Source organism: Pleurodeles waltl, chromosome 7 (genome assembly GCF_031143425.1).
Source record: "Pleurodeles waltl isolate 20211129_DDA chromosome 7, aPleWal1.hap1.20221129, whole genome shotgun sequence".
Taxonomy (NCBI): Eukaryota; Metazoa; Chordata; class Amphibia; order Caudata; family Salamandridae; genus Pleurodeles; species Pleurodeles waltl.
In genome coordinates, this window is record NC_090446.1 from 842,524,878 (window position 1) to 842,669,056 (window position 144,179).

General features: G+C 47.7%; 1 long non-coding RNA gene across 1 annotated transcript; it reads right to left on the reverse strand.

The window, feature by feature from the left end:
* Positions 1-13,045: 13,045 nt before the first annotated feature.
* On the reverse strand, positions 13,046-65,634 carry LOC138245626 (uncharacterized). Its single transcript, XR_011194154.1, has 2 exons — positions 65,226-65,634; positions 13,046-13,336 (listed from the first exon to the last, which is right to left on the reverse strand). It is a non-coding gene; the product is annotated as an uncharacterized lncRNA (long non-coding RNA).
* Positions 65,635-144,179: the final 78,545 nt, after the last annotated feature.

Genomic DNA, 144,179 nt, shown 5'->3' on the forward strand with positions numbered 1-144,179 from the left:
GCCCTGATTCTAAGCTTGGCGGGCGGCGGGAGCCGCCCGCCAAGCGGGAACCGCCAGAAGACCGTACCGCGGTCAAAAGACCACGGCGGTCATTCTGGGTTTCCCACTGGGCTGGCGGGCGACCGCCAAAAGGCTGCCCGCCAGCCCAGCGGGAAACACCCTTCCCACGAGGAAGCCGGCTCAGAATGGAGCCGGCGGAGTGGGAAGGTGCGACGGGTGCAGTTGCACCCTTCGCGAATTTCAGTGTCTGCAAAGCAGACACTGAAATTCTTTGTGGGGCCCTCTTACGGGGGCCCCTGCAGTGCCCATGCCATTGGCATGGGCACTGCAGGGGCCCCTCAACACCCCATACCGCCATCCTGTTCCTGGCGGGCGAACCGCCAGGATGGCGGTCTGGGGTGCCAGAATCCCCATGGCGGTTGGCGGATTCCCATGGGCAGCGGAAAGTCGGCGGTACACCGCCGGCTTTCCGCTTCTGGCCGCGGCTGTACCGCCGCGGTCAGAATGCCCGGCGGAGCACCGCCAGCCTGTTGGCGGTGCTACCGCCGACCCCGGCCGCCATCTTTGAGCCCAGCAAGCTCTGTCCATCTACCAAGAATATTTGCAGTAGACGTGGCTCAGAGAAATTAACTGAAGTTAAGATGATAAAAATCAGTGGGAAAGAGAAAGAAAAGCTTCAGAAGAAAATAAATCTGGGCCTGTTCAGGGCTAATAATCGGCAAAGTAAAATGTGTGGTAATGTAAGTTGGGCCAGGAGGTCAGATTGATATATGTGCAGTACTCAATAGTATGCAAAGTTGGACAAAAGGGAAGAGAAAAGAGAAGGATGTAATGAAAGGGGAAATGTCGAAAATATAGAGCAGGAAGAATCTGATGGTGAATATGATAAGTTTGGTCTCCAGAAGAAAAGGCAAGCCTGTTACCACCAAAGTGGCTATAAAGCCCAAAGAAAAAGAATCTGATTGGGGAGATGATGATGAAAAAGAAGAAGATAATGATGATGATCTCTCCAAATGTAAACTGGATGAAAAGGAGGGAAATAAGCATGAAGATGATACTGATCTCTTAAAGGATAAATCTGATGCCTTTTAAGGGGAAGATGAAAATAAGAGTAAAAATATCGCCCAGCACAACCAGTAGATCTAATTCCCAATCTTTTCATTCTCAGTCTTCATCACACTTATCCTCATGCTCAAGGTATAGGTCAAGATCCAGCCCCAAATTTCCAAAGTAAAGATCTTACTCAAGTTCTTGTTCATCGTCTCCTAATGGAGAAGCTGTAAATTGAGTAGATCTGCATTTGCTTCTTCTGGGGATCATAAAAAATCAGATCAAAGCACAGTCAACAAAAAGGGACCATAGATCACGTGGATCTTCCCACTCAAGTTACAAAATGAAAAGGTTCATACTAAATACAATTTCAATACACGGTATGGCATTCTAAGGTGTGTTTATTTGGGTCAAATGTGGTAAATTTTGTATTTGAGGTGCACATCTTCTGCTTCCTTGGAAACTGCATTTTTGTTATGTTATTTATTTAAAATTGCATTTTAAGCTACGAGATACTTCAAAACTATGCATTCTTTTCAATGATTGGTCAATAATGTTTGTCATCCGAGGATAGAAGCCTGAGTTTCTTCTACTATCTTACACATTCTTATGGGATCCTTCAATTACTCCTCCCTTAAATCGCCATCAAGTTGATGTTTACATAAGGAAATATTTTAAAGAACAAATCAGCTTCAACATTTCACTTGAGGCAGTCATTCAAAACATTGGTTCCCCAAAGGCCGACTCATTTTATGGCTTAACATGCTCGATGTGGCATATTGTATGTGGAAGAGCATAATAAGTTAGGTTTGTGTTCACTTTTTTAAATCTCCATTTGGCTACATTTTGATGTAGAAATAGCAAATGTATCATAACTATTTTAATGCTCTTTAAATAACAAATGATGCATATTATAATTTCTTTACCAGTTTTGAGAGCTTATAAATTATTTTAGAGATTGGTTGATGGTGGCACAAGGGATAAAGGAAATACAAGTTAAAAGAAAAGATAAAAGAAAGTAAAGACCATTCTCACTAAGGGGCAGATGTATCAAACATTTTTGCGATGGCAAACACCCAACGGGCCATTTGCGATCGCAAAAATGCATTTTGGTATGCATCAAGTCCAATTTGTGACCACATACCGATTCAGTATTAGGAAGGGGCATGTCAAGGGTGTCCCTTCCTAATTCCGAATCGCAGACGTATGTATGACTGTTTTGTAACCGTGAATGCGGTCGTTAAAAAATTGCAGTTACCACCAATTTCAAATTGGTGGTAACCCATTCGCGAAAGGGAAAAGGAGTGTATGAACAGCTTACATCCAACGAGGAACAACTGGACAAGTCTTGTTGTTACAAATGAATTTGTCTCATGTCGGCTGACAAGCTACTTTTTTCTGTGTTCCTTAGACACGTAAAAATATTACCTGAAATCTTCACACTATATATATATATATATATATATATATAATAATAATATAATAATATATATATATATATATATATATATATATATATATATATATATATATATATATATAAAAAATATAATAATATATATAAATATATATAATAATATATATATATAATATAAATATATATATATATATATATATATATATAATATAATTACACATATATATATATATATATATATATATATATATAAAAAAAACAAAGTTGTCCCCGGACAGAAAGCGCACTCCCAACAGGCTGCAGTTTGCATTTTATTTCAGAAAGCAGCAAAACCAGTCACCTTCAAATAATTCTTTAAATTTCCCAGGCCTTATGTGTTTCAGACATCTCGTCCTTGATCAAAGGCCACATGCTTGGACTGAGCAAATAATTGCAGGCACCTGAGTCCTTCATTAAATACTCTGGTGAGTTGCACATTGCATTTTGGTAAATGAAGCCCTGCACGTTTATATTGTATCTTTAGTAGATATACATCTTTGCCTTAGTAGGTTGCTCTTGCCAAACACACATTAAAACACATTTTGAAAACCTTAGTAGGCAAATTCAAAGCACAGTTACCAAGTTTGCAGAAATTGTTCCATTCTGTTGTTCCAGAGTATGACAATATAGTAAAGTCACACAGACCTGCTTTCTATCTGCAGTGGTGCTGCTTTCATGGCTGGACAGGCCGTAAGTCATGTACAAAAAAAAGTTGTCCCCAGACCGAAAGCGCACGCCCAACAGGTTGCAGTTTGCATTTTATTTCGGATAGCAGCAAAACCAGTCACCTTCAAATAATTTTTTACATTTCCCAGGCCTTACGCGTTTCAGACATCTCGTCCTTGATCACAGTATAAATAACCTGAGCATTTAATCAAGTAATCAGGTGCCTGCAATCATTTGCTCAACCCAAGCATTTGGCCTGTGACCAAGGACGAGATATCTGGAACGTGTAAGGCCTGGAAAATGTGTAAAGAATTATTTGAATGTTGCAGGCCTTGCTGCTTTCCAAAATAAACTGCAACCTGTTGGGAGTGCGCTTTTGTCCAGAGGACAACTTTGTTTTGCACATAATTAACGGCCTGTCCAGCCCTGAAAGCAGCACCACTGCAGATAGAAAGCAGGTCTGTGTGACTTTACTACATCATCATAGAAAGAGCAACAGGATGGAATAATTCCAGCAAAACTCTGTAACTGTACTTTGAATTTGCCTACTAAGGTTTTTAAATGTGCTTTAATGTGTGTTTGGCTGCAGCAACCTACAAAGGCAGAAATGATTGTCTACTAAAGATGTAATATAAATGTACATAACTACCACTACCAGGATGCATTGTGTAAATCACCTGAGCATTTAATCAAGTAATCAGGTGCCTGAAATCATTTGCTCAACCCAAGCATTTGGCCTGGGACCAAGGACGAGATGTCTGAAACGCGTAAGGCCTGGAAAATGTGTAAACAATTCTTTGAGTGTTACTGGCTTTGCTGCTTTCCAAAATAAACTGCAACCTGTTGGGTGTGCGCTTTTGTCCAGAGGACAACTTTGTTTTGCACATAATTAATGAACTGTCCAGCCGTGAAAGCAGCACCACTGCAGATAGAAAGCAGGTCTGTGTGACTTTACTACATCGTGATAGAAAAAGCAACAGGATGGAATAATTTCAGCAAACCTCGGTAACTGTGCTTTGAATTCGCCTAATAAGGTTTTAAATGTGCTTTAATGTGTGTTTGGCTGCAGCAACCTACAAAGGCAGAAATGATTGTCTACTAAAGATGTAATATAAATGTACATAACTACCTGGATGCATTGTGTAAATCACCTGAGCATTTAATCAAGCAATCAGGTGCCTGCAATCATTTGCTCAACCCAAGCATTTGGCCTGTGACCAAGGACAATATATCTGGAACGTGTAAGGCCTGGAAAATGTGTAAAGAATTATTTGAATGTTGCAGGCTTTGCTGCTTTCCAAAATAAACTGCAACCTGTTGGGAGTGCGCTTTTGTCCAGAGGACAACTTTGTTTTGCACATAATTAACGGCCTGTCCAGCTCTGAAAGCAGCACCACTGCAGATAGAAAGCAGGTCTGTGTGACTTTACTACATCGTCATAGAAAGAGCAACAGGATGGAATAATTTCAGCAAAACTCGGTAACCGTGCTTTGAATTCACCTACTAAGGTTTTTAAATGTGCTTTAATGTGTGTTTGGCTGCAGCAACCTACAAAGGCAGAAATGATTGTCTACTAAAGATGTAATATAAATGTACATAACTACCACTACCAGGATGCATTGTGTAAATCACCTGAGCATTTAATTAAGTAATCAGGTGCCTGCAATCATTTGCTCAACCCAAGCATTTGGCCTGAGACCAAGGGCAAGATGTCTGAAACAAGTTAGGCCTGGTAAATGTGTAAAGAATTCTTTGAATGTTACTGGCTTTGCTGCTTTCCAAAATAAACTGCAACCTGTTGGGAGTGCGCTTTTGTCCAGAGAACAACTTTGTTTTGCACATAATTAACGGCCTGTCCAGCCCTGAAAACAGCACCACTGCAGATAGAAAACAGGGCTGTGTGACTTTACTACATCATCATAGAAAGAGCAACAGGATGGAAATCACCTGAGCATTTAATCAAGTAATCAGGTGGCTGCAATCATTTGCTCAACCCAAGCATTTGGCCTGTTACCAAGGACGAGATGTCTGAAATGCGTAAGGCCTGGAAAATGTGTAAAGAATTCTTTGAATCTTACTGGCTTTGCTGCTTTCCAAAATAAACTGCAACCTGTTGGGTGTGCGCTTTTGTCCGGAGGACAACTTTGTTTTGCGCATATTATATATATATATAAAACTGCCTGCAACTAAACAGTGACAAGACTGAAGTGCTGATCTTCGACAAGAGCAACAAGAGATGGAACAACTCCTTGTGGCCCTTCAGAACTAGGATCCACACCGACTCGCTCTGAGCATGCCAGAACATGCTAGAACAGGCTCACCATGGAATCACAGATTGACACTGTCTCCTCCCCCTGCTTCTTCACTCTGCGCATGCTATGTAAGATCTTCAAGTGGCTACTCCCGCACACGAGACGTACCATGACTTAGGCCCTCATCACAAGTAGACTAGACTATGGCAACACCCTCTATGTAGGCATCGCCTTGCAACTCCTACAGAGACTTCAGACAATACAGAATGCCACAGCCAGACTCATCTTCGACCTTCCCCGATGATTCCACATCACACCACACCTCAGGTAATTCCACTGGCTCCCTGGACAGAATAGGTGGTTAATCTAGCTGCTGACCCATGATCACAAAGCTCTACACAACCCGGGACCGGCCTACATTAACCACCGCCTAAATTTCTAGCAACCGTTAAGACTGCGCTCCGCTTCTGTATCGCTTGCCCACACTCCACACATCTACCAAAGCAGAAGTGAAGGACGTGCCGTCTCCCAAACAGCAGCAAAAACCTGGAACAGCCTCCCCACACATCTCAGGACCATCACATCTCATCTGGAATTCTGTACAGCCCTCAATACCTGGCTATTCAGATGAGCCACTGAGACCTGCAAGCGCCTGGATGCCCTCGAAGGTGATTAGCGTGCTTTTCAAATCCTGTTTGCTTGATTGATCTCAACTTGCTCCACGTCAGAGCGAGTAGCCCTGTTTCATCCTTTCATTTTTTTTTTTTTCCCAATTTGAAATGCAGAACTAGTAGCATCAGAATTAAAATTCAAAAATATGTTTTTGTTTTGAGATGATAGTTACAGGCATATTTATGCCTATTTAGTAAAGGTAAACATGATGATATGATAGAACTGAGAGATATGTTAATACAGGCAAGGAAGAATCAACTTACAGTAAAAATATAAAACTTAATCTATCGTGTTGTTTTAAAAAAATACAAAAATCTGTGTAAATTGTCTTAGTCATGCTCTGTGCTATAAAATATCTTCTTTCTTCATCCCATAGAATCGTGCCTTAGATTGCAAACTTAAAGTGAGCAGTTAACACTATGTAATGCTTTGTTCAATAAAGAAAAGTAGGTTGCAGTCCTGAGCATGAATACAGAAAACTCATACCCTCAGTCTGAAAATTGTCGTGGCTTTCCAGAGCGTGGGTATTTTCCAAATGACGCTTGTCTTTCCAGTGACGCAGTAAGAGACAGTAGTATAACGTGGACAGATCTGCAGCTGGTAATATAAAACATGACAGCCACCACCCAAAAAATTGTGTCTTGGAAGATATGGTTCAAAATAATCTTGTCCTTTTACCTTCTAAAGTGACAAAGTATTGTGATTTTTTGTGTGGAGGCTCTAGCTAATGAAAGAATTACTTATCATGTGGTCTCTCTAGTAGGTGAGTCAGGCACCTGCCGCTATGCGATAAACATCGATTGCAATAAGCCTGTAATTGCCTGACTTTTTCCCCCTTGGCCTCACACTGTATTGTTTTACTTCCTGTTGTGTAAAGTGGTCATGTAATAGTCCACTTGCACTTTGCCAAGAGAATATCTGGATGAGCATAGGTGAGGTGTGGAATTTTGGATTACTGGGAAAGTGACAGAAATGCTGGGAGATCTGACGCCCTTTACGCACTAAGAAGTCTGTTCATCCTTGGGAGCTTTCTCTTTTTTGACGTCTGTTCTCTGATGAATTGTCCAGTATAGTGACACCTGGAAAGGTTATGTCCACCATCCCATAAGTATCAAACCAACAATATTTGCTGCAATGGGGACAAGGTATCGGCTGTGCCTGGGTATGAAGCAGATGAGCAAGTTACTTACCTCCAATTCTGGTGGATACTCTAACCCCAGATTCCTTACCTAAATAGTTTTCCTCAGATGCTATACAGGATCCAGGCATCTTCATAGCAGTGCTCCCACATGCCACTAGGAGGTGCCGTGGGGCTTTGCATTGACTCTATTCTGCCTTAAGTAGTGGAGCCGCACACAAGCCCACCCCTGTTCAATTACATAATTTTCTTGCTCGACTATTTCCAGATGTGAAGCATAATAGAATGAGGTGTACCAGTGTGCATATCTTTAAACTGGGGCCTTTTTCGATGTTAAAAAGAGTCAACTCCACAGAACATACAAGTAAGAGGGTGATGAGGAATATGTGGCTAGATAGAGTATCCACCAGAAAGTATGTTGCCAAAGGTAAGCAACTTGTTCTGCTGATGAATAATTTCAACTGCGGATTCCTCACCTGTAAAACAGACACAAAAACAGTACCTCCTGAAGTTGGAGGGTCCGTGGCATGGGCTCAGACCAATAAAAGTCCTGCAGGCAAAATGCCTTCCCATCAGACCTGGCTGTCAAGGCATTACTGCATGATGGAGATGCGCACCGATGCACATGTCACAGCCGGATGTCCAAAATGGCACTCCATAAGTCAACACAGTGGTAGCAGACTTGGTACAAGTGGAATCAACCCTCAATTCTTCTGGAGGTTGCTTCTTGACCAGTATTCAACATATTTTAATGCCGAGGATGATCCATGATAGAGTCCTTTTCTGCATCGCCTTAACTTTCTTTGACCCCAGAAAACCCCAAAAAGAGCTTATTGTCCACCTGGTGCTCTTTGGTGCAATACATGAAGAAGCTTAGTGCTCTTTTGGGGATCAACCAATGAAGAGCTTCTCGTCTTTCAAAGGGAGAGGCAGGGCAAAGAATGTTAGGAGGGTGATGGATTGCCCAATGTGAACTGGCATCATGACTTTTGGCAAAAGGACTGCCCTCGCCCTCAATACCAGCTTGTCTGGATAAAGGGTGGTGTAGGATGACTGCTCTGAGAGAGCATGGAGCTCCTTCATACAAAGAGCTGAAGTGATTACAGTGAGAAAGAAAATTATGAGAGCCAAAAGGCACAGCACACAACTGCTTGGCCTCGAAAGATGTGTGCTTGAGGACAGTGAGAACATAATTAAGGTCCCACTGTAGCATCAAAAATGTTTTGGGTGAAATATGTGTCAAATCTTTAATGAAAAGTATCACAACAGATGACTTAACAAGGATGGTTGGTCTGATAAATGCAAAAAATCCAAAGGGGCTGACAACACTTTATGGTGCAGACTGCAAGGCCTTGTAGGGCTAGAGACAGAACAAACTTTGCCAAATCTGACAGTTTGGCTTGTAAGGGGTCTGTGTTGGACTCCAAACCACACTACAAACTTGTCCCAGAGCAAGGCATAGATGGTCTCTGTAGAGTGATGCCTGGATGCCAGTATGACATCCAAATCTTCAGATGAAATGCAGTCCAATGCCACCGCTCAATCTCCAACCATGGAGTTATAAATTGTGCAGGTTCAAGTGCAGAACCCTGCCCTGCTATAGCGACTAAAGACCCTTCCTCAGTGGTAGCTTGATGAGAGGATAAATGCACATGCCCAGAAGTTCTGAATACCACATTGTCTTGGCCCAATACGAATCAACTAGCATGACTTAGGCTTGGTCATTCATAATATTCATGACTTTGGGCAGGAGAGGCAGTGGCAGAAATGTGTGCAGGAGGCCATGCTTGATTGTGATCATACCTCCACACAGCAGCATACAGCTCCAGTACCTCGGGACCCTCATTGGTGATTTGCAGCGTTCTATAAATGTTTGATTGATTGATTGATGCTTCACGCTATAGAGAGCATTATTGTGAAACTGTGAGTTTGACAGTGATAAACATATCTATCCAGTGTAATTCTCACTGTTGGAAGATGCCCTGTGCCAACTCAGGACATAGCTGCTATTTGTGATCTGCCAACTGAGCTCATCTGCTCTGGCATTTAAATATCCCACGAGGTGGCTCACAATCAGGGAAATGCTGTGACACAAGCCAGCTCCAGAGACGTAACTCCTCCTGGCACAGGAATACACTCTGGCTTGCTTGTTGCAAGTCGGCATGCAGATGGTGTTCTCCATGAAAACCTACACTAGTCTTCCTTTGATGGATGGCAGGAAGGCCTTTAACGCCAAGCGGATGTCCCATACATCCAACAGATTTTTAGGGATCCAATTCTCCACCAGACACTTACGATCTCCTCCTCACTCAGGAGACTGGCCAAAACCAACAGGGACACATCCATCACCACAGTGATCTCTGAGTGGGGAAGAAAGAGGGGTCTGCTGCTGTTCAGACTGTGGTCAAGCAGCCACCAATGCAGATCTTGCACAGTCTCCTCCAAAACCTGCATAACATTCAACAGGTTTCTTTGGTGCTGGGCCTCCGAGACTTCAGTTCCCACTGCAAAGCCTGCAGATGCAACTTGGAGGAGACCAGCAAAATGCATGAGTCCAAAAGTCCAAGAAGCCTCAGAGCCGCTCTAATATAGACCCAGGACAGAAGTTGAAACGTGATCACAGCTAGAAAGTCCTGGGCTCATTACGATGGAGGAAATGCCCTATATAGCGCTGTATCCAGACTGGCCCCAATAAATGGCCTCTTCGAAAAAGTCTAGTGCAGTTTTGGTTCGTTGATCGAGAACCCCAGCTATGGAGGTGGTCCATAACTGACTGTGGCAAGCCTGTCATCAGTAGCCAGTCACCAAGGTAGGGGAAAACTGGTATCACCAACATAGAAAGATGAACTATGAACATCGGTATCACTTTTGTGAGCACACGTGGGGTGCTGGTAAGACTGAAGGGCAGCACGGCTAACTGCAAATGCTCCTGCTGACCTTGAACTCCAGGTAGCATCTTTGGACTATAGAACAGGCACATGAGAGTATGCATCTTCCAGGTCCAACGACCATGGCCAGACAGAACTAGACCAGATAGAACTTGGGCCAAAGTGAGCATTTTGAATTTGTACTTCTGGAGAAAAGCATGAAAAGTGTGAAAATCTGAAACAGAACAGAGATCTTTCTCTTCCTCCTGCATAAGGAAGTAGCAACCTGCCCCTACTTCCGATGTCAACTCCTGCTCAAAGACGCCCATTAGTTAGCAAAGAGCGTTTAGCTCTTGCTGCAAGATAGAAAGGCGCTCCTCCAAAAGTTACTTTAATGTGGGAGAAAGTGGAGGTTGGTCGGAAAGCAATGGTAGTGCATAGCTCTTTTGGACAATACGGAGGACACATGTATTGGATGTGACGGCTGCCACCTTGGAAGAAAATGTCTGATCCTTCCTCCACCTGAGTGTCACTGTGTGCTGATAAGGGTAAGCTAAAGAAGGTGATGCCACAAGGAAAGTGGGCTGAGTGGAGCATTGTCCATGGTGACCTGCGCAATGGCTGCTGGATCCCCTGCCTTGGCCACAAAAGGGCTGGAGTTACTACTGTACTTGTGGTGGGACATGGTAGTGCCTGTAAACCAGCTCACTGGAGTAGCCTCAAAAAGGTTGAAGCAGCTGAGGAAGTTGACAGGTAGGAGTTGAGAGGCCCAAGCAACACGTGGTGGCTCTGTTTTCCTTAAAGTATTTTAGGGCAGAATCAAACTTTTCTCCAAAACGGCAGGCCCCATCAAAAGGCACACCTATTAGGGATGCTTGCTAGTCCTCAGAAAATACTGAAAAAGGGGTATTCAGTTCCTAGAATAATTATGGTAAAGACAGATTTTTGTCACCCCTGGTATAACAGGTCAGAGGGATATAGATACATTTAGGAACAAAAGCCCTCACCCACCCAGTTGGGTGGCATGGTTCATCATTCAGCAGCTCCACATTAGCTCCTCATTTCTCGTTAGCCTACTCAGATAATGGGCCAGGATTACCGATGTGGGTAGGTTGCCGGCACCATTCCTCTTCTTCACTTATTGATCTTTTTAACACCAATATGCAGGGACATATGTAATACCTAAAGGGCACAATTCCGGCTTCGGTAAGGTCCGATGTTCCCTGCCTGATTTTGAGTATTTATTTAACTGCACCAATTTGGTGGGTTCTTAGTTTGGGCACTATTATCCACGTGTATGCTGTCCCATTTTCTCACTAGATTAGGATTTTTTTTATCTTGGCCCTGACAAATTGCCACTGCTCATTATGAAATTTAGGCAAGAAAAATATTGACCTCGCTCTAGCCTAAGCATGAAGTAACATCAATTTCCTTCACTGTTTGTCTCTGCTTTTAATCATGACAAGGCCCACCTTGAGAATAAACATAGCTTAGGTGTCCCCCCCTTATTCACTTTTAACTTTCGTTTTTTTCTCCCCATCTACACACCAGACAGTTCTCTTTTCTTTTGACACAGCACTTCTCATACAAGATCTCCAGCAAAGAACCTCCTTATGGGTGCCCGTTAGGCTCTGCAGCACCAGCCTAACGAGGAGTTGCCCCATGATGAACCATGCCACCCAACTGTGTGAACGAGGGCTTCTCCTCCTAAATTTATCTATATCCTTCTGACCGGTTATATATCAGGAGTGGCAAATTGGGTCTTTATCCCGATTATTTTAGGAACTGCATACCCCTTTGTCTGGCATCTTATGTCAAGGAGCTCCCAGTTCCCCTTCTTTTGGATAGGCCTCAGAAAAGCCACTGGATCTCACCCACAGGGTGTGGTGGACCACCATACTAGCAGCCACAGCATGCCCTAAGCAGTCTTTAGTGTCTACGCCAGCCCAGATGAACTATTTGGCCTAGTCCTGACTGTGCTGAATGGTTTGGGCCAGGAAGACCTGGAACTCCTCTGGAACCAAAGCAAGATCTCGCTAGCCATATCCTAAACAGCATGTATATAACTGCCTAATAGGCAAAATGCACTGCCTGAATGCAATGTCAAAGTGGGAGAGAACACCAGTTTCCCCAAACACCTCAATTGTTTCCCACTCCGTCTGGAGGGGCCATAGGAAATACATTAGGGTTACCCTTACTGATGGAAGTTTGAACCACCAAACTATCAGGAGAGGTGTGCTGTGTGAAAGATTCCATATTGCCTGGTTCTAGCCTATTGCATCTTGCCACCTGTAAGTGTACTGGCGGGTAAGGACAGGGTTTTTTTCCAAGTACCTACTACATTGCCAGTCACGACTTGGTTAAATGGGAGCAACAGCTCCAATGAAGACAGCCCCAGGTGCAAAACATCATTCAGTACATTAAATCCGACTTCCACTAAAGGGAGCTGTAGATGCAGGATGTCAGCTGCATGTCTAATCTAATCACCACAGAAAAAGAAGCAATCGTTTCAAGGTATCTAGCCTATGCACCTCTAGTAAATGCCATCATAGTGAGGGGGTAATTCATACCCCACCATCTTAATCATGGTCAGGTTGATCAAACTCAGATACAAAAAGATAATCAAGCCTGAGGAAAGTTTAGTGAAAGAAGAATAGTCTTTTAAGAGTCAGATCATACTGAGACAGATATGCTGGAGTGGAGTGTAATTGAATTCATGTAACGTTGGTGGAAAGACTCCGAATACTGGCATATGTTTCCTTACAAAGTGCAGACTTCCTATGGGTCTTTTATAGCCAGAAAGCAGACTTTGCAAACTATGTGGCATTTTGCTATTTTTATCAAGTGCTTACCTGCAATCCAGCTGTCCAAGGTACAGGCAGTCTGCCTCATGTAACCCAAAGACTGATAAACAGACAAGAAGCAAGACTCAAAATCAAAGTACTGCTGGCGGGAAATGACTTTATTGGTGATAGTAACTGTATACTTAGTGTCTTTGTGACATTAGTTTCAGGATTTTGGAGATGTTTCAGTTGTCCTGATTGGTTCAGGCTCAACTAGGTCACTGCTTGGGTCTTTCCTAGATCTTAGAGGCATTCCATCTTTGGTATGATGACCAGTTGTCAGAGGAAAAGAGAGATGGGACGGAATCCAAAGCGGAAGTCTCAAGGACGCTCTTGGTTGAGTGCTGCCAGAGCATGTATCTCTATTTCTGTTGAAGACGGTCTACCTGAGGCTCAATAAAGAAAAGCAAACAATCAGCTGCTAGTCATTTCTTACTCAGTCCCCAAACCTAAGCAACTTATAAAAACTCAGGCACATTCCCTCCTAGAGGCTAAAGCACTTTAGGAAGATACACATTCTAGTAACAAGAAGACATGTTCATCATATACGTTAGGTACAAGTGGCAAACCTGTGGGTAGTGCCTTAAGACTTTGGCTCAACAGTCAATAGGTAACGATGTGGCAATGAAAGTGGAACTAGACCTTAAAGGCCACCGTCGCCACCTTGTTCCTAGTGTTTAATCTCTCAAAACTATCGAACACCACAAGAACAAACTTTGCACTTACACTTGTATAGCGCACTACTCACCAGTTAGGGTCTCAAGTCGCTGTACGCATACCGCTGTGGAACCCCTCCTGGCTCTGGACAGCCCCAGGGTGAAGCCAGGCATCCAAGCACTGTGAGGGACATTGTGGAGATTAAGCAAGCTATTGCCCAGAGTTACAGAGTGGGACACATTAATTAGATTAGGCACCAAGGCGAGAATTATCTGGTCCAAGGGAATTGAGCCCAAGACCCGCCGAGGTGGGAATTGAACCCTTTTGTCCCAGGCCAGATCTCTTCATCAGGGTCTGCCACTCTAACCATTGTGCCACACTTCTCTACAAGAACAAGGAGAGAGGACAACAGTCGATAAAAAAATAGGCCGTTTCTAGCACCAAAGCCCTCAGTCACAGTAAGATCATTCAGTAATTGTGAGGACTAAATATGGTACAAAGAAAATAACTAGGATGGACAACCTAGCTAATACAGATGTTTTTAGCTTTCTATGCAGACGGTGGATGTTGGACAAACTTATTCTCAACCCACTTATAGCAAACGGGTCACTTTAATTTTTAGAAGTAAGGATCCTAATCTCTGTCAGACAAATACACCCTCATTATGAGTGGCTTAGTATTAGGTGTGATATTTATTGCATCTGATAAGAATACTGTGTGATATGTTATTTATTGGGTGCGATACATAGAAGCTATTGCACTTTCCCCCCTAAAATGGCTCAAACGTGCTGATGTTAGTACTTACCACACCAAAATCCTCATGTCCTTTTACTCTATTTTTAAAATAGCAGCTTTGACCACGTGAAATTTAATGGGGGTTGTTTTTACTGCATTCAGTATATATCAGGTTCAATAAAAACAGCAAAACATATAATAATTTTTTGAGTCACTGGCAATATGGGCCATAGACTAATGTCTGCTAAATACAGAGGTCAGCTACGTTTACAAAGTTCTACGCAATCTCGTACTCAGTGTTATCTACACTTGTCTCAACAGAACAACATGGCTTCATCATTAGTTGTAACACTACTCACCACTCAACTTACGCTATCACTAGTCTTAATTATACTTAAACCAAGGAAATATCCCTTACAAAATCTCTTTAGATACAGAAAACATCCTTGATGGGGGCAAATGGTAAATTTTTCAGTCGGTTACTGGGAAATCGATCCCTATTTTGTTACAGTACCAATAGCTTTCATCAAAAACTTCCGTCTATTGTAACTCAAAGCTACTCTATGTTTCTTTGCTATCTGTCTTGAGCACTGAAACATCCAAATGAATGGCTGTTTGTGTATTCTGTCCTTCAATAAGGCCACTTTGGCCCTCATTATGTACATGGCAGTCGAGACCGCCATGCCGGCAGCGGCGGAAAAGACCAGCACGACATGGCGGTCTCAACCACCATATAAATAACAAGGCAAGACCGCCGACAGGCAGCCTGACGATGGCGGATTACATTATCTGACAGGCAGCGCTGCCCTCTGGATAATGTACCCTGTTTCCCACAGCCAAAGGCTGGCGGAAGGGGTGCTCTGTGCCCCCCTGGGGTCCCTGCACTGCCCATGCACTTGGCATGGGCAGTGCAGAGGCCCCGTGCAGTGCCCCGTCGTGCAGGTCACTGCCCAATTTACGGTGCTGCACCCGCTGCACACCAACATTGGCGGCGGCTCCAAATGGAGCCGCCATCAATATTAAGGCCCAGCAGGAAAAACATTCTACGGCTGGCGGGGGGGCCGTAGCGCTGGCAGTCATCTGTTGACCGCTATCACTGATCTCAGTGGTTTTTACCGCCGAGATCACAATGAGGGCCTTTGTCTTTAAGAGATCAGCATTTACACACAGACCTGAACTGACGGTAGAATAACCAACAACCACCACTAGATTGAGGACTAAATTTGGTTAAGGTGTAGCGTGCTACCCACAGTAAAGTACTTCCTCATCGGAGTGATAAGTGGTATATAAAAATAATTACAGTACAATACGCTATCAAAGAATCCTTTTGCCTCCTTTCAGGCTACATGCTCAATGTGGACATGGTTGAGATTTTAACTATTGAAGTAAGACCTTCAAGCGAGCCTGGAGATTTTAAGGGGTGAAATACTTATGGACAGAATTAAGCACCAACCCTTCTTTGGTGATTCAGTCACTGGCCGATAGATGAATTAACCATTGTTTTTTTTCCCGACAATTAACCCATACAGTGTGGGCGTCGGCCACTGTCTGACGCCCACACTACCTCTCTGGTGCTGGTCACGACCAGCGGCAAACACCAGGGAGGGGGTTACCCCAGGATTTATTTTCTTCTAAAAATATCCTGGGAGACACGGATGATCTTCCATGTCTCCCCCCGCCACCTGCCCCTTTGTGACATCAGCGCACCGCTGACATTACTGTTATGTTTTCGCAGTCGGAGCAGGAAACAGCCACAAGCCGCTTCCTGCTCCGATGGGGAAAACAGCCTCAAACGGCCTTCCCGACGGTCTCTCGAGACTCTCCCCTTTCAAACAAGGCCTTCCTGAACCGGTTTCCTGGCCCTCGAAACCCCACTAGGCACCAGGGATTTCACTAGGGGGGATCGGCCGCCCTCGGCAAACGCCCTCCCCCTCCCCGGGGGGCATATTTAAAAAAAAGGTAGGTGTTCCTTGGGGGGGCGCAATCGCACCCGATCGCGCCGCCCAGGGGCAAAATCTTTAAAAAAAGGAAATTGACAGGGAGTCACCCGTGAGCAGGGTGACCCCCTATGGGGACAATATTTTTTTTTAGTAGTTGTATGGTTTCCCGGGGGGCCACTACGGCCCCCAAGGAAACCATACAACTACTAAAAATATATATATATATATCTAGGTCTATACATATATCACTTTTGTCAATGTGTGTGTGGTTTCCCTGGGGGCTGCGATCGGCCACCAGGAAAACCGGACCCACATGTAAAAGTGATATATATACTAATATATATTCACCACCAGTTGTCTTGCAGTTGCAGCTTGCGTCTTAAAAGCAATGCACATACTTCAACTGACGCGTTTCAACTGTAGCTTTTAGGCAGCAATAAAAAAGTCAAGTAAGTCTTGTGATTATGTTTCTGCTACAAAAGGATCAGACTTTTGTCTAGTGACAGTTTTGATGCCATAACAGAAGGTTTATATGCCTACTGCAAAGATCAAATATGTATTTTATGTAAATAGCTGAGTACATTAGTAAAGTCAGCCATTACCTGTGCTATAATACAAATGAAATGTATGTGCAGGGGGGCTATGGAGAGATGAAGGGCACTTTTTCTGGGTGGTAGTAAGGGATTCCGAGGAGGAGGTCATGGGAGTGGAAGCACCAATAATGATTGTTGGACTGGGCGCTAGAGGTGCTAAAGACTGTGACGATTGGTATGTGACAAGATGTGTTTGAGTGTCTTGAAAGAACATGCTGATTGAGGGAAAAAGCGAAGGTAAGGTGACCTCTACTGTTGCACGTATCACACACACACACCAGCAATTTTGTGACTGTCTATGTAGGCTAGTGTTTCAGAGCAACAGTTTAGCCAGTAGCAGAGATGGCATCTCGTCAGATGACTGCTGCTAAAGCTCTCACTCGGGTTATAGAGGACAACTCTGACGTAGGATCAGAGATACTGAGAGAGCATCTGAGGGATAGGACAATGGCGCAGACTCTGGAAGTGATTTTTCTGTCAGAGGAGTCCCATTCGATAACTCCTCTTCCAGTGATTATGAGGGAGGTAATGAGGACAGTCCTGCAGTCCCTTCGCAAGCACAGTCTGTGCAACGGGACAATAGCGGGTTAGCCCAACCCAGAGAGCAGGTGCATGCAGTGGCAAGCACAGAGAGAGAGTGCTCTCTTGGGAGCTCACAAATTTAGTTCAGCCCCAAATTCCACCGCCCAAATCGTATTGTGGAGACATCAACATTATCTATCACAAAACAAACTGGTTTTGTAAGGCAGGCACCTGTGTTTTTGGTCTTGGGCTTGGCGGCAATATAGGGAAACATACCAAACCCTGACATTTCTGGAAACTAGACATCCGGTGGAGTCCACAGAGGAGTGACTTGTGTGAATTCCCCATAGTTTTCTTACCCAGAATACCCTACAAGTCTGAAGTGTTGAATAAAAACTCTATTTTTTATTGCATTTCTGTCACACAAACTACAGGAATATGCTGGGATCCACAAAATTCCTACCACCCAGTGTTTAATCACCTGTCCTGATAAAAACACTACCCTACTTGAGTGCCTGTACCTAGTCCCTGCATCAGGAATGGATCACCCCAGGGTCAACAGTTGCCCTCATGTAAGGACCTACATTGACCGTTGTGTGATCTATTCCTGCCACAGGCACTAGGCCTACCAACACAAGTGAGGTACCATTTTTATCGGGAGACTTGGGGGAATACTGGGTGGAAGGAAATTTGTGGCTCCTCTCAGAATCCAGAACTTTCTATCACGAAATGTGAGGAAAAAATGTTTTTTGCCAAATATTGAAGTTTACAAAGGATTTTTGGTAACAGAACCTGGTGAGAGCCCCACAAATTACCCCATCTTGGATTCCCATAGGTGTCTATTTTTAAAAAAATGCACAGGTTTGGTAGGTTTCCCTAGGTGCCGGCTGAGCTAGAGGCCAATATCCACAGCTAGGCACTTTCCAATGTAAAAATGTGGTGTGTCCACAGGCATTAGGCCTACCCACGCAAGTGAGGTACCATTTTTATCAGGAGACTTGGGGGAACACAGAATAGCAGAAAAAGTGTTATTGCCCCTTGTCTTTCTCTACATTTTTTCCTTCCAAATGTAATGTACAAGCATTATATATCCCCACAGCCAGAGGAGTCCAGCAGACGTAACGGTATATTGCTTTAAAAAATCTGATATTGCAGGAAAAGGTTACAGAGTAAAACATGGAGAAAAATGACTGGGGTTTTTTCAGCTCAATTTCAATATTTTCTTATTTCAGCTGTTATTTTCTGTAGGAAAATCTTGTAGGATCCACACAAATGACCCCTTGCTGAATTCAGAAAGTTGTCTACTTTTCAGAAATGTTTAGCTTTTCAGGATCCATTGGTTTCACACCCATTCCTGTCACTAACTGGAAGGAGGCTGAAAGCACAAAATAGTAAAAAGGTCCCAGTAAAATGTCAAAATTGGGTTGAAAAATGTGGTTTTGTGTTTCAAGTCTGCCTGTTCCTGAAAGCTGGGAAGATGGTGATTTTAGCAACGCAAGCCCTTTGTTGAGGCCATTTTCAGGAGAAAAAAAAACACAAGCCTTCTTCGGCTAAGGGGTTAAAACATTCAACTATCTTTTGGTGAATTTGAGGCAGGATAAACACGATCAAAATGACCATTCAAACAAGTTACCTCCCTTCAGTAAGGCTATTTCTGGCAGACACGATCTAATCATAGATTTAATCACTTTTATGATATCCCCAGGTGGTAGACTGGGTCCAGAATGTTTTTCAGCATGTCCCTTGCATGCCATAAGGGGTGGTGTATGACTACATCAATACTGTTTTGCCATGGGTGTGACTGCTGCAAGCTCATTGAAAACCCTAGCTGATCATTTTAACATCAGTTTCTTTCTTGATACTGTCACTGCCCTCTGACACAGAGCCCAACCCAATCACTATACCAATGTGCAGAATTATAATGTGGGACTTTAAATGGAAAAGAGGGCATGGCACAGAATGGAGAGGCAGTGAAGAATCTGTGGTTAGAGTATCCGCCGGATGAACAAGTTACTTACTTGGCTAATGCCTTATCTGGTAGAGACTATCTAGCTGCGGATACCTTACCTTAGAATTATCCCCTGGTGTCAGACCGAATTAGTAAGATTTTTCATGAGCAGTACCCCTGCGTGATGGTATGTGGCATTGTTTCGGCTTTCTGTGATGTCTGGAAGTGACGTTCGTGTTGCCTATATAGGTGCCACTCAGGAGCGCTAACTTCAGTTTCTTTTTTAGATGTTCCTTGCCAGGAGCTGTGGAAAAAAATAGGGACCTGAAAGGGAATAAGGACTGTTCCTAGAAATCCATTCGCAGAGCGGGGAGGAGTGGTGGGTAGGTAAGGAATCTGTGGCTAGATATAGGCCCTCATTTCAACTTTGGCGGGCGGCAACGCGGGAGTACAACCAATGCAGCTGTACTCCCGCAGGGTCTATTTGGCGATCCCCGCTGGGCCGGCGGGTGGAAACCTGATTTCCGCCCACCGGCCCAGCAGGGATCTCGGCCGCAACACGGGAGCTGGCTTCAAATGGAGCCGGCGGTGCAACGGGTGCAGTTGTATCCGTCGCGCTTTTCTCTGTCTGTTATGCAGACAGTGAAAAGCTCCATGGGGCCGTGGCAGGGGGCCCCTGCACTGCCCTTGCCAGTGGCATGGCCAGTGCAGGGGCCCGCGACTCCCCTTTCCGCCAGCCTTTTCATGGCGGTTCATGCCACCATGAAAAGGCTGGCGGAGGGGGACTCGTAATCCCCTGGGCAGCGCTGCTTGCCGGGACCAATGTGGAGGGAAACCGCTGGTCCCAGCGGTGCGACCGTGGCGCTTCTGCCGCAGTCGTAATGCCTGAGTTTGTACCGCCAGCCTGTTGGCAGTACAAACTCCAAAACAGCCCTGGCGGTCTTTGACCGCCAGGGTTGTAATGAGGGCCATAGTCTCTACCAGATAAGGCGTTACTGAAGTTAAGAAACGTGTTCATCTGATAGACTTCTATCCGTGGATTTCTTACCTTAGAATAGATATACAAGCAATACCATCCCCAGACGTGGGTCTGCGGACCAATTTCAGATTAGGAAATCCTTCAGGACTGAATGGGCAAAGTGACCATCCCTATGGACCAGACTGTCTAGGCAGTAGTGCTTTGTGAATGTATGCAATGAGGCCCATGTTGCTGCCAGGCAGATGTTCAGGAAAGGAACTCCGTATGCTGACACAGTGGTCGTGGCTTTACTTCTGATGGAATAGGCTTGCAAGCCTTCAGAGGGATGATTTTTGGCAAGTGCATAGCAGATTTTAATGCAGAGTATGATCCATATGAAGATGGACTGCTTCTGCACTGCACAGCCTTTCTTCTTCCATCATACCCTACGAAGAGTTGGTAATCCACCCGGAACTCTCTTGTTCGATCAATGTAGAATGACAATGCTATTTTCGTGTCCAGACGATGGAGTCACTCTTCTTCCGTGGAGGAATGTGCAGAAGCATAAATAGTAGGCAGGGTGATGGATCATTTCTCTACATGAAATGGAGTGACCACTTTCAGAAGGGGACCCTCGTGCAAAGCACCAGTTTGTCAGCATAGGTGTAGCGAAGTGGAGGCTTGGATGATGAACCCTGAGGCTCGCTGACTCTTTCGGCAGACGTTATCACCACGAGGAAGGCTGCCTTAATCATAAGGAGTCTGAGGGGAAAATTATGAAGTGGCTTAAAGGGAGCACACATCCAAAAAGTTAAAACAAGATTAATGTTACATTGAGGCAAGACGAATGGAGAAGGAGGAAAGAGATGAACAAGACCTTTTAGAAACCTAGAAGAGGACTTGAAGAGGGATGGCTGGCCACAAAACCGCCAAAAAAGCAGACATAGTAGAGAGATACCCTTTAAGAGTGTCCAGAGCAGAGCCCTGCTGGGCAAGGGAAAGAATGGATAGCAGAACTTGAGAAAGAGGGACAGAGAGAGGTTCTACACGTTTGATTGAGCACCCTGCCACAAATGTTATCCAATGGCAGGCGTATACAGTCTTGGTGAAGGGACACCTAGCTGCCAAGATGACATCATAGACTTTGAGAAGAAGGTCAAAAGCTGTAAACTGTTGCTGCTTCAGAACTCTGGGCAGGAGTGGTACTGGCAGAAAGACGTATCTCCGAGCGAGCCACCTCAAACTCCAGCACACAAAACTTCTGACATTGTGGTGGTCATTAAAACCCTGGCGGACGGTGTTAGAGGTGCGGTAATACCCCAAACAGGCCGGCGGACAAAAAAAGGGAATTATGACCGTGGGTGAAACCGCCAACATAGACAGCCACTTTAACACTCCGACCGCCACGGCGGTACAGACAAGCAGCTCGGCGGTCACCGCCAACAGACAGGCGGGAGACAATATACCGCCCACAGTATCACAACCCGCCAATCCGCCACCTTTTACGGGGCGGATTCACCGTGGATAAAAACACGGCGGAAACAGCTTTTGCAATGGGAAAACACTCACCTCTACACATCCCACGAGGAAGGAGGACACCATGGAGCCGGAATTACAAATCCTCCCTGCCCTTGTCTTCCTGCTCATCTACGAACACCAGCAACGGCGGCAGCGAAGACAACAGTGAGTACTGCACCTACGACATAGGGTAGGGGGGAGGCAAAAGTCAGGGGGACACACACGCAACACCCCCCACCCCAACCCTCACCCTCACACATTACAACACACACACCAATGCATTTTCAAACATCACAGTAACAACCCACAACCCCCCCGGAAGAATGCAAAGACAAAAGGAAATCAGTTCAAAAATTGTAATGTATCAAAATACAGTTACCAAATATATACAGATATATATACAGATTCAAAAGTATATACATTACGAGAAGTTTTGCAGGTATGCACATATCAATGTTCGTGCACCACTGGACCAAAAATGCATGGGCGAAGCCCACACTAGATAGCTGTCCACAAACGGAGAGAACACTGCAGGGGCATCAGATAGAAATACAACAGGCACCTCAGGGGGAAGGGAGGGGGGGCACCTCAGCCGGATTACAGCACCACGCCAGATCCACGACTGGGCTCCATGCCCATTGATGTGTCCTGGGGAGTGCAAAGCCACAGTCTCTCAAGTCTCTGCAGTGGGTGGGTTGCCCACTGTTCCATCCTGGGGAGTGCAAAGCCACAGTCTCTCTAGTCTCTACAGTGGTTGGTTTGCCCACTGTACCATCCTGGGGAGTGCAAAGCCACAGTCTCTCAAGTCTCTACAGTAGTTGGTTTGCCCACTGTACCATCCTGGGGAGTGCAAAGCCACAGTCTCTCAAGTCTCTAGTGGTTGGTTTGCCCACTGTACCATCCTGGGGAGTGCAAAGCCACAGTCTCTCAAGTGGATAACAGTCTCCTCTGGTTCTGGAGGGGGAATGATGCCCAGACTGCATTAGGCTCCCCATGACGGTTCCTGTTCCGTCACTGTCCCAGTTGTACATGGGATGACGATGCTTGATGTGGCGGTGTTTTCCTTCTTCAGCGGTGCTTTGCCCTGTTCAGCGGTGCTCTGCCCTGTTCAGCGGTGTCTTGCCCTGTTCAGCGGTCTTCACCATGGCGGTGAATTCCTTGTTCAGCGGTGCTTTGCCATGGCGGTCTCTGACCTGTTCAGCGGTGCTCTGCCCTGTGCAGCGGTGTCTTGCCCTGTTCAGCGGTCTTCACCATGGCGGTGAATTCCTTGTTCAGCGGTGCTTTGCCATGGCGGTCTCTGACCTGTTCAGCAGTGCTTTGCCCTGTGCAGCGGTGCTCTGCCCTGTTCAGCGGTGCTCTGCCCTGTTCAGCGGTGCTTTGCCCTGTTCAGTGTTCTTCACCATGGCGGTGAATTCCTTGTTCAGCGGTGCTTTGCCATGGCGGTCTCTGACCTGTGCATTGGTGTGTGGCATGACGGTCCCTCATTGCTCAGCGGGGCTGTGGCAGCCGGGGCCCTCCTGGGCACTGACTCCGGTGGTGGTCCCCTGACCAGTGACGATACTCCTGCCCTCCTGGGCACTGACTCCGGCGGTGGTCTCCTGACCAGTGACGATACTCCTGCCCTCCTGGGCACTGACTCCGGCGGTGGTCTCCTGACCAGTGACGATACTCCTGCCCTCCTGGGCAATGACTCCGGCGGTGGTCCCCTGACCAGTGACGATACTCCTGCCCTCTTGGGTACTGACTCCGGCGGTGGTCTCCTGACCAGTGACGACGGTGCTGGCGGTGGCGTCCCGGCTGCTGGGGAGGATGGCGCCCTTCTCCGCCGTGCTGCTCTTACCAGACTGTGCAGACTTCTTCTGGCACTTCACCGCCTTTGGAGGAGTCACAGCTGATTCTGCAATCCCCCTGGGACCCTTGGGAGCACTTTTGCCGCCAGGAGTCTTCACCCTGTCCCGTCGGCCACTTTCCAACTTGAGATGCTTTACAGGGGGTGGACTGGCAGTGCTTTGGCTCCGTGTCACACTGCCTGCCATGGTGGGCGGTGCACTCCACACACCTGTAACACGCACCACTGGTACTGGAGTCTTTTTGGCTGAGACGCTACTACGGGACTTATGAATTGGAGGGGTGGTGGTGGGGGCAAAGAGGTCAACGTTGCTGAGGGAGAGTTTCTGACAAACACTGGGATAGGTAGCTGGAGTGGGTCTGGGAGTGGAGGAAGAGGAGGTGGTTGTAGGAGGTGTCACTTTAGGTGTTTTGGGTGCAGGTGCAGGTACTGGAGGCTGTCGAGAGGTGGATGGATGTTGGGTGTGTGGGTGCCCGCGTTTGTGTACTTTGGGAGGGGGCGTCACAGACACACTGGGAGAGGACACAGAGGACGTGTAAATGGTAGTGGGGGTGGTGAGTGCAGGTGAGCGGGGTGTGGTGCTGGGTGTTCTGGTGCGAGTCCTAGTGGCTGTAGATGTAGTGCATGCAGTTGAGAGTGTAGACGACACTGGGAGGGAGGAGGGAGACGACGAGGAGGGGGACACAGTGGAGGCAGTGGATGTTGCTGTGTCTGTATGTGGGTGATGCTTGTGTGAGTGCCTGTGGGTTGTGTGGTGCCTATGTTTGCCTGAGCTACTTTTGTGTGTTGAGGTGTATGCATGCTTGTCTGATGGCGTGCTTGGGATAGGCTGGGGTACAGGGGATTGGGTCTGGGTGGAGGAAGTTGGAGGGGGGAGGCTAGACACAAGGACAATGGCTGCCATCAGTGCTGAGGCCAGAGATTGCAGGGTTCGATGATGGGCAGCCAGACCAGAATGAATGCCCTCCAGGAATGCATTAGTGTGTTGCAACTCCCTTTCTACACCCTGGATGGCATTCACAATGGTAGACTGCCCAACAGTGAGTGACCTGAGGAGGTCAATGGCCTCCTCACTGAGGGCAGCAGGGGTGACAGGGGCAGGGGCTGAGGTGCCTGGGGCGAAGGTGATGCCCACCCTCCTGGGTGAGCGGGCACGGGGCGAACGCTGAGGGGCTGCTGGCAGGGCGGTGCTGGTAGGGGAGGTGCCGGCTGTACCTGTAGAAGTGAGGGGCACAGATGGTGCCGCCACCACAAGGGAGCTCCCATCGGCGGACGAGTCTGTGTCGCTGGTTGGTGATCCAGTGACCGGCATGTAGCTCCCCTCGCCCTCCGTCCCACTGGTGCATTCTGAGTCCGTGGTGTGGCCCTCCATGGCCATGTGGGAAGCAGCTCCCTCGTGCTCCGGTGCCACTGTACCTCCGCCTGATGATGCTGATGCACAAAAGAACAGGGAGACCACAAAAAGGGGGGGGGGGACAGAAGAAAGACAGGTTGAGTACATGGCTTACCGCTACCGTTGGCGGACAATACAGACACAACAGCCCCCTGCACTACGCCGTGCTCTTGGCCTCTACAGATGCAATTCCTGGGATATGGCCTGCATGGCTATGGTGGACATCTGCACACATGGATGCCACAGGGGCATGTATACCTGTACTTGGCCCTCTACTGAGGTGGGGTGGAGTGGCACATGGCCTGCATTACGGAGGGGCCTAGCCTACGTAAGTCGCCCTGGCCTAGGGAAGCCCACAGCCCTCCTCCCACACCTAGACCCCTCAGCTGCGTGCAAAGTCCCCAGAATGAGGGTGTACTCACCCCCTTGTGTCTGCTGTGATGCCCTCAAGCGCCCATCCAACTCCGGGTAGGCCACCGCCAGGATCCGGAACATCAGGGGGGTCATGGGGCGACAGGCACCCCTCCCACGTTGGGAGGCCATCCCCAGCTGAGCCTCCGCCGTCTTCTTGCTCCAGCGGCGAATGTCCTCCCATCTTTTCCGGCAGTGTGTGCCCCGTCTCTGGTGGACCCCCAGGGTCCGAACATCCTTGGCGATGGCATGCCAAATGTCCTTCTTCTGGTGGGCGCTGACCTACATGACATGCACAGGGTAAGAAGAGAAGTCACCGTCAATGTGAGTGGCCCCCATCCCTACCTTTGCCATGTGGCACATGCATTCACAGACCTTCATGTTCCCTGAACTCTGCCCCCTTCCCTCTTACAACCAGCCCTCTCCACCCAGGCATAGCCCATACAACGTGCTCCCTGTGTACTTACCTGTTGGTCTGGAGGACCGTAGAGTAGCGTATACTGGGGGAGGACCCCGTCTACTAGCTTCTCCAACTCCTGAGCAGTGAAGGCAGGGGCCCTTTCCCCAGACGCAGCAGCCATTGTCTCTTCCAGACCGAGGTCACAGCAGCACTTGCAGTGTAGGTCCTCTCCTGTCGAAGATCAGATATCGAGTGATTGAACAGATAGAAAATGGCGGTGAAGTCCGCAGCGGTGCGTATCATCACCGCCGGCGCACTTCATCATTGGCTCCTGGGACCCATAGGGTCCAATGTTAACCAATGCAGCATTGCGCCATGGTCTACGACCGCCTACCGCGACGGTGTACAACGCCAGCGCAGATACCTCACATCCCATTGTCCCAGTTTAGAGGTCAGGCAGCCGCCATTTCAGGGGCCCACATGGCTTCTTTAACTACTGCGTCACACATACCTAGGCCTACACTCGACACACATACAGGAAGAGTTTTGTCTTTGGTGTTGTGTACTGTGTATCTGTGGGTACATACCTGGGATTTTGTTGACTCTGTGGTCGCTGTTGTCCTTCCTAGGCACCGTCAGCTGGGACATTTGAGAAGATGGTGGAATCCTCCGGTGTACCGACCGCTGGTGGACCTGTTGACAATGTAGGAGCGACATTTAATCATCACCTACAGGTTTGACTGTGCCACTATCCAGGAACTATGTACCCAGTTGGAGCCAGACCTGATGTCACCAATCCGCCATCCCACTAGAATCTCCCCTGACGTGCAGGTGCTGTCAGTGCTCCATTTCCTTGCAAGTGGGTCTTTTCAGACAACAGTGGCCATGGCATGAGGGATGTCCCAGCCTATGTTTTCCAACGTGTTGTCCAGAGTGTTGGCTGCCCTGCTGAAACACGTAAGGAGCTACATCGTTTTCCCTCAGGTGGAGGATTTGGCTACAGTGAAAGGTGACTTCTATGCCCTTGGACATATCCCCAACATCATAGGTGCTATTGATGGGACCCATGTAGCTCTGGTCCCCCCCCAGAGGAGTGAACAGGTGTACAGGAACCGGAAGAGTTATCATTCCATGAATGTACAGATGGTATGTTTGGCAGACCAGTACATCTTGCAGGTAAATGCTATGTTCCCTGGCTTAGTGCATGACGCCTACATCCTGCGGAATAGCAGCATCCCTTATATGATGGGTCAACTCCAGAGGCACCGTGTGTGGCTATTAGGGGACTCTGGTTACCCCAACCTGTCCTGGCTATTGACCCCAGTAAAGAATCCCAGGACCAGGGCAGAGGAACGCTACAATGAGGCCCATGGGCGGACTAGGAGGGTGATCGAACGCACCTTCGGCCTCCTGAAGGCCAGGTTCAGGTGCCTCCATATGACAGGTGGTTCCCTATTCTACTCACCGAAGAAGGTGTGCCAGATCATCATCGCCTGCTCGATCCTTCACAATCTTGCTTTGCGACGCCAGGTGCCTTTTCTGCAGAAGGATGGTCCAGATGACGGTGTTGTGGCAGCTGTGGAGCCTGTGGAGCCTGTGGACAGTGATGAGGAGTAAGCTGAGGAAGAAGACATCGACAACAGGGAGTCAGTCATACAGCAATATTTCCAGTGACACACAGGTGAGAAATTTTTTTTTTACCATTACATTCACTTTCACACTTCTACCTCTATCCTGTCTGTCATTTCATAGCAGTATTTGGTCACTGAGTTGTACCTTCCCATTACGGTTTCACAGGTGTGGTTACCAACGTGTGTCATCTGCTTGCATCCTTCAAGGACTTGTGATGTGTGACATAGGTATGTAGGCTTTACTACTGGAAACGCATTTTGATACTGTCATTGATAATACATATTTACCAAATCACAGACTGACTCCAGATTGTTTTGTGGTTCAAGGGTGTTTATTTAAGTGCTAAAAATTGGAGGGGGGTTGTAATATGGTGATGGGGGACGGCGGAGGAATGTCCATGGCAGAGTCCAGTCCATTGGTCACACAGGTGCACTGCCCATATGGGCATAGGAAGTGGAGCTGGGGCAGTTTAAGTATGGACAGGGTAACAAAGTGGGACAGTGGGAGGACAATCAGGGTGGTCTCATTTCCTGGCGGGGGTCTTGCCATCTTGCTCTGTCCTGTTCCTGGATCTCAGGGACCGTTTGCGTGGTGGTTGTCCGTCTGCAGGGGGTGGGGTGCTGGTGTGGTGGTCCTGTGGTGGGGCGTCCTGTCCACTAGCGCCGGCGGAGGTGGTGGGCAGTTCATCGTCCAGGCTAGTGTCAGGGGCCCCTTGGAGTGCCACGGTGTCCCTCATGGTCTGCTGTATGTCCTTCAGCACCCCTACGGTGGTGCCCAGGGTGGAGCTGATGGTTCTGAGCTCCTCCCTGAACCCCAAATACTGCTCCTCCTGCAGGCGCTGGGTCTCCTGAAACTTGGCCAGGACCGTCGCCATCGTCTCCTGGGAGCGGTTGTATGCTCCCATGATGGAGGATAGGGCCTCGTGGAGAGTGGGTTCCCTTGGCCTGTCCGCCCCCTGTCGCACAGCAGCCCTCCCAGTTCCCCTGTGTTCCTGTGCCTCCGTCCCCTGGACCGTGTGCCCACTACCACTGCCCCCAGGTCCCTGTTGTTGTTGGGGTGGTGGGTTATCCTGGGTTCCCTGTAGTGGTGGACACACCGCTGATTGACGTGTCCTGGGTACGGAGGTATGGGCCCGCTGGGTGGGTGCTGTGCTGGTGTTACCAGAGGGTGGAAGGTCAGTGTTGGGCTGTGCAAGGGGAACCGACTGTCCTGAGGCCCACAATGGTCCGGGCTGGTCATCAGGATCCAGTAGGGTAGAGCTGCTGTCGTCACTGTGGGCCTCTTCTGTGGGTGGAGTGGAGTTGTCTGGACGCTCCGGTGTGGTGACGTTCCTTAGTGGTCCTGCAGGGATATAAGAGTATGATTATTGCATCTGTGTGTGTAATGGTGCGCAATGGGTGGGTGTTTGTGTACCCCAGTGCAAGCATTCCTGTCTGTGGGTTTGTATGATGATGGTTAAGGGGTTGTTATGGGTATGTGCAGTGAGCATGCTTTGGTGAGGGGTGACCATGCTTAGTTGTGTCATGCAGGGCTTGGTGTTGGGATGAGTGGTTTGTGTTATTAGTACATTAGTGAGGAGTTGGAGTGATAGGGGAGGGGTGAGGGTGGGGGTGTGTGATAGCATGCAGGTAGGGTGGGGGATATGATAATTAAGATTTGACTTACCAGTGTCCATTCCTCCACCGACTCCTCCGAGGCCATCTGGATGCATGATGGTCAAGACTTGCTCCTCCCATGTTGTTAGTTGTGGGGTGGGGGAGGAGGTGGGGGTCCGCCGCCAGTCCGCTGTACCGCAATGTTGTGCCTGGAGACCACTGAACGCACCTTCCCCCGTAGGTCGTTCCACCTCTTCCTGATGTCCTCCTGATTTCTTGGATGCTGTCCCACAGCATTGACCCTGTCCACTATTCTGCGTCATAGCTCCATCTTCCTGGCTATGGATGTGTGCTGCACCTGTGAGCCAAATAGCTGTGGCTCTACCCGTAGCATTTCCTCCACCATGACCCTGAGCTCCTCCTTGGAAAACCGGGGGTGTCTTTGGCGTGACATGGGGTGGTGTGGGTGATGTGTGAGGTGGTGTAAGTGGTGATGTGTGTGGTGATGTGTAGTGGTATGTGGTGTATTGTGCGTGTAATGCTTTATGGGTAATGGTGTTGTGTGCCTCTGTGTGGTGGGGTTCTCAGTTGCTGTGCTCTCTGTCTCTCTGGCCTTCGTCCGTGAATTGTGGTCGTAGGGGTTTGTGGGTGATGTGGGTGTGTGTTTTATATTGAATTGGGTGTGTGGGAGTGGTGTTTGTATGTGTATCAGGTGTGTGTATTTGGAATTGTCCAATGTGGCGGTGTTTTGGAAATGTATGTGTATTTTGAGCGCGTCGGTGTGTACCGCCAATGGAATACCGCGGTTGAAAGACCGCCGCGTGGATTCGTGGGTCGTGATAGCATGGGCGTATTCCTGTTGGCGTGACGGTGGAGGAATTGTTTTCGCCAGTTTATCACTGACCTTTGGTGTGGCGGACTTGTGTGGGTGTCTGAATTTCGTCGGATTCCGAGATGTGGGTCATAATAGATGTGGTGGAATTCTGCGGCCGCGGCGGTGTATTGGCGATCTTCTGCACGGCGGTAAGCGGCTTTTACCGCCAATGTTGTAATGACCCCCTGTATGTTCTCAGTGGAGGTGAACAGATCAAATCAAGGCTCTCCCCACTGCTGAAAGAGAACTTGCGCCACCTCTGGATGGAGATGCAATTCATGATCCGCAAGGCATCTTCTGCTGAGTTTGTCCACCCTGGCGTTCAGTGAACCTGCCAAGTGTTGAACCATCAGGGACATGTCCAGAGGTGAAGGGCCTCTTGACAAAGGGTCCACGACCTCACCCCACCCTGTTTGTTGCAGTACCACATGGCAGTGGTCTTGTCCACGAACACATGCACAATCCTTCCCTTCATGGAGGGGAGAAAGGTTTTGAATGCCATTTGGATCACTTGGAGCTCCAACAGATTGATGTGGCGTAAAGGTTTCACCAGAGACCACAGCACTCTGATTTCCACCTCTCCCAGATGGTTGCCCCATCCCAGGAGTGATTCATCTGTCACTAATGTGAGGTCTGGCTGGGGAAGGGAGAGGGGTCTGCCATTGACACAAATGCAATTAATTAGCCACCACTGCAGATCTTGTGCAGTTACCAGCAAGATCTGGACCATGTCGGAGAGATTTCTCTGATGCTGCGCACACTGGAAATTCAGGTCCCACTGCAATGTTCGCATATGTCAGTGTGCAACTGTTACCAGAAGGATACAAAAGGCCAAGAGTCCCAGCAGTCTCAAAGTCTGCCTCACTGAAACCTAGGAAAGAGGCTGAAACATTGGTATCATAGCCTGAATATCCTGGACTTGCCATTTGGGAGGTTAGGCCAGAACAGCTTTGATGAAACGGAGCGGCTGAGAGCCAGTCAGGTTTGGCATTGGCACCTTTATAGTGAACCCCAGCAAATGCAAGAGGTCCATCAGTCTGATAACAGCCTAGGGTGAGCCCGCCTTCAACAGCTAGTTGTCAAGATAGGGGGATCTCCGCAGGCGAGCTGCAACCACCTCCATCACCTTGATGAACAACCGAGGGGCACTGATAAGGCCAAAAGGAGAATGGTGAACTGAAAATGCTCTTGGCCTACCATGAACTGCAGTTAAAGCCTGTATGTAGGCAGAACGGGAATGTGTAAGTAGGCGTTCTGCAAGTTCAACACTAGGATCCAGTCTCCTGGGTCCAGGGCAGACAAGACCTGAGCTAACATGAGCATTTTTAACTTTTTGTTGAGGAAGTAATTGATGGGGGTGTAAGTCTAGGATAGGATGAAGGCCTGCACCAGAAGGTAGCGGGAACAACAACCATGACCGACTTCTGGCATCGGCACCCTGTCAATGGCTCCCTTGGGCAGAGGGGTAGTCACAAAGGGGAGGGAGTAGCTCCTTTGGACAATTTGCAAAACCCACCTATCCAATGTTATGGACTGCCAGTGTGGCAGGTGATGGCAAATCCTGCTGCCAACTGGATGCCCATGATGATACGAGGGCAGGTTAGGAGGGTTTGGAGGCTGCGGCTCCCAGGGGAGGGGGAGCCTTGGTGGCGGACTGACATGACCACTGGCAGCCAGACCCATAAGGTCTGTGGGTACCATGCCCTCAGCCACGCAGAGGCTGGGGAGCATGTGCAGCACAGTGGCTGGGAGAGTAAAAGTGTGGCTGGAAGCCCCTCCTGTGCCCACAAAAGGAGCAAATGGTGGTTTAAGGCTGACAAGGGGCCATAGAAAGGCCCAAGAACTGGCCATAACCCTGCTGTCCTTGAGGTGCTCCAGCGCCGAATGCGCCTTGTCTCTGAAGAGACAGGAGCCATAAAAGGCATGTCCATAAGAGAAGATTGGACATCCCCAGAAAAAAACAGTTGTCTGAAACCAGGAGTTGCTCCTCAAGGCCCCTGTTGATGAAATTGCTCTGCCCAGTGAGTCAGTTGTGTCAAGTCCACAACGTATGGTGAACTTTGCTGCATCTCTCACGTCAGCAACAGTCAAAGAGTACGACTAAGGTCTCTTCCAGGATGGATAGCAGCACCTGCGCAACCATGTCCCACAGAGAGTGGAAGTAGCAGCCCAAAACGCATGCAGCGTTCATGGACCACAATGCCAGGCTGGTGGAAGAAAACGTCTTCATCAAAGTGTCCAGCGTCTTGGATTCTCTGTCTTGGTATGTAGTAGGGAATGAAGCAGGTTTTAAATGGGACATCAAGGCTTGGACCACCAAGCTGTCTGGGGTAGGGTGTTGGATGAGGAAGTTTGGGTCCCCTGGAGTGGGGCAGAGATGGTGCGCAATCAACCTATTCACAGGGGCCCCTGTGCCGGGCTTGGACCATGTACCCAGTAGGATGTCAGTGAGGGCTTCACTAAACAGGAGTAGCTGTTCTGAGGGGGCACTCTTGATTGTAGCACCTCCGTCAAGAGGTCAGCCACTGAGGGTGGGCTGAGGTGCAGGACCTCACCACCATTTCAAAGGACTCTCCTTTCTCCGTAGCTGCGGTTGGGGAGGTAGAAAGCATACCAGTATCTGTAGAAGTATCCAGTCCATTGGCTTCACCCAGGTCCTTACACCAGTCCATGTAAGGGTCTATGTAGTACTGGTAATCTTCACGGTCCAGACACCCCTCCCAATCCTCCCTGAGTCCCAGCTCATAGGACTAGAGCTGAGGCTCTGTCCTAAAGGGTATAGCTCCACTCTAATCTGCAGGCAGCGTCGGTCGACACCTTTTCGCCTCCGTGAAAAAGTGGGGAATGAGGTCTTGAGCGGCACCACTGAGGGTGCCGGGAGCATCTGCAGCAGGAGGGGCACCAGGGAAGGTCAGTATGGTATGACCGGCGTCAGTCTGGATCAGGAATTGATCCTAGGAGCTCTACTGGCGTTGAGGCTGAATCAGTCAGCACTGAACCAGAAGAGGCCCCTTCCAAACACTCGGGGCCCAAAGGTGCACCGGAGGAAATGCCACCTGCCCCAAATGTCTCAGAATTCTTTTAACTGGACGGGGGTCACTCTAGCTCCCAGAAAATCAATGAAGCAGAGGGACGGCCCAGGCGCAGGTTCAACTGCGGAACCAGGCTTCAATGCACAACCCTCTCTTGTCTCGTTGGCCAGTGGATGAGGCAAAGATCTCCTCAACTTCTTTTTCTTGTGATGGTGGCGGTACTTACCAGAGTGGCCTCATGACTTAGAGTGCGACAAAGATCGGGGACTCAGGAACTGTTCCCGGGACCTTCCTCTCAACTGGGTTATGGATCTAAGTGGCATCACACGCTGAACCGCCAGGAGCTTGAGGGGTCACTCCCTCAAGGCTTTCAGGTTCATTTTGCAGCAGTCGGCAACGGCCTTTGAGTGTGGTCTCGCTTGAGGAACTGGAAGCATACAAGCTGCGGGACTGCCACCAATCAGTGACAGGCACAGCAGCACTTGAAGTAGGCATTTCTGGAGGACATAATTACTACACCAGGAGGAAAACACCTCAAAAAGTTGACAAGACGTTGAAAAAAGTTAATCAAAAAATTACTAGGGGTAGCGCTTCTCCAGATCTGTGCTGACTGGCATGGAAAGAAAAGAACCAATGCTAGCACACCAGGGTGGTGCCTATATAGGCACTGCTAACGTCACTTCTGGCGTGAATAACGCAGACTAGATCACGCGGAGCCAAGTGATGCCATCTACCGCCATGCAGGGATACTGCTCACAAAAAATCTTCTGGATCTAACCCTGGGGATAATTATAAAGTAAGGAATCTGCGGTTAGAAGTGTATAAACTAAGGGAGTAACTTGTTGTTTTTCTGATGGATAGTTCTAACCACAGGTCCCTCACTTTGCAAAGAGACACCACAGTAGCACCTCCCAAGGCAGTGGGGTTGTGGAATAGTTCAGATCACAAAGTCCTGCATGACCAAGAGGTCAAAATGCAGTTCCCATCGGATCTGTCTGTCAAGGCATTAGTGCTTTGTGAATGTGTGCACTGATACCCATGTTGCACCCTGAGAGAAGTCATGGATAGCTACTCTGCGTGGCCAATGCAATAGTAGCTGGTGGAATGGGCCTTAGTCCTTCTGGAAGCTGCTTCTTAGACCCGTATGGTGCCAAAGTTTTGGAGTTAATGTCATTTTTTACTTGTGGGAAACTACCTTGTGTCAATGAGATGCGAGGTAGGCGTTCCTGTGCAAAAAATAACGATATGGCCTTAGCTCCGTATATATCTCTCTGTGCTAAAATCACACAAGGGGGCCTTAAATAATTGCAATAAGCTTGCTTAGTGCCATTATTTAACGCCTGGATCAGGGCAGGTGTTAGGGGACCTGTGGGCCTATTTCCATGGTCAGAGAACATGGATTGGGCCCACAGGTGCCCTTCCCTAGCCCCAGAGACACCCCCATCCACTACAGAGTGACACCAGAGGATGGGGGGACCCCATCCCAGGCAAGTAAGGTAAGTGCAGGTATGTATTGTCAATGTTTTTTTCAAGTGCCATGGGGGGCCTAACTTGTGCACTGGGCACTGGGCCCAATGGTCATGCCCAGGGGACATATGTCCCCTGGGCATGGCCACTGGGGTGGTGGGCATGGCTCCTGTCTTTCCTAAGACAGGAGTCATGTCCATGGGGTTGTACGTCAAAAAATTATGCTAGTCTGGTTAGAGTCATTTTTATGCCTCTGACCAGACTAGCCTCATCCTTTGACGCACAACCTCCTGTTCCCCCACCCGGCTGGCCTCCTTTTTCATGACGCTATCCGGGCCTTACCGCCGGCTACCATCATTCCATAAATATGATGCCCGGCCGGTGTCTTGGAATGGCGCTAGCTGGCGGTAAACTTTTTCACGCAAAACTCCATTAGCGCAGTTTTGCGTGAAAAAGTAGAAATCTGGGCCTATGTATCAGATCTTACTACAGAGGACTATCCATTGATATATGATCCGCTTCTGCAATGCCTTATCTTTCTTTGCTCCAACAACACAACAAGTTGATTGTCCATCTGATGGTCTTTGACAGGATCTATGTAAAAGCTCAGCTCTCATTTGGAGTACAAGGGGTGGAGTCTCTCGTCCTCTTGAGGGATAAGGTGGAGCATAAAATGTTGGAAGATTTATAGTTTATCAGACATGAAATGGCGTCACTACCTTTGGCAGGAGCACAGCTTGAGTTCTTATACCAGTATGTCTGGAAAACGTGGTATAAAGTGGCTGGACCAAGGGGGTGTGAAGTTCACTCATGTGACTCACTGGTCTTATTGCAACCAGAAAGACTGTTGTTTTCAACACCACCAGGCGTAATGGACAACTGTGCACTGGCTCAAAAGGGATACACATTAGGAGAGTGAAAACCAAATTAAATCAGACTGTGGCATCACAAACGTTTTTGATGGAAACATGTGTCATAAACCTTTAACAAATAGCATAACAGCAAGAGATGTTGACAAGGGATGCTGTATAGCAAATAAAAAAGGGCTAGAGGGCCAACAGAACATGTTACTTACCTTCAGTAATGCTCTTTCTGGTAGATACTCTGTCTAACAGCAGATTCCTCACCTTTTGAATATTTCTTATGTGTTAGACTTGACCGAGAAACTTGTACCCCTGTGCGCTGTTAGATGGTGTTGTGCAGCTAGGGGCAGATATTGTTCCACTCCCTAGCTGGGCTAGGGACAACAGAAAAAGCAATAGTTCGGATAAACTAGGTTGAAGTGGGTCAATCTGCCAAATACTGCACTAAACCACAAACCTCACCAAATAATAATAATAAACTCACTTGTAGGCGCATGGCTACTTCACACCAAAGTGCCCCAGCGCTAAGTAATATGACATAAAGCCCAACAGAATCATCAATAGAAGATACTTCGCCCATTATGTTGACCTAAACAACCATTGACCTTAACTTTTTACAGAACAGTAATTTTGAAGATTCCTGTCTGATTAGAAGAGGCAGAGCGTTCTAGTGTTTGACTGCCAGAGAGCTGAAGGAGCATCCTCCACACAGCGCCTTTAATATTGTTAATTAAATAATAAGCATACACTGATTTTGTAGAGGTATGCCAGACTGCCAAGATGACATCTTCAACTCTGGGAGGGAGATCAAGGACAGTCAGCTGTTGCAGCTCAGTCTCCAAGCACGGACAGAAAATCCTCCTGAATCAGCAACCTGGGTGGAGGCAGATGCTCATGCCCAGGAGTTTTGGGTACCACACTTTTCATGCCCTATTCGATGCCACTAGGATGACTTGGCCCCAGGCGTTCCTTTTCTTCTTCAGAACCCTAGGCAGGAGAGGTACTGGTGGAAAGGTATACAGGAGTCCCAAGTTCCACTTTAGGCAGAACACGTTCCAGACAGAGAGGGATGCCTTTAGCAGCCACTCATGAAGATAGGGGGAGACTGGATCCCTTAACTCATGAAGATGAGCTGGAACCACCACTTTTGTCAACACCCGAGGGGCACTTGTGTGACCAAAGGGGACTTATGGTGAACCGCAGATAGCATATGTGAGGGTGCAGGATGAGGAATTGGAAAAAAGCACCCTGCAGGTACAATGCTACCATCAAGTCTCCAGGGTCAAGGGTAGGCAAGATCTGGGCAGAGGGAACACTGAGCATCTTGAATATTCTTCCACAGGAAGGTGTTGAGAGGGTGAAGGCCTAAAATAGGACAAAGGTCTCTGCCCTTGTAACAGACCAGAAAGAAGTAACAGGATTAACAACCAAATCTTAAATGATACCATCATCCTCTCTATGTCATTTGGCAAAAATGGCTTGCACTTCCTGCTGCAAGAGGGACATATGGTTCCCTGCCAACCTTTCTAACGCTGGAGGAAAGTGCGGTAGTGTGAACCAAAATGTAATAGCGTAACCCCACTGGACAATCTCTAAGACACACTTATCTTCCACTCAGGCAGGAAGTGTTAGATCCTGCCTACAACAAGATGGTTGCGTACTTCAAAGGATACGCTAAAGAGGTTTTGATGCAGCACCAGTGGGAGGGGCAGAAAACTGTACGGAACTCTGCCCATGTTGTCTAAGTGGTCTGTGGGTATAGTGGCCTTGGGTACAAAAAGGATGAAGGGTTTGCTAGGCAGGCTTCACTTGCTGGCATTATTGGAAACCCCTACCACAGGCACAGAAGGGGTGAAACTGATGGTGTGGCTGACATGGCAGCATGGACAGGCCCAAGGAGCATGCTATGGTCCTCCTATCCTTAAAGTGCTCAAGGGCCCAGTTGCCTTCTTACAAAAAGGCAAAAGACATTGAAAGGCATGTCAATTAACAAAGACTAGACTTTGCAGGAGAAGCACATGGATGTCATCCAGACATGCCTCCTAAGAGCCACACTGGTGCCAACTAACTTGCCTCTGCAATCTGATGTCCAAGTTACAATGGATGGTAAACTTTGCAGCATCACATCCCTTCTGAATAACCTGTGTAAAGGCAAGTCATAAATTGTCAGACACCAGACCTGTGCGACTCTGTCCCAAAGGGCATAGGTGCAGTGGCTCTAAGAAATTGGATTATTAGTTGGGATTGTTGCCTACCTACCTCAAGGAATAATCAACATTCTTGTAAAGGTCTTTTGCAGTCTTTTCCGAAACCTGGATTCTGGACCCACTCAGACTTCTGAACCCACTGCAGGACTTGTATGTGAGATCTGCCATGGTCAGCAAGTAAGATGCAGGAGGCCCGTAGGACAAAACGTCTCACAGCCATTCTCACTGAAACCAACCACAGAGGCTCAAACATCTGGATCATAGCCCAAATGTAATGGGCTCTTTGGTTTAGAGAGGTCCAAAAGTGTACCATATTCAGGATTGCTACAATGAAAAGAAGCCTCTGCGAAGGAGTCAGGTGTGACTTTGGCAGCCTGATTGAAAAGCCCAGCAATGTCAGTTGGTTTGCCGTCATCTGGAAGTGGTATGTGACAGACTATGGCGAGCCCGCCTTCAACAGCTAGTGATCAAGGTATGTGAAGACTGGTACCCATGACCTCTACAGATGGGCAGTGACCACCACCATAAATGTTGTGAACACTCATGGGGCAGTGGAAAGGCCTAAATGGAGCAGTAAATGGAGCAGAGTAAATTGAACTTTTTGTGTCAGATCTTCAACTGCAGATAGGTTCTGTGGGCCAGCAGGACGAGGATATGAAAAGAGGCATGCTGTAGGTCCAACGCCACCATAGCGTTTCCTGGATCTAGGGTACATGGAACCTGGGCCTGTGAGAGAATCTTCAATTTGTCCTTTAGTAGGAAGGCATTGAGAGGGCAAAGATCCAAAATAGGATGAACACATCTGGCATTCGGCACAAGCAAGTAGGACTAAAATCCAGTCCCCACTTCTGAGGTTGGAACTAGCTGTATGGCTCCTTTGGTCCAAACAGCTTACACCCCCTGAAGCAAAACAGACAAATGGTCCTCTGAAAAATGTAGGTGGAAGACTGAAAAGGAGTGGTAGGGCATAGACCCACTGGATAATTTGAAGGGCCCACCTGTCAGGCATGATGCTGTACCACCCCTTGAGGCAGCGGCAGGCACTGTCTCCTTCAGGCTGGTTTGTGCCACTAAGGGCACACTGAAAAGATTTTGAAGTTTTTACCAGCAGGGCTGGGGACTATCATGCGTCATCGCCGATGGCCTGGTCATTGTCTTATGGGCCCATGAACTCTACCTTGAAAGGTCAGGGAGGCCTGTTGAGCGGGCGACTGAGCCTGGTGCTGCTGATTCACCAAGCACCTGGCATACCAAAACTGTTGGGGAAATGGCTGAACTGCTGCAGAGTGAGCGCTCGGAGGCTCAGCTCTCTTTAAAATGCTTCAGGTCGTTTGCTTTTTTGCATAACAGAAGGGATCCGTCTAAAGATATGTCAAAGCCTGGACGTCCCCATAGAAGCCTGTGGAGCTCACCCATGCATGACATGAAAGCACCACACTTGACTCAGTACCTGTCCTAGAAAACCAGTGGTGTCTAGACCTGATCGGATGACAAATTCAGCAGTATCCTGCCATCCTGAATGGTTTGAGTTAAGGAGGCTTGTACGTCTTCTGGGACGGCCAGTAAGATCTTACCAACCCTGTCCCAGCGTGCATAGGTGGGGAACCCCAGAAGGCAGCTTGAACTGACTGACATCAAGGCAAGGCTGGCTGATGAAAACATTCTATTGACAAAAGTTTTCATATGTTTGGCTGTCTGAAGTAGTGGGGAAGGTGCAATGGTTCACTCTGCTGGAGGATTGCTGCACCACCAATTCTCAGAATATTGATGCTGGATTACAAAATCATGGTGGCCTGGAGCTGGTCTATGGCGATGTGCACCTTGACAACTGACCCAAGGGCCAGAACATGCTTTTATCCAAGTGCCCAAAAGTGTGTCAGTGAAAGGCTCATTGAAGAGCAGAAGAGGTTCAGTCACTTCCTGGCCAGACTGAAGGGTCTCAGTGAGAACATATATTTTAACTCCATAGAAGGGAGTCAGAGGCCCAAGACTACAGCAGCTCTCCTGATGACTTTAGCAAGTGATGCACTCTCCCCATTCACCAGTCTGGAAGGTGAAACCACCCCAGTTTTGGGGCCACTTCATTGACATGTTGCAGGTCCACATAACAGTTATCCTTATCATATGGTGGAGGAAACTAGTACCCATCAACCCATCATCATCTCCATGTGACTGTTTTGAGTTGGAGCCAAAAATGTTATACAGTGTGTGCAAGACTGAGCAGTAATTGTATCATGTCTGGGTCAAAGGCATTGAGTACTGGCTGTGCCATATCAGGATCGGGATGAGGCCTCACTCAAAATAACTTTGTCTCATTCGAACACCACAATAAGGTTCGAGAATCCTCATCTGGTGTCATTGGTTCCAGCATCAACGTCCAATGGACCAGATCAGATTTGAGCCAGAGTCGAAAGCCAGAATTGTGCCAAAGATGTGAACCATTGCCTCTCTAAAGGCTTTGATCTAAAGCAGTGGTTCCCAACCTTTTGACTTCTGTGGACCCCCACTTTATCATTACTGGAACCCAGGGACCCCCAATGAATAGTTTTTGGAATGTAGGGACCCCCCCCACTGAGTCATTACTGAAAGTGACCTAATCTGTTAATATTATTTAATTTTATAAGCAGTTGCGGACCCACTGAGGAGGCTTCGAGGACCACAGGTTGGGAACCAATGATCTAAAGTGACATCTCATAAAAGACCCGGAAATTCAGTGTGCATTAGGACCAGGGTTGGAATTTGCTCCTCATGGAAGGAGAGAGAGACCTAGAAGCATGTTGAAGCCCTTGTGCTTCCTCTGGAGATAAGACTGGAGGGAAGGGCCAAGTCCTGTTTTGACTTATGTTTCTTTTTTGACTTACCCGCAGACTTCCACAGCATTTAATGAATGCCTGTGTTAGTTTTATACAACAATGTTTATTTCCAGAAGAATGAGAGGATAAAGGAGTCAGCGGAGACATTCTTGAAAATTAGTAAAGGTAGAGCAGAATTCAAAAGAATAAAGCTGGTAGCCAGACAATGCTGGTCACAGAGAGGTAAAGTAATTTGCCCTGGATCACAGAATTTGTCACTTAAGGGAGATGGTGTTAGAACTAGGCCACAATGGTTCCACAGGAGATATCTTAGCCAGTATCCACACATATTGGCAAACACAGTTGAATATTTTATGTGGCACAAACATCCATGACTGAAAGCACTATGGGACATTGTAAACATGTTGAAATTCAAAAGCCAGTAGCAGGATTCAGAAAATATGTCCCCAGCTCCTGCAGCATCTAGAACCTCTGGCTCGCCACTTTTTCCACACACTTAAATTAAATCCGTAACAACTCAACTTTGTGTTGCCTTTTGTAAAACCACAGCTTTGTGTCGACAAATGGAGGTTTTAAAAGTCAGGATTTAAAGATTTGCCAGAGTTTGGTACTACTGACACTAGCTTTCAAATCAAATAATGGAATTTTTCCAGGCTACATTGCTAATGCTCCGACTTATTACACCTCCATCAAGAACCTCTTATTCACCAATCCAAACCTATTAAATGCACTCAGGCCACTACCTGCAGGTTCTGGATACCATTCCTTCCACCTCCCAAGCCCCTTTCCCTGGAACTACCTGCATTCAGACATCTGGGAGTGCCATTCATCAACAAGTTTAAAAGCACCCTGGAGAAAAGAATAATAATTGCTATCTTCTAGAATAGTAAATACGTTCTATGTTTATATATCTATATATATATCTATATAATATATATATATATATATATATACATACATTTCAACTAATATTGTGGACTTTCTGCCTCTGACACATAGGGGGTCATTCTGACCCTGGCGGTAATTACCGCCATGGCGGAGGTTGGCGGTAGCACCGCCAACAGGCTGGCGGTGCTCCGCCGGGCATTCTGACCGCGGCGGTACAGCCGCGGCCAGAAGCGGAAAGCCGGCGGTGTACCGCCGACTTTCCGCTGCCCATGGGAATCCGCCATGGCGGCGCAGCTTGCTGCACCGCCATGGGGATTCTGACAGCCCATACCGCCATCCTGTTCCTGGCGGTTCACCCGCCATGAACAGGATGGCGGTATGGGGTGTCGTGGGGCCCCTGGGGGCCCCTGCAGTGCCCATGCCAATGGCATGGGCACTGCAGGGGCCCCCGTAACAGGGCCCCTCAAAGAATTTCAGTGTCTGCTTTGCAGACACTGAAATTCGCGACGGGTGCAACTGCACCCGTCGCACCTTCCCACTCCGCCGGCTCCATTCTGAGCCGGCTTCCTCGTGGGAAGGGTGTTTCCCGCTGGGCTGGCGGGCGGACTTTCGGCGGTCGCCCGCCAGCCCAGTGGGAAAGCCAGAATGACCGCCGCGGTCTTTTGACCGCGGAGCGGTCTTTCGGCGGGAACCGCTTGGCGGGCGGCAACCGCCGTCCGCCGCGGTCAGAATCACCCCCATAGTTTCTTCCTTCAACATGTATTATATTGTACATACCATACCATTCATGTAGCGCTTAATGCCTCGCTGTGGGGTGCCAAGGTGCATTAGTTGACAAGTGGAATGCTACACCCTTTGAGACTGCGTGATTGGCATTTATTGTGCTCTTATATATACAGTTTTTTGTGTCTGTCATGACACCCAGAGAGGTGCTGTTGTTGAGGAGGCCAGTGTGAGGGAGGTGTATTATGACCACTTCAGTGTAAACCATTTTTTTATGTCTCGCATAAATAAATGAATCTAGTAACTGAGAATACAATGTAACGCCATATTAATGTATTCCTTTTGCAGTTCATTAACCTGGCGGAAGTAGCATGCCCCATGCCGCAGCTTACGAAGTGGTGCCGGTTCTGGCCTCCGGCTACTGCTGCGTAGAAAAGCTGGGACACCGCAGACAACAGGCCTTTGTCTTCTACTCGGGTGTACTTTACGATCACTACTGGGTTTCAGACAGTCTAACGTTTTCAAAAGTTGCTTCACAGTAATCAACAAGCCACAAAACTCGACATGCGTCATATGCACAGTCGCGTTTACAGCTTCCACGACAACTGCACTTTGCCCCGCGTCCAGCAACACTGGAATCAGACTGGGGGTGCGATCTTCAGATTTTCCAACAATCAGGTTGGTATTTAGGTGGTCATTACAACCCTGGCTGTCGGTGTTAAAGCGGCGGTAAAACCGCCAACATGCCGGCGAAAAAAAAATGGAATTACGACTGTGGCGGAAACCGCCAAACATAGACAGCCACTTTAACACTCCGACCGCCGCCGCGGTACAAACAAACACCGCGGCGGTAACCGCCAACAGACAGGCGGAGGACAAAGTACCGCCCACATTATTACAAGAAACCAATCCGCCACCTTTTCCGGGGCGGAGTCACCGCGAACAAAAACACAGCAGAAACAGGACTTGGAAGGGAAAACGCTCACCTCTACACATCCCATGAGGAACCAGGACGCCATGGAACCGGAACTTCAGATTCTTCCAGCCCTTATCTTCCTGCTCCTCTACCGGGAGCACGAACGCCTGCGGCGAAGACCACGGTGAGTACTGCACCTACGACACAGGGGAGGGAAATAACAGTGACACACACATGCAACATGCAAACCCCCCACCCCCACCCTCACCCACGACAAAACACACACCAATACATCATGATACATCACAGTTACCCCCCCAAAGTCCCCCCTGGAAGAATGCAAGGACAAAAGGACATGAGTTGAATGATTGTAATATATACAAAGACAGTAAAAAAATATATATATATACATATATTAAGATATTCACACTATAAACAAATATATACACCGATAATCCAAGTCCAAGGTATTCCACTATCATAGTCCGTGGACCACTGGGCCCAAAAGGCATGGGCGAGGCCCACACTCGATACCCGAACAAGATGGAGAGAACACTGCTGGGGCTTCAGATAGAAATAAAACAGGCACCTCAGGGGGAAAGGAAGGGGGGGCACCTCAGCCGGATGAGTGCACGACGCGAGATCCACGAGGGGGTTCCATGCCCATTGATGTATCCTGGGGAGTGCAAAGCCACAGTCTCTCAAGTCTCTACATTGGGTGGGTTGCCCACTGCTATATCCTGGGGAGTGCAAAGCAACAGTTTCTCAAGTCCCTCCAGTGGGTGGGTTGCCCACTGCTATATCCTGGGGAGTACAAAGCCACAGTCTCTCAAGTCTCTCAAGTCTCTCAAGTCTCTCCAGTGGGTGGGTTGCCCACTACTATATCCTGGGGAATACAAAGCCACAGTCTCTCAAGTCTCTCCAGTGGGTGGGTTGCCCACTGCTATATCCTGGGTAATGCAAAGCCACCGTCTCTCAAGTGGATAACATTCTCCACTGGTTTCTGGCGGGGGCTTTGTGCCCAGGGTGCTTCATCCTGCCAAGGACAGAGGTAGTGGATGCCTTTCTCCACTGGTTCTGGAGGGGGCTTTGTGCCCAGAGTGCTTCATCCTTCCAAGGACAGAAGTAGTGGATGTGATACTCCACTGGTTCTGGAGGGGGCTTTGTGCCCAGAGTGCTTCATCCTACCAAGGACAGAGGTAGTGGATGTGATACTCCACTGGTTCTGGAGGGGGCTTTGTGCCCAGAGTGCTTCATCCTGCCAAGGACAGAGGTAGTGGATGCCTTTCTCCACTGGTTCTGGAGGGGGCTTTGTGCCCAGAGTGCTTCATCATGCCAAGGACAGAGGTAGTGGATGTGATACTCCACTGGTTCTGGAGGGGGCTTTGTGCCCAGAGTGCTTCATCCTGCCCGTGGTGGCCTCAGTAGCGTCGGAATCATAGGTGCTCACTGGCCTGCGGTGCTGCTGGCAGCGGTGTCCTGGGCAGCAGTGCTGTTGGCGGCGGTGTCCTAGGCAGAAGTGCTGCTGGCGGTGGTGTCTTGGGCAGCGGGGCTGGTGGCGGCAGTGTCTTGGGCAGCGGGATGGTGGCTGCGGTGTCCTGGGCAGCGGGATGGTGGCGGCGGTGTCCTGGGCAGCAGGGATGGTGACGGCGGTGTCCTGGGCAGCAGGGATGGTGACGGCGGTGTCCTGGGCAGCGGTGCTGCTGGCAGCGGTGTCCTAGGCAGCGGGGATGGTGGCGGCGGTGTCCTGGGCAGCGGGGATGGTGGCGGCGGTGTCCTGGGCAGCGGGGTTGGTGGCGGCGGTGTCCTGGGCAGCTGGGTTGGTGGCGGTCTTGTCCGACGTGCAGATCTTCCCAGACTTGCCGGTTTTACTGTGCCCCTTCCCCACCTTGGATGGTGGCGCAGCTGTCTCCACACCCCCAACTGTACCCCTGGGAGCGGATTTGGTGGCTGATTTCTTTCCCCTCTCCTGCCGGGCACTGGCCAACTTTTTATGCTTTACAGGTGGTGGACTATCCGTGCTGGGAGATCTGAACTACCATCTGGAAAATGCCAACGACGTCAACACCGCGTCACTGACCTCCAACCTCCTCAACCTCGGTCTCCGCCAGCTAGTCAACACACCTACCCACATCGCCGGACACACCCTTGACCCCCTCTTCACCTCTAGCAACCACATTTCCTTCAGCCACACCTCCGAACTCCACTGGACTGACCATCACTGTGTCCATTTCACCTATAAGAAAACCACAGAGCAACACCGCATCCAGCTACCTCCCCACCGCCGCTGGGGCAAAATCACCCAAGAACAACTGACCAACACCCTCGTCAACAACCTTCCACCCGACGCAATCGACCCGAGCACAGCCGCCATCAACCTCCATCAATGGATCCTCGACTGCGCCAACACCCTTGCCCCTCTCAAGAAACCCACCACCACCCAAGGAAAGAGAAAACCAGCCTGGTTCACAGACGATCTCACCACCTCCAAAAGCAACTGCCAGAAACTCAAAAAGAAATGGATCCAAGATCGCACACCCGACAACCTCGCCGCCCTCAAAAACGCCAACCGCGAACACCACCAACGGATCCGCACCGCCAAGCGCGCCCACTTCACCGAACGCATCAACAACAACGCCCACGATTGCAAAGAACTATTCGGCATCGTGAAGGAACTCTCCAATCCGAAAGCCAACTCCAACGACATCCCGCCCTCCCAGAAACTCTGCGACGACCTCTCCACCTTCTTCCACCAGAAAATCACCACCATCCACGACAGCTTCATCACCGGTCCACCGCCAGACCCCACCCCCGACGTCTCCTCCCGCGACTGCCGCCTCACCGCCTGGACCCACGTGGACGAGGCAGTAACCATAGCAACCATGAACACCATCCACTCAGGCTCCCCCACGGACCCCTGCCCCCACCATGTTTTCAACTCAGCAAACGCCACCATCGCCCCCAAACTCCGCAAGATCATCAACCTCTCCTTCACTTCTGCCACCTTCCCGGACAGCTGGAAACACGCAGAAATCCAACCCCTCCTCAAAAAACCCAAGGCTGACCCCAACGACCTCAAAAACTTCCGTCCGATCTCTCTCCTCCCTTTTCCAGCGAAAGTCATCGAGAAGATCGTCAACACTCAGCTCACCCACTTCCTCGAAGACAATTCCATCCTGGACCCCTCACAATCCGGATTCAGACGAAACCACAGCACTGAGACCGCCCTCCTCGCCGCCACAGATGACATCAAATGGACAACGGCGAAACCTCAGCCCTCATCCTCCTCGACCTATCAGCCGCTTTTGACACCGTCTGCCACCGCACCCTACTGACCCGCCTCCAGGAAGCCGGCATCCAAGATAAAGCCCTCCACTGGATCTCATCCTTCCTCTCCGACAGAACGCAGAGAGTCCGTCTCTCCCCTTTCCGCTCCAAAGCCACCAACCTCATCTGCGGCGTCCCCCAAGGATCCTCCCTCAGCCCCACGTTGTTCAACGTCTACATGGCCCCCCTCGCTCAACTGGCCCGGCAACATCATCTCAGCATCATCTCCTACGCCGACGATACCCAGCTCGTCCTCTCCCTGACCAAAGACCCGCTCACCGCCAAAACAAACCTCCACGAGGGACTAAAATCTATCGCCGATTGGATGAACAACAGTCGCCTGAAACTCAACTCCGACAAGACGGAAGTCCTCATCCTCGGACGCACCCCCTCGGCCTGGAACGACTCATGGTGGCCCTCCGTCCTCGGACCCCCACCCACCCCTGCCAGCCACGCAAGAAACCTCGGCTTCATCCTGGACTCCGCCCTCACCATGTCCAAACAGGTCAGCGCCGTCTCCTCCTCCTGTTTCAACACCCTCCGAATGCTCTGCAGAATTTTCAAGTGGATTCCAACAGAAACCAGAAAGACGGTGACCCAGGCCCTCGTCAGCAGCAGACTTGACTACGGCAACGCACTCTACACAGGCATCCCAACCAAAGACATCAAACACCTCCAACGTATCCAAAATGCCTCCGCCCGACTGATCCTCAACATACCCCGCCGAAGTCACATCTCCCCTCACCTAAAGGAACTCCACTGGCTCCCGGTAGACAAGAGGATCACCTTCAAACTCCTGACCCACGCTCACAAGGCACTTCACAACACCAGACTTCACTTCTACACCCCAACACGTCAACTCCGATCCGCCAACCTCGCCCTCGCCATCGTACCCCGAATCCAGCGCAAGACATCCGGCGGCAGATCCTTCTCCTTCCTCGCCGCCAAGACCTGGAACTCTCTCCCCACATCCCTTCGCCAGACCCAGGACCTCCTCGCATTCAGAAGGCTCCTCAAGACCTGGCTCTTCGACCGATAAACCAGCAGCGCTCCCCTCCCCCCCCCCCCCCCCCCCCCTCAGCGCCTCGAAACCCTGACGGGTACATAGCGCGCTTTATAAATACTATGATTGATTGATTGATTGATTGCTCTGGCTCCTTGCCACACTGGCTGCCCTGCTGCCTGGCGAACTCCAGAAGCCGGTCACTAATGGCACCACTGGTCCCGCAGATGTTGTGGCTGAGGTGCTGGGTTGGGACATTGAACAGTCGGGCCCTAGGAGACTGAAGGGGCGGGGGAGGTGAGGGAAAGAGGTCACGGTTGAACAGGAAAAGTTTCTTAGGAACACTGGGACAGGTAGATGGAGGGGGTTTGGGAGTGGAGGAAGAGGTAGTAGTTGTAGGAGATGTACGTTTGGTGACTTTGGGTGAAGGTGCATGGGCTGGAGGCTGTCGTGAGGTGGATGGCTGTTGGGTGGGTGTGTGGCTGCGTTTGTGTACCTTGGGAGGTGGCCTCACAGACACACTGGGAGAGGACACAGGGGACGTGTGAATGGTAGTGGGGGTGGTGACTGCATGTGAGCGGTGTGTAGTGATGGGCGTGCTGGTTATGGAGGTAGTGGCTGAGGATGTAGTGCATGCAGGTGTGAGTGGAGATGAGACAGGGAGGGAGGAGGGAGACGAGTAGGAGGGGGACACAGTGAAGGCAGTGGATGTTGGTGTGTCGGCATGTGTGTGATGCTTGCGTGAGTGCCTGTGGGATGTGTGGTGCTTATGTTTGCCAGAGCTTCCCTTGTGTGATGAGGTGTGTGCATGCTGGTCTGATGGTGTGCTTGGGATAGGCTGAGGTACAGGGGTTTGGGTCTGGGTGGAGGAAGTTGGAGGGGGGAGGCTAGAGACAGGGACAATGGCTGCCATCAGTGCTGAGGCCAGAGTCTGAAAAGCTCGCTGGTGGGCTGCCTGACCAGAGTGAATGCCCTCCAGGTATGCATTGGTTTGTTGCAACTGCCTCTCTACACCATGGATGGCATTCAAAATGGTAGTCTGACCAACACTGAAGGACCTGAGGAGGTCAATGGCCTACTGAGAGCAGTAGGGGTGGCAGGGGCTGAGGTGCCTGGGGCGAAAGAGATGCCCACCCTCCTGGATGAGCGGGTACGGGGCAAACGCTGAGGGGCTGAGGGAGGGTGGTGCTGGTAGGGGGGTGGCGGCTGTACCTGTAGATGCAGGGGGCACAGATGGGCCCACCACTGCAAGGGAGCTCCCATCAGAGGAGGAGTCCGTACCGCTGGTGTCAGCTCCTGTCCCCGCCGTGGAGCTCTCCTCGCCCTCCGCCCCACTGGTAAATTCCGACTCTGTAGTGTCGCCTTCCAGGGCCAAGTGGGATGCAGCTCCCTCCTGCTCCGATGCCACTGCTCCTCTGCCTGATGATGCTAATGCACACAAGAGCAGGGGGACCACAAAAAGGGGGGGGGAGACAGAAGAAAGACAAGTTGAGTGCATGCAATACCGCTACCGTTGGCGGACACTACAGACACAGAGGCCCCATGCACTACGTCGCGCACTTGGAGTTCCCTATTCAATGCCAGGGACATAGGTTACCAATTAATTAACCAATGCAGGATTGGCCCGCGGTCTTCGACCGCCTACCACGACGGTGTACAATGCCAGCGCAGTTACCTCATATCCCATTGTCCCACTTTACAGGTCAGGCAGCCGCCATTTCATGGGCCCACATGTCATTATTTTGGACTGCGTCACACATATCTAGGCCTTGCCTAAACACTCATACAGGCATATGTCGATTTGCTAATATTTCTGAGTATGCTGTTTTTATGTACCTCAGAGTTGGTTGACTCTCTGCTCGCTGTTCTCCTCCATAGGCACCGTCCGCTGGGGCATGTGAGGAGATGGCGGCATCCTCCGGTGTACAGACCACTAGTGGACCTGTCGACAATGGAGGAGCGACATGTGATCATCACCTACAGACTTGATCGTGCCACAATCCAGGAACTGTGTGCCCAGTTGGAGCCAGACCTGATGTCAGCTATCCGCCATCCCACAGGAATCCCCCCTCAAGTGCAGGTACTGTCTGTTCTCCACTTCCTAGCAAGTGGGTCATTTCAAACAACAGTGGCCATAGCATCAGGGATGTCCCAGCCTATGTTTTCCAACGTGTTGTCCAAAGTGTTGTCTGCCCTGCTGAAACATATGCGGAGCTACATTGTTTCATCGTTTTCCCTCAGGTGGAGGATTTGCCTACAGTGAAAGGTGATTTCTATGCACTGGGACATATCCCCAACATCATAGGTGCCATTGATGGGACACATGTGGCCTTGGTCCCCCCCGCAGGAGTGAACAGGTTTACAAAAACCGAAAGAGTTACCATTCAATGAATGTGCAGATGGTGTGTTTGGCCAATCAATACATCTCCCATGTGAACGCCAAGTTTCCTGGCTCAGTGCATGACGCTTACATTCTGCGGAATAGCAGCATCCCTTATGTAATGGGGCAACTCCAGAGGCACCGTGTGTGGCTGTTAGGTGAGGACATGGACCCTATACAGTATGGATAGTTGTCTGGGTCTAGGGTTGTCCCTAAGGATTAGTGTGTGTCTAACAGTTGTCCCTCGACATTTGCAGGTGACTCTGGCTAACCCAACCTGTCATGGCTACTGACCCCAGTGAGGAATCCCAGGACAAGGGCAGAGGAACGCTACAATGAGGCCCATGGGCGAACTAAGAGGGTTATAGAGAGGACCTTCAGCTTCCTGAAGGCCAGGTTCCGGTGCCTCCATATGACAGGTGGTTCCCTATTCTACTCACCAAAGAAGGTATGCCAGATCATCGTGGCCTGCTGTATGCTTCACAACTTGGCTTTCCGACGACAGGTGCCTTGTCTGCAGGAGGATGGTCCACATGGAGGTGTTTTGGCAGCTGTGGAGCCTGTGGACAGTGAAGACAAGGAAGCTGAAGAAGAGGACATAGACAACAGGAATACGGTGATCCTGCAATACTTCCAGTGAGACACAGGTAAGAAGACAACACAGCCTGCTACATCTGATTTAATTCTACTACCTCTCATCTGTCTGTCATTTTCACCCAGGGTATGGTCACTGAGTTGTCACTTTCCCTTACGATTTCACAGATGTGGGTCCCACTGTGTGACATCTGCTTTGTTTACGCATGGACTAGTGCTGTGTGACATAGGTATGTTGACATTACATTTGATGTAGCATTTTGCCACTGTAATTGCAAATACATATTTTTGAAAGCACAGACTGACTCCAGATTGTTTTTTGATTTAAAGGTGTTTATTTAAGTGCTCAATAGTGGAGGGGGTTGTAAAATGGTCAGGGCTGATGGTAGAGGAATGTCCATGGCAGAGTGCAGTCTATTAGTCTCACAGGTTCATTGCCCAAAGGGGCATAGGAAGTGGAGCTGGGGCAGTTTAAGAATGGAAAGGGTAACAAAGTGGGACAGAAAGATGACAATCAGGGTGGTCTCATTTCTTGGCGGGGGACTTGGTATTGTTCTCTGTCTTTGTCCTGGATCTCAAGGACCGTTTGAGGGGTGGTTCTCCATCTGCAGGGGGTGGGGTGCTGGTGTGGTGGTCCTGTGGCGGTGCCTCCTGTCCACTAACGCCGGCGGAGGTGGTGGGAAGTTCATCATCCAGGCTAGTGTCGGGGGCCCCTTGTTGTGCCACAGTGTCCCTCCTGGTGTTGACTAGTTACTTCAGCACCCCTACAATGGTGCCCAGGGTGGAACTGATGGATTTGAGTTCCTCCCTGAAGCCAAAATACTGTTCCTCCTGCAGCCGCTGGGTCTCCTGAAACTTGGCCAGTACCATTGCCATCGTCTCCTGGAAATGGTGGTAGGCTCCCATGATGTTGGAGAGGGCCTCGTCGAGAGTGGGTTCCCTGGGCCTGTCCTCCCCCTGTCGCACAGCAACCCTCCCAGTTCCCCTGTGTTCCTTTGTCTCTGTCCCCTGAACTGTGTGCCCACTGCCCCCAGGTCCCTGGTGTTGTTGGGGTAGTGGGTTAGCCTGTGCTCCCTGTAGTGGCGGACACACTGCTGATTGACGTGTCCTGGGGACAGAGGTATGGGCCCACTGGGTGGGTGCTGCGCTGGTGTTTCCAGAGGAGGCAAGCTCTGTAGTGGCCTGTGCCAGTGTGAGGGGAACCGACTGTCCCGAGGTCCCAGATGGGCCGGGCTGGTCATCTTGATCCAGTTGGACAAAGCTGCTGTCATCACTGTGGGCCTCTTCTGTGGGTGGAGTGGACATATCTGGACCCTCCTGTCCGGTGACGTTGGGTAGGGGTCCTGCAGGGGTGTAAAGGCATGATTTTTGCATCTGTGTGTGCCATGGTGTGCAATGGGTGGGTGACCGTGTACCCCAGTGCTTGCATTCCTGTGTGGGACCTTGTGTGATAATGGTTTAGGGGGGTGTATGGGTATGTGTAGTGAACATGCTTTGGTGTTACATGCAGGGCTTGAGTTTGGGATGTGTGGTTTGTGATATTGGGACATACGTGAGGAGTTGGAGTGATGGGGGTGCGGGCGAGGGTGGGGGTATGTGATAGCATGCAGGTGGGTGGGGGATGTAATAGTTAAGATTTGCCTTACCAGAGTCCATTCCTCCAGCTACTCCTGTGAGGCCCTCAGGATGCAGTATAGCCAAGACCTGCTCCTCCCATGTTGTTAGTTGTGGGGGAGGAGGTGGGTGGTCCGCCGCCAGTCCTCTGAACCACAATATGGTGTCTTGAGACCATGGAACGCACCTTCCCCCGTAGGTCGTTCCACCTCTTCCTGATGTCATCCCTAGTTCTTGGATGCTGTCCCACTGAGTTGACCCTGTCCACGATTCTTCGCCATAACTCCATCTTCCTAGCTATGGTGGTGTGCTGCACCTGTGATCCGCATAGCTGTGACTCTACCCGGATGATTTCCTCCACCATGCCCCTGAGCTCCTCCTCAGAGAACCTGGGGTGTCTTTGCGGTGCCATGGGGTGGTGTGTGTTGTGATGTGTGGGGTGATATTTAGAGGTGTGTTGTGTGAGGTACGTGGATGTTGTGTGAGTGATGGTGTTGAGTGCCTGTGGATGCTAGTTTGTAGATGGTGGTGTCTCTCTCTGGCCCTCAGTCGCAATTGTGGTCATAAGGGTTTGTGGGTAATGTGGGTGTGTGTATTATTTTGTATTGGATGTGTGGGAGTGGTCTGTGTATGTGTATCAGGTGTGTGCATTTGTAATTGTCCAATGTGGTTGTGTTTTGTAAATGTGTGTGTATTTTGAGCGCAGCGGTGTGTACCGCCAATGGTATATCGCGGTTGAAAGACCGCTGCGTGGGTTCGTGTGTCGTGATAGGGTGGGCGTATTCCTGTTGGCGTGACAGTGGAGGTTTTGTTATCGCCAGTTTATCACTGACCTTTGGTGTGGCGGACTTGTGTGGGTGTCTGGATTTTGGCGGATTCTGAGCTGTAGGTCATAATGACTGTGGCAGAATTCTGCGGCCGCGGCGGTGTGTTGGCGGTCTTCTGCATAACGGTAAGCGGCTTTTACCGCCAATGTTGTAATGACCCCCTTAATATTCAAATACGTTAAAATGAAAGCAGCGTACATGAAAGGGACATAAGGGGCAGTGGAAAGCGAGAATAATGAGGATTGGTAGGCGAAGTAAGAGACAACGCAATATTTTGTCAAATAACAAATATTTTTAAGGGTTTTCAAACCAGAGCCTGTGTGTGCATTTTTTGTCCGTGTGTATTTAAACATTCCTAGTGAAATCCGACAGATATCACAATTTGTCGGAAAAAACATTTATTAGGTGGGATGTACCCACCAAGTTAAGCCCTTGACTGGTATGTACCATTTCCGATCGGACTGCGTCAGCGACACGTAGCTCACCCATTCAGATGCAGGACTCTATTGGGCTACATTAGTAATGGGAGGTGGGGAGGGTGGGGGCGGGGTTGATAGTGAACATTTAGAGTTATGAAAAATAAAGATCCACGGCACGGTGCGCCTATATAATCCAAAACAGAGCATATTAATCATACTCATGTCTGATCTTACAGTGATAAAGAGGCATTTTTTTGTGCCGAAAATCTTCAACGCGCTGCAAATTGATGCTCACACTATTTCGGCACTACACTCGCGTTATCACTCTTGGGCACTAAAGGCTAAATATGCCACGCCAAGTTTCGATCATACGGCCTAAGGATGAACACTTTTTACTAATGCATGTGAGCTAATCTACGGGAACATGTTAGAGGCAGACCACAGATTTCAACAGAGGCATGAAAAATACATGCTTGTGATATAGAGGACTATTTTGCAGCAGATACACCATAAATGAATAGCATTGTATGATTATTTTAGTGAAGTCGATTGTTCGTCTTTTTTTTATGAAAAATAATCGCGGATGGAGATGGACCCGAGTCATGCGTCCATTTTCTTGCGATAATGGCATTACTCCTAGTCCTACTCCCTCGCCTTCCTTTCAAACCAATGAGGCCTCCCGCCTCCCCCCTAGACCCTCCCTTCCCCTTTTAAACCCCCCCCCCACACTCCTACCCCCTCCTGTACAAAAACCAAGCGCAAGCAGCAACTCAGACAGTCTGTACCGGGAGGGCGGGAGGGAACGGAAAGGAAGGCGAGGGAGTAGGACTAGGAGTAATGCCATTATCACAAGAAAATGGACGCATTACCTCCCTTCCCTCCCTCGCCTTCCTTTCAAACCAATGAGACATAGCAAGAAAAACACAGGAGACGGACACTGAGTTGCAAGAAGTTTATTATTATCCTGCACAAAGGCCACCAAAAACCCCACCCCTATTACCTCATAGAGGATAAGACTCGGTGACCCAATACCGACTCCAAACTACCCAAGTCCGACAGTCTAAAATGGCGAACAAACATCGAAGGAGAAGCCCAAGTGGCGGCCCTGCAAATTTCCACCACTGAAGTCCCCTGAAGCTCTGCCACTGTAGCCGCCATACCCCTGGTAGACCGACACTGAATCCCTTGAGGAGGAACCACCACTTTCAAGGAATAAGCAAACAGAATCAATGATCTCACCCACTGACTCAAGGAAGCCGTGGAAGGCTTCTCCCCTTTACGTGCCGGACCGAAATTAACAAAAAGCGAATCACCCTTACGGAAAGGAGCCACCACCCGCAGGTACTCCAACAAAGCCCTGCGTACATCTAACGAATGCAAACGGACCTCCTCCACTGAGGAGGGATTCGGACAAAATGAAGGAAGGATGACCTCCTGGCGAGCATGGAACGAGGAATTGACTTTCGGGATAAAGGAAGGGACCGGAACCAAACCACCCGATCCTGAAAAACCTTACAAAAAGGAAAAGAACAGGCCAAGGCCCCCAATTCCCCTAAACGGCGAGCCGAAGTAATGGCCACCAAAAAGAACGTCTTCAAGGACAGATGGCGTAAATCACAGTCCCCCAGAGGTTCAAAAGGGGCATCCGTCAAAACATCCAAAACCAAAGAAAGATCCCATGAAGGAAAAGAACGTACAGGGCGAGGAAACAAATTAAGAAGCCCTTGAAAAAATCTAGGCATCAAACGCCCTTCATCTGGAAGATTACGCCACGGACCTCTAAAGGCCTGAATAGCCGCCCACTGTACCTGCAGAGACGCCACCGACAACCCCAACTGTGCACCGTCATGCAGGAACTGCATCACCCCAAAGATAGACGCGCAGGTAGGATCCAATTCATGACTCAAGCACCAAGAAGAAAAAACCTTCCACTGTCTACCATAGGAAAGTAAAGTGGAACGCCGCCTGGAAGCCAGTAAGGTAGAACTCAAAGCCACAGGTACCCCCAGACCCGTCAAGCCCCATCGTTCAACTTCCAGGCCGTCAAGTGTAACCTTCTCAATGACCCCATCGGGAGGGAGGGAAACTCCAGGGGAGACGGAAAAAGAGGTAGAGGCCACATCCGCCCGGCTGCCATCAGCCTCAACAACGGGAACCAATTCGCCCGCGGCCAAAGTGGTGCAATCAGGATAACCCTGGCCCCCAGAGCCCTCACCCGCAACAGAAAAGACCTGATTAGCTGAAACGGTGGGAACGCATACAAAAGGCCCCTCAGCCAAGGACATGACATCCCTTCCACCTCCCAGGCTTGGGGACACCGAAACCGGGAGCAGAAGCGATCCAACTTCGCGTTTTCTGCAGATGCAAACACATCCAGCACTGGAAGCCCCCAGAGCCGAACCAGATGCAGAAACAGAGACTTCCGGAGGGAGAAAAGTTGAGAGGAAGGAATCACCCTGCTCAGCAGATCCGCCCGAACATTGACCACCCCCCGAATGTACGTAGCCCTGAGAGAAGGAACCCACTCCTGAGCCCACACAAAAATCTTCCTGGCCAGACCGAACAAAGCCCTTGACCTGGCACCCCCTGCCGGTTGACATAAGCCTTGGCCACTAAGTTGTCCGTCCGAACAAGAACCTGGACCCTTCAGGGACACCTGGAAATGGATCAGAGCCAACAAGACAGCTCTTAACTTGCGCCAATTCGACGACCGACTCGCCTCCAGAGGGGACCAGAACCCCTGAATCTGAGCCGACCCCATCCACGCACCCCATCCGGAGAGGCTGCCATCCGTAGTCACCACCACGGGGCTCAGAGGAGACAAAGAAACCCCTACCCGAAGATGATCTGCATCCAACCACCATCTCAACTCCCTGCGAATCAATCCGGACCACGGAACCCTGGCCCTCAGAGAACCGGACCCTGGCGCCCACCTTCTCAAGAACCATGTCATCAAGCACAGGAGATGGAAACATGCCCAAGGGACCAGAAATATTACAGACGCCAAATGACCCTGTAGACGTAACCATAGAAGAGCCCGGGGGGCAGTCTATAACACTACCTTCCTCACCAAGGACTAGAGTACACCTAACCTCTTTTCTGACACTGTCACCAAGCCAAGAAGAGTCCGAAACCTAGCCCCTAGAAAAACCAGATCCTGGGACGGAACTAAATCAGATTTTTCCCAGTTGATTAAAAACCTGTGGATTTGCAGGACCACCAGAACTTGGGCCACCTGCCTCTGTAACAGGACCCGCGAGGGAGCATGAATCAAGATGTCGTCCAGATATGGATGAATAAACACCCCTTCTGAATGTAGCAAAGCCACCAGGGGGGCCAGCACCTTCGTAAAAATTCGAGGAGAAGACTTGAGGTCGAAAGGGAGAACGCAAAACTGATAGTGTTCCTGATCCACAGCAAACCTCAGGAACCTCTGTGAAGACCTTGCCACAGGCACGTGCAGGTAAGCATCTTGCAGATCCAGCGACACCAGAAAGTCCCATTGACTGACTAATGGAAAGATAGTCTGAATAGACAGCATGCGGAAATGCACCGTCCTGATCCAAGCATTCACGTCCTTCAGATTGAGCACCGGCCGAAACCCCCCTGATACTTTCTGAACAAGAAACAAGACCGAATAAGTGCCCTGACCCCTTTCGTCCAGCGGAAGGCGGGAAATGCCCCCTTTGACCAGCAAGTCCCGGACTCCGTCCAACAATGCCTTTCTCCGCGACCCTCCTGAAGTCAGAGGGGTGGGACGTACCCCCGAATCTGGAGCCACCACCACAAAATCGATGACATAACCATTGGCCACAATGTCGAGCACCCAACAATCGTTGACACTCTCCTCCCAAGTTGAAATAAAGTCCCACAGTGATTGTCAGGACCCCTTCTTGAACCCACCCCGGTTCGAAGGAGCAGACTTCTTAGGAGAAAAACGCGGCTGAAAACAACATTTCCTAAACGAAAAAGATTTGGCATCCATTTTAGGAGAAGAGCGGGAATGTTTCTTCTACCCTTTACCCGAAGTCGATCCCCCTTTATAAGGCAAGGCATGCTTCCGCTCCTTAAACGCTTTGGAAAGCATGGACGGTAATTGATCCCCAAACAAGCTACGACCCTCAAAAGGCAGTCTCAGCAAGGCAGTCTCAGCAAGGCAGCCTTCTCCCCCGGATCGGCTTTCCAGGATCGTAACCAGAGGGACCTACGAGCCCCAATCAAAGCACCAGAGGCCAGAGCCGAAGTACGGACCACATCTGAAGACACATCTGCCAACAACCTGGCCTGCTGCTCCATACCAGCCAGGAGCTCCGAACATTCCGCCCCTTCCTGAACAGCCACCGCCAGCTTATCAAAGTCCTGCACCAACGACTGGGACACATAAGCAGAATATATACCTGCCCTTGGCGCTAGATTCTCCGCTGCAAAAGCTCTCTTAAGCCCTGAATCCACTTTACGGTCCGTAGCATCCGTAGGCACACAATCCTCAGGATTGACTGCCGTTTTGCCAATCAGGGTAGCTAAAATTGAATCCAGGCGGACCGAAGGAGGCAATACCTCCTCACCCTCAAGTAAATACAGTTTCTGTAGGAATCGTGGAACCTGAGCCTTATCCACATCCTCCCATTCTCGTAACACCATACCCTTCACAGGTCCCTGAAAAGGCATGGCAAACTTAGAAGGCGTCTGATATTGTGGAAATAAGTGAGAGTCCGAGTTTGAAGGTTGAAACACCGGAAAACCCAAATTGTCCCGAACATGTGCCATCACCTCACACATCTCCTCTCTGGAGACATATTTACCCCCAGAGGACGTAGATGGAGCCTCCCCTCCCTCACTATCTGAGGAGGACTTCCCTGCAGATGCAGAAGTATGGAAATTTTTAGATTGACCAGGCCTGGCCATCCCCGCTTGAAGAGCCCTGGAAACAGCCACCTCGATCATCTCCTGCACCTCCTCCCTGGACATGAGGGGTGCAGCACCCTGAAACTGGGAGCCCCCAGGGGTGGAAACGCCAGCAGCACCCTCCTCTGAGGAGGAGAAAGAAGACACAATCCTTCATCTCTTAGCCGGAGCCTTAGGCATGATAGCATCCAAAACACACTGCCATCCACCTAAAAACACTCCCAATATATAGTGCCCCGGACCTCCCTCAACACCCAGCCACCAATCCCTAAAAAGGTCAAAACTATAAGCAATGTCCATAAAACTGCGGGCAGAACGCCCGTCCTACCTCACAGAACCCAAAAACTGCACTCCGGCATCTCCCCACAACTCCGCGGCGCAGAAATCCGGAACACGACGCCCCAGCCACAGAGAGCCGGCTGACCCCGTCAGCCGCCTCCCAGTACGCGCCTTACGAGCAGCCCCGCCTGCTCAGCAAATACGCGCCGCGTCCCGAGGAGTGCCTCCAACGATGACCCCCAGGCCCCGCCGTGAAGGTAAGGAAAAGGGAAACGTCTAGCGTGGGCTAGACAAAAGAACAGGAGGGGGTAGGGGAGGGGGGGGGTTTTAAAAGGGGAAGGGAGGGTCTAGGGGGGAGGCGGGAGGCCTCATTGGTTTGGAAGGAAGGCGAGGGAGGGGCGGGAGGTAATGCTGATGTCTTGGGTTTCAGACTACGAAAGTTGCTAGAGTTTGTCTTTCGGGGTATTAAAAAATAGCAGTGACGTATGCAGATTTTCCAGCTCTTTTTCTAGGAATAACATGGTTTTTGAACGAGTCTGAAAATACCAAAAAGTTAAAAGTTCAAAATCACCATAATCAGTGTCAGTTTAGGGGTAGAACGAGGCCTTACCTGGGCTGAAAGAGCCCTCAAGGGGGATAATGGTCAGGGGTGTAGTGTGTGTGGTGGTTGAGGAGCGGGGGAGCGGGGGGGGGCAGATACGTTTAAAGGCGTGGACTCCCTCTACTCAGTGTCATTTTAAGGATTTTAGGATTTCCCGGTAAGACGCATTTCAGCAAAGTTTAGTACAACATTGAGTACTGTTGGCATCATGTTGGCTTGATTTAGCAGGAAAAGGGCAATAAAATTCAGTGTTTTTACGAACAGGGACCCCCAAAGTATGTCTCGCCTGGGGGTTCCAAAATTCTTAAAATGTCACTGGGTGGGGTGAGGGGCAAGGATAATCTTAGAGAGAGCAGAGCCAGAGTCCGGCAAAGCAAGGGTCGAGCCATCAAAAGCTGAAGTCAGGCAACACAAGATGAAAAAATATATGACTCCTTAAGCTTATTTTTTTTTAACATTTCTAACTTAAGTAGAAGCAATATATTACTGAATTGACACTTATTGAAAGTATGTTTTCAAACACGAAACATTCAAGAATATATACCGCATGCCCTGACGACTTTTCCATGAGTTACCCACAATGTGCCAGTTTGTCATGCTCTCGGTGTAAAAAGCTTAGACACATGTAAAGCCAGATTTTATACAGACCCTATCCAGGTGAAGTTTTTGTGCAGCGCAGATCCTGAACGGAATTACTTCAATGCGCCCTGAAACCGGATGCTGATGAAGGCATATTATACATAGTGAAGTAAAGGATGGGCTGTGAATCACAGGATGTGGTCAAGTGGGAAGCAGAGTTTTGAGCCTAGCGTTTCTGGTTACACATTTTGCAATTACATATTTCTCTACTTTTTACCTTTAAAGGTCACTTTTTAAATTCAGTTACTTCATTAATCAGTGTTAGTGCGTCAAGTTCAAGAAATAAACTTACCACACCTTTAGCTAAACTTACAATACCCAATTATGCGGGGTCATGAGATTTAACCCCTTCCCCGCCACGGACGTAATGGTTACGTCCATGGCAGCACCCGTGTGGTGCCATGGACGTAACCATTACGTCCGCAATGCTGCCCTCGGGAGAAGCGCTAGCGCTCCTCCCGAGGGCCGCCCCCCCACCCCCCCTAGGTCAGGGCTGACCGGGGAATCCCTTCCCCTTCAACCCCCGACCCCCCCCCCCCACCCCCCATGTGACGTCAGCGCGCGAGCACACGCTGACAATCACACAACCTCCCCCATCGCGCTGGAAGCAGAGCTTCCAGCGCGATCGAAAGAGAAATGCTCAGCATTTCTCTTTCGATCACGTGGGGGAGGCCCGGAGGGGCTTCAAAGGGAAGGAAATGTATTTCCTTCCCTTTGAAGTCTCTCCGAGGGTTTCAAAAGCCGGATTGCTTGCAATCCGGCTTTTGAAATCCCACTAGACACCAGGGATTTTTTTTTTTTTAGATGAAATTGACAGAAGGGAGCGACCCCTTGGGCAAGGGTCGCTCCCAGGGGGTCATTTTTTTTAAGGCCTTTTCTGCCCCCCCTGGGGGCAGATCGGCCTAATAATAGGCCGATCTGCCCCCAGGGGGGGCAAAAACCTCTAGACACCAGGGATACTTTTTTTTTTTTGATTTGTTTTCTTTTGTGTTTTAGGTGTGGGATGCGACCCCTTAGGCAAGGGTCGCTCCCATAGGGGGGAAATTATATTTAGGCCATTTCTGCCCCCTTTGGGGGCAGATTGGCTTATTTTTATGAGGACAATCTGCCCCCAAGGGGGGCAGAAACCACTAGACACCAGGGATTTTTTTTTGTTTGTTTGTTTTTCACGTAAGGGGAGCGACCCCTTAGGCAAGGGTCGTTCCCATGGGGGGCAAATTTATTTTAGGTCATTTCTGCCCCCCATGGGGGCAGATCAGCCTATTTTTATTAGGCCGATCTGCCCCCACGGGGGGCAGAAACCACTAGGCACCAGGGATTTTTGTTGTTGTTGTGTTTTACAGATGGGGAGCGTCCCCTTAGGCAAGGGTCGCTCCCCTGGAGGGGCAAATTGTATTTAGGCCATTTCTGCCCGCTTTGGGGGCAGATCGGCCGATTTTAGGTCAATCTGCCCCCAAGGGGGGCAGAAACCACTAGGCACCAGGGATCTTTTTTTTGCGCCGTCACGCAAGGGGAGCGACCTTGTAGGCAAGGGTCGCACCCCGGGGGGGGGTGAGGGGGGCAAATTTATTTTAGGCCATTTCTGCCCCCCCTGGGGGCAGATCGGCCTATTGGTATTAGGCCGATCTGCCCACAGGGGGGGCAGAAACCTCTAGGCGCCTGGGCAAATAGTTTTTTTTGTGGTTTTTTTTTTGTTTGTTTGTTTTTTTAGAGATGGGGAGCGACGCATTAGGCAAGGGTCGCTCCCCTGGGGGGCAAATTGTATTTAGACTATTTCTGCCCCCCTTGGAGGCAGATTGGCCGATTGTAGGTCAATCTGCCCCCAAGGGGGGCAGAAACCACTAGGCACCAGGGATCTTTTTTTTGCGCCGTCACGCAAGGGGAGCGACCTTGCAGGCAAGGGTCGCTCCCCGGGGGGGTTGGGGGGGGCAAATTTCTTTTAGGCCATTTCTGCCCCCCTGGGGGCAGATCGGCCTATTGGTATTAGGCCGATCTGCCCCCGGGGGGGGCAGAAACCTTTAGGCGCCTGGGCAAATTTTTTTTTGTATGGGTTTTGTTTTTGTTTGTTTGTTTTTTTAGAGATGGGGAGCGACGCATTAGGCAAGGGTCGCTCCCCTGGGGGGCAAATTGTATTTAGACCATTTCTGCCCCCCTTGGAGGCAGATTGGCCGATTGTAGGTCAATCTGCCCCCAAGGGGGGCAGAAACCACTAGGCACCAGGGATTTTTTTTGCGCCGTCACACAAGGGGAGCGACCTTGCAGGCAAGGGTCGCTCCCCGGGGGGGTTGGGGGGGCAAATTTATTTTAGGCCATTTCTGCCCCCCCTGGGGGCAGATCGGCCTATTGGTATTAGGCCGATCTGCCCCCGGGGGGGGCAGAAACCTCTAGGCGCCAGGGCAAATTGTTTTTTTTGTGGTTTTTTTTTGTTTGTTTGTTTGTTTTTGTAGAGATGGGGAGCGACCCATTAGGCAAGGGTCGCTCCCCTGGGGGGCAAATTGTATTTAGACCATTTCTGCCCCCCTTGGGGGCAGATTGGCCGATTGTAGGTCAATCTGCCCCCAAGGGGGGCAGAAACCACTAGGCACCGGGGATTTTTTTTTTGGCACCAATGTCACGCAAGGGGGGGCGACCCCATAGGCAAGGGTCGCTCCCGGGGGGGCAGGGGGGTTGGGGGGTGGGGGACAAATTTATTTTAGGCCATTTCTGCCCCCCCTGGGCCCGGCTGAGCTAGAGGCCAAAATCCACAGGTAGGCACTGTTTTCTATGAAAAAATGTGATGTGTCCACATTGTGTTTTGGGCCATTTCCTGTCACGGGCGCTAGGCCTACCCACACCAGTGAGGTATCATTTTTATCGGGAGACTTGGGGGAACGCTAGGTGGAAGGAAATTTGTAGCTCCTCTCAGATTCCAGAACTTTCTGTCACTGAAATGTGAGGAAAACATGTTTTTTTAGCCAAAATTTGAGGTTTGCAAAGGATTCTGGGTAACAGAACCTGGTCAGAGCCCCACAATTCACCCCATCTTGGATTCCCCTGGGTTTCTAGTTTTCAAAAATGCGCTGGTTTGCTAGGTTTCCCCAGGTGCCGGCTGAGCTAGAGGCCAAAATCCACAGGTAGGCCCTGTTTTCTATGAAAAAATGTGATGTGTCCAGGTTGTGTTTTGGGCCATTTCCTGTCGCGGGCGCTAGGCCTACCCACACAAGTGAGGTATCATTTTTATCGGGAGACTTGGGGGAACGCTGGGTGGAAGGAAATTTGTAGCTCCTCTCAGATTCCAGAACTTTCTGCCACAGAAATGTGAGGAACATGTGTTTTTTTAGCCAAATTTTGAGGTTTGCAAAGGATTCTGGGTAACAGAACCTGGTCCGAGCCCCGCAAGTCCCCCCTCCTTGGATTCCCCTAGGTCTCTAGTTTTCAGAAATGCACAGGTTTGGTAGGTTTCCCTAGGTGCCGGCTGAGCTAGAGGCCAAAATCTACAGGTAGGCACTTCGCAAAAAACACCTCTGTTTTTTTCCAAAATTTAGGATGTGTCCACGTTGCGCTTTGGGGTGTTTCCTGTCGCCGGCACTAGGCCTACCCACACAAGTGAGGTATCATTTTTATCGGGAGACTTGGGGCAACGCTGGGTGGAAGGAAATTTGTGGCTCCTCTCAGATTCCAGAACTTTCAGACACAGAAATGTGAGGAACATGTGTTTTTTTAGCCAAATTTTGAGGTTTGCAAAGGATTCTGGGTAACAGAACCTGGTCCGAGCCCCGCAAGTCACCCCTCCTTGGATTCCCCTAGGTCTCTAGTTTTCAGAAATGCACAGGTTTGGTAGGTTTCCCTAGGTGCCGGCTGAGCTAGAGGCCAAAATCTACAGGTAGGCACTTCACAAAAATCACCTCTGTTGTCTTCCAAAAATTTGGATGTGTCCACGTTGCGCTTTGGGGCGTTTCCTGTTGCGGGCGCTAGGCCTACCCACACAAGTGAGGTATCATTTTTATCGGGAGACTTGGGGGAACGCTGGGTGAAAGGAAATTTGTGGCTCCTCTCAGATTCCAGATCTTTCTGCCACAGAAATGTGAGGAACATGTGTTTTTTTTAGCCAAATTTTGAGGTTTGCAAAGGATTCTGGGTAACAGAACCTGGTCCGAGCCCCGCAAGTCACCCCTCCTTGGATTCCCCTAGGTCTCTAGTTTTCAGAAATGCACAGGTTTGGTAGGTTTCCCTAGGTGCCGGCTGAGCTAGAGGCCAAAATCTACAGGTAGGCACTTCGCAAAAAACACCTCTGTTGTCTTCCAAAAATTTGGATGTGTCCACGTTGCGCTTTGGGGCGTTTCCTGTCGCGGGCGCGAGGCCTACCCACACAAGTGAGGTATCATTTTTATCGGGAGACTTGGGGGAACATAGATTAGCAAAACAAGTGTTATTGCCCCTTGTCTTTCTCTACATTTTTTCCTTCCAAATATAGGAGAGTGTGTAAAAAAAGACATCTATTTGAGAAAAGCCCTGTAATTCACATGCTAGTATGGTCACCCCGGAATTCAGAGATGTGCAAATAACCACTGCTCCTCAACACCTTATCTTGTGCCCTTTTTGGAAATACAAAGGTTTTCTTGATAGCAATTTTTTACTCTTTATATTTCAGCAAATTAATGGCTGTATACCCGTTATAGAATGAAAACGCACGTCAGGGTGCAGCTCATTTATTGGCTCTGGGTTCCTCGGGTTCTTGATGAACCTACAAGCCCTATATATCCCCGCAACCAGAGGAGTCCAGCAGACGTAACGGTATATTGCTTTCGATAATCTGACATTGCAGGGAAAAGTTACAGAGTAAAACGTAGAGAAACATTTATGTTTTTTTCACCTAAATTTCAATATTTTTCTTTTTCAGTTGTTATTTTCTGTAGGAAACCCTTGTAGGATCTACACAAATGACCCCTTGCTGAATTCAGAATTTTGTCTAGGTTTCAGAAATGTTTAGGTTTCTGGGATCCAGCATTGGTTTCATGCCCATTTCTGTCACTGACTGGAAGGAGGCTGAAAGCACAAAAAATTGCAAAAATGGGGTATGTCCCAGAAAAATGCCAAAATTGTGTTGAAAAATTGGGTTTTCTGATTCAAGTCTGCCTGTTCCTGAAAGCTGGGAAGCTGCTGAGTTTAGCACCGCAAACCCTTTGTTGATGCCATTTTCAGGGGAAAAACCACAAGCCTTCTTCTGCAGCCACTTTTTCCAATTTTTTTGAAAAAAACAAAATTTTCCCTGTATTTTGGCCAATTTCTTGGCCTCTTTCAGGGGAACCCACAAAGTCTGGGTACCTCCAGAATCCCTAGGATGTTGGAAAAAAAAGGACGCAAATTTGGCTTGGTTAGCTTATGTGGACAAAAAGTTATGCGGGCCTAAGCGCGAACTGCCCCAAATAGGCAAAAAATGGCCTGGCACAGGAGGGGGAAAAGGCCTGGCAGCGAAGTGGTTAAAACCGTGGTATTCTGTTTGAAATGTTTCCACAGATGCGAAACATACACAGTGAGGAAACATTTTGGGCACCGAAACACAATGGATTTCCTATTCCAGTCCATTGCAGCTCTCCAGCCTCGTTCCCAGGTACTGGAAATATGAAACTTGAGTTTCACCCCGAGACCCTCCCTTGTTGCACTCCTCACGGCCTGAACCGCCGGGAGCTGAGACCCTGGCTAGAGTTGGACAAGTGGGAGGGTTGCCTCTAGTGAAGCACGCAACATACTGCACACATTTTCAAGAAGTGTCATCTTACCTGCTCCATTTCAGGCAGCCGCGGCATGGCTGGGGGACTGCGGAGGGAAGCTCGCCTGATGTGGCCGGGGCTCGGCTCTCGGTCCTTTGTCTGCCCTGCAGAGTCAGCACAAGCAGGCACAATGGCGATTTCAGCTGACCTGTGACTGCAGACCAGGCTCATAGAACTCGCCTTCTAGCTACAAACCCCTTTATTCCCTTAAAGGAAAAATAACAACCCGAAGAAAAAAAGCCGATTTATTTTAAAGTCCTGTACAGAGCTAGATTATTTGTAGTAAGAGAGAAGAAGGAAGGGCTAACGACTGGCCAATCAGGAAGGCTGTTTACAATTTATTCTTTGTGTCGTTTCGTATACTCGTATAGAGCAGTCTCATGTCTCGTGCAGTACTTTCATCCCAAAAGCTTTTCCCAGTCTACCACTTGTAAGCAGACATTATGATTTTAAAAACACAATTAGTTACCAAAAAGACCCAAATGCAATAATTTATATGCTCAGACGTAAGCATTTATATAGTCTATTCTTCTTGCTTTTGTATAAATAAATGTTTTTCTTGTTGTGCTTCGCTGCGTCGATATGGGCGTAGAAACAACTGTCAGCGGCAGGGACTTTGCTTCTTAGGCTGCCCAAGTTGTGACAATCACTAGACAATGATATAGTGGTTCAACTCAAAGGTGTAGTTATAATGAATTGACCACTTTTATTTGGTGGTTTTAGATGATCTTTTCCATCCTCTGTTTTAAAATTATTGCAATATCTCCTTCACACGACAGGGCATTTGGATTCTATTAAAAACAGTGACTGACACTTTACTGATGATTCTAATAGCAAAGACAAGTAACAAAATATTCCAAGATGTATGAAAAATCTCATAGACAACATCAGCACTTTCATTTCAATGCTTCTAGAGTCACAATGGCACATCCTTCTAGTGAAACCATACATTCAAAGTTTCTGGCTAGATGTCCCTTTTCAAATGCTAAAGCTGGGCACAATCTAGTCTTAGGAAACAGAGAGCTGAACTCCTAATTCCAACAACAAAACAGCACCAGCCTGCCACAACATTCTCTTTATTGAAACCTGTTAGAAATTGGGTTTCTGGTTGGCTAGGGTATGCACCTAATCCAGGCAGGATCCACCACTCTAGTCAGGGAAAGTAAGTTACCCCCTAAAGATAACCTGTGCTCACCTTCTGGTAGCTTGGCACAGAGCAGACAGACTTATCCTCAGAGGCAATGTGTAAAGCGTTTGCATAACACACTCACACAAGTGAAACAATAAATACACCACAAAAGATACTCTACATAGGGTTGTACAAAAATACATATAGTATAATCTACATAAAACAAGATCAAAACAACATGAATCAAATACTGTGCATCCAATGCAAATCCTTGGATAGTACTCATTATCCTGACAATGCAAGTATCAAAACGACATACATTACAACATCAGTGCATGTAATGCCGGTTTAGATTAAGACAAGCACATGAATCACCATGTATCCCCATAAGCACATGTGTCACAGCACATCTGCTACTCTATTAAAATTAAACTTTATACTGGTAACAATCACAAAACATAGGCACAAAAGCACCTGGGTGCATATTACACATGCAACTGTAATCTGATGGGGGTATGTAAGGGTAATCCACATTATCCAAAACATCACCATGGATAACAGTGAGATACATGAATCACATTAACCAAGCGTGAGGCACCGTTGCCCTTGCACTTCTACTACGCTTCAAACAGTAATTAGGCCAAGGTCCTAAGTAGAGCAGAAACCACTTCCCAGTGGCGAATGGGGCCTCTGGTGAGGATCCACCCCGCAGTGCTGAGCCACAGAGTAAATGCCTCCAGGTACGTCCCAAGGCATGGGGAGTGGGGGCACACACACACCACTGGATTCACTTGGGAGACTGTTATATCACCATGCGACATATGTACTGTGCATGTGATGTCTGAATAACTCACACAAACGTGTTGGTTCTAAACCTCTGCTTCGGCCGAAGCAGTTTCTCGCTCACCTCCATGAGCATCATTGACCCCGCCCTGCCACCCAGCCTGACTTTATTACCAGCACCACACTTGACCACGGGGCCACAACATTTTACTGTAACATGAAAGGGAGTCTAACCGACCCCACTGACAATTCACTTTATGGTTGTGGTAGTGCCCGCGACCAGTTGCGTCAGTGGTGCAACACCATGGTCCTCATTACAACCCTGGCGGTCGGTGTTAAAGCAGCGGTAATACCGCCAACAGGCCAGCAGTAAAAAAAATGGGATCACAACCATGGCGGAAACCACCAACATAGACAGCCACTTTAACACTCCGACCGCCATGACGGTAGAAACACCGCGACGGTAACCGCCAACAGACAGGCAGAAGACAATGTACTGCCCACTGTATTACAAGGCACCGATCCGCCAGATTTTCCGGGGCGGTACCAACGCCATCAAAAGCACGGCGGAAACAGTACTTGGAAGGGAAACCACTCACCTCTCGACACCCAACGAGGAACCGGGACGCCATGGAGCCCGAACTACAGGTGTTACCAATGTTGGTTTACCTCCTCTTCTACCAGGAACATCAAAGACGGCGATGACGACCACGGTGAGTACTGCACCTAGCACACATGGGAGGGGGGAGGTCAAAGAGAGTGACTCGCAACATGCAACACCCCCACCCTCACCCTCACCCACAACATCATATACACAAATACATGCATCAACATTACATTTACACCCCGTCACCCCCTGGAATAACGCAAGGACCAAATGAAATGATTGTAACAAGTGTAATCATCGAAAATCCAGATAGGGCAACAGGTCTGTAAAAGAGCAATATATACAAAATGTACAGCAACTATACAAGTCCGGATAGTGTTCCATTCATTGTCCGTGGACCAGTGGTCCCAAAATGCATGGGCGAAGCCCACACATGATACCTGCCTCAAAACGGAGAGAACACTGCAGGGGTATCAGGTCGAAAATAAACAGGCACCTCAGGGGTAAGGGGAGGGGGGCACCTCAGCCAGATGATGGGATGACGCCACTGCGCCACGAGGGGGCTCCATGCCCACAGATTGGTCCTGGGGAGTGCAAAGCCACAGTCTCACAAGTCTCTCAAGTGGGTGGGTTACCCACTGATTGGTCCTGGGGAGTGCAAAGCCATAGTCTCACAAGTCTCTCAAGTGGGTGGGTTGCCCACTGATTGGTCCTGGGGAGTGCAAAACCACAGTCTCTCTAGTGGAGCCTTTTCTCCACTGGTTCTGGAGGGGGCTTTGTGCCCAGAGTGCTTCATCCTGCCAAGGACTGGGGTAGTGGATGCTTTTCTCCGCTGGTTCTGGAGGGAGCTTGGTGCCCAGAGTGCTTTATCCTGCCAAGGACTGGGGTAGTGGATGCTTTTCTCCACTGGTTCTGGAGGGGGCTTGGTGCCCAGAGTGCTGCACATGGTGTGTGGCAGTTCCCATTCCCTCACCTGGGTGTGTGAGCCACGAGATTTTCTGGGAACAGGTAGCATGATACTCCATGGAGGCAGAGACACACTCCACCCTCCGGCGATTTTGCCTGCCAACTGCTGGGACTGCCAGTGCTGGTTGTGGTGCCTCATGTAGTCTGTGCAGGGTCCAGGACGTCTCCTGCAGCCTCAGACAGCTGCTCACTGGGAATGATGTTCATGTCAGCTGTGGTGGCACTGTCTGAGCACGTCCCGGGGCATGTGGCGGTGGTTGCAACAGTGTCTGTGGTGGAGATGCTGCCGGTGGTGCATGTGCCGGCACCTGTGGAGGGAGACAGCAGGATGTCTCCTGCAGCCTCGGACGGCTGCTACTGGGGATGATGCTGGAGACTGGTAGCAGTGCAGGTGGCCATGCAGGTGGCGGTATTTGTGGCGTTGGCCACCACTGTACAGGTTGCTGTTCTGTCTTGCAGAAGGGGTGACACTAGTCACTCACCCAGAGGCTCTGTGCCCTGAGCTGACTTCCCTTTAGCCTTGTGTCCCTTCCCCACCTTGGAAGTCGCTGCTGGGACCTTGGCACTGTCCTCTTTTGTCTTGGATGATGGCTTGCTGGGTGGTTGGTGCAGCATTTCCCTACAGCATGTGGGCCCCTTCTTCACTTTGGCAGGTGGCGGAATAGGGTGATCCTTGGCCTCACTAGGTGGCACACTGGCAGCCCTGATGGGTGCCGCCCGTGATGTTACTGGACTTGCAGGGACCACAGTGCTTGAGGATTTCGTGGCTGAGGTGCTGGGCTGGGATCTTTACATCTTGGCCCTAGACACACTGGGACGGGAAGATGGAGGGGGTTTGGGAGTGGAGGAAGAGGTAGTGGTTGTAGGAGGTGTACGTCTGCTAAGTTTGGGTGAGGGTGCATGGGCTGGAGGCTGTTGTGAGGTGGATGGCTGTTGAGTGGGTGTGTGCCTGCATTTGTGTAGTTTGGGAGGAGGGCTCACTGACACACTGGGAGACGACACAGGGGACACGTGCATGGTAGTGGGGGTGGTGATTGCACGTGAGCGGTGTGTGGTGATAGGCGTGCTGGTGATGGAGGTAGTGGCTGAGGATGTAGTGCATGCAGGTGTGAGTGGAGACGAGACTGGGAGGGAGGAGGAGGACGTGGAGGAGGGGGACACAGTGGAGACAGTAGATGTTGGTGTGTCTGCATGGGGATGATGCTTGTGTGAGTGCCTGTGGGATGTGTGGTGCTTATGTTTGCCTGAGCCACTTTTGTGTGTTGATATGTGTGCATGCTGGTCTGATGGTGTGCTTGGGATAGGCTGAGGTAGAGGGGATTGGGTAGTGGAAGTTGGAGGGGGGAGGCTGGGCACAGGGACAAGGGCTGCCATCAGTGCTGAGGCCAGAGCCTGAAATGCTCTCTGTTGGGCTGCCACGCCAGAATGAATGCCCTCCAGGTATGCATTTGTTTGTTGCAAATGCCTCTCAACACCCTGGATGGCATTCAGAATGGTTGATTGCCCAACAGTGAGGGATCTCAGAAGGTCAATAGCCTCCTCACTGAGGGCAGCGGATCTGACTGGTGCAGGGCCTGAGGTGCCCGGGGCGAAGGAGATGCCCACCCTCCTGGGTGAGTGGGCATGGGAAACACGCTGAGGGGCTGCTGGGAGGGCGGTGCTGGTGGGGGGGAGGCAGCTGTACCTGTTGATGTGGTGGGCACAGATGTGCCTGCCACCACAAGGGAGCTCCCATCAGAGGAGTCGCTGTCACTGGTGTCTCCTCCTGTCCCCGTCATGGAGCTCCCCTCGCCCTCCGTCCCACTGGTGCCTTTAGACTCCGTACATTCACCCTCCTGGGCCATGTGGGTTGCAGCTCCCTCTTGCTCCGGTGCCAATGCTCCTCCGCCAGATGATGCTAATGCACACAAGGACAGGGCGACAAAACAAAAAGGGGAGGAAAGACAGAAGAGACACATGGTCAATGCCTGCAACAGCACCACCATTGGCGGACACAACACACAGGGAGCAGCCCTATGCACTAGGCCATGCACTAAAAGTTCAGGGGAAAATCACAAGCCCATGGGGGACGGTGCCTAGACCCATTTGATGCACACCTGGAACCCACAGAGGGCCACTACCACTTTTGGGGTTGAAGTGCCACTGAGCCTGCCTAACAATGGATCTACCCTGGTACGTCAGCCCTGGCCTAGGGGAACCTACAGCCCACTTTCCCCACCCAGAAACCTCATAAAGCACGCAGAGTCAGCTGAATGAGACTGTACTCACCCCCTTGTGGCTGCTGTGATGCCCTCAAGCGCCCATCCACCTCAGGGTATTCCACCGTGAGGATCCGGTACATCAGGGGGGTCATGGTGCGATGGGCACCCCTTCCACGTTGGAAGGCCATCCCCAGCTGGGCCTCCACCGTCTTCTTGCTCCAACAGCGCAGGTTCTCCCACCTTTTGCGGCAGTGGGTGCTCCGTCTATGATAGACCCCCAGGGTCCGCACTTCTTTGGCGATGGCACGCCAAATGCCCTTCTTCTGGTGGGCGCTGACCATGAGGAAAAGTTAAGTAAGAATGGATTTTACTCCCCTGTCCGGTTCTCCTTACTCATTGGCCCCTAACCTCCCACCCTGGCCCAGAAACACATACACTGACCATCCTCACATGCTGGCCCCTGCCCCCCATATCTTCCATCCACGCCACTCCATACATTCATGTCCCATCCATCATGCTCACAGTGTACTCACCTGTTTGTCTGGAGGACTGTAGAGTAGCGTGTACTGGGGGAGAACCCCAGCCATCAGGTTGTCCAACTCCTCCGCGGTGAAGGCAGGGGCCCTTTCCCCAGACACTGTAGCCATTGTCGCTTCCAGACTCAGGTCATAGCAGCATTTGCAGTGTAGGTCCTCTCCTGTTGAAGGTCAGGTATCAAGTGAGTGAACAGATAGAAAATGGCGGTCAGGCCCACGGCGGTGCGTACCGTCACCGCCGGCGTACATCGTCATTGGCTCCTGGAACCCATAGGGCCCAATGATAACCAATGCTGATTTGCGCCGCTGTCTACGTCTGCCTACTTTGACGCTGCACAACGACAGTGCAGTTACCTCATTTCCCCTTGTCCCTCCTTACAGGTCAGGCAGCCGCCTTTTCAGGAGGGCACATGGCAGGGCAACTAACTGCGCCACAGCACTTTTGGGCAGGAATACGGACAGACAGCGTAACACAATGATTACATCACGATTGGTCTAAACATCCTTGTGCAAGCTATGTGATGTATGACCCTCTGCTCACCCTTCTCCTCCATAGGGCACGTCCGCTGGGGAAGATGATGAGATGGCGTCATCCTCCGGTATACAGACCCCTGGTGGGCCTGTCGACAATAGAAGACAGACACATCATTATCACCTACAGACTTGATAAGGCCACAATCCAAGAACTGTGTCCCCAGTTGGAGCCAGACCTGATGTCAGCTATCCGCCATCCCACAGGAATCCTCCCTCTAGTGCAGGTCCTGTCAGTACTCCATTTCCTGGCCAGTGGGTCCTTTCAGGCAACAGTGGCCATTGCATCAGGGATGTCACAGCCAATGTTCTCTAATGTGTTTTCCAGAGTGTTGTCTGCCCTGCTGAAACACATGCGCAGCTACATAGTTTTCCCTCAGGTGGAGGATTTGACCACAGTGAAAGGTGCCCTGGGACATATCCCCAAGATCATTGGTGCCATTGATGGTACACATGTGGCATTTGTCCCCCCCACAGGAATGAATAGGTGTACAGAAACCGCAAAAGCTACCATTCCATGAATGTGCAGATGGTGTGTTTGGCAGACCAGTACATCTCCCATGTGAATGCCAAGTATCCTGGCTCAGTGCATGACGCTTACATTTTGAGAAATAGCAGCATCCCTTATGTGATGGGGCAACTCCAGAGGCACTGTGTGTGGCTAATAGGTGAGCCCAAGGTCCCAACACAGTTGACATAGGTGTCTGGGTATTGCGTTGTCCCTAAGGGTTAGTTTGTGTCTAAACAGCTGTCCCTCGATATTTGCAGGTGACTCTGGTTACCTCAACCTGTCATGGCTACTGACCCCAGTGAGGAATCCCAGGACAAGGGCAGAGGAACGCTACAATGAGGCACACTGGCGAACTACGAGGATTATAGAGCGCACTTTCGGCCTCCTGAAGACCAGGTTCCTGAGCCTCCATCTGACAGGTGGCTCCCTATACTACTCACCGAAGAAGGTGTGCCAGATCATTGTGGGATGCTGTATGTTGCACAACCTGGCTTTGCGACGCCAGGTGCCTTTTCTGCAGGAGGATGGGCCTGATGTTGGTCTTGTGGCAGCTGTGGAGCCTGTGGACATTGAAGAAGAGGAGGCAGAAGAAGACGATATAGACAATCGAAACAACATCATCATGCAATACTTCCAGTGAGACACAGGTTTGAGTCTGCACTGCTCCTCTCATATCATACCTCTGTAGGACACTGCATGATTCTGCCTTTTTACCTCTGTGTATGGACTGTGATATTTCACTTTGGCTTTCCATTTCACAGATCTGGGTACCACTTTCTGCCTTCTGCTATGTTTACTGATGCCCAACAACTGTCAAACATTGGTATGTGAAAATGAACATTGACATTGCTATTTTTCTGAGAGGTTGCAATTACACATTTGTGAAAGTGCAGACTGACTCCAGATTGTTTTGTGATTCAAGGGTGTTTATTTTTGTGCTAATAAGGAGGAGGTTGTGCAATAGGCTGGGGTGATGGTGGAGGAATGTCCGTGGTAGAGTCCAGTCCATTGGTATTACAGGTGCATTGTCCAAGGGGGCATAGGAAGTGGAGTAATGGCAGGTCAAGGTTGTCAGGGTGACATAGTGGGACAGAAGGGTGAGAATCAGGAGAGTCTTATTTCCTGGTGGGGGTCTTGGCAATGTTCTCTGTTTTGTTCCTGGATCTCAGGGACCGTTTGAGGGCTGGTTCTCCTTCTGCAGGGGGTGGGGGGCTGGTGGCCTGTTGTTCCTGTGGCGGGGCCTCCTGTCCACTAGTCTCGGCAGAGGTGGAGGGCTGTTCATCATTCAGGCTAGTGTCAGGGGCACGTTGGTGTGCCACTGTGTCCCTCATGATGTTGGCCATGTCTGCCAGCACCCCTGAAATGGTGACCAGGATGGTGTTAATGGACTTCAAGTCCTCCCTGATCCCCAGGTACTGTTCCTCCTGCAGCCGCTTGGTCTCCTGAACCATGTGCCCACTGCAACTGACCCCAGGTCCCTGATTGTCTTGGGTTGGTGGGTTTGCCTGGGGTCTCTGTAGTGGTGGACACACTGCTGATTGACGTGTCCTGTTGGGCTAGGAGTTTGTGATAGCATGCAGGTAGTGTGGGGGGATATAGTAGTAAAGATATGACTTACCAGAGTCTAGTCCTCCTGCTACTCCTGCGAGGCCCTCAGGATGCATTATTGCCAAGACTTGCTCATCCCATGTTGTCAGTTGTGAGGGAGGAGGTGGGGGTCCACCGCCAGTCCTCTGTACTGCTACCTGGTGTCTGGATACCACGGAACGCACCTTTCCCCGTAGGTCGTTCCACCTCTTCCTGATGTCATCCCGTGTTCTGGGGTGCTGTTCCACTGCGTTGACCCTGTCGACAATTCTCCGCCATAGCTCCATCTTCCTTGCAATGGAGGTCTGCTGCCCCTGTGATCCGAAAAGCTGTGGCTCTACCCGGATGATTTCCTCCACCATGACCCTGAGCTCCTCCTCAGAAAACCTGGGGTGTCTTTGAGGTGCCATAATGTGGTGTGGTGATGTGTGAGATGCTGTTTGTTGTGCTGTGTGATGTGTTGTGTTGGTGTGTGTTGTTTGAGATGCGTGGATGTTGTATGAGTGATGGTGTTGTGTGCCTGTGGATGCTGGTGTTGTGTTTGCTATTCTCTCTCTCTGTGCTTCTTCCAAACAATTTGTTGTAAGTGTTTGTGAGTAATATGGGTGTGTGTTTTATAGTGTTGTGAGTGTGTGGTGGTTGTATGTGTATCAGGTGTGTGTATTTTGAATTGTCCAATGTGGTTGCGTTTTGTAAATGTGTGTGTATTTTGAGCGTATCAGTGTGTACTGCCAATGGATTACCGCGGTTGAATGACCGCCGCGTTGATTCGTGGGTCGTGATAGTGTGGGCATAGTTCTGTTGACGTGACGGTGTAGGTTTTTCTATCGCCAGTTTATCACTGACCTTTGGTGTGGCGGACTTGTGTGGGTGTCTGTATTGTGGCGGATTACAAGATGTGCGGTTGTAGCGGATTTCCACTGCGGCCACGGTATCTTGACGGCCGTCAGCACAGCGGTAAGCAGGATTTACCGCCAGGGTTGTAATGAGGGCCTATATTCCTTCTAAAAATCGAATAAACAACAAAGTGGAAATAAATGGATGCATCATACACATACATACATAAATTGTGAAGGCCTCACATCAGATGGTACCGCCATCTCTGGGAAGGCACTGGGTTGCCTCACATTTCATACCTGGTGCACGTGGACCGGTCAGTGCGATCACTGGCTTGTTCCTCATTAGACACTTGGGTAGCTCTGGTCCCGTTGGAGACGGAGAGAAAGTCTGCTGGATTAAAAGACGGGGTTATAGGTAGAATGTCACTAGACCCAGACACAGAACCCTGATCACTGTCAGGGGAACAGGACATTGACCCTGACTCTGATGGACAACATGGAGGGTAGAATCGCTTGAACATAGAAATGTTCCAAGTGGCGGTAGACCCACCTCTTTGAGCAGTGATCAGGGTGCTACGCTGACTCATGACCTTCCATGGACTTCATCCAAACGGCAAACAAAACTTGCTTCCTGGTGACTGGTCTTTGAGAAGCACTAGGTCACCAGCCTGCAGGTCTAAACACTTGACGCGCTGATGCCAACAGGTGCTTCGGTTAATGTCCAACCTCTTTTGGTATACTTGCCAACCATTCACAGGGTCAGGCACCCAATCATGATGGTGGGGAATGGAGTCAGCCACAATGCAACATGGAGACATGTCCCGGAGCCCTACCAGTTGTGGAGTGAGGAGTTTGGCGGTAGTCTCTCAGAAATGCATAAATGGCGTATTCAGGATTTTGCCCACTTGCCAAAGCTATTTGGATAATAATACTCAATGTCCTCATGAAACGTTCTACCTCGCCATTCGCCTGAGGCCATCTAGGGGTGATTTTTCTGTGGTGAACCCCAGCCATCTTGAGGTAGGACGCAAACTCATGGCTTTGGAACAGAGGTACGTTATCAGTCCTCAATTCTGAGATGAGCCCATGGGTGGCCAGGACTGTCTCCATTTTTGGTATTACACTGTCAGCTGGCAAAGTGGAGAAGATCGCAACTTCTGGGTATTTTGAGAAGTGATCTATGACCACCATGGTGTGCCTTCCGTCAGGGATGCTCCCAAAATTGAGGCTGGTGGAGATCCATGCTTGTTGTGGCCCTGCTTCTGTCTCTACCGGGGCAGGTCTGCTGGGCTCTCCGAAGCTTGGCACCATTCACAGGAATGCACCAGGTCCTCAACTTGCTCACCCATCAGAAGCAACCACACTTTGGTTTTCAAGGGACCCTTCGTCTTTACCATCCCTTGGTTTCCATTGTGTGCTAGTTGGACAATGCAGTTAGTGAGGGAGGAGGGAACCACCAGACTATGCCCTCTTAACAAACAACCATCAAGGCCAACAAATAACTCATGTCTGACATGGTAGAGTCTCTCCATTATGTGCTTGGCGTCTAGGATGGGCAGTGATAACTGTTTCTTCACAGAGTGCCACTGGTTTGACTGTACCGCTTCCAATGCTTTTTGAATGCACTCGTCTTGATATGTCGCCTAGCATATAGCCTCAATGGAGAGGGGTAGTGGTTGAGACCGGTCAGCCACATATCATACGTACTCTTCTACTTCCTGTGGGTCCTCGGAGTCTGCCACTGTGGCAGCCCGAGGGTGTCGAGACAAGTAGTCAGCAGGGTTGTTGGACCCAGGTTTGTATTCGAGGTGACAACAGCCATTCTCTTTTCGGGGTGATGGCTTCAAAGCTGTCCCATTAAACAGAGGGATACAGGGCTTATAATTAGTGGTTACAGTAAAAGGATGTCCATATACAAACAGATGGAAGTGTCTGCAACCCCAATGCACTGCAATGGCCTCCTTCTCTATCTGCGAGTACCGTTGTTCAGTGTCGGTTAGAGACCGGCTGGAAAATGCGATCAGTGACCATTCATGGCTGTCTTGTTTTTGAAATAGTACCGCTCCTAAATCTTTGGGACCAGCATCTAGTGCAATGGTTGTTTCCTTGCAGATGTCAAAATATCGGAGGATTGTGTCAGTGGCGAGAGCATTCTTGGTAGCTTCAAAAGCTGCTTGCTGCGTGGGCTCCCACGACCAGGGTTCTGCAGATTTTGTCAACTCACAGGGAGGCCGAATTAGCGCCAATAAGACTTGGATGAAGCGCCCACAGTAGTTCACCATTCCGAGGAAATTGCGGACCTCTGTCACTGTTGTGGGGGCAGGTGCCTCCTTGATGTCCCTCACTTTTTCAGGGTCCAGGTGCTACTCCGTCAGAGGAGAACACGTACCCAAAGAACTGGATCTTCTGCTGGAGGAAATCAGACTTGCTTTGATGGAGCATTAAACCAGAGTCTTTGATATGCTGTAACACTCCCTTCAACCTGTTGTGGTGGTCAGAGACAGTCGAGGCATACATGAAGATGTCGTCACTAATGTTAAGAACCCCTGGGAGGCCAGCCAGCAATTTCTGAATCATGTTCTGGAACACTTCGGCAGTGCTTGGGATGCCGAAGTTGAGTCGTTTGTAGCGCCGAAGCCCTACGCGCATGGATAAAGTTGTGATATATATTGAGACTCTTCAGCGAGGAAGAATTGATGGTATCCAGATCGTAAGTCAAGTTTTGAAAACCAGCATGCCCCACTTAGCTCTCCTATCAAGCTGTCAATTGTGGGAGTTAGGTGTCTCTCTCTTTTGATTGCAACGTTTGCAAGGCACATATCCACACATATCCGCTCCTTGCCAGGGTGTTTGGGTTTCTGGGCGACAAGAATTGGGGAGACCCAAGGCGTGGGCCCAGACACTTTCTCAATTATGCCCGCTGCTGCCAGCTTCTCCATCTCTCTTTCCACTTGCGGTCATAAATGCAAAGCAATGCGTCGATGTCTGAGAGCCACTGGCTGTATGGATTAGTCTATGTGTAGACCTATTTCTTTGCTCCGGAGGCAGCCAATTCCATCTAACATTCCTGGGAAGCAGCGTAGGATGTCCGCCACTGATTCTTGGTGTACCCCAAAGGTGAACGTGACTATGCCTAGTGCTTCTGAGGTCTGGCACCCTCGCAGCATTCCATGTCCACTCTGTGCAAAATACACATGTGCGTCTACTGAGCAGGGTCTTGGAAAAAAAACCTCAGGCCAAAAGGCTTGTCTTGTCTGTAGGCATAAACTCTTATCTTTGCTGGTTTTATATCAGGGGCTGGGGTCATCCGTTGGTACACCTCAGAAGCTATGATGTTGATAGAGGCCTCTGTATCTACAACGGCAAGAGTGGGGTGATTGCCCACTAGTACTTTGCATTGTGGCTGTTGTTTCGACGACTGGACAGCCGTCTGAACTGTGAATTGTGAAGTGTATGATGTATTCTTCTTTGTCGTCCATGTCGCTGTTCCTCTCTGGCGCACTCAGAGCAGCGATGATTGTGGCGCCCTCTGCTTGCGTTTTTTTTAATCTACACACCTTCGCAAAGTGGTTGAGCTTGCCGCATCCAGCACATCGCCTTCCTTTCACTGGGGAGTCTGCGGGACTGTGTGGCGGCCGTCTGCAGTACCCACATTCCTTGGTGGGTGGGTGGGCGAGTGTTACTGGGCCTTGTTTTGGCAGGTGACCGTATCATAGTATTTACCGGTTCTTCTTTGACTTGTCTGTTGAGTGCCCCTTCTATGTGCGATGCACAAGGTTTGGACAGTTCTTTCATCCTTCCCATCATAAGGATATCCGCTAGTACGACCTGGACTCTTCCAATATTCTCTCTCATAACTTCGGTGAGGCGCACCCTTGAATTAATTTCTTCGGTCTCATCAGCGAACCCTGAGGTGATAGTTGACTCTTCGGCTTGCTGTCTGGCTTGATGGAAGACGAAGCGCTCGTAGCCTTTGTTAGCCATTTGCTCAAAGTGCATGCTGAGGGCAGTGATCAGGGTTAGGCGGGTTTTGGCGGTGGCTTCAATAAGTGTTTTGGAGATTCTGTATATGTCTTTACCTCCAAGGTGCAGTAGGATGGCTCTTTTTTGTGCAGTCACCATTGGTAGCTTCAAAGAATAATAGGATTCTCTCAACGCAGTCCTTCCATCTGGATGCTTGCGCAGATGGGGCACCTTCCACAACGAATGGTTCGACAGGTGGTATGGTAGGCATCTTGCCTGCGTTAACGCTGTTGCGTTGGACACTGTCGGTTTTGTGTAGTTATTTAATTATTGTTTCTCGTTTTCTCTTTTTTTCACAAAGTTTTACTGCAGTCACTTTACTTTTAAACGTTACTATTATTATTATTATTATTTTTAAAGTTTGTCCTCATCCACCTATCTGGCCCTTGGAGGCTCCTATCCAGGATAGTCCGGGTCTCTAATTGGTGAAAACTTAGTAGCTCGCCCCCAGAGCCCTTCCAGGACCAACCGTTAGTATACTCATAGGACAACCTGGTTATTGCCTTTCTAACCACCTTTTTAGTGGGCACCAAAACGTATTTTTCTTGTTCTCTCTCTCGTTCAGCCTTACATCTAGTGTAAAATTATAGATTCTAGAGATTCTTTCCACTGAGTATATGTGGGAGGGGAGGTAGTAATCCACTTCCTGCATATCTCTCTCCTGGCCAAAAGCATCATATAGAAGAGCAGTTTAGCATTGTTCCTGCTTAGCCTTGCTGATTCCAAAAAGCATCCAAAACTAACCAGAAGGAACCTGCCAGTTTATTGGTAAAATATTATTGATTCGCCGACCTCCTTCCAGAACTGGGTGAGATGGGGACACTCCCAAATCACGTGCACATCATCCACCGAGTCCTAGTCACAGTTTGTACAGCTAATCAAGTTACCTTGCTTGCATTTGGATAACTTCTCTGGGGTCCAGAAGGCTCTGTGGATTGAGAACAAATGGTTCCTTCTTAAGTAGGCGGGTTTAACTGTAGAATACAACAAAGCAGTAGATACTTGCCATAATTTTCTTATCTGTGATCCTGGGAGACAATCTCTCCACATTTTCTCTGGCATATTGAATTCACCATCTATGACTTCCATCAATGTCCAATACCGCATTGCCAGTTCTTTCTTCCAGGGTACATCCTGATAAAGTAACTCCTCCATCTCGTTTGAGCCACCTACCCCCTCTTTCACACTCCTCCCCCAGCTTACTATTTGAAGATACTTACATTTAGAGAGCTTGCTCTCTGTCGCTGTATCCAGGTCCTCGTACAATGTCAGATTACCTTCATTAAACATTTGCCCCCACTGCATGAATCCTGCCTCTTTCAGAGGTATAGCTAGAGGATCTTTAATCCATTCCGGTGAGCCTGGAGAATCCCAGAGGGGTGCATATTTCCTTATCGCATACCACTGCTTTGCGGAGTCCTGCATAATTTTAAATCTCACTTTCTATTTAGGATCTCCAAATTTATATGGGAATCCTACCTGTATTCCATCATTAACCTCCATCATTACTTTTAGAATCCGCCCCAGCTCCGTAGCTCCTGACCTGTTCATTATCCCACCAATGTTCTTAATAAAAAGCACCCAAGCATAAAATTGGAGGTCGGGGAGCGCTATCCCCCCTTCTCCTTCTTCCTTCTCTGTTTCTTCCATGAGACGCATACACCCTTCGAAGCACATATAAAGCTGCAAATTTTGCCCTGTAGTTTGCTCAGCCACTCTTTATTGTACTTTAAAGGCACTGCATTGAAGATCAATAGAAGTTTGGGTAGAATCATCATTTTAACCAGGCTACCCCTCCCTATAATTGTGAGGGGTAGATTTGCCCAGTTCTTCATTAACTTGCCAGAGTCTTTCATAACCCTGATAAAATTGGCCTCCACCATTTTCTCTATATCCTAGGTTATCGTAATACCCAAATATTTTAACTCGCTTTTAATTGGAGTTCCCTCCGCCTGCATGTTCCACACGATAATTTAATTTTTTTCTTTGTTAACTGCATACCCAGCAATCTCCCCAAATTAATTTGTCTGTTCTTCTAAGGCTGGTAATGTATGCTTTAAATTTGTGGTATATACCATCAGGTCATCTGCATACAAGGCTATCTCCCTGCAGCAATCCCCACACTTAAACAGGGATATCCTCTGCTCTCTTCTGATTTTACAAGCCAGGGGTTCTATATACAGATTAAATAACAGTGGGGATAATGGGCACCCCTGCCTGGTTACTCTTCCGATCTTAAAAGAGTGAGTTAGGGTGCCATTAACCAAGACTCTTGCAATCGGGTCATGGTGCAATACCCTTATGAACCTCCCTCACAAATTAAAAACTTCACAAAGCGTATTCAGGTACACCCAGTTGACCCTATCAAACGCCTTTGTGGCATCAATCATTACTAGAGCTAAAGGTTCTTTGCATGAATTAGCTAAATCTATTGAGCCTATCAAGCTGTGTCAATTCGTGCATATATCTGCCTTTTAGAAACCCCTTTTGATCTTCCTGTATAAGACTACCTAGAATGCCCCCCAGTCTGTCCGCCAGCACTTTTGTAAACATTTTATAATCACAATTTAACAAAGAAATCTGCCTATTTGAATCACAACTCTTGGGATCTTTCCCTGGCTTTAAGATTAATGTGATGATAGCTTCCTTCCAGGAGAGAGGTAGTGCGCCACCTTCATCTAAAATGTTATTGCATAGACCCACTAATTGTTTTGTAATACTGCCTCCTAACACTTTATATATTTCAAAAGGTAACCCATCTGGGCCTGGAGCTTTCCCTAGCTTCCCCGTTTGTATAGACCGCTCTAGTTCGACCTGCTCTATGTGTTCACGTAGAACTTTATTATCTTCCTCCCCCAAAACTGCCAGGTCGAGGTCTTTTAACAAGGACTTCACTATCTCACCTGACACCTCTAAATTCTCTGAATAAAGTTCCTGAACGTAATATCGGATAGCTTCCCCAATCTCCCTGTTACTCCTGCAAATATCCCCTGATTTTTTAGCATAAATTTCTACCACCTGTGGTTCTAAAAATTCTGGACCCATGTAATTTACTTTGCCACAGCAGTACGATTTTAGTATCAAAAGACCGATAATGACTAGTACACTAAGCATGAGCATTTTCGCTCAATTCCAGCAGCGTTTTCACCTCGAAATCGCCATTTTCGTCCTGCACTCGTGGCTCCCATTTTATACACAGCAGCCATTTTTAAAAGTTGCCCTCACATAGGCTTATAATACAGTCAGATTTGATTCCAAGGACACGTACACCTTGATTGACTTCTCTCTGCCCGGGGGAAGCTGGAACCATTGCCTCAGGCCAAACCTGTTTGGTCAGTCCCTCTCCCAGTGGCCGAATCAGATAGCATCAAGGCACACCATGCCATAAAACCCTTATTATCGCTCACACACCCTGCCTAATCTTGCTCACACCTGCACCTGCTCTTTTCTTCTTCTTACTTTACGAGGGGGAGGTGCCCGTTTTTATTGGGGGTCCACACTTATCTGATGTAAAATACTAGGCCTTGCCGGGTAATTTATTATGGGTTGGATGACATGAAATATAAGGTTTCATCATGACACTGTTTTTTCCTTTGTAGTGAAAACATGTGAATGACCAACCAAAATGTCAAGAATGTTTGCCTGAAGCTTAAAAAACTGTATATAAGGAAACCTGACTTTGCATTGAAACACAGTCTCCTGAGAACATACAAACCGTGCAGTTGTACTTCTAGGACGCTTGTCACTTGGTTGCAGCCAATAAATTTGATCTTTGACTTCACCTAGAAGACTCTGAGTTTCTGTGATCTGAATCAGGAAAGTACCCGAGGTCTTTGGGTGTACCCTGGCACCGCTGGGTTACCGATCAGTACCGGTTCTGAAAAACCCAGTACCTCAGTTGGCGCCCAACGTGGGGCGATACCAGCGGTAAAGGTCCAAGCCTGAGGTCCGTGGGGAGCTTCGTGTGAAAATTCTGGAGGAAGGCCGCCACTTCATCGACCCCTGCATGTCGACGTGGTCCGAAAGTCTTTGCTGCGAGGTTCCCCGCTTCCCGACGGCTATGAAGGACTGCTGCCCTGGCTATCGCCCTGATTTGGACCCTTGATGTTTGGTAGAGCGAAACGATAAGACGAGTCTTCTGGTGACGTCATCGATATTTTCAGTTAAGTATAAGTGGAGCGTCTCCCAGTCCTTAGTTGGACACTTGGTTTGGTCCTTAGTTGGACACTTGGTTTGGTCCTTAGTTGGACATTTGGTTTGGTATCCCTTTGGGATCACTTTGATTTGGAACTTGCAAGTACCAAAGCCGAAGGACTCGTGTATTCACGAGACTATCGTAAACGATAATCCTTTGAAGTTTGAAGCTAGACTAGTGAGCGAAGATGCCTGGTCTTAGCAGACTTGGAAATTTGTTTTGTCTTGGTTGTAAAAGGGACTCCCGGTTGGAGGACTCATGTCCGGTTCCTCCGATTGGAACTCCAACCTATGAACTATATGTGAAGCACGGAGTAGGCCCCATCACGTTTAATAAAGTATGGGTCCGCTATTCTTGGAAATAATTGAGAAAAGTTTTTTTTTTTTTCTTGTAAATATGACTTACAACTAGGATCTGCAAACGGTTCTGTAAGTAAATTGCGACGGCGCTATTTATGATAAATGGCTAAAGCGCGCTGTATTGTGTGTACTGAGTGTTTTCTGTTTATATCTGAAATGAGCTCAATGTGTGTTTGTGGGTCTTCTTGATGTTTACAGTTTGTTAAGTAAAATGTTGGTTAATTAATATTAAGTAGAAACTTAGAAAAAATCCAGAAATGAACCATGTGATGTGCTAACATAGCTATATGTTGCTCTTTAATTTATAGAATGAGCAATTGTGCACATATACAAAACTGCCGTTAAATGCTTAATAAATTAGAAAACACATTCAATAGATATAAATAGGGCCCCCAAAAAAAAAAAAAACGAAATTATCTATTTTTAATTCAGCCAGCACTTTCCCAGTTAAACATGGGTGGAATTTTGCATAACCTTCCTTTTAAATGAAAGTGGCGCAAAAATGTGACGCATTTCAAGTTAGGCTTATGCGCTTAGGCTTGTGAGTTAATGTATCCCAAATAATAGGCAAGGGATGCAGCTTGCTTTTATATGTGGAATTATCACAAAAAAAAGAATAATTGGGTTTTTTTTTTTTTTTTAAAGAAAATTATTAATTATGGAAAAATTATTTAAAAAAATAAGTGCCTTTCAAAATCGTTTTTTAATATTTATAAAGCTTAATACCTATACTATGACCTCCTAACATTAAAATTTAATTTAAGTTATGTTGCACCGCTAAAATGACATTTGTATGTGCAATTTTCCCTTGGCGCAGGAGCAAACAAGCTCATTTATATAAAGTATAAGTTAATATTTTCAATGGCTGACTCATGGATTGTGTAATAGACATTCTGGTAATGCATATTATGCAAGAAAATTGTAGGATATTGATTTTTTTAATGCCTAAAATATCAAAGTCGATTTTGGGCAAAAGCACTGTTTAAACTGCATTTTCTTTCATTCAGAGTACTTTTTAAAGTGTCTCAGGCTTCAGTAAATGCATACATTTAGGTTTGATATATATTTGCAGGTCGTGCCTTCTTATGATTCAATGAGTCAATGTGCCAGTACAAAGGCTTGTTTTAATATCAAGGTTGAAGGTTCTAACTTCAGCTGGGCCTACTGAGACGTTCATTCATTCGAGGTTGATGAAATATGTACCATTGCATGGGATTGCAAAAAGCATTTATTCTAACAACTGGTATGTGTGTTATTAAGGTTTGTGAATTATTCACAGTAAATGTAGTTTAATAATCTGGAAATAGAGATAATTTTTTTTAGCGCCTAAAAAGGAAAAATTATTTTTTTTAAATAGAGTGAATTATTGCAGGTTAGAAGGAAAATAGAAAGGCCTACTGTCTTTGACAGATTCAGAGTGACAGAAGCTAGGAGAGCTACAGAGGCTGGCTCAAGTCATGCTGCTGAGATGCTATCTTTAGTTTTCCCATAAACAATGGAGGAGGCTGTCGTGTTGACACTTGTGACCTTTTAAATTAGGGCCTTGTCTCTGTAAAATGCAGAATGACCCTACGGGCCTCTAAAAGTGGGATTTCTGGTTTCTCCAGAAGAACATCAATACAATTAAAGAACTGAATTCCAAAGGGAAAATATAAAAAAAGGGGTTTCTTCGAAAGTCCCAACATCATGTTAAATGCTCTGCAGAACTGATACATTTGTGTCTCCGTTCTAAAAAAATAAAATGATGCCTGCTAGTTGCTTTTATTTGACAGAAAACGAAGTGTTGCATTAAGTCTTAGACAGAAAATAAGATGCAGCCCTTTTCTCAAATTTTGAAGGCTACATGCCTTAATGAGAACGATTTGCTAATTAAGACTTATTTTTCACAGTGGAAATTGTAGGTGCCAAATTAATATGGAGTGTCAGTGTAACAATTTTTACTTTTAGAAAGGTAAAACTAAGGTGGCTTGATGTTGCGAAGTAACTGACAAGAGGGTAACAGTTAAGTAATGGAAATTTATTTTCATGTATTTGGTCCTATCATGAATTGTTCTTGCTGGTCCTGTATGTTAGAAGAGAAACAGTAAAGTTATATTTGACAGCAGATTTCCATTGCCTGGTGATCTACTGTCAAAAGGAGGGTAAGGATTTTAAACCTGACAAATTAAACAGGCCCAAATATTGGGTTTTGGGCTGCAGGTTTACAGTGCATAAAGTACATGACATGGTGTTGTGTGTCACCGCTTATTCACACATGCTATTGTTTTGTCTATGCTTTTTGTGCTTGATACACAGCAAGTATATCTGATGGCTTGACGTTTTGTGCGTTTTTATTATTTTTTATTTGTTTTTTGCATGTTTGTTGCTGCTTTTGATACTATTACAAGCTCCCCTGTGTTGTGAGGGGATGGTCATGACGATGCCCATCGCTACGCAACAGTTGGTTGAACTTGTTCTGGTTACTAAATTCCACAGATAATGATATTTCATGCTGTGAACATAAAAGACAACACTTCACCAGTGAATGTCTATTTGGCTATAATGGTATTGAAGGAAAATAAAAAGAGATATACAGGATCAAAGTGTGTCACCTGCAGTTAGTCACGTTACTGCCCCTTCCCTTAAAGGAACAGGCAGCCCTACATTTATGTATCCTTGATTGGACCTAAGGATTAAATTATAGATCTGTGACTCAAGGTGGCCTAATTTCTATATTACATTAGTTAATGATGTTCTGTTTCCTAAGTAGCATATGGCTTTCGTTCCTTAAAAGAAAACCAGGTTTTCATTTTTTCCTGAAGAAGGAACTGAAACATTAGCTAGGAGTACCGTATATGTTGTAGTCGCCAACGGTAGAGTTAAAATTTGTGTAACTTTGGACTTTGTGTATCACCCGTACTCTCGGTGTTGTGTCACATGCCTGACTATCACCCAAATAATTTTTTTTGTTCTTCCTATAGATTTTTTCTTTTGTTACTTCCCCTGACCAATGTCGCATCATGCTTAGTTATTGAGATTTTAGCTATGTCCTAGTCCCATTTCTCTTTTTCGAATTCCTTTCACCAGTCAGCCCTTTTATTATTATTGATGTATTGTTCAGGTTCACATTTCCAGACTGCAGTGATGTACCAGGGACCCCCATGTTATGTATAATTCCCTTTGGTATGACCAGACTGGTTTTCAAGAATTTGCCTTAGGCCTGCTTCAATGTTTTCCAGCCTGACTGTCAGGGTTGCGATAGACTGGTTAACTGACTCAATATTATAGTAAGACAAGTTTTCCATCTCAATAGGAGATATCTTATGTTTACCTTTTTGAACATGACGAATTTTCAATGTCTATTTTAATTTGGTTTTCGGTTCCCTTCTGTTCCTGCTACTTTAAGTTTGGTGGGATCAGATGTGTCCTAATCATGCAAATATCAGGACCCTCTAGTTCTTGTCTTTTTGTTTGCACATTTGACTATTAGCCTGTGTATTGCATAGTGCACCTGATGCACAGTTTTTAAAGGAAGGTTTCTACATGTCCCTGATAATCGGTATCATGTGATTTCTCTATTGAGATGTTCTAAGGTAAGGAGGAACACCTAGACTTAATCATTGAGGCAAATATGTGTTTACCCCATTAGACAATGCCACTGTGTGAGGAAATCCATTCAGATAGAATTCTCATGTAGCTATAGATGGCAGAGAATAATGGAGAGAACCCAATTAAAGATGCTAGAGACCCTGTTTTGCCCTTCTGCCTTTGTCTTTGTATTTTATGCCCATGGTGTATGGCTACTCCTTTGAAGATTGCAGACCACCTGCTTGCAGTCCCCTTGTTAAAAACCATGAACTGTTTTTTTTACTAAATTGAAGGAAACTAACAACTGTGGCACATTTCCTATGTCACTAGATTCTGCGGGTATCAAGTCATAATAACCTGCAGGACATTGATTTAAGCCTAATTCCCATCAGTGACAGCTACAGATGAAAGACGGACGTCTTGGCCCTACAGTCTCAGCACCCAGAAAGTAGCAAAGCTGGACAGCGATCGCCAGCGCATGGTATCGTACTTGCTCCATCAGATGGCGTTGGACATCACAAAACCAAAGTTTCAGTGTAAAAGAGCTAAAGAGAAGGATTCCTGTTGTTGATGGCAGAGCTGTTTTGAGGTTTCATTTCTCTACCTGTCATGTGCTGGTAACCTCTGACAGTGTGCAATCCCTTGAGCCCCTTGGCCTGAGTTTTGGCCACACACCCCCTTTTCTTTGCTCCAACGGAAGAAGGGCAGTGCACCGGAGATTTCAAGTTTGGAAAAAGGCACTATATTGTGGTGCCCATGAAAGAGCAGCTTGAGCGTCCTCTGACACTAAATAATGAGTGTTGGAGTCTGAAAGTGCTGCTGAGCTTGAGCTATTTCCCAATTAATGGTGCTTGTGTCTGCACGAGATGATTTGTGCCCTTGATCAATGAAGAGCACATTGTTTGTAGTGTCTGCCACAGAGGAGAGACACTGGTGCATTGTTTTAAGACATTGAGACTTTCGAGTGAGCTGTGGGTGTTTGCCAGGAGGGCACTCCAACTAAGCAGTATTTTCTCACGAAGAGGCCTGAATTGAGAGGCCCATGCGAAAGAAAACAACAAAAGAAAATTTGATGGACAATAGAAGCCTGCCAGAGAGGCTTTTTGAACGGACTCTGGGCATAGTTGGTTTCACAAGAGGTTTCCGTGTGATTGTATAGACTAGGTGTTAGGAGACTGATTGTTTTGCTGGCATTGTTTTAAAGTACTATTCTGTTTAGTAAAAGCAGAATAAAGTCCATTTTCTGTGGAAAGAGTACCCCCTTTTCACCTTAGAGCATTGATGAGAGTCACCACTGTTCCACCTGAACATACAAAAATTACTGAAATGCAGAGGAGCCCTAAAAATGTTACTAGATAATTTTAGGATTTGCTTTTTGGTTAGGGTTGTGAAAAATTATTATTTCATAGTGGTCACTACTTTCTCCCGTTGTCTATATGTTCTTAATAACGTGTTTTCTAGTGTCTTTTAAACATGACGTTGTCATTTATGGGTAGGATTGTTTTTCTCTACTCAATTGACTTCTGCACCCACTTCCCAACCTATGTCTTTTCCTACTATTGTTTCTTTGCACTCTTTTCACCCTTTTCCTGAACATGAGCAGGTTAGAAGATCAGAATTCGTAAGCAATTCTTTTGTACAGCTTCTGCATCAACACTAGTTAGTAGTGAACATCACTAATTGTTGGGTGTGTGATCTTATGCCACCTACTGCAGATAGAGGTATTCCTTATTTTGTCCTGCCATATGTGGCCTTTTTGTGCTACTTCATGTTCGAGGAGACCTGTCCAGAGAGAGTTACCAAGTACTAGAATTTTGCTCCAGCAACATCTCCATGGCCTTATAAACATAGACCTGGACTCAGATTAGCATGAGAATAGGTTTATTGCCTATGTAAGGGCAAAAGGAGGGTTTGTGGTTCTAAAAATTCTGGACCCATGTAATTTACTTTGCCACAGCAGTACGATTTTAGTATCAAAAGACCGATAATGACTAGTACACTAAGCATGAGCATTTTCGCTCAATTCCAGCAGCGTTTTCACCTCGAAATCGCCATTTTCGTCCTGCACTCGTGGCTCCCATTTTATACACAGCAGCCATTTTTAAAAGTTGCCCTCACATAGGCTTATAATACAGTCAGATTTGATTCCAAGGACACGTACACCTTGGTTGACTTCTCTCTGGCCTGGGCAAGCTGGAACCATTGCCTCAGGCCAAACCTGTTTGGTCAGTCCCTCTCCCAGTGGCCGAATCAGATAGCATCAAGGCACACCATGCCATAAAACCCTTATTATCGCTCACACACCCTGCCTAATCTTGCTCACACCTGCACCTGCTCTTTTCTTCTTCTTACTTTACGAGGGGGAGGTGCCCGTTTTTATTGGGGGTCCACACTTATCTGATGTAAAATACTAGGCCTTGCCGGGTAATTTATTATGGGTTGGATGACATGAAATATAAGGTTTCATCATGACACTGTTTTTTCCTTTGTAGTGAAAACATGTGAATGACCAACCAAAATGTCAAGAATGTTTGCCTGAAGCTTAAAAAACTGTATATAAGGAAACCTGACTTTGCATTGAAACACAGTCTCCTGAGAACATACAAACCGTGCTGTTGTACTTCTAGGACGCTTGTCACTTGGTTGCAGCCAATAAATTTGATCTTTGACTTCACCTAGAAGACTCTGAGTTTCTGTGATCTGAATCAGGAAAGTACCCGAGGTCTTTGGGTGTACCCTGGCACCGCTGGGTTACCGGATCAGTACCGGTTCTGAAAAACCTAGTACCTCACACCTTGTTCCTAACCAGGTCCGTCTTTATTTTCCAAGCGAACAATTTCCAGCTGTTTTCTCCATCTTCAAAATGCGCGATCATTTGCTTCAGATCTTGCCTTAACTCTCATATCAATTGCAGCTACAAGCTCCTGCCTTAAATCTTGGTGGAGCTTACGTAATTTTTTCAGACCCCCCCCATTTATAATCTGAAAATATCAACTCGAGCTACCTGATGTAATCGTTCTTCCAGTCGCCCGATCTTTTCTTTGTAAGCCTTCCTTTTAAGGGAGGATGCTCTTATCAATCTACCTCTCAGAAAAGCCTTAAAGGTGTCCCAACCAATGTTCCCTCTAATTTTTTTCCACTGTGTGCGGCAGTGTAAGGTCTCTGTGCGCGGCAGCCATGGATGCGTGCACCAAGAAATTGACCATTCACGTGAGCACAGCGCATAACTACCAAGATCTTTGGCATTTGCCTTTATAGCTTTGTTTTACCACTAAAGCAAAAAAGGGATATTTTTATAAACCTTGCTCCATGTAATAGGGCATTAAGGCAGTTTTGTGACCTGGTGGGACACCCCCAGTACATGACCTGTTATTCATAGTCTTTAAATCATATGGTCCAAGCCTTGAGGGAGCCAGAGTCTTTAAGAAAGTAAACAATTGCTGTGCCATCTTAACAACTGTGCACAAGTTATTACAAGCAGAAGAGGTAAAACACAACTAGGGAAATAAAGCATGAGTGACATTGTAAGAATGGAAAGACATCATCCTCTTCTCCTTATGATGACTTTTCCAGATTGGGATAGACGAAGTGGCATCATATTCTAGATGGCCACACATGACGTTAAATGCCATTACATTTTTAAACACTTTGTCAGCTTGTATTCTGAAGAGGGTCCTCCTTTTGTGTTTTTGTTAATTACAGGGATTTGTCTGTAACTCTAATTTCATCATCACCAACTCCGTTATCCTCATTTCCTTGTTCTTTTGCTTACTATGCAATCCTTCATTTCCACTTAATTTGGTCTTGTGCTGAAAATTTCCCTTACTACACTGTTCAAAGAAAAGAAAGTTTTGTCTTTATAACAAGCTAGGAATCACCTGCACTCCCAAAATCACTGAAAGGACAATGTTCAATATTTTTTAAAATCTTGTTTTAGTTTTCTGGTATGGCGTTTTTTTCACAGAACTGCCAATAAGCATCCTATACTAGCCTAACAAAATGTAGACCATCATCCACACTTAGCAATATTGCAGCATGTGAAGATCGGGGAACTTTATTATAATGAATACTAAGAAGACTTGTCGCAATTTGTGATCCCCAGGGACAGCTGGCCACCATCCTGAGGTTTGCACTTTCAAATGCATTCCCATAAAGAAGATGGCACTGATTTAAAGAAAAATGTTTTACTTGTTGTTCCGCACTGGCACTTATTTTTGAGGGCCGGAGCTTATTTTTCATACTCAAGCATTTACTGCAAATAAAAGATACATATGGGAAAGGCGGGATTGAACAGGCCTGAGATAGCTTCAGGATTGTGCTGCCTTAGTATTCCGTGTTTCCACTTTAACATTTTATCTAGCAAGCGATAACCCCGAGCTGTATAAGCCAGCCAGCCTGATGATAAGCATTATTTATTGCCCTTAAGGCTGCCCGGTGCCCTCCAGCCAGATGAAGCTAAACTCCGTGACCTGCTGTAACTCTGAGGCCCTGAAAAACCACAAACCTTATTCACAGTGATTTCTCCTCTGGTCCTGCTCTGCTGGAAAGAGAGCATATTTTCATGCTGCTTGCTTTTGAAATGTGCGCACTTTCCAAATGTGTGTGCCCGGTGGGGAAAGTCATCATGCGCGAGTGCGCCCACCATACAGGGAACATTGGTCCCAACCTATAGCTGGTGATGATGATCCGAGATCTTCTGTGTCCGCTCTCAGATTTGCTACCATCTTCTCGTCCAATAATAGACTCCTATCCAGTCCACCTACTGAGTTTCCCTCCCCTGCAAATTAATATTCATACTTACTGCTGAGTGGTCAGATATGTGGGCCCCAACGTGTACTACCTCCTCAACACGATCCCTCAACCTTCTGTCCACTAAGACATAGTCGATCCTAGATTGATGTCTATATTTTTTGTTATTATATGTGTATCCGAGTTTTTGTCCCATCCTCTCCCTCCATATATCATGCAGCCCTAACTGAGACATCATAACTAATACTTTCGATCAAATTTTTTCATTAGTTTTTGATCTACTACCTGAGGATCTATCTAATTTATAATTCAACACAACGTTGAAGTATCCCATCCATATTATAGGGTCGGGAAACTGCAACAAATGATGAAAAAGTTCTACCAAGGGTGAGGGATCATCTCTATTGGGCCCATAATAGCCTACCAAGGTAAATCTATGCTCAAAAGCCATCAGCCTTCCAATTACCTACCTACCTGCCTTATCCACTGGCCCACACTGAAAGGAAATACTGGGATGATTCTTAACCGCTTCTGTGCCTTGGACGAGGTGACCTCGTCCAAGGCTACAGTTCCCCTGTGCCTTGGACGAGGTGACCTCGTGCAAGGCACAGGGGAACTTGGGGGAGTGCTAGCATGCCCCCCGTGCACCCCCCTCCCCCTGAGGCGGGGATGGAAAGGGAAGACCTTCCCCTTCCACCCCTGACTCCCCCCCCTGTGACACTGATTAGTCACAGGGGCCTCCCCCATAGCTTCCAGCGCGAATGAAAGAGAAATGCTAAGCATTTCTCTTTCAATCACTGGGGGAGGCCCGGAGGGGCTTCAAAGGGAAGGAAATGTATTTCCTTCCCTTTGAAGTCGCTCCCAGGGTTTCAAAACCCGGATTGCTTGCAATCCGGCTTTTGTAACCCCACTAGACTCAAGGGATTATTATTTTTTGGGTGAAATTAACATAAGGGAGCGACCCCTTGGGCAAGGGTCGCTCCCAGGGGGGGCATTTTTTCAGAAAGGCCTTTTCTGCCCCCCCCTGGGGGCAGATCGGTGTATTATTAGGCCGATCTGCCCCCGGGGGGGGGCAGAAACCTCTAGGCACCAGGGATCATAATTGTTTTTTTTTAATGTTTTATTTAATTTTTTTAGGTGGGGAGTGACCCCTTAGGCAAGGGTCGCTCCCCTTGGGGGAAAATTATATTTAGGCCATTACTGCCCCCCTTGGGGGCAGATTGGCCTATTTTGATGAGGCCAATCTGCCCCCAAGGGGGGCAGAAACTACTAGACACCAGGGACTTTTTTCTTTGCGTGAATTTCACGCAAGGGGAGCGACCCCTTAGGCAAGGGTCGCTTCCTGGGGGGGCAAATTTATTTTAGGCCCTGGGGGCAGATACCTCTAGGCGCCAGGGCAAATTGTTTTTTTGTGTTTTTTTTTTTTGTGTTTGTTTGTTTTTTTAGAGATGGGGAGCAACCCATCAGGCAAGGGTCGCTCCCCTGGGGGGCAAATTGTATTTAAACCATTTCTGCCCCCCTGGGGGCAGATTGGCCGATTTTAGGTCAATCTGCCCCCAATGTGGCAGAAACCACTAGGCACCGGGGATTTGTTTTTTGGCGCCAATGTCACGCAGGGGGAGCGACCCCGTAGGCAAGGGTCGCTCCCGGGGGAGGGTTGGGGGTCAAATTTATTTTAGGCCATTTCTGCCCCCCCTGGGGGCAGATCGGCCTATTATTAGGCCGATCTACCCCCAGGGGGGGCAGATACCTCTAGGCGCCAGGGCAAATTTTTTTTGTGTGTTTTTTTTTTTTTTTTTTTTTGTTTTTTTAGAGATGGGTAGCGACCCATCAGGCAAGGATCGCTGCCCTGGGGGGCAAATTGTATTTAGACCATTTCTGTCCCATTGGCCGATTTTAGGTCAATCTGCCCCCAAGGGGGCAGAAACCACTAGGCACTGAGGATTTGTTTTTTGGCGCCAATGTCACGCAGGGGGAGCGACCCCGTAGGCAAGGGTCGCTCCCGGGGGGGAGGGGGTTGGGGGTTGTGGGGGCAAATTTATTTTAGGCCATTTCTGCCCCCCCTGGGGGCAGAAACCAATAGGCACCGGGGATTTGTTTTTTTGGCGCCAATGTCTCGCAGGGGGAGCGACCCCGTAGGCAAGGGTCGCTCCTGGGCAGGGGGGGTTTAGGGGGGATGCGGGGTCAAATTTATTTTACAGCATTTCTGTCCCCCCCCCGGGGCCGGCTGAGCTAGAGGCCAAACTCCACAGGTAGGCACTTTGCAAAAAACACCTCTGTTTTCTGTGAAAAAATATGTTGTGTCCATGTTGTGTTTTGGGCCATTTCCTTTCGTGGGCGCTAGGCCTACCCACAGAAGTGAGGTACCATTTTTATTGAGAGACTTAGGGGAACGCTGGGTGGAAGGAAATTTGTGGCTCCTCTCAGATTCCATAACTTTCTGTCACCGAAATGAGAGGGAAAAGTGTTTTTTTGGCCGAATTTTGATGTTTGCAAAGGATTCTGGGTAACATAACCTGGTCAGAGCCCCGCAAGTCACCCCACCTTGGATTCCCCTGGGTTTCTAGTTTTCAAAAATGCGCGGTTTGCTAGGTTTCCCCAGGTGCCCGCTGAGCTACAGGCCAAAATCCACAGGTAGGCACTGTTTTCTATGAAAAAATGTGATGTGTCCACGTTGTGTTTTGGGCCATTTCCTTTCGTGGGCGCTAGTCCTACCCACACAAGTGAGGTATCATTTTGATCAGGAGATTTGGGGGAACGCTGGGTGGGAGGAAATTTGTGGCTCCTCTCAGATTCCAGAACTTTCTGCCACAGAAATGTGAGGAACATGTGTTTTTTTAGCCAAATTTTGAGGTTTGCAAAGGATTCTGGGTAACAGAACCTGGTCTGAGCCCCACAAGTCACCCCATCTTGGATTCCCCTAGGTCTCTAGTTTTCAGAAATGCACAGGTTTGGTAGGTTTCCCTAGGTGCCGGCTGAGCTAGAGGCCAAAATCTACAGGTAGGCACTTTGCAAAAAACACCTCTGTTTTCTTTCAAAAATGTGGATGTGTCCACGTTGCGCTTTGGGGCGTTTCCTGTCGCGGGCGCTAGGCCTACCCACACAAGTGAGGTATCATTTTTATCGGGAGACTTGGGGGAACGCTGGGTGGAAAGAAATTTGTGGCTCCTCTCAGATTGCAGAACTTTCTGCCACAGAAATGTGAGGAACATGTGTTTTTTATTAGCCAAATTTTGAGGTTTGCAAAGGATTCTGGGTAACAGAACCTGGTCCGAGCTCCACAAGTCACCCTATCTTAGATTCCCCTAGATCTCTAGTTTTCAGAAATGCACAGGTTTGGTAGGTTTCCCTAGGTGCCGGCTGAGCTAGAGGCCAAAATCTATAGGTAGGCACTTTGCAAAAAACACCTCTGTTTTCTTTCAAAAATTTGGATGTGTCTACGTTGCGCTTTGGGGCGTTTCCTGTCACAGGCGCTAGGCCTACCTACACAAGTGAGGTATCATTTTTATCGGGAGACTTGGGGGAACGCTGGGTGGAAGGAAATTTGTGGCTCCTCTCAGATTCCAGATCTTTCTGCCACAGAAATGTGAGGAACATGTGTTTTTTTAGACAAATTTTGAGGTTTGCAAAGGATTCTGGGTAACAGAACCTGGTCCGAGCCCCACAAGTCACCCTATCTTGGATTCCCCTAGGTCTCTAGTTTTCAGATATGCACAGGTTTGGTAGGTTTCCCTAGGTGCCGGCTGAGCTAGAGGCCAAAATCTACAGGTAGGCACTTTGCAAAAAACAGCTCTGTTTTCTTTCAAAAATGTGGATGTGTCCACGTTGCGCTTTGGAGCGTTTCCTGTCGCGGGTGCTAGGCCTACCTACACGAGTGAGGTATCATTTTTATCAGGAGACTTGGGGGAACACTGGGTGGAAGGAAATTTGTGGCTCCTCCCAGATTCCAGAACTTTCTGCCACAGAAATGTGAGGAACATGTGTTTTTTTTGCCAAATTTTGAGGTTTGCAAAGGATTCTGGGTAACAGAACCTGGTCAGAGCCCCACAAGTCACCCCATCTTGGATTCCCCTAGGTCTCTAGTTTTCAGAAATGCACAGGTTTGGTAGGTTTCCCTAGGTGCCGGCTGAGCTAGAGGCCAAAAGCTACAGGTAGGCACTTTGCAAAAAACACCTCTGTTTTCTTTCAAAAACTTGGATGTGTCCACGTTGCGCTTTGGGGCGTTTCCTGTCGCGGGCGCTAGGCCTACCTACACAAGTGAGGTATCATTTTTATCGGGAGACTTGGGGGAACGCTGGGTGGAAGGAAATTTGTGGCTCCTCTCAGATTCCAGAACTTTTTGTCACCGAAATGAGAGGGAAAAGTGTTTTTTTGGCCGAATGTTGATGTTTGCAAAGGATTCTGGGTAACATAACCTGGTCAGAGCCCCACAAGTCACCCCATCTTGGATTCCCCTGGGTTTCTAGTTTTCAAAAATGCGCCGGTTTGCTAGGTTTTCCCAGGTGCCCGCTGAGCTACAGGCCAAAATCCACAGGTAGGCACTGTTTTCTATGAAAAAATGTGATGTGTCCACGTTGTGTTTTGGGCCATTTCCTTTCGTGGGCGCTAGTCCTACCCACACAAGTGAGGTATCATTTTTATCGGGAGACTTGGGGGAACGCTGGGTGGAAGGAAATTTGTGGCTCCTCTCAGATTCCAGAACTTTCTGCCACAGAAATGTGAGGAACATGTGTTTTTTTAGCCACATTTTGAGGTTTGCAAAGGATTCTGGGTAACAGATCCTGGTCCGAGCCCCACAAGTCACCCCATCTTGGATTCCCCTAGGTCTCTAGTTTTCAGAAATGCACAGGTTTGGTAGGTTTCCCTAGGTGCCGGCTGAGCTAGAGGCCAAAATCTACAGGTAGGCACTTTGCAAAAAACACCTCTGTTTTCTTTAAAAAATGTGGATGTGTCCACGTTGCGCTTTGGGGCGTTTCCTGTCGCGGGCGCTAGGCCTACCCACACAAGTGAGGTATCATTTTTATCGGGAGACTTGGGGGAACGCTGGGTGGAAGGAAATTTGTGGCTCCTCTCAGATTCCAGAACTTTCTGCCACAGAAATGTGAGGAACATGTGTTTTTTTAGCCAAATTTTGAGGTTTGCAAAGGATTCTGGGTAACAGAACCTGGTCCGAGCCCCACAAGTCACCCCATCTTAGATTCCCCTAGGTCTCTAGTTTTCAGAAATGCACAGGTTTGGTAGGTTTCCCTAGGTGGCGGCTGAGCTCGAGGCCAAAATCTACAGGTAGGCACTTTGCAAAAAACACCTCTGTTTTCTTTCAAAATTTGGATGTGTCCACGTTGCGCTTTGGGGCGTTTCCTGTCGCGGGCGCTAGGCCTACCCACACAAGTGAGGTATCATTTTTATCGGGAGACTTGGGGGAACGCTGGGTGGAAGGAAATTTGTGGCTCCTCTCAGATTCCAGAACTTTCTGCCACAGAAATGTGAGGAACATGTGTTTTTTTTGCCAAATTTTGAAGTTTGCAAAGGATTCTGGGTAACAGATCCTGGTCCGAGCCCCACAAGTCACCCCATCTTAGATTCCCCTAGGTCTCTAGTTTTCAGAAATGCACAGGTTTGGTAGGTTTCCCTAGGTGGCGGCTGAGCTAGAGGCCAAAATCTACAGGTAGGCACTTTGCAAAAAACACCTCTGTTTTCTTTCAAAAATTTGGATGTGTCCACGTTGCGCTTTGGGGCGTTTCCTGTCGCGGGCGCTAGGCCTATCTACACAAGTGAGGTATCATTTTTATCGGGAGACTTCGGGGAACGCTGGGTGGAAGGAAATTTGTGGCTCCTCTCAGATTCCAGAACTTTCTGCCACAGAAATGTGAGGAACATGTGTTTTTTTAGCCAAATTTTGAGGTTTGCAAAGGATTCTGGGTAACAGAACCTGGTCCGAGCCCCACAAGTCACCCGATCTTGGATTCCCCTACATCTCTAGTTTTCAGAAATGCACAGGTTTGGTAGGTTTCCCTAGGTGCCGGCTGAGCTAGAGGCCAAAATCTACAGGTAGGCACTTTGCAAAAAACACCTCTGTTTTCTTTCAAAAATGTGGATGTGTCCACGTTGCGCTTTGGGGCGTTTCCTGTCGCGGGCGCTAGGCCTACCTACACAAGTGAGGTATCATTTTTATCGGGAGACTTCGGGGAACGCTGGGTGGAAGGAAATTTGTGGCTCCTCTCAGATTCCAGAACTTTCTGCCACAGAAATGTGAGGAACATGTGTTTTTTTAGCCAAATTTTGAGGTTTGCAAAGGATTCTGGGTAACAGAACCTGGTCCGAGCCCCACAAGTCACCTCATCTTGGATTCCCCTAGGTCTCTAGTTTTCAGAAATGCACAGGTTTGGTAGGTTTCGCTAGGTGCCGGCTGAGCTAGAGGCCAAAATCTACAGGTACGCACTTTGCAAAAAACACCTCTGTTTTCTTTAAAAAATGTGGATGTGTCCACGTTGCGCTTTGGGGCGTTTCCTGTCGCGGGCGCTAGGCCTACCCACACAAGTGAGGTATCATTTTTATCAGGAGACTTGGGGGAACGCTGGGTGGAAGGAAATCTGTGGCTCCTCTCAGATTCCAGAACTTTCTGCCACAGAAATGTGAGGAACATGTGTTTTTTTTGCCAAATTTTTAAGTTTGCAAAGGATTCTGGGTAACAGAACCTGGTCAGAGCCCCACAAGTCACCCCATCTTGGATTCTCCTAGGTCTCTAGTTTTCAGAAATGCACAGGTTTGGTAGGTTTCCCTAGGTGCCGGCTGAGCTAGAGGCCAAAACCTACAGGTAGGCACTTTGCAAAAAACACCTCTGTTTTCTTTCAAAAAAATGGGATGTGTCCACGTTGCGTTTTGGGGCGTTTCCTGTCGCGGGCGCTAGGCCTACCCACACAAGTGAGGTATCATTTTTATCGGGAGACTTGGGGGAACATAGATTAGCAGAACAAGTGTTATTGCCCCTTGTCTTTCTCTACATTTTTTCCTTCCAAATATAGGAGAGTGTGTAAAAAAGACATCTATTTGAGAAATGCCCTGTAATTCACATGCTAGTATGGTCACCCCGGAATTCAGAGATGTGCAAATAACCACTGCTCCTCAACACCTTATCTTGTGCCCTTTTTGGAAATACAAAGGTTTTCTTGATAGCTATTTTTTACTCTTTATATTTCAGCAAATTAATTGCTGTATACCCGGTATAGAATGAAAACGCACTGCAGGGTGCAGCTCATTTATTGGCTCTGGGTACCTAGGGTTCTTGATGAACCTACAAGCCCTATATATCCCCGCAACCAGAGGAGTCCAGCAGACGTAACGGTATATTGCTTTCGATAATCTGATATTGCAGGGAAAAGTTACGGAGTAAAACGTAGAGAAAAATTTATGTTTTTTTCAACTCAATTTCAATATTTTTCTTTTTCAGTTGTTATTTTCTGTTGGAAACCCTTGTAGGATCTACACAAATGACCCCTTTCTGAATTCAGAATCTTGTCTACTTTTCAGAAATGTTTAGGTTTCTGGAATCCAGCATTGGTTTTATGCCCATTTCTGTCACTGACTGGAAGGAGGCTGAAAGCACAAAAAATTTCAAAAATGGGGTATGTCCCAGTAAAATGCCAAAATTGTGTTGAATAGTTGGGTTTTCTGATTCGAGTCTGCCTGTTCCTGAAAGCTGGGAAGCTGCTTAGTTTAGCACCGCAAACCCTTTGTTGATGCCATTTTCAGGGGGAAAACCACAAGCCTTCTTCTGCAGCCACTTTTCCCCATTTTTTAAAAAAAAACGAAATTTTCACTGTATTTTGGCTAATTTCTTGGCCTCCTTCAGGGGAACCTACAAAGTCTGGGTACCTCTAGAATGCCTAGGATGTTGGAAAAAAAGGACGCAAATTTGGCTTGGTTAGCTTATGTGGACAAAAAGTTATGAGGGCCTAAGCGCGAACTGCCCCAAATAGGCAAAAAAAGGCCTGGCACAGGAGGGGGAAAAGGCCTGGCAGCGAAGGGGTTAACTAAGATAGTCACCCTCTTACTCTCCCCGGCCTGCGTTGTGCTTGAAATCTGCTGGAGCCATCTACATGGTTTGAATAACAATGCATTCCTCATTGGACAGATGTGTTTCTTGTAGAATGAACACATTAGCTTGGGTATCTCTCAGATACTGCATCAACCTTCTCTGCCTATTCCTTACTCTTAAACCGTTGATATTCCAAGATAGGAGTTTAAACTCGTTTACCTTCATCATCTATATTCTGCCATTAAATGCGACTGAAGGGACCCCCTGAAATCTACCACTGCTCCACTGGCTGAGGACATTTCCTTTTTTCTTATTTTCTCTCCATCCTCCCCACCCAGTGATTATCCCCTCCACGTTCTATCTCCCCCCAACCTCGACCACAACCTTTGGCTCCTTGGGAGAACCCACCCTACCTCCTTTATCTAGGCGAGGACCCGCCCTGGGAGGTCCGTCACTGGGCTGCTATTTACAAGTCTCAAAAGAAGTTCGCTCATACTTTTAGCTGTGTTGGCCGGCCTTATCTAACGTCTTAATCAAATTATCCACCTCCCTCCAGTCTTTAAAATTATCCATTTTGTTGTTGGCCATAACTCTCAAGGAAGCCAGGAATTTCAATTGGGCCGTAGCCCTCAGACCTTTCAAAACATCAATTATTTTCTCCAACTCCCAGTGCTTGTTCAAGGTCACACTTGATAGGTCTGATCTGATCTCAAATCTAATTCCTTCCATTACTTCTATTTCAACGCCACTACCAAAATATGCTCCTTATGTGCGTGCGTATGAAAACTGACTAATATTTTGCTGGGCTTGTCTCTGTTTGGGATTCCTGAAAGGATCCCTGTGCACCCTTTGGATATCTTTAGAAATATCTTCTGCTGTGTCTTCAATCTGTACTTCTTGTTTAATTAAGCGGATTACCAACCCTTTCAAATCGCTCCCTTCAATCCCCTCTGGAACCCTTAAGAATCTCAAATAATTCCTTCTCTGATTATTCTCCAAATACTCGAGCTTGGATAAAACACTCTCCTCACTGTATTTACATTTTTTGATTTAAGCCTTATTTGTTTCCATCGCAGTCTTCAGATCTCCAAGTTCTTCCTCCAGGGCAGTGGTCCTCCCTGCAAGATCGTCAATCTTTTCCCCAAGGGTCTCACAAAAACCCCTTATCTCCTGATTGGTATTCAAGGTCTCAAAACCACCCCTGACCTCCAAAGATAGGGCTCTTAACATTCCTGCAATAGATTGATTTGGAGATTCTTCTGCTAAACCCAACCCCTGCCCGTCCTCACCTCTTGAAGATGACCGGGAGGGGATCTGAAAAGTTGGGCTCTTAGCCCGGGGGCCTTGAGCCTGCTGCTGGGTGTCCCCAATGTCTCCATCCATCCTTGAAACCTTATCCATCTCTGAATTTTGACCTTCACTTCTCAACCCCCCGTTTGGAAGACCATCTAGCGAGGCCCGACAAGAAGATCTACTGCCTCCGGTTTCCTTCTCCCTCACATCCATGTCCTTCAGAAGTTGGAACCTGTTAGGGCTGCACTCGATCTGTGCAACATGACTGGCCCCCATGTTCATACCGCCTTCTAGAGCACCTTTTTCCATGTATGCGGCTTGCTGTGTGGAACCTCTTTCCTCCATATCTAAAGAACTTGGCAAAACTCTGAAGTATGTTTTGTGCAAAGGGGTAATCTTGAGCCTCTTACTCAATTAACTACCACTTTGGAAGGAAGACTTATCCCTACCAGAAGTCCCAACTTTAATAAATTCACTGGGGGTCTCTATCTCACCGGAGTCTACGTTTCCTTTGGTCCCAGAGGTCTTCTTGCCGCTTCTCAGGGAATAGGCTGGCACAGATTTCCTTATCCCATTTACCCCTCCTTCCCTTTTATTACCCTTCAATCCCCTGGAGCCATACTTAACAGAACTCTTACTTCTTATTAATTCAATGAAGGTCCCAGGTTGCACGATAGAAAAAACAGGGGGAAACAAATTACCTTGCCTCTGTGACTCCGGTCTCACCGCCTACCCTTTGTCAGGAGGTCTTGCACTACTTGTGCTGTCTCTGCCACTTCTGCCCTTCCTACCACCCCAGAAGGGGATCCTCGAAGCCGCCTCCCTGCCACGCTGGAACTCCACCGCTGCTGAAGCCCAAAGGCTGGGCATGGTGCCCCTGCAGCACCTTCTCCTCTGAGGCTCCGCCATTGTGACTGTCCCCATCTGCCAGGTCCCGCGCAGAGACGAGGGGTCAGCATTTTTACTAATTTAAGACTTTTTTTAAGCCTACTTGAATATCGCACTAGCTTGATATTATTAGCTGCCGAATAATCAATTTCTCGCCTCTTAGTAAGGGGAACAACACAAAGCTTTCACTGGGCCCAGTGAGGTCATCCCGCGGCCCGCTGCTTAGCCGTTTGCCATGTTCTCCATCATATTATTATTATTTTTTTTTCTAAGTTGACACTGTTGAATCTGTTGCCTGGAAGAAGAAGCTTTAGGCAGCAGGCTGCCGGAGCACTCGCAATGGAACGAGGTCGAATTAGGCACCTCAGAGTGCTCGCAGTGGGGTGAGGTTGACGCACCTGGGCGGACCTGGAAATACCTGGACGTTGGCTTCAGATGCAGGCAGAGCAGCATGGGATGCGCCACAGGATACTGCGGTCACTGAAGATGACTGCCAGGATCTGGTGCGCTGCTTCACTAGCACATGGCACGAGCACCACAGTGAGATGTGCCGCCGCCACAGCGATTAAACTGTGGTGCATGTGGGAGCACCCCACTCGTCACCAATGTTATGTCGCTCTGTGACATATATACTGTGCATGCAACATCAGAATAACTCACATGGACACGTGTTGGTTCTAAACCACTGGCTCGGCCGATGCAATTTCTCACTCAGCTCCTTGAGCATCATGGACCCCGCCCTGCCTGCAAGCCTGACTTTATTACCAGCACCACACGTGAACACGGGGCCACAACATTTTATTGTAACATGAAGAGGAGTCTAACTGGCCCCCTGTGACGCCGCACTTTACCGTAGCGTCCCTTTCTCAAACCGTGGTCAGGACGCCGCTCCGAGTATCGGAACGCCGGCATTGCTGCGGCCCGCGTTTCCGTATTTCTTTTCTTGCGGCGTGGCCCAGAAAGCACATTTCGTGCTCCCAGTCGCGCTGCTATTCCAGCCACCTGGCGTTGACGATCCGCCTTCTTTTTCATAGCCTGTTTGGAAGCCTATAGGGTGGTATGGATTAGGTCCTGGATATGGTGGATTTGTCGTGCAAATTAAGTAACTGCAGGAACAGATGGGGATCTACGAGGAATAATGGAAAAAGCCTTAGGATGGAAATCACAGGTGCAATAAAAAGGTGTTGCTCCAGTTGCGCTATGCACTGCATTATTGTAGGAAAATTCAGCTAGAGAAAGAAAGTCTGACCAATTACTTTGAGTGGCGTTATAGCCTAAGTATTGTTGAAGTTCTTGATTCAAACGTTTAGTTTGACCGTTGGTTTGTGGATGAAATCCTGATGAAAGTGATATATCAATGTTCAGTAAGGGACAAAAAGCTTTTAAAAAACGTGACACACATTGTGGTCCACGATCAGAAATAACCTTGTGGGAGGCCATGGAGGCGAAAAATATCTCTCATGAATATACAACTCATTTCAGTGGATTTCTTTAAGGCTGTGAAATGTGCCATTGTGGTAAAAGAATCCACAGTTACCAGTATGACCTGAAGAGGACGGTAGAGAACATATGAAATCTGTGGACAGGGTACACCATGGACCTGAAGGAACAGGTAAGGGCATCAATAATCCTGCTGGTTTGGTTCGGGGTACCTTGGTTTGAGCACATACAGGACATGCTGATACATAGGTTTCAGCATCATTCTTAAGGGTAGGCAACCAAAAAGAATGTAAAAGCAGCTGCTGGGTCTTTTTGACTCCATGATGCCCAGCTACAGGAGAATCGTGCCACATCTGTAATGCCTCGTTTGTACCATCTTAGTAGGTAAGAAAAGCACGTCTTCATAAGAGAAGTAATCTTGATCCTTTTGTAGTTGAGGAGTCAATTTATTCCACTCTTCAAGTGGAAGATACTGGTATTCAGATTTAACACAAGAAAGGACTGAGTGACCCCGATGATTCGAATGGATTCGATGATGTTTGGAGAGGAGGTATTGGCGCTTTCAGGATACAGACGGGATAAAGCATCAGCCACTAAGTTCTGGGATCCGGGTATGTAGGTTATAACAAAATCGTTTTGGCTGAAAAAGAAAGCCCATCTTGCTTGACGGCTGTTACAGCATTGGAAGCTTCTGAGACATTGTAAATTACGATGGTCAGTTCTTGCTTCAAAAGGTTCTCTAGTACCCATTAAAAAATGAGAGCAAGTAATTCTCGTTCTAATACTAAGTAATTGCGTTCGGCTTCTGTCACTATGTGTGAGAGGTGGAAGATAGGATGTTCCAATTCATCATCTTCTTGTCTTTGAAGTAGGACTGCACTTATGGCTCTCTCAGAAGCATTGGTTACTACTATACATTTTTTTGTAGCGTCAGGGTCTCGCAAGATAGGTAAAGTAAAGGATTGTTTTAGCTTTTGAGAGGCCTTTTCTACACTATCAGTCCAGACAAATCCCTTCTTCAGATCTTTTTTTTTAATAGTCTGGGTGATAAAACTTTGTTGATGGGCAGTCATAAATAAATTGTAGAGCCCAAGGAAGCATTGAGTTTCTTTAACAGAAGAGGGAGAGGACCAGTCCAAGATGGCTTGTACTTTGTCTTGATCCATGGCTATTCCCATCTGATTGATGCAGAACCCTAGATACTGTACTTCAGTCTTGTGAAATTCACCCTTCTCTGGTTTACAATATAAGTGATTCTGTATGGTGGCAACTTTGTATCAACCAGAACACAAAGTATGGCTTTCATCTAAATTTCTGCCATCTAATTTCTCCCAAAACAAGTTCAACCTTGTTTTTATGGCCCTTTTCAGATACTGCAGTTGTTGAATCCTGTTGCTGTTTGGCTGCGGTTGCCTCCTACTTGGAGGGTTCATCCAGTTTTTTGTGTCTCACAGTTAAAACCTTCCATTCCTGATCCGTACCACCAATGTTTTCAGTGTCCTCCTCTCCTTTCTGTATATGGTCATCTGGAGTATGATGTGCAGGAGATATGTGATTCACGATTTTTTCAGAACAAATTGCAGTTTTTGATCCACTGGAAGGGTTATCCTCTCAGTGACTATTCTTGGGAGGATGCTTCTTCAGTCCATGCACCTCGTTTGTTTAGTCTTTTTTATTCTCGCTTTCCTGACAAACCTGGGGCCTCGGGGGTAGGGGAGGCTACTGTGACGCTGCGCTTTATCGCGGCGTCCCTTTCTCAAACTACGGTCAGGACGCCGCTCCGAGTATCTGAGCGTCGGCATCGCCGCACCCCGCGTTTCCATATTTATTTTCTTGCTGCGCAGCCCACAAAGCACCTTTCTTGCCCCCGATCGTGCCGCTATTCCAGCCTGCTTCCCCGATATTTTTCCTTCCTTACCTGGGGGGGGATCCTCTTCTTTTCTTCCTTTTTTCTTCTCCTCTTTTCACTTCACTTTTTCCTTGTTCTGGTATCCATGTTGCCTTCTTGGTGTTCTTTTTCCCAGCATGCCTTTTTTCTTTTATACTGCTACTTTTTCTTATTCTTTTCTATTCAGCCTCTCCCAATCCAAGATGATGTCGCTCTTTCTTCCTGTTTGCCACTTCCTGTCTCCTGGTATATAAGTCCTTCAGTTCTGGTCTTCCTTGTGTTGCAAACACTTTTGCTTAGTGGTGTTCCTCGCTCCTGTTTCTTCGTGTTTTTCTCCAGTTCCTGTTGCTCTTGTTTGAGATTATTCAATTTTTTCCCTTCTTTCATTATTTTTTCCCTCTTTTTCAGGAGTTCCTGTGTAGAGGTTTCTTCCACGGTTTACAGGTTTTTTCCTTTGGGATTCCTTCTGTAGGGTATGGTCGGCTTAGGGCATTTCCTGTCAAGCAGCACCGTGGCTACTAGAAAGGGTCGCCCTTATCTTGGTCAGCCCAGAACCAGCAGAAGACCAGGTGCTCCTTCAAGTTCTTCAGCCAACTGCGGGAAGCGGCATGCAGATCAGGACATCCCCCTGACAATCCAACCCGCAGCGGGGAGAATGATCAGCGACACCAGCTGCGCTGTCCTGCACTGACCTTGTCACCCGGTGATCAGCCACTCGCTTGTTTTCTTTTTGTCACCAAAAAGCCCTGTGCTGGATTCCTCCATTGCAGAGTCCTAAGGCAGTGTAGACAGGAGGAATCATGGATGGCCCTAGGATTCTGTGACCAGGGAGGGGCAGGCCAGGAAGCCCATGTAGAGCACTGGGGGCACAAAGAGCAGGAAGGCAGCAGGCCAGCACAATGCAAGGTGGCAGTTCTGTCACAGGACTCTCGGAAAAAGACAACTGAAGGATCCACAGAGCATATGTGTGCAGATGCCTAAACCATAGGACTGGCTGCAGGGGCCACAGTCTTCACAGTGGCATATGTAGAAGGAGCCAGGAAATCCACATGTGGTGGCTCGTAAGATGGCTCGCCTATCAACCGCAGCCTAAATGGGCATGTCTGTGAAGGAACCCTCATCAAGAACATTAACAGATCTGTGTCCACAGAAGACACAGGCTGCACAGCAAGAAAACCTTTTGGTGCACACTCGAAGAAGCACCAGAAGCAGTGGCAAATCAGCTGCACAGAGGTCAGTATTGGCCAGAATGTCAATGACTCCAGCAATTAAACTCCGAAGTACTGCATCATGCGACCGCGACATAGGCCGGTGGGATCTCCATTACTCTGCTTTGCTGAGATGGGACAGCCATTGCGCAACAAAAATAGCAATAACAGAATGCCACCAATCAATGCCAAAGATATTGGAAATCCAAGACTTAACAAGAGAGAATGGATGGCTGAAGGTAGCACTCCAAATACAATCTGGAAGGTGCTAACAAATCTAGACCCGACAGCATTGAAAAAGTGGACTATTCCTACAAGGACACCTGCTTATAAATCATAGAATGACTAACAGCAGTCTCACATTCACTTCAGCTAAGAAAGACCTCTGTTTCAACATTTCGACATTTATAATCGAAAGGTAACTCCCACAACACATGGATGTAACTGTCCCCTAACTGCTCAAACCTGACAACTGCAAAATGTTTCAAACTCTTGCTAAACTGAAATGTGGAAATGAGCTGATTAATCACCCAGTGTATTAGCCATACTGCTGATGGAATTTCCCCTTCAGTAAAAATCAACTTTTCCAATCTCTCAGTGTTAAGCATGATGTAACTTGCTTCGTTCTTTAGCCCTTATCTGCTATTGTCTTGTCAAATTGAAGGTGGGAAATAACTCGGTAGAGTTAACGTGCTGCCATGGCACACAACCACTTCTAAGAAACTACAATGTCCAACCCAGCTGCATAATGGACCAAAGTTGACTCTGTCCACGATGTAAAAAATGACATCATTCTGAATGATGTCTATTGCAGATTACACTATTATTTAGCATGTAAATGCGGTTGGACAATGTGTCATACTATTATCAACAACAGCTGGAGCTTTTTCCATGTTTTCTTTATCAATCTGCCTTAAAAGTGCAGCAGCATCCATTTGCGAAAGCTTCCAAATTTAATTGTATAGGTGTAGGAAAGTAGCCTCTTTCTAGCTTGGTTACCCCCACTTTTGGCCTGTTTGTCAGTGTGTTTGATTGTGTCTACTGGGATCCTGCTAATCAGGACCCCAGTAGTTATGCTCTCTCCCTTACATTTTCCTGTTGCATACTGGTAACCCAGTATTTCACCCAAAATTGGCAGACTGGGGCCCCCTTATAAGTCCCTAGTATATGGTACTGTCATAGTTGGACTCTTGCTCTAGGCAAGACTGCTGGTTTAAGGATGACAGTACTTATGTTTGTAGGTGACTATGCCAATCCTACAACAAAACGCAACTGTCATCCCAACCCTTCCAGTTCACAAGCAGTACCTCACCAAAAACACAAACCAGTCAAAGGTGATTTGTGGTAGCCTTTACGCATGGACTCAAAAGTATGACATCTCAGGGCGCATCGTGGTTAAACGGAGATGACCACTTTCTCACATTAACAACATGTCTCAGTCACACACAGGCAATGAAGAAGATGCAATAAAGTTTCAATAGGGTTTATTTTAGGAAAACTGCAATCTGCGATACGTTGCATGGGCTGCAATGATTAGGATAATGAACAGTGCAAGAAACAGAATGGTAAAGACAAGAGTCATGAAGACAAAGACCTCCACCATCTTGCAATATCATGAAATAACATGAGGTGTGTGATATGTCCTAATACCCCAGCATGTAGGCCTAACCCCTGACCTAGAAGAGAGGTAGGTATGTTAAACCTCAATCTGCCAATGCAATGTCCATGAGAAGTGTCCCTAACCCTTGTTACCTTGCAATGAGGTCTCTAACTCAGACTCCGCAGGAACCCGAAGACTGGGTCAGTGTCAAGGTGACATGCTGCATCGATAGCAGCGATGGCATCTGGTCGGAATCCCTCTGACTATTTGATAAAGTGAGGAGTATTTATACAGATCTACTTGGACCCCTGAGGTAGGTTTGTTCCCAAACAATAGATAGCAAGGCGTGCTTTGGACGGTAATTAATATAAACAATTCCCTCAACAGCATGAAGAGGGAAAGTACCTAAACTGAACACCTACAGTTTGTTTGTATTTGTTGCCTGATCTTGACGCCTTAGCGCGGTGGCACTGATAGGCCAATGTTTTGACTTGCATTAAGTCAAAATAAGGCAGCCATCTTAAAATAATTAATTAAATAAATGCGCTAAAACAGAGCAAGCTACGTAGGGTAAAAGTCAATGGGTGACGGGGGAACAAGCCTGCAAGCCACAGGCTGAGCTAACTCCTGTATCCCATTAAAACAAGCAAAGATTCACTACAGTACTTAGGTACCCAGAGCATTGGGGTTCCATGGGATTCCTATGGGATGCAGCATTTTGTTTGGCACCCACAAGGAGCCCATGCAAAGGCTTCTGCAGGACTGCCTTGGCAGCCTATGTGAAAAAGTGCATGCTCCTTTACACTGCACCATGTCACTTATTAGTCACAAACAAACGGGGGGAGGGACCGGGAGGTTATGTGGTCCAGTGTACGATCTCCCAAACTATAATCAAATATATAAGGTACGCAGTTCCAATAAATTCTAAGGGGCCACTGGTCTCAGGAGCGAGAGCCCTCAAGCATCACAATGGATGACTAGTATCATCATCGGGAAGTGCTCCACACCAGGCTGGTGCTGCAATGCCTGGTGGACACCCCACGCGGGGGGCTCTAGACCATATTGTTATGACTGGTGAACTCTACTGTACAGTCAATGATGCTTAAATTCAAGCACCAGTGCAAAGAGAGGTAAAAAAAAAGTGGTTAAAATTGGTTATTCATCATACAATCAACATCAGAATTTTAATCAGTGTAATGAAGATGAAGACCAAGATTAAAAACAAAAATTGAAAATCATATGTAGAGTATAATGCTCATAGTACTTTCACAAAATAGAATCTCTAAGGACTCCAAAATTTTATAGGGCCTTTAGGAACAGGTCAACATGTTTCGCGTCTATCGGTCCATCCAGATCCATTGACGCTTCATCAGGACCAATGAATAAATCACCTCTTCATAAACAAAAAGACAAAGAAAACCCCCTCTTAGGGTAGAGAGACCGGTAACTTACATTTAGGTACACTGGTTACGTCAGGTCACCCTAGAAAACAAACATGTAAAACAGACAACACACCAGAAATACCCAAAAAGTGGTTGAAGGTGGTCAGACGCATAAACAAGTGATAGATCGAAGAAAAAGTATGTGACAACAGGCTTACCATCCCCAAATTGAGAAAGGGCCCCCTGGGAAGCACGTTCCTAGGACTCAGATAGACACTATATATGGTGAATGAGAACAACAGTTTATAGGTTAGGCTTTCTAAATTCACTTTAGTAATTTAAAAAGTATAAAATAGAAAATAAGGTTAGGGGAATGATATTTTCATCAACAACAACAGTACATTCAGTGAATGCGGGGTCTAATAAATTGGGGCCCTTACATAGGTAATCTTAATAAAACAAACGGGCTGAATAGACCTCGTTTGTTAATCGGGATGAAAAAATATATATACTGGCCTTTAAATAATTAAATAACAAGCCTCCGCGTATGGTGAATAAGAAATAAAGAAATAATAAAAGACTCACAATTATGTCTTTGGTCCAAACTATGGACCTACCCTCTGGAACGGTGTCCCGAGCAACCCTCTGCTTCGGGCACCGTCAGAGTTATTAATCGTACGCCGCGACCCCGGAAGAGCTCGGTCTCTCGGTGCACGCGCGTCTGAGAATGGTAAAAATAGAAAAGGGACTATCTGGATGCAGTCCCTTGGAAGAATAAGCAAACTGAAAGACGGACTTCCTTGAAATAAGGCAAGAATCCGAGTCGGCTGTGAAAGGGTTGTTGCTGGAAAAGCACAACCCGTAGAACAAGACAGAGGGTCAAAAAAAGGGGGGGAGAGAGGGACACCACTCAAATAAAGTAAAGAATGTCTGCACCATGTAAGACCTGGTATGAAAATTGTATCCCACCAGTGTCAAAAAAGAGAATACAGAGGAATGCTCAGAAAAAGCCCTATACACTTAATTATGAGAATTAATGGTTAACATCTAAAGGGGGCCATCTATGTATGTGGATCATTGTGCCTTAAACAGAAAGTGAAGACTAGGGAATATCATCATTTAATCCCCGTAAGTGAGTGCCCAGTTTGAACACCCATCTTTGTTCAATCCTGAACAAAGTCCCGGGCATATCAGAACTAACTGTGGGTGCTTCTATTACCACCCACCAAATTTCATCCGGGGAATGTGAAGAATCCAAAAAATGAGCACTAAGTTTAGTAGTTATTCTGTTGCATCTAATGTTGCTTCTATGTTCATTGATGCGTATCTTTACGGGTCTAGATGTCATCCCAATATAACGTAAATCACAGGGACATGTGATCATGTAAACACAGTTCCTAGTGTTGCAACTCGTGTGTTTTTTGAGGCGCCAAGATCCTACAGGGTCCAAATTAAGGGTCAACAGATGTCTGGTAAGGGAACATACATTACAATTACCACAAGGATGATGTCCTTCCACAGGGGGAAGGCTCCATAAAGTCTTTTGGGTAGAAATGTCACGTTGGACTCGTGGGCGTGTGCGAACCACAAAGTCCTTAATATTGGCAGTGCGTTTGAAAGCAAACAGAGGTCTTCTAATTTCATATCCCCCACTTGTGAGAATTGACCATCTTTTACTGATCAGTTTCTTAATCGCATTCGATAAAGGGGTATAGGTGGAAACACATGTAAGTCTGGTTTGTGGCTCTTTTTCAATATTGGCCAACAAAGAGTCCCTGTTGTTATTCCTGGCTCTTTTACGAGCCTGGTTGACTATTCTTGGGGGGTAATGTCGATCAAAAAGTTTGTTTTCAAGGGGAATTGACTGCCAATCAAATTCTTGGGATGTACTACAATTACGTCTCAGTCGTAAAAACTGGCCAACGAGTAAGTTATCCCTTAGAGATTTCAGATGATGCCTCTCATAGAGGAGGAGGGAGTTACGATCAGTGGGTTTTTGATATACGCTGGTAAGTAGTTTGCCCTCATCAATAGTAATCATCAAATCTAAGAAGGATAGATGTGTGGATGATACAGTAGCAGTGAATTTCAAAAAGGGATCCAAAGTGTTGACCCATGTCGTAAAATTATCTGCCAATGTCAATGGACCCCTGCCATATAATTAGGATGTCGTCTATATAACGACGCCATAATGTAATGTGATTGTGGTAAGGATTAGTTGGTGGCAAGATATGGATTTTCTCAAAATCGTACATGTAGAGGCAGGCCAGGCTGGGAGCGAACGTACTGCCCATTGATGTTCCTCGAATCTGATGGTAAAGTTGATCCTCAAAAAGAAAAAAAATTCTGTCAAGGCCAGTCTGGCACATTGCATAATGAAAGACACAGAGGAGGAAAGGTCAGTTGATACTCCTTGCAGGGCCGACTCCACAACTTGTAGAGTTGCCTCTTGTGGGATGTTGGTATAAAGTGCCTCCACGTCCAAAGTAATGATGCCTTGTACAGTACTGGAATCATTAATAGTTTTGATTAAATTCAGGACATCTTTAGTGTCTTTCAGATAAGTGGAGGAGCCCTTCACCAATGGCTGTAAAAAATGGTCGCAAAAAATTGACAATGGTTCCAAGACCGAGCCCAATCCAGAAACAATGGGACGACCCGGGAGTGGTGTCCTACCTTTGTGGATCTTGGGTAAGCTATAAAAATAAGGAATACGTGGATGACATGTATTCAAAAATTCAGCCTCCTTTGGTGAGATCCACAGATTGTTCCTAGCTTCTTCAATGAGGCATCTAATCTGGGTCTGTAGTCTAGCAGTAGGATCATGCATTATTTTGGCATAGTAAGAAGAATCACTTAGAAGGCGTAGGCACTCACATCTGTAATCGGTGGAGGGATCTGATGATAAAGATAATAAGGCCCTCTTCTCTTTTGTAGGGGTGTTCACATAAGCCTGTTTTGGACGTAATTTATCTAAATCGGCTAGCACCGCTTTTTCAAAGGTCAAGACTTCACTAGGCATTGTAAGTGGTGATGGAACAAAAGTTGAGTTTTTTTTTAGACCAGAATCCGAAGGTGGGGGTTCCACTGATTTGTCCTTAAAAAAGAATTGTAGACGAATCTTACGGAAGAAATGGGCGAGTTCAATATGTAGCCGGAAGAAGTCTTCGTCTGGAGTGGGAACAAACCCTAAGCCTCTATTGAGCACATTGGTCTCTTCCTCCGTGAGTTGTCTTGTTGACAAATTGACGACTAAGTTCTTGTCGGGGGTTTTGTGATTTGGCTCCTGGTAACCATCTGGGGTTCTTCTCTGGACCACTGGATGTGCCTGCCTCTTCCTCTCCTTCTGCCTCTGCCTCTGCCCCGGCCTCTGCCTAAAAAAGGTGCAAATGGCATCATTGGACGTGGCTGGAAGAAGGGGTAAGGTGGTTGCCATGGCATTGGTTGATGCATCGGATACGGGGGATAATTGTAAAAAGGTTGGGATTGATTCTCGTCTGTGCACCATCCATCAGACGATGATCCACTGCTATAGTTCCGGGGCTTTTTGAAGGAGGAAGTGGATTCGTCTGATGAGCGGGACTGATTGTCCACATCGTAATCCTCTTTAATATAGGGATAGACTTTTTCTCGACTAAACTTAACAATGTCTTTCTGGAGTCTAGTAATCTTCTGCTGGGTTAGGAACTCCTTAGTTTCGTTGAACTCAGCAGTGATCTCAGCAAGGCGGCTCTTGAAAGCTGTCAGGGTGACTGTAGTTTTTAAGGTGTTCTCTATGGTGCTAATTTGAATGGTGATGGAGTCAGCCAGACGCCTGGAAGTGTTGATGATTAAGACCAGCCAATCTCTGGTACACTTCCAGGCTATCTGAGCCCAGTCCTTTCTGAAGGCTAAGTCCTGTAGAAAAATATGCAGAATGTTTGATACAAGGAGACCATTAGGTGCGATATTTGCACAAAGATATTCAGTCATGATAGTCCCATGCATGACTGTTTTTATAAGTTCTCTTTTCCAAGTGGATAATTTGTCCCAATCAGTCTTAAGGCTACCCGAAGGGGCGGACCCATCATTGTTGAGGATGGATGGTGTCTGTAAAATGGCTGACACCATCTCATCGTCATAACTAAGACCCTGTAAGTCCTCCATTTCGAAGATCTCAACAGGGCCACGTAGGATTCAAAAGAAAATGTAAAAAGGTCCCACAGCTAGTCTGCTGTACATAAATCTCAAACAAACTGGGGAAGGAACGGGAGGTTATGTGGTCCAGTGTACGATCTCCCAAACTATAATCAAATATATAAGGTACACAGTTCCAATAAATTCTAAGGGACCACTGGTCTCAGGAGCGAGAGCCCTCAAGCATCACAATGGATGACTGGTATCATCATCAGGAAGTGCTCCACACCAGGCTGGTGCTGCAATGCCTGGTGGACACCCCACGCGGGGGGCTCTAGACCATATTGTTATGACTGGTGAACTCTACTGTACAGTCAAAGATGCTTAAATTCAAGCACCAGTGCAAAGAGAGGTAAAAAAAAAGTGGTTAAAATTGGTTATTCATCTTACAATCAACATCAGAATTTTAATCAGTGTAATGAAGATGAAGACCAAGATTAAAAACAAAAATTGAAAGTCATATGTAGAGTATAATGCTCATAGTACTTTCACAAAATACAATCTCTAAGGACTCCAAACTTTGTTAGGGCCTTTAGGAACAGGTCAACATGTTTCGCGTCTATCAGTCCATCCGGATCCATTGACGCTTCATCAGGACCAATGACTAAATCACCTCTTCAAAAACAAAAAGACAAAGAAAACCACCTCTATTAGGGTAGAGAGACCGGTAACTTACATTTAAGTACACTGGTTACGTGAGGTCACCCTAGAAAACAAACATGTAAAACAGACAACACACCAGAAATACCCAAAAAGTGGTTAAAGGTGGTCAGACATATAAACAAGTGATAGATCGAAGCAAAGACTGAGACGTAATTGTAGTACATCCCAAGAATTTGATCGGCAGTCAATTCCCCTTCAAAACAAACTTTTTGATCGACATTACCCCCCAAGAATAGTCAACCAGGCTCGTAAAAGAGCCAGTATAACAACAGGGACTGTTTGTTGGCCAATATTGAAAAAGAGCCACAAACCAGACTTACATGTGTTTCCACCTATACCCCTTTATCGAATGCGATTAAGAAACTGATCAGTAAAAGATGGTCAATTCTCACAAGTGGGGGATATGAAATTAGAAGACCTCTGTTTGCTTTCAAACGCACTGCCAATATTAAGGACTTTGTGGTTCGCACACGCCCACGAGTCCAACGTGACATTTCTACCCAAAAGACTTTATGGAGCCTTCCCCCTGTGGAAGGACATCATCCTTGTGGTAATTGTAATGTATGTTCCCTTACCAGACATCTGTTGACCCTTAATTTGGACCCTGTAGGATCTTGGCGCCTCAAAAAACACACAAATTGCAACACTAGGAACTGTATTTACATGATCACATGTCCCTGTGATTTACGTTGTATTGGGATGACATCTAGACCCGTAAAGATACGCATCAATGAACATAGAAGCAACATTAGATGCAACAGAATAACTACTAAACTTAGTGCTCATTTTTTGGATTCTTCACATTCCCCGGATGATCTTGGGTGGGTGGTAATAGAAGCACCCACAGTTAGTTCTGATATGCCCGGGACTTTGTTCAGGATTGAACAAAGATGGGTGTTCAAACTGGGCACTCACTTACGGGGATTAAATGATGATATTCCCTGGTCTTCACTTTCAATTTAAGGCACAATGATCCACATACATAGATGGCCCCCTTTAGATGTTAACCATTAATTCTCATAATTAAGTGTATAGGGCTTTTTCTGAGCATTCCTCTGTATTCTCTTTTTTGACACTGGTTGATACAATTTTCATACCAGGTCTTACATGGTGCAGACATTCTTTACTTTATTTGAGTGGTGTCCCTCTCTCCCCCCCTTTTTTTGACCCTCTGTCTTGTTCTACGGGTTGTGCTTTTCCAGCAACAACCCTTTCACAGCCGACTCGGATTCTTGCCTTATTTCAAGGAAGTCCGTCTTTCAGTTTGCTTATTCTTCCAAGGGACTGCATCCAGATAGTCCCTTTTCTATTTTTACCATTCTCAGACGCGCGTGCACCGAGAGACCTAGCTCTTCCGGGGTCGCGGCGTCCGATTAATAACTCTGACGGTGCCCGAAGCAGAGGGTTGCTCGGGACACCGTTCCAGAGGGTAGGTCCACAGTTTGGACCAACGACATAATTGTGAGTCTTTTATTATTTCTTTTTTCTTATTCACCATACGCAGAGGCTTGTCATTTAATTATTTAACGGCCAGTATATATATTTTTTCAGCCCGATTAACAAACGAGGTCTATTCAGCCCGTTTGTTTTATTAAGATTACCTATGTAAGGGCCACAATTTATTAGACCCCGCATTCACTGAATGTACTGTTGTTGTTGATGAAAATATCATTCCCCTAACCTTATTTTCTATTATATACTTTTTAAATTACTAAAGTGAATTTAGAAAGCCTAACCTATAAACTGTTGTTCTCATTCACCATATATAGTGTCTATCTGAGTCCTAGGAATGTGCTTCCCAGGGGCCCTTTCTCAATTTGGGGATGGTAAGCCCGTTTTCACATACTTTGCTTCGATCTATCACTTGTTTATACGTCTGACCACCTTTAACCACTTTTTGGGTATTTCTGGTGTGTTGTCTGTTTTACATGTTTGTTTTCTAGGGTGACCTGACGTAACCAGTGTACTTAAATGTAAGTTACCGGTCTCTCTACCCTAAGAGGTGGTTTTCTTTGTCTTTTTGTTTATGAAGAGGTGATTTATTCAGTGGTCCTGATGAAGCGTCAATGGATCCGGATGGACCGATATACACGAAACATGTTGACCTGTTCCTAAGGGCCCTATAAAATTTTGGAGTCCTTAGAGATTGTATTTTGTGAAAGTACTATGAGCATTATACTCTACATATGACTTTCAATTTTTGTTTTTAATCTTGGTCTTCATCTTCATTACACTGATTAAAATTCTGATGTTGATTGTAAGATGAATAACGAATTTTAACCACTTTTTTTTTACCTCTCTTTGCACTGGTGCTTGAATTTAAGCATCTTTGACTGTGCAGTAGAGTTCACCAGTCATAACAATATGGTCTAGAGCCCCCCGCGTGGGGTGTCCACCAGGCATTGCAGCACCAGCCTGGTGTGGAGAACTTCCCGATGATGATACTAGTCATCCATTGTGATGCTTGAGGGCTCTCGCTCCTGAGACCAGTAGTCCCTTAGAATTTATTGGAACTGTGTACCTTATATATTTGATTTCACTTATTAGTCACCCCTATAGCAAGGCATCCGGCCCTGAGGGCAGGGTGCAGAGTATCTGTGTCTGAGGGCACCCCTGCACTAGGAAAGGTGCCCCCACGACCTCCAAGCCCATTTTCCTGGGCTTCGTGAGTGTGGAGACACCATTTTATGCATGTACTGGACATAGGTCACTACCTATGTCCAGCTATGTAATGGTAACTCTGAACATAGGCATGTTTGGTATCAAACATGTTGGAATTATACCCCAATGCTTTTGCAAGCATTGGTTGTATGATTCCATGCACTCTGGGGGCTCCTTAGAGGACCTCCAGTATTGCCATTCCAGCCTTCTGAGGTTTTCCAGGCAGCCCCTGCTGCTGCTACCTCTCAGACAGGTTTCTGCCCTCCTGTTGCTTGAGCAGCTCAAGCCCAGGAGGCAGAAGAAAGGATTTAATTTGGGAGATGGGTATTACACCATCTCCCTTTGGAAATAGGTGTTACAGGCTTGGGGAGGTAGCCTCCCCAAGCCACTGGAAATGCTTTGAATGGCACATTTGGGGCCCTCCTTGCATAATCCAGTCTACACTGGTTCAGAGACCCCAGTCCCTCTCTGGTGTGAAACTGGACAAAGTAAAGGGGAGTTTTACTTCACCTTCACCTTCTCACCGAAGAAACTGCATCTGGACCCTCCAGGAACTCTACAAACTGCAACAAAGAAACAAAGGCAACTTCAGCAACATTGTATCTTCAGCTCCTGCCAGCAACTGCAACTGTTTCACAGTTGTGCATCCTCAAAGGACAGCCTGTCTTCAGCCTGCACCGGAAGAATGAAGGACTCTCCCTTGGAGTGAAGGAGTCACTCCCCTGCTTCAGCAGGCACCTCTCTGCAAGGATGGCTGGCTGCGTGGATCCTGCATCACTCGTGGACTGAAGTGGTCCCGACGGTCCTGACGTCCTACTGTCCAACTTTAGTGGAGGTGAGAGCTTGCCTCCCCATGCAAGACGGTACCCCCGTGCACCTCGTGTTTTGCAGTTGCCAAGGCTTGTTGGCATCCTTCCACAAAGTTCTTCGTGCACCATGCAGCTCTGGCCCCCAGCACTCTATCCTGTGACGCACAGCCTCCTGAGTGGTTCTCCGGCGGCGTGGGACTCCTGTGCACGATACCTGATCTTCTGTGGGCTCTCTGAGTTGCTGCAAGCCCCCTCTCACTCCCTCTCCTGGGTAGAGTCCACCATGTCCCTCCTGGTCCCGAGCAGTGCCATTTTCTGCTAACCATGAGCTTTACATGTGCCAAGCCTTGATGGCTGAATCCAGCGATGCAAACCAGACTTCAATCTTCCATCCAACGTGGGACATCTTCTGCACCAACCAGGAACCCGCATCCATCTTCTTGGGTGCAGTACTGACTGTTGTTCTTCACCTGTGGTTCGTGTTTTGCACCTTCATCCAGGTTAGTAGGAATTCCTGTTCTCCCTGGACTCCTCTGTGCTTCTTGGACTTGGTCCCCTTCTTCCAAAGGTCTTCAGGTCCAGGAATCCACCGTTGGTGTCTTGCAGTATCTTCTGGTTCTTGCATTATCTTCTTTCTCGTGTTCTTGTGTGTTCTAGGAAAGTTTCTATGATTTACCCCTGCTTCCCGGGCTCTGGAGTGGGTTCTATTACTTACCTTTGGTGTTTTCTAACACTTCCAGCACCCCTCCACACACTAAACTTGCCTAGATGGGAAACCAACATTCACATTCCACTTTCTTAGCATATGGTGTGTGTTCCCCCTCGGCCCATTTCTAACTATTGTGATTTTCACTAATTGCACTGTTTTCCAACAGTTTTATGCATATTTCTGCATACTAGTGTATATGATTTGTGTATTACTTACCTCCTAAGGGAGTATAGTCTCTACGGTATTTTTGGCATGTGTGTCACCAAAATAAAATACCTTTATTTTTGTAACACTGAGTATTTTCTTTCATGTGTGTGAGTACTGTGTGACTACACTGGTATTGCATGAGCTTTGCATGTCTCCTAGATAAGCTTTGGCTGCTTAGCTACAGCTACCCCTTAGAGAGCCTGGCTTCTAGACCCTGCCTACATTTTACTAATAAGGGCTAACTGGACTTGGTATAAGGTCTAAGTACCATAGGTACCCACTACAAACCAGGGCAGACTCCTACATTGGTGGCAGCGGTGGGATAAGAATTTGCAATTGGCTTATCACTCTGTCACCTGGTGCTTTCCACAGGAAAGACTACTCTATACCTAGAGCTATACAAATATAGCTAGCATAAGGGTCTAGTCTTACTTTCCTTTCTTAGAGACTAGAGGTTAGGTTTTCCCTACACCACCCTAACACACACATTATGTCCACTCCTGGGCCTAGCTCGGAGGTCATGGGTACTCCCTATGAGGGCATGACCTTCAAGGAATTGAAGGGGCTTTCCACAGACAGGAAACTAGATGTGAGGAAGAATCCCAAAAATAATTTCCATTTGAGCCTCCTTCTCCAGGATGACCAGGGACATGCTGGTAGCCAGGAGGAGGAGAAGATTCTGACCCCATTGATAATCACCATTGTGGTTCAGGGGAGGGCTCTTCCAAAGATTTTGTACCTATCAGACCCACTAGTGTAGCTGGTAATGGGAGGGGTAGTCACTCAGATAGGGCTCCCTTCACACCAAGAGGTCAAGTCACTAGGGTCACAAAAGTTAAGGAAAGATCTCCCTCTGCCCATTCTCGTACCACCTCAGTGTCTGAGGGATCCATTTGCACAACTCATAGATAGGGAGCTCAGGAAACTCAGACTGGAGGAGGCCAGGCTGAGGCTGCAACAGCTAGCCCTAAATACGGAGGCCTTGGCAGTAGAAAGAGAAAGGCAGGGGTCGGGGTTAGTTCCCCATGGTGGCAGCAGCAGAAGTTTCAGGGATTATAGTCAGTGAGGACTCCATTGATTCAAGGAACCTGCACAAAATTGTGCACCCATAAAAGGTGGGTGATGACATCTAAGTGGTTTGCTGCACTTGAGAGGGCCTGTAAAGTTCAGAGGGTCCCTCAAAGGCAGTGGGCTGCTATTCTGTGGTTGTCTTTTTCTGATAAAGGGAGGGATAGACTTCTCACTGTCAGAGAAGAAGACTCAGACAACTACAGTGTTCTTAAGACTGCACTCTTAGATGGTTTTGGTCTCACCACTAAACAATATAGAATCAAGTTCAGGGAGACCAGAAAAGAGGCCTCACAGGATTGGGTTGATTTTGTGCACTGTTCTGTCAAAGTTGTGGAAGGCTGGTTACATGGCACCAAAGTGCTTGACTATGAGGGCTTATATAATCTTCTATTAAGAGAGCACATTTTGAATAACTGTGTGTCTGACTTGTTTCACCAGTACACAGTAGACTCAGATCTCACCTCTCCCCAAGAATTGGGAAAGAAGGCAGACAAATGGGTCAGAACAATAGTGAGCAGAAAAGCTCATACAGAGGGTGACCAGGACAAGAAGAAAGAAGGTGGTAAGTCACAGAACAAGGATGGGAACAAACACAAAAGTAAAGACTCATCAGGTCCACAAAACTCCTCTGGGGTGGGAATAAAACTTCTTCTTCCTCTTTTGCACACACTAAAAAGCCTTGGTGCTAGGTGTGCAGAGATAAAGGCCATAGGCCAGGGGCCAAATCCTGCCCAGGTAAAGCCAGTGAACCCACCACGACTACTACATCCACTTCCACTTCTAGTGCCCCTAGTAGCAGTAGTAATAGTGGTGGGACTACTGGCAATAGTCAAAGCAACGGTGTGGTTGGGTTCACATTTGGGTCCATAATAGAAATTGGGCTAGGCGTAGCAACCCCCAAGACAGTTTCTGTCTCACCTGGTGGCATTGACTTTGCCACCTTGGCTGCTTGTCCCCTTAACATGGATAAGTACAAGCAGCCAATTCAGATAAATGGTGTTGAGGCCCAGGCCTACAGGGACACATGTGCCAGTATCACTTTACTCATTGAAAACTTGGTGTCACCTGCACAACACCTCCTTGGACCGAAGTACCAAGTTACTGATGTCAATAACTCCACCCAGTCTCTCCCCTAACTGTAGTGCAAATTAGTTGGGGTGGAGTTAATGACCCTAAGCAGGTGGTAGTGTCACCTCGCTCACCTGTAGACTGTCTCTTAGGAAATGACCTAGAGACCTCAGATTGGGCTGAAGTAGAGTTTATGACCCACGCATCCATGCTGATTATACCCAAGGAATTGTTTCCTTTAATCTCAAGTGAGATTAAAAAGCAAAGAAGAGAAGGAGCCCTGAAGCCTCAGGACTCTCCTCACACGACAGGTAAAAAGGATATCAAAGTATCCCTTATCCACCCTACCACTAAGGATATCATTCCTGTGGTGGGAGACAACCCTCCAAGGATGGAGCCTGTGTCAAGTGAGTCAAAAGCTACCATAGCTGAACTCCCAGCGGTAAAAGTACCTCTCTGTGGGAAAACTAAGACCAAACAGCAACCCTGCCATGTCTTGGAAAATTTGGAGCAACCCTCCAGCCCTCCCAGAGAAACAGTGCAGCACCCTTGCACTACCTTGAACCTTATAGGCAAGCAATACTGTCCTTATGTAGAGCCCTTGGGGCCGCATCCCTCTCCTGCTCTACACCAAGAAGGACAGCAGCCCTGTCCTCATTAAGAGCCATGAGGCCACACTTTGTACCCTGCTCTAGCCTTGCTAAGACAGCATCCCTGCCTGGCATTACAACCTTTAGGACAGCAGCCCTGTCCTAACATAGGGTCCCAGGAACAGTCATCCTGCCCCACTCTAAAACTTTTGCCCTAACCTTAAACAGAGGGAACCTCAGAGTCCACAGTTTCACTGTTCTCTAGCTAAACGTAACCATACAGGTTTGGTTCACCTCCCCACGTAACCACACAGGTTTGGTTCACCTCCCCACAGGGAAGGCACCACATAGTGGATGATAAAGGGAGTAACCACTCTATTGCAAAGCTACTCTCCACTTATCACCACTTAGACAATGAAGTCTCAACTGGCCAAGGTTAGCCTTATTGTCCTTCGTTTGGGGGGGAGGGTGTTGTGTATGAAAGTAGCCTCTTTCTAGCTTTGTTACCCACACTTTTGGCCTGTTTGTCAGTGTGTTTGATTGTGTCTACTAGGATCCTGCTAATCAAGACCCCAGTAGTTATGCTCTCTCCTTTAAATTTTGTTGTTGCATACAGGTAACCTAGTATTTCACCCACAATTGGCATACTGGTGCCACCTTATAAGGCCCTAGTATATGGTACTTAGGTACCCAGGGCATTGGGGTTCCAGGGGATCCCTATGGGCTGCAGCATTTCTTTTGCCACTCATAGGGAGCCCATGCAAAGGCTTCCGCAGGACTGGCATTGCAGCCTGCGTGAAAAGGTGCATGCGCCCTTTCACTGCCATTTACAATGCACCAGGTCACTTATAAGTCACCCCTATAGCAGGGCATCCAGCCCTGAGGGAAGGGTGCAGAGTACCTGTGTGTGAGGGCACTCCTACACTAGAAGAGGTGCCCCCACAACCTCCATGTCCATTTTCCCAGACTTTGTGAGTGCGGGGACTCCATTTTACGCGTGTACTGAACATAGGTCACTACCTATGTCCAGCTACATAATGTTAACTCTGAACATACGCATGTTTGGTATCAAACATGTTAGAATCATACCCCAATGCGTTTGCAAGCATTGGTTGTATGATTCCATGCACTCTGGGGGCTCCTTAGAGGACCTCCAGTATTGCCATTCAAGCCTTCTGAGGTTTTCCAGGCAGCCCCAGCTGCTGCCAACCCTAGGACAGGTGTCTGCCCCTCCTGTTGCAGGAGCAGCTAAAGCCCAGGAAGGCAAAACAAAAGATTTCCTTTGGGAGATGGGTGTTACACCCAATCCCTTTGAAAATGAGTGTTACACGCTTGGGAGGGGTAGCATCCCCAAGCCACTGGAAATGCTTTAAAGGGCACATTTGGTGCCCTCCTTGCATAATCCAGTCTATACTGGTTCAAGAACCCTCAGTCCCTGCTCTGGCACGAAACTGGACAAAGGAAAGGGGAGTGACCACTCCCCATCCATCACCACCCAAGGGGTGGTGCTCAGAGCTCCTCCAGAGGGACCATTTTTGATTCCAAGTTGGCAGGGAACTCTGGAAGCATATGATTGCCCAGTGCCAGCAGGTGACCTCAGAGCCCTCCCCTGATTGGTGAGCTAAACAGATAAGCACCTATCGCCCTTTCAGGGATATTTAGGGTCTCTCTCTTGGGTGGTTTTTCAGATTCGGATTGCAAGACTCCAGCAGGAATCTTCTGCATCCTTTACTTCACCTTCTCACCGAAGAAACTGCATCTGGATCCTCCAGGAACTCTAAAAACCGCAACAAAGAAGCAAAGACGACTTCTGAAACATTGTATCTTCAGCTCCTGCCAGCAACTGCAACTGTTTCCCAGTCATGCACCCTCAGAGGACAGCCTGTCTTCAGCCTGAACCAGAAGAACAAAGGAATCTCCCTTGGAGTGAGGGAGACACTCCAATGCTTCAGCAGGCACCTTTCTGCAACAACGACCACCTGTGTGGGTCCCCTCTCCTGATGAATTGCGTGGATCCTGCATCATGGGTAGTAGACTGAAGTGGTCCTGATGTCCTACTGTCCAACTTTGGTGAAGGTAAGAGCTTGCCTCCCCGACAGTACCCCCATGCACTGCATGTTTTGCAGTTGCCAAGGCTTGTTGGCATCCTTCCATAAAGTTCTTGGTGCACCGTGCAGCTCCGGCCCCCAGCACTCTATCCTGCGATGCACATCGTTTTGAGTGGTTGTCCGGCAACGTGGGATCCTTTGTTGTAGTGCTGCATGGGCCTCCTTTTGCACCTTCTTTGTCCCTGTGCTGCCGGACTCATATGCGTGCTCTCTGGTCTTCTGTGGGCTCTCTGTGTTGCTGAGAGCGCCCCTACTCACCCTCCTGGGCAGAGTCCACCAGGTCCCTCCTGGTCCTGGGCACTGCCATTTTATGCTAACAAGGCTTGTTGGCAGAATCCAGCAACGGAAACCAGACTGCAATCTTCCATCCGATGTGGGACGACATCTGCATCAACCAGAAACCCGCATCAGTCTTTTTGGGTGCAGTACTGACTGTTGTTCTTCAGCAGTGGTTCTTCTTTTGCACCTTCATCCGGGTTAGCAGGGGCTCCTGTTCTCCCTGGCCGCCACTGTGCTTCTTGGACTTGGTCTCCTTCTTCCAAAGGTCCTCAGGTCCAGGAATCCACCATTGGTGTCTTGCAGTCTGTTCTGGTTCTTGCATTATCTTCTTTCTCATGTTCTTGTGTGTTCTGGGAAAGTTACTGTGATTTACCCCTGCTTTCCTGGGCTCTGGGGTGGGTTCTATTACTTACCTTTGGTGTTTTTTAATACTCTCTACACACTACACTTGCCTAGGTGGGAAACCAACATTCACATTCCACTTTCTTAGTATATGGTTTGTGTTCCCCCTCGGCCCATTTCTAACTATTGTGATTTTCACTAATTGCAATGTTTTCTAACAGTTTTTATGCCTATTTCTGCATACTAGTGTATATAATTTGTGCATTACTTACCTTCTAAAGGAGGTATAGTCTCTATGGTATTTTTTGCATTTGTGTCACCAAAATAAAATACCTTTATTTTTTGTAACACTGAGTATTTTCTTTTATGTGTGTCAATCAATCAATCAGTCTATTTCTAAAGTGCACTACTTACCCGTTAGGGTTTCAAGGCGCTGGGGGGGGGGTGCTGCTACTGATCGAAGAGCCAGGTCTTGAGGTGTCTTCTGAAGGTGAGCGGGTCCTGGATCTGCCGTAGGTCAGACGGGAGGGTGTTCCAGGTTTTGGCGGCGAGGTAAGAGAAAGATCTACTGCCGGAGAATCTGCGCCGGATGCGGGGGATGGAGGCGAGGGTGGGGTTTGCAGACCGGAGTTGTCGGTGGGGGTGTAGAAGCTGAGTCTGCTGTTCGGGTAGGTTGGTCCGGTGTTGTGAAGTGCTTTGTGTGCGTGGGTGAGGAGCTTGAAGGTGATCCTCTTGTTGTGCGTGGTCGGTTGGTGTCGGTGGGGTGCCCAGCATGGCTGGCCACCACAAGTCGTCCCAAGCGGGGGGGGGGTGGGCCCAAGGATGAGAATCTCTGTTTTGTCCGAGTTGAGTTTCAGCCGGCTGCTTCTCATCCAGTCGGCAACGGCTTTCAGGCCCTTGTGGAGGTTGGTTTTGGCGGTGTGTGGGTCCTTGGTGAGGGAGAGGATGAGTTGGGTGTCGTCGGCGTAGGAGATGATGTTGAGGTTGTGTTGACGGGCCACTTGTGCGAGGGGGGCCATGTAGATGTTGAACAGCATTGGGCTGAGGGATGAGCCCTGGGGTACGCCGCAGATGATGTTGGAGGCTTTGGATAGGAACGGGGGGAGGCAGACTCCTTGGGTTCTGCCAGAGAAGAAGAATGTAGTCCAGTCGAGGGCCTGGTCTTGGATCCCTGCTTCGAGGAGGCGGATTTTTAGAGTGTGGTGGCAGACAGTGTCGAAGGTGGCAGACAGGTCTAGGAGGATGAGGGCTGATGTTTCTCCATTGTCGAGATGGCTTCTGATGTCATCTGTGGCGGCGAGGAAGGCGGTCTCGGTGCTTTGGTTTTGTCTGAAGCCGGACTGGGAGAGGTCAAGGATGTTGTTGTCTTCGAGGTACCGGGTGAGCTGTGTGTTGACGATTTTCTCAATGACCTTCACTGGGAATGGGAGTAGGGAGATGGGCCGAAAGTTCTTCAGGTCTTTGGGGTCCGCCTTTGGTTTTTTGAGTAGAGAGTTTCCAACTTTCTGGGAATCTTGCTGTTTCGAAGGAGATGTTGATGATCTTCCGTAGGTGTGGTGCGATGGCTGCGTCAGCTTTGTTGAAAATGTGGTGTGGGCAGGGGTCTGATGGAGATCCGGAGTGGATGGAATTCATGGTCTTGCGAGTTTCGTCATCGTTGATGCTGGTCCAGAAGGTCAGGCGGCTCAAGCGGGTGGAGTTCATGGAGAGCGGGGTAGGTGTGTCCGAGGTGTGAGGGGTATTGAAGCTGTCATGGAGGTCTGTGTTTTTTGGTGGAAGACGGTGGCTAGGGCGTCGCAAAGGTCTTGGGAGGGGGTGATGTTGTTGACGGTGGCGCTTGGGCTGGAGAGCTCCCTTACGATGTTGAAAAGTTCTTTGCAGTCGTGAGTGTTGTTTTCTAGGCGGGTTTTGAAGGAGGATCTTTTTGCTTGCCTGATGAGTTGGTGATGGCTGCGTGTGGCGTACTTGAGTGCTGTGTGGTTGTTTGGTGTGCGTTCGAGGAGCCATTTTTGCTTGAGTTTATGCCAGTTTCGTTTGGAGGCTTGGAGGTCGTTGGTGAACCGGGGGCTTTTTTGGTGATTTGGTTGTTGGAGGGTTTCTTGAGTGGTGCAAGGCGGTTGGCGCAGTCGTTGATCCATAGCTTGAGGTTGTGGGCGGCACTGTCGGGGTCTGTTGGTTTGGTGGGTGGTTTCTGGGCTAGTTGGCTGATCTTCAGTGACTTTGCTCCAGCGTCAGCGGGGTGGTTGCTCGGTGAGGTGGTGTTCGGTTTGTTTCTTGAAGGTGAAATGGATGCAGTGGTGGTCAGTCCAGTAGAGTTTGGTGGTGTGATTGAAGGTGACGTGGTCGCTTGTGGAGAAGATGGGGTCCAGAGTGTGACCGGCTGAGTGGGTGGGTGCATTGACGAGCTGTCTGAAGCCGAGGTTGGCAAGGTTGTCGCTCAGGGTGGTGGAGTTGATGTCGTTTTTGCTTTCGAGGTGAAAGTTCAGGTCCCCAAGGAGGATGTAGTCAATGGAGGCGAGTGAGTGGGTGCTGGCAAGGTCGGCGATGGCATTGCAGAACGGTGCCCTGGGTCCAGGAGGTCTGTAGAGGAGCGTTCCTCTGAGGGTGGTGTTGGGGTCGGTGTGGATTTGAAAGTGCAGGAGTTCGGCGGAGCTGAGGGAGTCGTCCAGGAGGGTCTTGACTTCGAGGGTGGCTTTGTGGATGACGGCTATGCCTCCTCCGGTTCTGTTGGTGCGGTCTCTGCGAGAGACCTTGTACCCGTCAGGAATGGCTATGGCGATGTCAGTTGCTGAGGAGTCATTCCACCAGGTTTCGGTTAGGAAGGCCACGTCCGGGGTGGTGGAGTCGAGCAGGTCCCAGAGCTCGATGGCGTGCTTGCGTGCGGAGCGGGTGTTGAGGAGTATGCAGCGGAGGTGGTTGGTCTTGGTCCTGGGAGGTTTGTGGGCTCTGGTGCAGGTGAAGCTGCAGTTGTGGCAGGAGAAAGGCCGTGTGTGCTCTTCGGAGTGGCCTGGTAGCAGGTGGTGTCTTGGCCAGTATTGAGTGCGCGGAGGGTGTCGGCGTCATAGTGGAGGCTGGAGATGTGGCTGTTGTGAGGTCCAGGGGTTCTGGCACTGGCCGTGGTCCAGGCACGGACGGGCGCATACGGGCTTGCCTCTGCCGGCCATCGGCGCAGTCGGGCATCGACCGCCATTAAGAAGGGAGGGGGGAGGGAGGAGCGGCTGGGAGGCGGGAGGAGCGGGCGGACGGGGGCGCAGGGGGGCTGAGGGGTGGGTGGAGCAGGAAAAGGAGCAGGAAAAAAGGGGCAAAATTAAAAGAGGGCAAACAGGCCTAAGATTAAAAGTTGGAAAAAGAGGCAAAAGAGTGAAGGCTGAACAATGGCAAAGAGTAAAAAGTCTGAAAGGAGGCAAAGAGAAAAAGGCTGAAAAAAGGCAAAGAGTAGAAAGGCAAAGAGAGCAGAGAAAGACCGAGGAACCAGAGAGACTCTAGCGGATCGGGTCCCAGAGGGCCTCGATCCCTAGAAGCAGCGAGGAGGGGGAGACACGGGCACGGCGTGGTGGTGTTGTGCACGCGGGAGTGTATTACCTGGCCAAATAGGTCAGGAGACACTTCACTGTGTGACTACAGTGGTATTGCGCGAGCTTTGCATGTCTCCTAGATAAGCTTTGGTTGCTCAGCTACAGCTACCCCTAGAGAGCCTAGCTTATAGACTCTGCCTATATTTCACTAATAAGGGATAACTGGACCTGGTATAAGTTGTAAAGTACCTGCTATAAACCAGGCCAGCCTCCTACAATAGGCATATAAAACACGTTTTGAGCGAGGCTTTCTAGGACCTAACAAGAAATCTTGTAAGTCAACTTCCTCTGAAAGGAGACTAAAGTGTTCTTTGACAGCTGCTAATGTGGAAGAACATAACCACCGGTTACCTAACCGCACTATGGCCCTCATTACGACCCTGGCGGTTTGTAACCGCCAGGGCCGCGGCACGCGGGAGCACCGCCGACAGGCCGGCGGTGCCCCGCGGGGCATTCTGACCGCGGCGGCTTAGCCGCGGTCAGAGAAGGGAAACCGGCGGTCTCCCGCCGGTTTCCCGCTGCCCCCAAGGAATCCTCCAAGCCGGCGCAGCTTGCTGCGCCGGCTTGGGGATTCCGACTCCCCCTCCCGCCATCCAGTTCCTGGCGGTTCTCCCGCCGGGAACCGGATGGCGGGAGGGGGAGTCGCGGGGCCCCTGGGGGCCCCTGCAGTGCCCATGCCAACGGCATGGGCACTGCAGGGGCCCCCGTAAGAGGGCCCAAAAATGTATTTCACTGTCTGCCTTGCAGACAGTGAAATACGCGACGGGTGCAGTAGCACCCGTCGCACCTTCCCACTCCGCCGGCTCGATTACGAGCCGGCATCCTCGTGGGAAGGGAGTTTTTCCCTGGGCTGGCGGGCGGTCTTTTGGAGACCGCCCGCCAGCCCAGGGAAAAACTCATAATACCCTCCGCGGTCTTCTGACCGCGGAGCGGTATTATGGAGGGCGGAATCCTGGCGGGCGGCCTCCTCCGCCCGCCAGGGTCGTAATGAGGGCCTATATGTTGGAATGATACCCGAGTGTCGAGCTGTGACATAGTGAGGGTCCAGCTGGCTTCCTCTGAAAACCTGTGTGGAATTTACAAAACGTGCCCGACAACCATTTGTGTCTACTGGCTGCTATAATCAGCTGCCAGGACGTGAAAGCAAAGAATTAAAGGTACCATTCTGAACCAAACTAGTGAGCTGCTCTTCAGTGACATTTAAAAGTGTCTGCCAATTGTTAAATTAAGCTTGTCTGGTTACTGGGGGCATGCATTTCTTTTATTTTTGCAAACCCCAGGCATGTTTGCTAAACTGTGTCATTTAAAAATATCAATTGCAAAGGAATAAGGTATGCTCTAAATAAAGCTTTCCTACATTGTATTTGCCAATCAAGTGTTCCCCACACATTCTTCAAATCAACGGAGTTCTTACAAAATTCATAGCCCTTAACGGCCAGCCAGGAAACAAAGGAAACCAAATAGATCAATTTTGTGTCCGTTAGCAATATTTTTTTCACATTTTGGAAGGAGGTAATTTAAAATAATATTGATCTGCATCGTTAGCATCATGCCCAAAAAATATGCAAACTTTTCTACATATGTTTTGGAACTCCTCACTCTTGGAGTTGGACAATGCTTCTATTGTGTGTAATTAAAAACTGATCTAAGGGTACTAACTTGGTGCTGAAAGTAATGTCTATAATGATGGTAATAGAACATTTCCTCATATTTCGCTGTGTTCATATGTACATCTTCACTTTCAAATATAGTATAATATTCAAGCTCAGAAAGCACGGAGTCAACTGTTTTAACATCCCAGTCATCAGAAACAACCCCAGGTGTAATAATATCATTCATAAAAAACTTAGAAGACATATAGATTTTGAATGACCTCAGTAGATCCAAATATATCATATGGTACTTTATCCAAAAACAATCCCATCAGGAATCGGCACAGCTGAAATGTTCACAAGGGACAAGTCTTTTCGGACCTTATGGGAAGAAAGGTAAGGTGTCAAAACCTCACCCACCAGTTCAACAGCAGAGCGTTCAGGAAGACAGTGACCATTCATCAGTAAAAAGAAAACAATGACAAACCCAATCCAAAGGAGGAAGGCAAACAATGTCAGCAGTATCCATAGAAAGTACCATGGACGAACCAAATAATTATTTTTAAGCTAGTTATAAAGCTTCTTGTGGTCTTGAGAAAGGTGTAGTTGCAGATGCAGAGGAATTTGAAGAAAAGTTGTCCATGTCGAAAAAATAACCAGAAGCAGCTTGTGCAAAAACAGGAGCTGGTGCAGAACTGGTATATCAACCCAATGGTGCTGGTTCATAATAAACAATGTCATTCATTTGTGTTGATTCGGAATAGGTGCTCTATATGATGGGCCAAACTCATTTGAATCTTTTCTCATACTAGATGCCCTACTTTAGTAATCCAGCCTGTAGATGTTTTTGGAAAATCCTTCATTCCCAAGGTGGCGGCATATGCAGGTACATTTTCATCAAGGAAATGTTGTGTTTCCTGTGAAACAGTGACACGTTCATTTATGTCAAAAGGTGTTTCTGCTGCCAACGCGCCAGAGCCATCAAAATCTGGGCCATACATAGGTATAGCAAACAGGACCTCGTTAGGGGTGCGTCCTCCCAGGGACTTTAGGGGTAGATTATTTAGTGCTCTCTGGACTCCCAAATAGGTGATGAAGCGTACTACGACCAGAACCAAGGCAATTATTTATGGAAGGTTAGCATTGCATTAGTGCCATTTATTTTGACACTGAAGCGGCGCTAACTTAACTCCATAGTTATACTTTGACGCTAGACCTGTCTAGTATCAAAGTTTTGGAGTTAGTGCCATTTTTAGGAGAACTTTGTATTAATGAGATGCAAGGTAAGCGTTTCCTTCCTAAAAATGACACTAGCCCCTCAGTGCCCTATTTAACTCCAAATGCTGAAATGAGGTGCAACCAGGAGGCGGACCTAAATAATGGCACTGAGCCCGTTTAGTGTCATTATTTAACACCTGGCCAGACCAAGCTTTAAAGTGCAGGTAGGCTCCTTTCCATGGGTAAACAACATGGAATGAGCAGAGAGAGGCCCACCCCAATGCCCAGCAACACCACCACCCACACCACAGGGACACTACAGGAGGAGAGATCCCATCACAGGTAAGTTGCATGTAAGTGTTTGTGTATGTGTGGTGTGCCATTGGTAGCTCATTTCATGCCCCCCCGCCTGGCACTGTGTATGTAGGTCTTCCCCAACGGACACTATTCCCCTGTGTTGGGCATTAGGGTAGTGGTAATGACTCCTGTCTATACTTAGACAGGAGTAATGTTTTGGCTGCTTGTGCATCAAACACTGATGCTAGGCTGACTAGCGGCAGATATTTTGCCACTAACCAGCGTAACGTCAATTTGTCCCACTAGGGCCATTTCCCCTATCACCATGCCACACCGGCTAGCGTCTTGAGATGCTAGCCATTCCTTAGCGCCATCCTGCGTCCTTTTATAAATATGGTGCACGGATGGTGTTACAGAATGGTGTTAGCTGGCATAATAAAAAATGATGCGCAACTGCGTTAGTGCAGGTGTGAGACATTTTTCATAAATATGGGCCCTAATGCCCTCGCTGTTAAGGATTGCTTTAAGTCTTGGTTCTTTCGTTCCACAACATAATTTCCCTCAGGATGATTATGGAGACGAGAAATGGAGTTGAACATCCATCGGTGCCATGCTGTCCCCGAATGTCCTGGATGCATAGGCAGGACCCTGGTTCGGGTGTAATGCTGGAACAGCATGTGTTCCGATGAAGATTTGCAAATCTTTAATAGCGGTTCAGGCATCAGCCGATTGTTGTGGGCATACCCACAGGAATCTAGAACATGAATCAACAGCAACTAGGTTGTGTTTGTATGCACCATCAGCTTGTAATGGACCACAGTGGTTTAGGTACACACATTGTCGTGGTTTGTTGGACACTAGGAGGGGTGTCTGCAGTGGGTGTTTGATTTTGGACCCTTTAATTTGTTGGCTGATGTCACAGCAAAGGACATACCGCTTGGTCGGTTTGTATAGACCCGGCCACCATTACCATTTTTGTAGCAGGGAAATAATAACCACCAGACCAGCATGGGCAGAACTAACACCTTCTTGCACTGCTTTAATGAAATCTGATCTCTGATCTTGGTTGGGACTCACACAATCACCCACCCCTGGGATAGTTGCAAATGCAATATTTTGGGCACTGAAGTGCTAGGTATATTTAGCAGGATATGCTTTTGGTAAAGGCTTGCTGTCAGCCAAAGAATTCACAGCAGCCAATGTCTCATTATCCAATCTAATATGAGAACAAGTAATTGCAGTGACAGAAGCCGTAGCTACTGCGGATTTTGCAGCATCATCCGCCAAAGAGTTTCTTTCAACGTGTACTTCTACACATTGAAGGAATAATGTATGAACTGAATGAGCTTTTGGAAGTCTGTCCTTAAGATCTGCTACCCTCCCACACACGTTTTTGTGTTTGATGGTGTTCCCTTTTGAGTCTCTGAACCTGTTCAGGTGCCAATGATGTAAGTAATCATTGTAGGGCTAGACACAGTACTATGAATCACACACAATCAATGTAGACTGTTCAGGATCCATGCGTTCCAGTGCCAAAATTAAAGCCTTAAGCTCGGCAAGTTTTGTTATGCAGTCCCCTAGGGTCTGCACGTAGTTATATTGAGGGCAGAATGTACCCCTCGTTGTGTTTTGTACCTACAGCTAGTTGTGCTGAACCATCAGTGTAAATGACTGTTCTGTATTGAGCAAGAGTCATGATGTTAGAGGGCACAGGGTATTCAAGTTCATACTGTAGAAATTCTTGGGTCTGTAGTTTGGGGTCAAAAACAATCAACATCAGTGGCAGTCAGGGACGTTACCCGTTGAATCCAATGTGGATGCAATGCTTTTGCGTTTCCAATACTAGCTGTGGTAACCACCTCAAGGGCTGGCACCAGGGAAACGACAATGCATTTTCCTTATGCAAGTGGCCTCTCCTTAGTGACAGCTATCGGTACAGCAGTCAGTATTTCTTCTGTTGGTACAAATTGTTGTTCTACATTGGAGTACAAGTGTGATTTGTATGCTATGGGTACTGTGTCACCCTCATTAAATTTGACATAGGTGAATCCAATGGCACCAGAAATTATTCTGATGACCAAATCTGTTTTACTCTCATGAGTGTGTGTGTAAGTGTTGTGCTTCTAGCATGTCTTGTTGTAAATTTGAGTATGCATGTATGTTCTGATGTCCAGTGCTTGCTTAAAAAATCTGGACAAATGAAATCATAAAGGGGGTCATTCTGACCCTGGCGGCCACCACCGACCACGGGAGCACCGCCAACAGGCTGGCGGTGCTCCCACGAGCATTCTGACCGCGGCGGTTCAGCCGCGGTCAGAAGCGGCAAGTCGGCGGGCTCCCGCCGACTTACCGCTGCTCGGGGGAATCCTTCATGGCGGCGGAGCGTGCTCCGCCGCCATGAGGATTCTGACAGCCCCTACCGCCATCCTGTTCATGGCGGGAAACCCGCCATGAACAGGATGGCGGTAGGGGGTGCCGCGGGGCCCCTGAGGGCCCCTGCCGTGCCCATGCCAATGGCATGGGCACGGCAGGGGCCCCCGTAAGAGGGCCCCGCAAAGTATTTCAGTGTCTGCCTTGCAGACACTGAAATACGCGACGGGTGCAACTGCACCCGTCGCACCCCTGCAACTACGCCGGCTCAATTCTGAGCCGGCGTCCTCGTTGCAGGGGCATTTCCTCTGGGCCGGCGGGCGCTCTTTTGGAGAGCGCCCGCCGGCCCAGAGGAAATGTCTGAATGGCCGCCGCGGTCTTTTGACCGCGGTGCGGTCATTTGGCGGCGGTACTATGGCGGACGGCCTCCGCCGTCCGCCATAGTCAGAATCACCCCCAAAGTGGTTTTGTGCATTGTGCATAGTCAGAAATGTATGTTTTGCCAAAATTAAAGAAACCCAGTAATGACTGTAGAGTATTAATGGTATTAGGAGGTTGAAGTTGAGCACATTTTTCTAGAAAGTGGGGAGCTAGGGTCTTGGCCTCCTCATATTTCGTATCCTAAAAATAGAAAATGTAAGAAAAGAAATGTTGGTTTTCTTGAAATTGGGGCAGCGAATCCTAAAATGATGTGATCCACCCAGGCCAAATGCGCATTGAGGCCATCATCTTATAGATAAAAGTCATTGACATAAGACAATGCCTATGGGTCAATATAATGTAATACTGATGTTACACAGGCAGAAAACACCCCAGGGCTGTTTACATACCTCTGAGGTAAACAGCAAAAGCGCCTCTGAGAGCCAAGCATACTGAAGGCACTTAAATACCAGTTTTCAGGCACTAGATTTTGGCCCAAAAAAAATGTCTGAGGCTGTTTTTTATTTGTTACTCTCTATATTGTTGATAAGTGCTGTGTGGATTTTGGATTGCAAATGTGCACGTATGACTGTTTAAATGTCTGTAATCTAAGACTATTCTATATGAATGGTCAGGTTTTGCTATGGGGCATAATGGGTTATTCATTGCAGAGACGCAGGGTGCTGTTACTCCCTGGTACTAAAGTTGTGTAAGAATCTCTCTCATGGGTGCTTTAGCTTCATTTTTAATTGGATATTGAGGCTAGATCTGTGGAGTTGATCTAATTGGCATTACATGGTAGGAGGAAAATCTAACCCACCCTATGTGGTTGTGATACAGCGCAGGAGCCTGTGCCAGGGCCCAATCGGCAGAGTAGGTGTCCTTTACTACGTCTGGAACTAGGACTGAGAAAGCAGGCAAAATGACATCTTCCCCTTGTGGAAGCAGGAGGACAAATTCAGGAGGCCAATCTTTTGCTGTTAATAAAATCGTAATTTAGTGTTAATCTTCGCCAGAAGATAACTTTAATAGTCTGTGCTATGTCTCCCTCAATTTGAATGTTTAATCACTATACCCTGTCGGTTGGGGAAGGTGTGCATCCGCTGTTTCGACTTCAAAGAAGTTGTTAGTCAGTGTCACATCCAGAAGATATGTAAGACTCTAGCGACATATCATGACCTCTGCCATGCGGTCTAGCAGAGTAACTGCCCACTACCTGTTCTTCAACAATGTTCTCAATACAAGTGGCATCTTTGACTGATATTGATGCCACCTTTTTTTTTTTTTAAAGTGGGGCTTTTGCTGTTGAAGTTTCTCTTCCTTTTTTGATAAAGTCTCCGAGGAGCATTGTCAGTCCTTTTTCAGCTTCATGTATTTGCTTCAGTGTCTGATCGACCTCCTCTGTCACTCTGTTTATCCTGGAAAGTACAAGATTGATGGTTGTCAGTATATTGATATCTAGCTGGTGTTTTTAAAGTTTCCCTGTTTCTAAGGTTGTATATTTTTTCTGAGGTCTCTGGTGGCGGAGATTCACCTCTTTGCCTTCTTCTATCTTTATTATTATTAATTGTTTTAAGACAAGCATTGTTTAGAGCTTCCTTGTGCTTGCTTAGTACTCTCGTTAGTCGAGGTACTCCGCAATTGAGGTTTAGTTGGTCTGGCCCCCAGACCAACCCGACCTATACTAGTATAATTTTTGTAAATCTTTTTCAACTCACACTCCTCATCCCACTGAGGAACCTCTCAGAGCTGCTGGCAAATCACCAGTGCTGCTGCTTCCCCTTTAATATTGCTCAACATTATTGAGGACACTGTGTCAAAATTGCACATCAGTTTCATCCCCAGGGCCGGGTCTGCCCCATGTTCATTTTGAATTTCTTTTAACACTTCTGGTAAATATGCAAGTGTCAGTGTAGTGGTATATATTGTGGCAAAGACTGTGGCACAATTGTTTATTGAGGGAACCATTCCAAATGGCAAGCACATTGTGAGAATTCTATGTTGATCTTGGGGTCCCATATGGGGAAACACTGTTTTCAGCTGCTTTGCTTTTTGTGCAACTAGAGCAGAATCTTTTTCTGCTTGGTGGGAGCTTTCCCCATTATTGAATGGACAGTTTGTGGATTTATCCCTGTAACGGCCAATTGATTTATAGCTGGAGCAGCCCTCCCTGGGGCAGTATTTAAGGTTTACATTACAAATTGTATTAAGCGTCTGTGTATTGGTACCAGCTCATTATACAGTGTGCGTACTTCAGCTATTGTCATAGCTTGCACATTAGGATATGGTGTATATGTGGCCAATGTTGGCCAGGTTGATCGTCATTCCTTAAAGGACCTAACCTAACTGATTGTATTACATGTGGAAGGGCGCCATTAAACCAATCTTGGTGTACTTGATAATTTAAAGGTATTTCTAAATATTGGTAAGCTTTGTATTGTAATGGTACATTCACTATTCTGTATTTATGAAATGTATTTGAGTCTGTGTTTATTGCTGGGAAGATGATCCGTAAGTAAAATATTGCTGTTCTGTAAGCGTCTTGAGCTTCAATGGCAAATGTGACATCCCCACTCTCTTTTTTTAATCCATTAGTTAAAAGAAACTGTGACAGGTTGTCTACAGTCCTCTCAGATATTTACTTGTTGTGCCATATTAAAGAATAGGTATCAGAGTTGGGGACACCAATGGGGGAATCCTTTTAAGGGTCAAGCTTGAACAACCTACAGCGTAGATAGGTGCTCCCTATTCAGCTAAGGAGGAATCCTCCCTAATACCACAGACATTTCTGTATAACAGTAATTAGGGTACATTTAGTGTGTGTGAGACAGAGATACTCTAGGGACCTGTATAATTAGTGCCTTACGAATGTTGGTGGCACCATGTTGTAGGACTCATTGTTAGAACATGGCTGCTTGATTCGGGGCAGCAGCACCAACGTTTGTGGGTGATTGAGTCAACCCCACACCATGTTGGAAGCTGTTGACCAAACCCTTTTGGCCAGCTAGCAGCACCTCACAAAAACATAGAAAGCAAAGGAGATTTGTGGCAGCCTGAAGCTTGACACTTTGGGCCAGATGTATGAATCTGGCCCATTGCGATTCGGTAATTGCGATTTCTAAGAAATCGCAATTACCGAATCGCAAAGGGCCATGTATCACATTTGCGATTCGGTAATTGCGATTTCTTAAAAATCGCAAATGCAATTACCAAATTGCAAATTGCGATACTGGCCCGATTCGCAGCTATGGGCCTGTTGGCCCATAGCTGCGAATTTTTTGCAGTTCCTAAATTGCGATTTCTGAAACAGAAATCGCAATTTGTGAAATGCAAAAGGCCAGGGTGCTGGGGGCCTAAGGCCCCCTCTCCTGCACCCCAATTTTTTTTTTTTTACCATGTAAAGTACACACATGCCAAAAGGGCATGTGTGCTTTACATGTTAAATTTAAAAATACAGTTTTACTGCATTTTTTAATTTTGCACCAGGTTACCACCTGGTTGCAGATAATGGTATTTTGCATGTGCAAAATACCATTCTGCGAAAAATCGCAATTTGCGATTTTTTGCAGAATAGCCTTGCGACCTGGATTTTGTGAATCGTAAATTGCGATTCACAAAATCCAGGTCGCAAAGCAGAAAATCGCAATTTTTGCGATTTTCATTTTGTGGTCTGCGAATGCCTTTGATGCATTGCAGACCACGATTTTGCACTCGCAAACGGCCGATTTTGCAGTTTGCGAGTGCAAAATCATTTGATACATCTGGCCCTAAATGACTTCTCAGGAAAAGTCTTGGTCAAAAACCCCTTCTCTTGTCTTTAATAAATTGATTGAAAATACTGCAATCTACAATAAAATATGAGCTGTAATTATTAGGGCAATAAGACATAACTGGATTAGGATTGTTGTGACAAAAAAGGATAAGGAACAACCCCAGTGTGTCTATATGCATATATATATATATATATATTCTACCTAACTCCTAAGCGAGAGCATAGCAGTGATAGCCCAATCTGTCTGTACTTAGACCATGACAGGGGCACCCACCCCCCCATTACCTGCAAAATAAGCGTCTGCCCGCCACCATCTCCTTGGTTGGTTGTAGAGACCGGGATGAGGTCAGCAGTGAAATGGCACTCAGTATGGATGGATATCCTGGCCAGAATGATCTCCCTGTTGTCCCTTGGTCTATGCAGTGTTTTTATAAGAAACATTTCTGTTCTATGAAATAGGCCTGATGTGGGCATGTGCCTAAGTGTCAGACTGTTTACATACTCTTGTGGCAACAATGCTAGGTGGATTATCATGTACCATTTTTGTCAGCCTTCGACAGAGGTGCATGGTGAAATGTTGTGCATAGAAATCACGCACTTGCAGAATTACAGCTGACTTGAGAAATAAAACATCAACGCTGAAGCAGGCTAACTAAAAATGGATAAAATTAAATAAGAGCACATATGTAGGAGAAAGGGCACAGGACACAGGCCTAAGCTAAGCTAGAGTGTGTGCCCACGCAAGATGCAAAATGAACCCACAATAGTTCCTCCTGCAGCCCAGCAGGCCAACATAAAGCAGGTAGTCCAAATGGCAGTTCCTCCTGGCAATGTGCAATTTGTGGAGCCAGCAGCCCCTGGTTGCAAGTCCACGCTGTGACTAAAAACATGGGGTCAGAGATACAGTACATAAACTCAGAAATGCTTTTGATGTAGGGGGTCACTTCCAAAGAATCCTCAGAAATGCACAACAATCTCTTTTAGCCCATCCTTGGCTCCAGATGATCAGTAGGGGGTTAATCAGCCCTTTGTGTGAGGACAGGCCAAAATCTATTGACATGTAAGTGTGAACTACCTCTCCCTGTCCCAGCCCCAGCCCAAGAAGACTAACAGTATGCAAATTAATGCCCTGCCACACCCAGCTCTTCCTGTGTTGTGGCTGTCTGGAAAGCATGCACAAAGTATAGCTGTTACCCAGGCCAGACATTAATAGGAGGCAGGCTGCAAGCACAAGGAGTTAGCACAGAAGAACACCCTCTTTCTAAAAGTGCCATTTTGGGCGATGTGGCCAAGATGGAGGATGGCTGGGATATCTTTTACCACTGCTTCTCTCTCACCTCCAGCCCTACCCACATCCACAGCTTATCGACAGGGCACATTGATTGCTGGGGATGACCAGTGCTGTAAGGAATACAGCAGCAACTGGAGAGTTCAGCATGGGAGCGCAGGGGCACTGGCTGTCTTCCTGCAGCTCGCCGCCTGAACAAATGGCAGCAGAGTGATCGTGGGCCAACTCAGGTGGCTCGGGCCTGGGGCCTGCTGGTGCCCACTCACTATGGCGATGCAGATTCCTGGGGGGCGCGTACCGTCTGAGGCCGTACGGCAGTACAGTTTGGACTTGAGCATTCCCCTTTCCATCAAGCAGCTCCAGCACAGATCACCTGACACTGACAGGGGGATCAGAGGGCCTTCGTCAGCGGGGGCCCAGCAGGAGTGAATGCTTCACCAGCCGGGAGGCTCTCTACAGACAAGGAGTTGCAGCAGCCGACCAGAGACTCTTTTGGAGCCACGGCTGCCAGGACCATTTTACTGTATTTTTAGTTGCCCTGATCTGCCTGACGGAACACAGGTACTTGTTATGCAAACCGCTCCCATCGTAATAGCATTTCTATAAAGGGGGTTCCAACTGGGGCGGAAGACAGCGACTGGGGAGCATCCGCCAGAGAATTTTTCCAGAGCAATGCTGGAGTCCCCTGCTAACAGGGATTTTCAACTAGCTAGGGCACACAGGGTGGGGTTGCCGAGATCAGACACCGTACCTCCCTTGGACATATTGGTCTGTGTCCATAATTTTCAGCCCAAAGAGCACATCCTATGGGATGCCAGGGCTCACCACCGGGTGCATTTCCGAGGCCATAGGCTGATGCTCTGCCAGGACCTGGCAGCCTCCACAATACAGAAATGCCAGGAGTTTCGTCTGGTCACAGCCTTCCTTTGGAACAAAGGTATAATGTAGACCTGGGGACATCTTTTTCCAATAATCTACTGACTTCATGGCAGACTACATCAACTTTGCTCACTCAAAGATGCGTGCCAACTGCTCAACATCAAAGACTTCTCCCCCTCAGAACTGAAACCTACCCATCGCAACCGGAAATCTCGCAGACACCCAAGAGGGTGGGGTGCTGCCTCCCAAGTCGCCCTACGCCCTGACCCAGGGACCTTGGCACTTGAACAACGAGCAGTGCTGGGTACACTCTCAGGAGATGCTGGAGCTGATGGCACCAGCTTGATGTTGTCCCGCTCATTTGATCCTTATTCAGTGCAGGGGGGCAGGGGGAGCAGTACGCTTGTGCCACCAATCATACCCAACTGTCTTCACTCAGCGGAGCTTTCAGACTTTAGTAGACACTCATTTATGGACAATGTTGTTTTTTTTTTGTTATGTTTTGTATTTGTTGAAAGTTGGGAGGGAAACCCGCAGATTGCAGGCTTGTCAGAACAATGTTGTTGGCTTCTAAACCTTAACAGTTACCACAACTCCCGACTATTTGGTTTGGGAATTAGGGCTTTCCCCAATGGGGACTGTATGGCACACCCTGGCTACCCCAGGTATGCATAACACGATAAAGATCATTACCCTGTTTGTGAAGTCTGAATCACTCCACTCAATGTAAGGCTATCCTACCTAGAACAATCCAACACAGACCTTTACCTCCTTCAGGAGACTCACTTAGGTCCCAGTGACTGGCAAGGCCTTCTCACACCGATACCTTTCCTCTACTCCATCTAAATCAGCCAGGGTGGCTCTGTTTGTGGCCCGTTCTTTCTGAGGTCAGGTGGGACTTAAGTTGGCCGAAATCAAGGGCAGGCCGTTGGCCCACTTGGTGACCCTGGGAACCTGCACCTTTGCTTTAGCTACCATCTACGCTCCCAACGTAGACCAAGAACTTCCATTCACAAAGCACTGGAAGAGATCATGGCGACTCAAGACCATCTACTACTTGTGGGGGGAGACCTTAATCTACTCTTGGACAATACCTTGGACAGATCTGGGCATTCAGGGGCACTTTCTAGGGAAAGCATAATTTGCTACACGACCTGGGACTGGGAGACATTTGGTGCAACTTCCACCCACACATGAGGGACTACCTATTTTACTTTCATGTGCACAAATCATTTGCCCATATAGACTACTACTTAGGCAGCATGGACATCCAATCCCTGGTAGTGAAAGCTAGAATAGAACCCTGCTCTCTATCAGATCATGCTGCGATAACGCTCACATTGTCCATCCCCTTTGCTCGACATTAGCCAGGGTCGTGGAGAATGCACGAAACCCTCCCTGCATTACCCTGAGGTGACCACTCAGATTACCTGAGCAATGGCAAATTGCCTGGTGCTCAATGATACACCAGATATTTCTATGACCACTCTCTGGGATGCCCTAAAGGCAGTCATCAGAGGGGTACTGATTACAATCACCTCAGCAGACAAACCACCAGGAGAAATGAGATCACTTGAGTCGGAAGGCATGAAAACTTGAAAAATTGTCGAGAGGGTACCTTAGTACATTTATGGGCATGGTATTTTAGCCATAGGCCTGCAGCCTGTGCCCTTTAGCCTAGTTGCAATTCATTTTATTTTCTGAGCATAATCTCTCTTCTGTGGTTATGTTTTATTTTGCGTTATCTTTTATACTTTTGGCACAGAAACTGTTTTCATTGTTTGTACTCTGACATTATCGTTCTGTGCTCTACTCAAGGCGGTCTCCAATATGTTGCTGGCACAAAGTGGAACACCGCAATCTCTGCCACTTTACAGAAACATGCGTGTTTTACATTAGAGCAGTTTTCCTAGAACATCTGTGCCCCCTATATATTAGAGGGAGAGTTCCAGCCAGAAGTTTGCCACTGCATGCTGTTGCTTCATTGCAGCTGTCTGCTGAGGCCTTATGTCTTTCTCTGGCTACATGAGAGAGTACTCTTAGTAGACTAACAGCCCTCTTCACTACTACCAAATCTAGGCAATGGGGGATGGTGTCTTCCTAAGTGATTCTGAAGGGCGGATTAGGGCAAATTCTGTTGTGCTCTAATATAATACTTTAGTGGCGTAGGTAGGAATTCCAACACCTAGCATTCTGACACTATAGTGGAACTTTTCTTATGACTCACTTTTTGTCACTGCATTATTCTGTTTAATCATCATAATCATTGCAGTACATGCCCTTTTATCTAGAACGCAATCGATTCAATAAAATAAATTGAACCAATCCTTGCTTATGTTGGTCTCTGCATGTGTGAACCAAATGTAACTGTAAGAAAAGGATGAGATCTGTTCTGCCACAGTTTCCCTTGGAAGTCAAAATGGCATGCGCATGGCTGCCACAAATCACCACCACTTCCAGGTGCAGGTGAGGTACTACAAGCTGACTGAACGGGTTAGGCCAACAGTTGTAACAAGGTGTGGAATTGGACTAAGTTCCTTACAATCTGGTGGTGGTGCCGCCTGAATCCAGCAGTCTCATTAGTACAATGACAGCCAACACGTCAAAATACACCAACGTACTGGGGTGCTAGAATCTTTGTGCCAATTGGAGGCCGTGCCCAAACAACTAATGGGCATTGACCTGGATAGGGCTGCGTATGCTGTTCCCAGACTCCACCAATCCTTCTATGTGGGTGGCAATAATCCTCCATTCTCTAAAAGTGCCCGATGGTTCCGATCTGGGGGACAACAGATCTATTGCGGCTGCCCTTAGAGATTTCTAGCAGGAATTATACACAGCACAGACCAGGTCTCCACCCCCCACCACACCAGACTTATATCTCCGGGAGGCCTGCATCTCTAGGCTCACGTGTAAACAGGTGGCCACCTTGGACCAAACAATTCCGGTTGCGGAAAATATTTTGGCAATCACCAGACAAAAGCTTCTTAAATCTACACTGCCCAAAGGGTTTTTGGATCTTCTACAAAATGTTCTGGATGCGGGTAGCACCCATAATGACCCGACTTTTCTATCCAGGGCCCTGATACCATACTGCGATCCACGTTGGAGGCAGCTATGTTGGTAATCCCAAAACCCGTAAAGGACATGACATTGTGCTTCCTATTGACTTATTTTCTCTTGAGCATGGATCTTAAACTTTTCAACAGCATTCTAGCCACTCGACTCAGCCCACTATTGCCGGTACTGGTTGCCCCAGATCAGGCGGGTTTTGTGCCAAATCGCCAGTGCAGGGTCAATAAGAAACACCTTATCCACAAGACACAGCGGTCCACCTGGGAACAAATGCTTCTGGCTGTCAATGCAGAGAAGGCCTTTGACCGCGTACAGTGGCCCTATATGGAAGCTATGCTTACACACTTTGGCTTCAGTAACAGATTCTGCTCCTGAATTTTGAGCAGCTAGGGCTCCTGACTGTCAGTTTGCATAAAAATGGTCAAACCTCAAATCCTTTTCCCATCCACAGAGGCACGAGGCAGGGGTGTCCACTTTTACCTCTGCTCTTTGCCCTCTATGCGGAATCCATGGTCCAGCGAGTCTGTGATAACCCTGACATTCAGGGGCTACTCTTTGGATGCAAGGAACACACTATTAGTCTTTATCGGGACGACGTCATAGTGGCCCCATTAAAAACTATCTTTTACAGCCTTTTTGGTGGAACTGGAGGCCTTTGGGCTTGCCGCTGGGTTTCACAATAACGGACACAAGTCTCAAGCCTTCGATCTATCATGGTCCCCAACCACGAAGGCTGCCATAACTCTACATCACTCTGTCCAATGGGCGACGACTTCCCTCCTCTATTTAGAAATTCATTTGGCCATCACGGTTAAAGGGGGCACACTCCTGAATTACAAGTCCACACACACACACACAAATAATAAATGACCTCTGCCACTGGCACACATATGGCCTCTCCTGGCAAGGGCAAATAGCTGACTTGAAGATATCGATTCTGCTGGAAATGCTATTTCTATTCTACGCCCTTCCAAGTGGACCCTCCTACTGGTTCCATACAAGCCCTTCAGTGGGTGTTAATACCATTGCATGGGTCGGGACGCGACCCAGGATGCGTATGGACCTAACATACAGGTCCCCAGTCAACGGAGGTCTTTGTATAGCAAACCTTCTACAATACTACCAGGCTGCACAACTCTGATTCCTAGTTGAGTGGTTGAGAAGGGAGTTGGAGAGGCACTGGCTCTTTATGCTAGGGCAGTCACAGGAATGCACCTATGGAAGGTTCCTTTCTTAAGGAAGGCAGCCCGACCACGGAGTCTCTACCTATTCCCCATCACTAAATCGGTGATGGAGCCCTGGGATCGGGTGAGTGAACAGAGGGATCTGACCTCATTTCCTTCCCCCCTAATGCCGCTTGTGGGCAATGTGGATTTGTCCTGGGCCTTGACCAGGCAGCATTTCACCACTGGTAGAGAGTGGGGTGTAGGTCAGTGGGTCATAAGTTTGACAAAAACAGCCCCATGACCTTTGCTCA